Genomic DNA, 106357 nt, shown 5'->3' on the forward strand with positions numbered 1-106357 from the left:
GTTCTTCCAAGAGCACTGGTGTCTGAACTTTTCAGGAAGTATGGCAGTCTGTCTGACTTGTGACTAAGTGATCTGCCATGTGTACCTCTGGGCATCCTTCTGTGAAAAACGATCATGCCTGGGACGAAGGAGCTCTATGAGTGGATCAGCAAGGGCTCAGCCTTCCCTTTCTGCTATAGAGGGCCTGGGTAGGTCCCAGCCTGAGCAGGGCCGGTCATCAGCAGGGCCTGGCATCTGCCTATGTTTCCCACAGCCCCTTCAATGTCTGCAAGCTCACAGCCTGAGCTGCATTCCCAAAGGTCCACTCCGTTTGGCTGGCCAGATGTTTCTGCAGCTTAGCTCCCGACTTTCAGAACTCCTGAGACCCTAAGGACCCACAGGACAAGCTAAGCCTGGATCCCTTGCCCAAGATAGCAGCTCCAGCAAGCTCCCACACAGGCTGCACCCCAGGGGCTCCAACTCTCTCATGAGTATTCAAGTCTAGCCTGCCCCTTTCCTGCTGCATCCAAAGCCTCATGGAGCCAAGACTCCATCCGAGATACAAGGTATAGGCTTCAGCATATTTGGTCATCGTCATCCTCTCAGACCCTGTCATCACCCACAAAGGGTCTCCCACCCACTGCTGTCACCCTCCTCTTCTGGAAGCCACAGCTGTGTCTCTTGTGTCTTTACAGGTTTTGATAATTTCATATACACAAAGCCATGGATGTTGTCTTCTATGTTTGGCTGCTTTCTTGAAGTAGGGGCATCTTTAAGACTGTTCCACACACACAGGGGCTCTACCTTCTGAACAATATCTGACTGTGTGGAAAGGCCACTTATCTCTATGTCTAGTGAACATTTGGCAGTTTTCACCTCCGGGCTACTGTGACTTATGCTGCCATAGCTGTTCATGTACACATTTCTGTGTGGACATTCTGTCACAGTTCCATGCTTAACTGTCCTCAGACCTGCCATTTTACCATCACTTGTCATTTGATGAGAAATGCTTTCCAGTGCAGGAAATCTAATTCTCAGGTCAAAACATTTGTGCAAGGCCACACAGCCAAGATATGATAGAGCTGGATCCAGCCAGAGATTAGCACAGTCTGTTGCTTGTTCTGAAAGCCCTTTCCTGCCCAGGGGCCCAGGCTACCCAACACCCCCCACCCCACCCTGCACCTGGATACTAAGCAGAGGAATGCCGATCTGTTCCCAGATAACACCAGGCTATGACAGACCTTTGGTGACCCTGTAAGCAAATAAATGTTCCCCTCAGATAGGATGCCACATGGAGTCATGGAGAAGAAAGGGCCTTACTGTCTGTGGGGATGGACATCATGACTAAGTCTTTAGAATAGGAACAAAACTCTTGGTTCATCCTGCTCTGTGTCCAGCTCACACAGACCAGGGAAACAGGGAATCTGAGTTAGTGACACTATTGCTGTAATGAAACACCATGACCAAAAGCAACTTAGGGAGGAAAGGGTTTATTTTGCTCACAGTTTCATATCACAATTCATCATCAAGAGCAGTGAGGACAGGAATCAAGCAGGACAGGAACCTGAAGGCAGGAACTGACACAGAGGCCAAGGAGGGGGGCTGCTCATTGGCTTGCTTTCCATGGTTTGCTCAGTCTACTTTACATAGAATCCAGGACCACCAGCCCAGGGATGGCCCCGTCCACAATGGGCTCCCACATCAATCACTAATTAAGAAAATGCCCCACAGGCTTGCCTATAGCCCAATCTCATGGAGACATTTTCTCAATTGAAGTTCCTTCCTCTGATAACTCTAGCTTGTGTCAAGTTGACATAAAACTAGCCAGTACAACTGACCCATTGTCAACTTGATACACAAACACAAAGCATTTCAATTAGAACCTTTCCTTTCTCATTTATACCCAAGATAGATGTTAATATCACAACATAATACGTAAATAAAAGTCCCACACTCTTTACAAATTCAAACACATTAAATGTTAAGTCTCTTTAAAATATTCAATTTATTAAAAAATCCAAAATGTTTTAAAAGTTCAAAGTCTTTCATCTGTAGGCTACTGTAAAAATCAATGTATAGTCAAATGTCTTCAAGAGGAAAACACCACACTGGGCAGTGATGTCACACGCCTTCAATCCCAGCACCTGGGAGGCAGAGGCAGGAAGACCTCTTGTGAGTTCAAGGCCAACAGTGTAAATAACTCAATGCCCAATTATGTGGGGTTCACTCATGATCTGGGCTCTTCCAGGTGGCTTGGGTCACTTCTCTGGCTCAGTCCTCTGCAGCACACACAGCTGTCTTCTAGACTCCGGCTGGCTCCACTCCGCTGCTGCTGTTCCCTGGTCATCCTGTGGTACTGGCATCTCCAAAGTGCTGGGAGTCCCTTACTGCAACTGTGTTGCATTTTCACCAATAGCTTCTGTGCTCCCTTCAGGGATTCCAGCCCTGCCTGCCACATAGTGCCAAGCCTCTGCTGCTCTCCATGACTCCCTCATGCCTTCAAAACCAGAACCACCTAGGTGACTCTTACATTACCAAGTTTGGCTGCTGGTACAGGTACAGGCAGGAGGTACAACCTTAGCCTCCTCTGGATCATAGCTTCTGTGTGCTGCCCTTGAGGAAACACTTCTCAGAAGACTCCAATGATGTTTGTCCTTCAGCCCCAGCTGACCAGCATCCATTGTCCCAGCAAAGCCAAGGTTTCCCTCAGAGGTTCTGCTGTCTTGTTAGTCACAGCTGAGTTTTCAGTGCCAGCTGACACAGCACCACAGATTCTTCACACACAAGTCTCTGCTTCTTCTGAAACTTCACAAGCCAGGCCTCCACCTTCTGCACTGCTCTCAACTTTATCTTCCACGCTCTTGCAGAACATCCCACCGAGCCCTCAACACTCAATGGCTTTTCTAGCCCTTAGTTCCAAAGTCCTTCCACAATCCTCCCCAAAACAACATGGTCAGGTCTGTCACAGCAAGACTCCACTATCCTGATGCCAACTTGTTTTAGTTAGGGTTACTATTGCTGTGATGAAACACCATGACCAAAGCACCTTGGGGAGGAAAGGGTTCCATGTAACAGTTCATCATCAAAAGCAATGGGGACAGGAATTCACGAAGGGGACCGGAGCTGATGCAGAGGCCATGGAGGGGTGCTCCTTACTGATTTGCTCATCATGGCTTGCTCAGCCTGGTATCTTATAGAACCCAGGGATACCAGTCCATGGATGGCCCATTCACAGCTCCCCTCCCCAAATCGATGTGGGCCCTACCAAACCAATCTCTACTTAAGAACATTCCCTACAGGCTTGCCTACAGCCCTATCTTATTCCCTCCTCTGATGACTCTAACTTATGCCAAGTTGACACAAAACTAGTCAGTACAGAGGGCCATCTTAGGGCCATTCAGGGAATATGCTATCCCCAGTGCCTTGCTTGATTCTCCCTGTCCCAGACACCCTCTTTCCAGAGAGACAAGGAGGGTAGAATCTATGGCAACCTTAAGGTACCCCCCCACCTTTGAGTTCTGCACTCCCAGAGATATATGGAGCTTCAGAGTTGCTTGGCACCCTTAGGAAAGGCAGGCTATAGAATTGAGATCTTTAACTCTATTATAGCTCAATGGACACCCACCCAAGGCTGCTCACCTCCTTGATGATCCCATTAGCCTCTCTGAGCCCAAAGGTTGCTGTGCTATTACCTACTCACACAATAAATATTTCCTGTCCATCCACCTAGGGATAGGAATGTGCCCGGGGTCAAGGCACAACCTTATACATAATAAGGAGTACCACAGGAGCACTGTATAGAACCCACAGACACACCTGGCCTAGTAGACATGCAGTTGAGGGCAACAAGGGCTGTGACACTGAGTGACAAAAGCTTTGCTGGTAGGACCCAAGAGGACCCCAAGATACTCTGAATTGGAGGGACCTAACTGTAGGTGAAGTCAGGACCAGGATCCTGGAAGAGCCAGCTGGCCAGAGGAAGATGCCTGTGGTCTGATGTAGACAGATAAAACAGACTACTTGGTGCCTAGGTATGGATACTGTAAAAGAATAGCATTGGCTTAAATAGCTTTATTTCATGGTGGTGGGGGGGCAGCATTGATTCAGAACCCCAAGACCAAGTTCTCAGCACAAAGGATATTTGCCCCAGGGGGACAGAGGGCAGGGATAAGGGACAAAGACAGGAGATAGTGGAAGAGAGAGGGGAAGGAACAAGGGGAAGGAGGTGGGGATATTTTTCCCAGAGGGACAAAGGACTGCCTCTGGATAAAGAGGACAGATGTGCCCCATTGGAAAATGGCAATTTATAAAGGTACAAGAAGAAACTCTGTGTTGGATGAGGTGTTTATTTTAATCAGACATGTTAATTAGGTGAGCCAAAGAGGGCTTTTGATTGCTGGACTTGAGTGCTTTGATAACTGGACCTTGGTAATCAGCCTCAGGAGGAGGAAGTGACCAAATAAGGGAATAGACCTTGGTGGCTAGCTTTAGGAATGTTTTTAGGTAGAAGGAATGGAGGAAAAGGGCAAAGTCTGCCAGAGCCACATACTTGGATGGGCTAGTGTCCCTTCAGGTACTCACTAATTCATGGACGATGCAGTTCAAGTTCCAAGCTCAGACTTAACCCAAGCAGCATTTAAACCACTACAATTTTCAGGAGGGACATAGGTGTGTGAAGGGTCGGGGGAAGCCCCATGAAGCTAGAATGGAAAGTCTTGAGGGTCTATAGCTGGGTGGGGGTGGGTGCCAAGAGCACCTTCTGAGCTGGACAGATGCCCACAGGTCATGGTAAAGGCATCCCCACTGCCCTGTGGGCCAACCTGCCTTCAGCTGACCATGAACTGCTAGCTAGAGGGGCCAGTGATCCCCAGGATCATGATTCTGAGCTTCCTTTTGGCCAAATTCCCATGTTATGTGTCCCCCTTCCAGCTCCCAGTTTTTTGTCAAGCAGCAGCTCTGTACACACACACACACACACACACACACACTAGCAAAAAGCAGAACCAAATTTTCCAGAGGCCTAGAGGATTTTAAAATGCATTTGAACACTCTGTACGGCTTAATTAAACAATTTTAACGCCAACTTCCAAGTTGTCCTATGCCTGTCTCTCTCATTCCTTGTTCACCATGTGAACGTATTATGCATTCATTGTTTTGAACCTGATTTTCTCATCTCGTATCTGAGCAGTGTCTGCTTCTCATTTCCTCTCCTGAAGGCAAGTCTGTGTCACGTGGATGTGCTCACCCCTTACAGCAAATTGAATATTATCGTGGACTAATGGGTGCTCAGGTGTGGAAAGCCACCTTCAATGACCATTGCTACAGGATGCTGAGCAGACACAGTATCAGCTCAGGGACATGAGACCCTGTGAAGAAAGTACAATAGGTCTTCAGAAGGCATGACAGAGGGGACAGAGGGGGGAGGGAAGAGACATGGGGAGAAGTTCCCCAGGGTATAAATCATACTTTAGGTGTCCCTGCATCTGGTCCATAAATGGGCTCTGGGTCCTGCTGGCTGCTTTTTCCAGACAGAGTTTCTCTGTGTAACAGTCCTAGCTGTCCTGTAACTCACTCTGTAGACCAGGCTGGTCTCGAACTCACAGAGATCCGCCCACCTCTGCCTCCCAAGTGGGGGAATTAAAGGCATGCACCACCACCACCACCTGGCTCATAACTTTAACTGTTCAAATGCCCACAGCCAGGGCTGGGAAATATAGCTCAGTCACACATATACAAACACATACAATTCTGGGGTCCTTTCCCTTCTACAGGAATTTAAAAAACATAGTGTAACAGAGACGGGTGTGACAGCCCTCAATTCTAGAGTATATGAAGCTCCCTCCAGACTCCATGGGGCCCTGTAGAAAATCAGGTCTGGCCCGCTCCTTGAATCCTATAGCTGCTCTCCACAAGGATGCCTCCTGCACTGCTTGGGTCAGAACACCTCCAGTCTTCCCTGTTTCCAGACAGGAGGCCTTGATGCTGGAGAGTTTTCACATTCTCAGGTTATCCTCTAGAAAGACTATCTGAGGCACTTGCTCTGGCCAAGAGACTTGTCTCCTCCATCCATCCACCCACTTGTTCACAGCCTGCCTCCCACTGGAATGAAGCTCCCAGGAACAAGGGTAAGATTTATAGTGGTCACCTCAATTGTGCTTTCTGCTCCAGAGTGTGACACCTGACCTGCCTCCGGCTACCTTTCAAGCAAACCATCACCAAATCTTGCACTTCATCTTAACCTTTAACAAGGGGTTTAAGGAAAGTGGCAGGCTTACCAGCAACCTTGTCCAGGACCTTGCTTTGGCATGATCTGCCCCTACTTGTTTGCACTTCTATGGGCTGTGTTCAAGGCTCCAGGCTCTTCCTAGTCCCTCTCCTGGGTGGCTAGGTCCTTAATTGCTCTTTGAGGACCTTAATTATGAGCTGCAGCCACCCACTGGTAAGTAGGAGCATTAAAATAGAGTAAATGTTTTCCTTTTCTTGAAAAGTTCACATATACAAGTCGAGGTGCTGCTGGGCCCAGGGGACTGCCCTGCCTGGACCTACATACAGAGGACATAGCTCTTGCCTTCCATCACCTTCCTCCAGCTTGTGCCCTTCCCTGGCCCAGGTGTGAGACCCTCCCAAAGTCTGAGAACCACACATAGGAAACTCCACTTCTCAGCAGCCCACCCTGCAGGGGGCCCATCCAGGTCTGGGGTTGCTAAGTCGCTCTGGCCCTCCAAAGAGCCCAGCTGCCTCAGGCAGAGAGAGGGAGGCTGCTCTTTGTCTAGGACAGAAATGAGCATTCCCAGTAACAGGGCCTGAAGTGAAGGTGAAAGAGCCCCTTGTTGGTTGAAATTTGAGTGGATACACAACCAGAAGCTGGAATTTTATGACCTAGAGTAGTAATTGTGAGAAAGCAAAAATCCCTGCATACCTTCAGTGGAAAAGGGAGAGCGGCCCCTCTCCTCATGCCCCCTGGGGACAAGGGTGGTCAACCCCAGGAGTATGAAGGGAGATTCTGAGATATGCTCAGGGTACCTCTGTGCGCCCGCGGGTGCTGGGAGGCCCCATTCGGCTTGCACTCCTTCACCAGGTCTTTCCCCAGTCCCCACGAGAGAAGGGGAGGGGGATGGGCACCGGCAAGTTTGCGGAAACTGGGAGGGGTGTGGGGGAGCTGCGTACCGGAGCACCCGGACTGCCCCAGGACAATCAGTGTCGCGTCGCGCATCGCACCCCACGTCGCCCACGCGCGCCAGGACACTAGCGCCCCGGCACACCCAAGACACACGCGGTGGGGGAAGGGCACGCGCCTCTGACATGGTCACGGCGTGCCTCCCACGCCTGCTGAGCCCCGCCCCCTAGTCGACCCTAGCAGCGAAGGAAAGGGGCGGCGCGCGAGGAAAGGAGGGGGTCCCCGCCGGCTCCGCGCCCCCGCAGTGGGGGCGGGGAAGGACGTTGGCGCCGCTTCCCCCGCCCCTCGCCCGAGCATCTCTGCGAGCGCCCCCTGCTGCTGTGCTCTCCCGCGAGACGGTATGGGGCGCGAGGAGAGGTCAGGGAGGGGGGCGCGGACCGGGTTCGCCCAGTCCTGGACTTGGGGCAGGAGGAATACGGGCACCGGAGAAGAACGGAGCAGGGGGTGTCGTAGGATAGCGTGCATCTGGGTTGGAGTGGGCCGAGCTGTTGACCCCCGCCCACCCTCCGTCCCTATCCCGGTCCCTGCGGGTCGCCCGACCCGCCCCGGCCGCGCTGGCCCCGCCCATGGGCCGCCCCCGCCGCCCCGCCCCCTCGCCACTGCTCACTCCGAAGTTTCCTGCGCTGTGCGCGGACGGGCTCCAGGGCTCGCTCGCTCCCTCTACGGCTCGGCCGCGCCCCCGGCCCGTGCCCGCGGTCCGCGCCCGCCCCGCCGTGCATTTAGCGGTTTTCCGCATCGGGACACCGTTGCTGCTGCTGGGCGAGCCGGAGCCAGAGCCTCCGCGAGAGCTGGCACCGGGTGGGCCGGGGGCGCGGGCCGAGGCGGCGGTACTGGCCCAGCTCCGGGCTCCGGGCTGGGTCCCCAGTGACAGCGCCGCCCGGGCAATGCCCGCGGGGACGCCGCTGGCCACCGGAACGAGGTGAGACGCGGCGGGTACGCGCGCTTATTGCGCGCCTGGGACCCTTTGAACTTGAGCTCTGGGGGCGCAGAGCCCTTCGGGCTCCCGCAGCCCTTCGCCTGGGCCTTGGGGGTGGGGCTGCCAGCCTTTGCCGGCGGGAGGGGGCGGGAGGGGGCGGGGGGCGCATTTGTCTCTAATAAGGAGAGACAAAGACATCCCGGCGGCCGCGGCTGTTCCCGCAGCTCCACTCCGCCTGAGGCGGGGTGGGGGCGTCGTTCCTGGGCCAGGGTCACTGCCTGCCCTCTCTCCGCAGGTGCTACCTTCTGCCACCATGACCGAGGGCACGCTGGCCGCGGACGAGGTCCGGGTGCCTCTGGGCGCTTCTCCTCCGTCTCCTGCAGCGCCGGTGAGGGCTTCTCCAGCGAGCCCTGGGGCGCCGGGGCGCGAGGAGCAGCGAGGATCCGGGTCTGGCGTGTTGACTCCTGAGAGCCCAGCGACCGAGTGTGGTGCGGACCTGGGTGCCGACGAGGAACAGCCCATCCCATACCCGGCACTGGCGGCCACGGTCTTCTTCTGCCTTGGGCAAACCACGCGGCCGCGCAGCTGGTGCCTCCGACTGGTTTGTAACCCATATCCTTACAGGGTTGACGAGGCGCTGGGGACTGGGGTGTGGGACTCCCCCTGCGTACGCCCTGTGAACCCCGGCTTCTGGGATCCGGCGCGGGCGGGTAGGGGTGTGCGACAGTGTTCTCAGAGATGGTGGGGATTCGCCAGTGGAATCCGGGTTCAGAGGCATCTTGGGACGGGAGAGTATGGACAGAAGCAGCGAGGATGCCACGGCTCAGAAGGGGAAAAAAGGTAGTTATTAACTCTTGGCGTCCTACGGAGGTGAGGGATCCCCGCTTGTATAGCTTTTCAAACGAACACCTAAGCCTGTGTGAAGACCCTCGCTGGAGGCTGGAAGGGGAGAAAGTTTTCCACCTGCTCTGTGGGCGCTGTGTGCCCTGCAGGGCTGGTCCCTAGTTCTTTTCCGCGGAGAGGCAGTGACGTTAGTTGAAAACTCACGCTTCCAGGCTGAAGTCCGTTCAGGGGCTGATTTAAGTCATGTGCTAAGGGAGGGGGGCAGGGAGGCTGCTAGCTTTGAGCCTGACCCCCCTTTTTTCACAGTTACCCAGCTAGAGAGAACAGGATTGTGTCTCCCCCCTCCCTTGGCCCCAAGAGCACAGACTTTCAGAGAAGCTTCCAGAACAGGGTTGAGTAAGTGTTGGAGGTATTTCTGGGGTGCATAAAGAGGCTTCTGGTCCCCAGAAGGTGGCCTTTTGGGGAGGAGCTGAAATCATGCCTGGTATTGCTTACCCCTGCCCCCCACTCCCAGCCAGCAACTGATAGGAGCTGGTCCCCAGGGTAGGCTGGGCTGTAGGTGCCCCTGCTTCCTTCCTGGACTGGTTGGGTGGAGGGCCAAGGGGAGTTGACATGGGCCCATAAACACTCTTAGGCAGAGTCGGAGACAGAGGCAAAATGAGCAATGTGTGTATATGTTTCTCTACCTTGTGTGTTTAACTGTATAAATATTAAATACAAAAGAGAAATCTGTACCAAAAAAAGTAATAAAGCCCGTGTTTCTTTTCACTCCAATCCAAACACTGGGTGAGTCAGATTTTTCTCTGCTTATAAAAGAGGATGGTGGTCTCAGGGCTATGGCTGTGGCCTACTCCGAGCTGTCTTGGGTTCCAGTGCCTTCATCTTTGTCCTCTGCAGTTGACTGTGGTGACTGCCAGTGGTGGGCATCCCCTGGGTTAGCTGGCCCTCTTGTGCAGGAAAAAAAGAAAAGAGGTGACCTTGTGTGTCAGCTGTCACTTTGTCTCCTCTGCAGGACCTAGACTGGAGGTGACTGGGCCATTTGGCTTTGGTGGAGAGATGGTGTGGCTGGGAGTGGTGATAGGCCACTGGGCAGTGCTGCTGTGGACCCTAGGAAGGGGACAAAGGCCAGCCCTGTGTTGATGCCTGAGTTTGTCTACAAGGCTGTACAAACTAGGGGAAGACTGGAGTGGGCCTAGTGGCTGCACAGGAGTCTGGCTAACCCTGGTTCTCTGGGCTGCTGTGTCCCTGAGGACTTCTAACAAGGTTGTTTGTGTTGCTGTGTGCACAGAAGGTGGGGATGGGATGGCTCATGTAGGTAGAGTGAGTCCTCAAGGGCTGTGGAGCTAACATTGCCAGCTGGCCTGAGCCATCTGTGTGAACCTGAAGTGGGAGATGGCCCTTGTATTCTTAAGAGAGGCTCAGGTGTTACCAGCCCTGGAAGAGAGGGCAAGAAGATTGGAGAGCATTCAGCTGGGGAAGAGAAGGCCAGGCAATCCCTAGGGGTGAAACCAAGGGGCGAGAGATGGGTCTTACCCCTCCTGCCCTCAAATATATCCCTGTTGTGAAGCTGCTTGCTATTTCCAGAAACCCTGCCACACCCCCCATCTTCCTGTGTATACCTCAAGACGCAGTTCGATTCTCCTACTCCTGAAAACCAGGAATGGATTCTGAGTGTCTCCAGGCTAGGGAAAAGCCCTACAAAAAGCCCTACTGTGTTGTATGGCCCAGTCAGCACTCTGTGTCTGTCATTTGAGTGCGTTCATTAGGGCTCTGGCCACATGGCAATAGGTCTGACCCCCAGCAGATGCCAGGCTCTGAAGTAGGGGTGTGAACCTGGGCCTCAGGGAGATCCTAAAATAAGCTGCATGCCTGGACAGGCGGGGGATCAGCTTACTGGGGAAGCCCATGTGGACTGAGGCTTTCCAAGCTCCTTGAGGTTCTTTACATTCCTGGGAGTTGGGAGGGGGTGGCTTTGTATGAGGCAGGGGAACCATGGGTGATTGGTGTAGCCAGGGTCTTACTAGGGACTGTGTAGTGCCCTGTGGCTAGAGGGTATTTCCTGGGCCTCAGTTCTCACCTGCAGGTAGACATAGTGTCTTTCCCAGAGGGTAAACTCCAAAGGGGGGAAAGTCAGCTTTGCTCAGGTAAGAAGCAGCTGCTGCCTCCCTGCAGATGCCTGCCAGCCATAGCTGGGTTTCTATTGGCTGTCGGAATATAAGACAAGTACCTTCTCCCAGTCCCGGACCTCTCTGGAACTCTCATGTGGCTAGCCAAGATACTGATGTACACATGGTCCTGGGTCTGCCTGGATGGTATCTCTCATCCCTGTGGCAAAGGAGCCTCCAAGGACAGCCTTTGTCTTTATTGATTTAGTTTGCTCTTTAAAAATACAATCGGGCTGGAACTTTTGGGGAGAGCGCTGTTTCTCCTACACAGGCTTATTTATAGAGGAAGGTGGGTGGGACCCGTGTGTTGTAGCTGCTCCGCTGGGTTATGTTCTGCCCTGGCTCCCCCACCCCACCCCACCCCAGGCTCCTGACCCAGAACTGCCTGCAGTGCAGCTGCCTGTCCCAGCAAGGGAAGGTGGGGCCTTCCAGGGATAGGAAGCTTGGGAGTAGGCACCCTGCTGTCCTGTGTCATCAAGGGAAGTGAGCTGTGGGTATTTAGAATCTAGGGGAACCTGGGTGTTCAAAGTGAGAGTCTTTAGGACTCTGTAACCTCTCCTTCCCCACAACAGGCACCAAGCCCTCAAGTCATCAGCAACGAATGAAGGACATATCAAGGTCACATAGGTGAAGAGGGACAAGTTGGACCCAGCCCAGCCAGGAAGCTCGCATACTGGTTGTACCCCTGGCTAGATAAGCCTAAGTTCTTATGACATTTTTTTTTTATTGGATGTTTTGAGATGTCCAAGGGCACAGTGCTGCAAGGTGGCTCACCTTGGCATGCATGTCCCCAGTGGGAGCTTGCAGGGTGCTGGTCTTGGAAGGCCAGTCCTTTGTCCTGGGCCGGATCCTGTGCTTTGAGAATGGTCCATCTCTGCTGTTTCAGACCATCCAAGAGCTAACTCTTAGGAAAACCAAAGTGTCTTGATTTCTGGGGATCACTGAACCTCTAGGGACTCCTGGATCTGAATTCTGAGCCAGAATATTAAGTAGCATAGGCTTCTGTAGCCTTAGCTGCTACTCTTCCCAAGAAACATTGTGGTTTCTTGGGGATCCTTTAAGGGTTCTTGGATCCTAGGTGGGGGGCCCTTGCTACCTCCCTAGCCAATCTGTCCATAATCTGGTGCCTTGCTGGGTCCTTCTTGTATTATCTGTTCATGTCCACTTCTGTGGACTCTGGAGATTCTGCTTGGCTGGCAGAACAGCAGCTATCCTATTTAATATCCATCACTCTCATCCAGTTAGGATTATGGTACTGGCTTCCCTGTGTCTTAACAGGTACTCTTGTCTAGCTAGGAATGCTGGCCCAGCATTTCAGGAGTCAGCCTTCCCCAAGGTCCAAGAGCTGAGCATCCAGTGTGTGTAGGTCATTGCTGGGAGAAGACTCTTGGGACATATGCCTCACACCTTTGAATCTGGAGGATGTGTTGATTAATGGCTGTGTTGGGTGAAAGTATACCATGGCTCTGGAGCTCATCTGGGCCAGGGGAGGCAACATTGTTACTGAGAGCTGTGGATGGAAGAGAGATCTTGGAAAAGGAGTTCAGATGGATGTTTCTCAGACTTCTGTTAGTCATTCATACCCTCATCAAGGAGGTGACAGATCCACATACCCGTATGAGATCACCTTTCCCATCTCATCCGTCCATGAAATGAGCATGATGTTAGTGAGGCCAAGCGTGTCCTGCTGAAAGCCTGCAGGGTCACATAGGCTTTAGTGCCTATGAGGAAGGAATAGGAGTAGGATCCTCCCTTATTCTGGGACAGGTTTTGCTCTGGCAGGACCTGTGTCTCCCGGATCTGATTCTGTGGCTCAGGAATGGCTGTGTTTCCTTAGTGTGTATGAGTTTGTTGGAACTGTCAAGGCCACCATACAGTGTCCAGGTGGACTCACAGTCCTGTCCTTGTCATGGAGGCATCATCTTCCTAACAAACACATTTCTAGGGTTGGTGGCTCTGCTGCCAATGGATGGTGGCCCCTTTTACCAGGCCCTACCCTGCTTGTTCCTAATCCTAATCACCTCTGGCATTGACCAAACCCAGTGCTACTTTCTGATAGTCTCAGCATCTCAAGTGGACACAAGAGCAGGGCCACCAGTCACATGGCAACCATGGCAGGCTCTACCATCCTTGTCCACATGCATCTTCCGTGATGAATCCTTGAAACCCCACATGTTGTAAGGAATTGTGAAGGGAGGGCCTCATAATACCAGTGGCCTTGACTGCATCATTCAGCAAAGGTCTCTCCAACAGAACTCATCCAGAATCCAGCTATTCTTATGCCTGTGGCAGGTGGGGCCCTCTGGAGGGTGTGGAGTCTGGACTAGAGTCCTGCTAGTACCAGGATCAGGGAAGCAGTAGCTACTTGGTGACCATTGAGTCTGTGTGAGAGGAGGCCAGTAGCAGGACCAGACAACAAGTGCCATGGTTCTGTTCCTGAGGTAAGTGAGAACTACAGTTGATTTAAAGTGGAGAGGGATATGATGGAAAGGGTTCTGGATCCCCAGAGCCTGCTCTTAGGAGTGTGAGTTGTGAGATGAAATGGAGAATTGGGATATTGAAGGGGTGAATAGGCCAGCCTGGGGACTGAGGAATCTAGTGTGTTCCTCGGAAAGGAGGCAGTGTTGGAACCCAGCCTGGTGGGACATTGAGGTAGCCTGGGATGTAAGAGCACTGCAGGATGAAGAATGGGCCTCGTGCTTTGGTGGCCTGGCCTGTATAGCATGCTCAGTCACCCCAGCTCCATGCTGGTAGAGTAAGCCACTAATGCAGGCTGTGGGTGTGTGTCTCTGTGGCCTGCAGGAGCACACAGGGTGGTCCGGGAGCTCCCTTTGCTACTTCCTCATATGCAGTGGGCCTGGCTCCCAGCTCTGCTGGCAGCCGCCCCATTCAGGGTCAGGATGTGGAAGAATGTGGGGGATGGGGCAGCCTGTCAAACAGGGATGAATCCAGAGCAGTGGCCTGTGGCCAAGTCCAATCCTTGGTCTTGAGCAGTCAAGGTCAGGCGTGCAAATCCGTTACCTTTGTTTATGCAGATGTCGGCCCTGGTGCTGAGCTGAGCCTGCTGGGGAAGGGGCAGCAGCTCTGAGACCTGACTCAAAATGTGCTTTCACCACCCTGAGGGCTGTTAACCTTCTCCCTTTTCCTGTCCTGGCCTAACTTGGAGCACCCCTAAGAAATGTGGACACAGGTTAAATTTCCAAGCCTGAGATTAAAGGCCAGCCACAACCCTGGGCGGAAACAAGGTGTGATATGGGTCATAAGTGTGTTGTGGTGTAGGGCTGGATCCTTGATCAGACATAGGAGACAAAGGACCAGACAGGATGGAGTCCAGGGGACCAGGGACCAGGAGGAAAGGAACTTACTGATTCTCAGCCCTATCCCCGGTTCAAGAAAGTTGGCAGAAGGTCTGGGCACCTTACCCAGAGTGTTGTGCCTGCCTGGAATGACAGGCTTCCTACTCAGGCCACTCACCATTTTCTCAGGAAGGGCCTTAATGGAAAAGGCTTGAGCCACTGCTGCCACGTGGTTGCACCAGGACTGGTATCTCTGGCCTCTAATCCCTCTAGGCACTGTGGCTGGCAGGAGGAGGTGAGCCACAGGCTGGCAGGAAGATTGGGTTTCTGGAGGCAGGGGCACATACCAGGAACAACTAAGGAATATGCTGAATTAGGTGCTGGATTGGGGAACCCCCCCCCCATTCCTCTTAACTGCTTCCACCACTGGAATGTGTGAGCAGTGGGTAGAAAAGTCCTGGACAGTCAGGGGTCCACCCCTCCTGGCCCAGCACATGCTGGGCTTGGCTACAGGAGGATTTCAGGGGCCCTTTTCACACATAGACTACCCAAGCCTTTGCCAGAGTTGGGGACTGGACTTGGAAGCCTCCCTTATGCTCCGAAATTTGGAGGGGAGGCTGCCTTAGGATTAGAGCAGTTCCTCCAGCTGCTCAAATTGCGGAGGGGTCCATCAGGCTTGATGCAGGCACACCTATTCCTGTACCTGTACCCCCCTACCACCTTCTGATGAGAGACCCATGGGCAACACCCCAGCCCTGCCCAATCCAGCCACATTTCTTCACCCTTTCATGAGGGAAGTAACCATGGCACAAAAATGTTCCTTGTATATGAGTATTAGGTAAAGAGTCAGTGTTTTATTAACATGGCACCAGCATGAATCCTCAGCCTCTTAGCTGGCTTGGCCTGCATCACACAGTAGAGAGAGGACCTGCTTAGGGCAGAGAAACAGACCAGTCCTGGGAACTACATTCCCTGCTCAGCTCTGTGTAAATAGATGAGTGCCCGCCACGGTCTGACCCTGGCAGCACACAGGATGTTCCTGGCAGGCACAATAGTTGGCTTGGTTGCCTTGTCCTTTTCCCTCTGGATTGTGCTGTTGCTGTCCCCTCCCCAGGCTAGGCTCCAGGTTGGTGCAGCTAGGACAGTGACCTAACAGGAAGGGGCTGTGTAAAGGTCTAAGGGGGTGATTGCTCTGGCCACCCCATTTTGTTCTGGCCCTTTTCTTCTTTACCGGTCTCAACCTGGTGTAGCTCTGGGTATGGGGGGGCAGTTGTCTCTGGGCCTCTCACAGGCATGGAACTAAAGGAGGTTCCCCAATACTGTTGGGGTACAATAACCTCTATGATTGGGGGAGTTGGACTCTCCTGGGTTCTAGATCCCTGTACCTGCAGGAAGGTTAGCAACCCAGTTGACTCTGATGCCTGAGTATACAGAGTAATTGGGCAGGGTGCTGAATGGGTAGATGGAATGGCTGGATGTGGTACAGGGTGGGAGTCTGTTGGCCAGGTCTGTCATATACAGGGTAGTGCAGCAGGTGTTTAGTAGCAACTCTGACTGGTAGGCACAGGCTCCAGCCCCTGGGGCTGCTCCCAGGGCTGAGCAGCATCCAGACTCCCTGGGCCTTGTTGCCTTGGCCAATACTGGTGTGTGCAGCATCAGACTTGGTGATGGAAGGGATGGATCAGTGGCTTTTCTGGAAAATAGTGGGACCTTCAAAGTAAGCAGACTTGGGGTCTCTGAAGTTGGAGTGGTAGAGGGGATACCAAAATAGCATTGTTTCTGTAGATAGATCCACCTTTTGGACCTTGGTTTTGTTCCCTGTGTCCCTATAACATCCAGCTGAGTGGCAAAGGATGCTATATACATAATGCTTCAGTTACTGTGTTAGGCTGAACATTGATTGTCCCCTTCAGAATCTGTGGCCAGCAGAATGTGAAGCCACCCCCATTTGTCAGTGGGATATTTCCAGACATAACTAGTTGAGCTGAAGACAGGTTGGACTAAGTGCTCCAGACCCAGTGATGGGAGTCTCTGGGAAGAGGACAGGCTGTGTGACAACTGTGAGAAACTGGAGTCGTGTGGCCACAGCCATAGAATACAAGGACTGCCACTGACACCAGAAGGCATAGAAGGTCAGGCACAGCCTCCTCAGAGCCTTGGAGATAAGCAGTCCCTGGACTGGAGACTTTTGGCCCAGACTAAGCAGGAGTAAGTGGCTATTGTTTGAGGTGGCTGGCCTGTAGTGCTTTTTACAGAGCCACAGAACTCCAGCCCAGCTGGTGGCATGCTTGCCCACGTGGCTGTGAGTGTGCTCTTCTATGCATGCACGCTTGAATGAGCCTTTCCCAGATAGCATGCCCCACCCCTGGAGGGAGATGAGCAGTTCTGCTTGGCTAGGGCAGGAGACTGTGATGTGCTAACTGGAGGTGGCCACTTGGGATAAATCAAATGCCCAGGGTCAAGACAAGGGGTGGGCCACCTGGGGAGAGGAGAAAATCAGCCATGAAATCGGTCATTCTGACTGCCTGGTCTGCCAGGCAGGCTATGCATGGGGCTCTCTGTTGGTGAGAGGCCCCTCTCAGAGGCTACTGTGGGTGTCTGGTGTATTTACTTCAAGATCTCCAGGCAGCTCTGAGCCATTCTCATCCAGCCCAGGGGCTTTCTGAAAGGTGCCCTGCAGGTAAGCCCACATTGGGGATCTTGGGCAAGCTTTTACAGAGTGGACCACTCTGCCCACGAGGGAGCCTGCTGAGGTCCCCCCTGGGATTCCTCAACCATCTTTCCACCCTGGTGGTCTCAGTCCTTCACTGAGTTTTTCAGCTGCTTCTGAGCACAACAGTGGAAATAGGAGACAAACCCATTTGGCCCCTAAGACGTTGGATGTTAGCTGCCTTTAGCTGTTGTAGCTGTCCCTGGAGGATCAGGACCATTTCCCTCTTGGTGTCCATGGAGAGGAGTATTGACCACAGATGGCCAGAGAGGAGACTGCTCTAGTCTGAAGCTGTACCCTGGCCCCAGCTTCCAGCCAGCTCAGAGTACTGGGAAGTACATTTGGACCATTGTGTTCCTCTTGGGGCCTCCAGGAGACACTCAGGCCCTGTTCTGTTAAGGCAGACCCCTGGATAGCATTGATCAGGCTAGAGGGGCATGGGGTGAGCATGAACAGAGATGACTGAAGGAAGCAGCTGTGGCCTACAAGTGAGATCCTTTGGATACTTGTTCTTCTATGGAAGGATGGTCCTATGGTCACCTTGAAGCTGCCCTGGGCACTTTCTGGCTAGTGGCCACATGCTCTTGCCTTGAGGATAACTGACCCTCAAGACTTCTGTGTCCTTGGAGTTCACGCCCAACCTCTCTGTTCTGTGCTTCAAGCAGGAGAGGTAGCCTGCAAGTTAAGGGCCTACACCTTTGTTTAGAAAAGCCATGGCCCATCTGCAGCGTGGCAGGGCCCAGGTGTGTATCTGATGGTGGTGGAGGGCCTGAGACTGAAGCAGTAAATAGTAACTGTTCTAAAGCAGGACTCTAACTGCTGTCTTTCCTGGCTAAGGGTTCTAGCCCTGGGATGCCTGGTGAGCGTCCTGAGGAACATCCTAATCTGACACAGGGACAATAACCCTGCCCAGATGCCCAGCTTCTGCTCTCAGACAGGTACAGAGTGGCATGAGGGCCATAAGGACCACACAGCAGTGTCCTGTCATGTCCCTTTGTCTTTGGCAGCAGACACCAGTCCAGCCTCTGGCCGACGGCTGGTGAGTCAGCCTGCATTAGTGCCTCATTAGAATGGACAGACTCTTCCCCAGGCTGCCGAGGAAAGCCCAGTGTCTCCTGCCCTTGCCCTGGCTGTGCCTAAGGCTGACTGAGGCCTCCACTCTGTTAGCATGTGCTGCATCCCCATTCACATCCACCCTCAACAAGGCTCAGGGTGCCTGCAGGATGCTTCCCATAAGACATTTACCTTCAGTCCTTTCTGGGGCCGTGACAGCCTAGGCCTCTGCTATGTCACTGTGGTGACTAGATGGGACCTGCAAGTATCCTGACACTACCACCAACTGTGCCAGGTCTTCAGATCCTCTGATGCCATCATTGTCACATAGCATCTTCTTCATTAATGTGGATGTGGGAGGCCAAGATGGTTCCTTGCCCCACAAGGAACAGCTGTAGGTACTGAGGCCATTTGACCATTTTCCAGGCCAGTTTCATAGTAGGGGTGGATGCAGGCATGCCTAGCTTCTCTGGTGCTGTCTATGGGTGATACAGGCTAGTTCTGGGGCTGGGTCTTGTGGCTGGAGGAAACTCAGGGTTCCCTGTTAAATTTTAAATTAGTGTTTCCACCAAAAGATCTAGAATGTAACTAGAACATAAAGTAAAAGTATTTTTCTATTTGAAACCCAAGTTTAAGGTTTGGGGATTTATTGTGTTTTGTTTGTACCACTGTTTATTTGGCGGCCAGAGGACATCTTGTGGGAGTTGGTTCTCTCCTGTGTTATGTGGGTCTTGGAGATCAAACTCTGTCATCAGGCTTAGTGGCATATGGTTACCTGCAGGCTCATCTCAGGCTTTTTGTTTTGAGACAGAATCTCATGTAACCCAGGCTGGCCTTGACTTTACATGCAACCAGGAATAACCTTGAATTTTTGATCTCCTTGTCTCCATCTCCTGAGTACTGGAATCACCATGCCTAGTTTATGCGATAGGGGGCTCAGACTTGGGGCTGTGTGCATGGTAGGCACATCTTCTAGCTGAGCTCTACCTGCAGTCCCTGTGTCTTTGACTCTTAGGAATCGGGTGACCTCACCCCAAGCACTTTAGGTGCATAGTGGGGACATAGCAGGCATTCGTCCTCCAGGGCGTGGGCTCCTCATCATTAGCGTGATCTGGCATTCTTATGTGGGCTTATCTCTGGTTAGCCCTTCAGATCCTGGTTCAGGGAAGCCTCTGGTGCCAGACCTGGTGAGATGGAACCCACTTGGAACACCTTAGTCCCTATCCTGTGAGGTGAGCAGTGAGGATGTATTGGTTATCACATGCTACCTGAGTGTGTGATATGGCTACCCCCACCTGCAGAGCCTCAGTTTGCTTATGTGCAGAATGGCCCGTGTGGATAGTTCCTACAAAGCTCTGTTCCTCTCAGTCCTGGGACTGCTGGTGACTACAGCCCTGGTACAATGTGTCCTGGCTATAGGTGTGGGCTGGCTGCTGCTTCCCCACCTCATCCTCTAGGTAGGGCCAGGTGGTTGGCGACAAACATCCAAGTTGTTACTGGGTCGTCATTGTTCCTGTGTAAGAGACCCTGCCATACCCCTTTCTGTGAGATCCAGGCCTGAGCCTATAGAAAGGACCTTGTGTAACAGAGTTGGTTGGTTTGGGGTTTGTGCTGTCAGTGACTGGCTGGATGTGGGCTACTGTAGCTCAGGGCTAGGAAGGTTAGAGGCATGGGGGCTTATGGCCCCAGTTGAATTTCTAAGTATGAGTCACTCCAGTTCCCTAGTGTTCACCCATCTCATGGAAGTTGATGAGTTCCTCAACTTTCAGGGCCACAGCCCTGCCCCTAAACCGTGTGTCTACCAGGAGTGCCCTCCAGACAGCGAATCCCAGGCAGTTTTGTTCCACAGAGGTTCTAGGATGTGAAACCCTCCTCAGTGGCACAGGGGTGGGTAGTGCTGATGTGTTTGATAAGGAGGGGCCCCTGAAGACCTTCAGTGGAGCCAGCTGGTTGTGTGTTACAGCGAAGGTAGCTGTATGTGGTGAGGCCACTGCCCAAGAATGACTGCATACCACTGTGTTCCATTAAGAGGAATGTTGCCCAAGTTAGACAGTATCACAGAAATAAGTTTATCAGAAGGACCTGGGAGCAAGGGCTCACTAACTGGTAGCAGATCCCAGACCATGGTGTTTGTCTCTGAAGCTGGGCCTGCTGCCACATTCTTCCATAATATCCCAGAATCTTGCCTGCTTTTCAACATTGGGATCTGAATCACCAAGGGGCAAGGTCCAGCCAGCATGAAGCCACAAGGGGAGGCTGGCTGGTTGTGCCCTGGGAAGGGGTAGAGTGTCTTTATCAAAGAAGGCCTGGCTCAGGAGAGCTTCTTGTGGGGGAGTTCTTGGCACCCAGCGCTGGAACATCAGCCTTGGGAGTTGAGAGAAGCAGAGGGGTAAGCCTTCAGGTTACCCCATCCCTCCTCATGCCTAAGTCCTTGACATCCTCTCAGTGTCCCGCCTCCATCCCCAGGTGGCAGTGTGTACCACCCTTCTAAGGGTGCATACTGGCTATGGCTCTGACTGCTTTACCCTGACACCAGTCCAGTGTTCCCCCTGAACCTTCCCTGCTGACTGTCCTTCTCTCTCGGAGTGTCAGAATGAAAGCTGGTTTCTTCTCATTTGTTGGGAAAGAATGGACTAGACTGTGCCCTGTGCATGGGCGGGCTTGTGGCTTCTAATTGGGAAATTGGCTGTCTGGGCCTGGCCCACTGGGCTGTTATTACAGCTTGGGGTGTGAGTGGTTGTGTGGCACAGGCTGCAAACCACTCTTGATTTTTGCCTTTTAATTATGTATTGCCATATCTCCGTGACCGCCCCCTTGTCTTCATATTGCTGTAAAGGACATGTTCCTGATTTTGAGCTCCCATCAAGAGGTTCTCAGGAGCAGTGACAGGGATTTCTTGTTATTTGATGCTTTCTCAGGGCCTAAAAAAGGGGACATCAAGCATCTAGTGGCCTGGGTGGTACTGAGGACAAGAATGCACATTTTACCCCATGAGGTAGTCTGGGACACATTTTGGGTATAATGAGTTTCTTGGAGTTTTCTACATGCCCCTAAATGTTGCCAAGTTCCTGCTGGCCCGGTTTGTCCCAGAAATCAGTGGCCTTTAGTCAACTGCCCAGAGTAGAAGGCAGGAGCTCCTGCTTGCCTGCTTGCCTTCCTGCCTGCCTGTTCAAGGGTCTGCATCCTGTTCACCTCTCCAAGTCCCTGTGTGTTCTACCTAGGGGTCCAGAGGCACAGTGAAGACAGCAGCAGCGACTATGCAGGGTTTGGAACTGGTAGGTTAACCCCAACACTGCTTGCACTGTTGTGAGTCCACAGCTCTGCATTTGTCACCCTAGTCTTCCAGTTGAGTATCCATGGCTGCCATCACAACTGACCACCCTCATCCACACATCCCTATTCTGGAGGTGCTGTGTAGTAGGATCATATGTTTGCATGTGTTGGTGATGGTGCACATTGAACCATCTGGTTTTGAGGTCTAATTTCACTGTAGCAGGCCCAAGTGTCCAAAGGTTTTCTCTTATGGGTACTATTCCAAGGTGCAAGTGGAGCTTTTGGTGTTCATGGACTAACAGGTGTCCAGGTGATTCTATCTGTGGCTGTAAGTGCTGCAGTGAATGGGCAGGTTCAGGATTCAGTGTGTTTAGTAGTACTGAGGAGATACTATGAACAGAATTGCTGGGTCACACAGGAACATTGTTTGGTCCCGTGAGAAAATACCAGGGCTTTCCCCTACTTGCTAACCCTTTATCCCACATATAAGCCTAGATCCTAGGTGCCATGACAGGGCATCTCCTAGGCATAACAGCCTGTCTAGCGGGTATGAAATAGGGGTTTTGGCTGTGGTCCCTGAGCTTGACTGCCTCCTGCTATAAAGGCTAGGTCCTGGCTTCCAGTTGGGTTGGGGACAGGTGTTACTTTCAGGTGGTGTCTGGGCTACGGGTAGGAGTAGCTGGCGCGTGTGTTTGCTCTGCATCCGTCCTTCCCTTCATTCTCAGGAGGATTTCAACACCCACACTTGGAATAAAAAAAAATTATTAATGAGCTTGGTGCGGTTGCCATGGGAACCTGTTGCTAATGAATCTCTGGGGTTTCCTCTTACCTTTGCGAAGCTACAGCAAGGCTGAGCTATGCTCAGACCAGGCATGCTTCCTTCTCCTTAGGTTGCTGTGGCAACGCCTGTCACTAATCCCCAGCCAGCTCCTGGTTTACCGGCCTGGCCCCAGGAGCCAGCTGCCCGCTTATGCTTACATAAAACCTCTTACTGTGATCCTGGTTGCTCCTAGCCCCACCAGGCTCCCTGGAGCATCACCCTTCCTCTAGGGCCACACATGGGATCCCCAAGATAAGAAGAACAGATATGGTGTCTCGGGCTTTGTTAGAGAGAAGACTACATGGGTCAGTAGGTTAGAGTGCCTACATTGAAGTACCCCAGCAGGTAAGAGTGCAAGTTGAATATAAAATAGGATTCATGAGATGACACAAATACGTGCATAGATGCTACCCACCAAGTGCATAGATGCCCCCTGACTGCCAGCTTGATAGAACCCTTTTGGCCTAGGAGGGGCAATAGACCATCCTGAATACTACCAGGTGATACATGGAGTAGGTCAGGACTAGGGTCTCAGGGTCTGGAGAACTGCTGTTTGGGTTAAGCCTGCCCACAGCTAGTTCATGGAGCAGTGCTAAAGAGCCTTGAGTTCAAGGGCTTGGATATTCAGAAAATAGTTGAGTAGCATCCATAAGAGGACAAAAGGAAGGCTCTGTGCCACTCAGGGTAGTAGAACTTTTGGCACAAACCCCAAGCATGGGCCTGAGATGCAGAGCTTGTCATTCTTAATGATCTCTTCCTGAGCTGACTACTGACCAAAGCCAGCTCTTGTATCAGTGGCTGACCCCTCTTTCTTCCAGCCTGTGTTCTCAGGGCATCTTGTAGGGGCTTTCAAGCAAGGGATAGTCATATACAAGGAGGCTGATAGGGTGTTGGGTGGCTGCAGGAAGACCCCTCCTAACTTCAGTTTGCTGGTCTAAGACATGGTTGTAGAAGATAGAGATGGTGTAGGAAGGGCCAGAGTGTGTGACACGTCCACATAGTGCTAGGCTACATGCAGTCTCCAGGAGTGAGCATGTGACCCCTTTGTTCCAGGACGTCTGCGGCCCCTGCATGAGTTAATATCTTGTCTCTGTCACAGGTAGCGGAGAGAAAGCAATTAGGAGAAAGACTGATTTGGGTCCAAGGTTTCAAAAGTTTCAACCCATGGTCAGCTGACTCCATTACTTCTAGCGGAATATCCAGGGAGTGTATGGAAAAGATGTCCAGGGAACAAAAGGAGCATGTGCATCAGCAGGCTTTGTCCTTCCCTCTTCCTTTTAGGTCCCCAGACTATGGGATGGTGCTGCCCACATACCAAACATACCCTGACTTAGTCATCTCGGGAAACACACTCAGACACATTCAGGTGTGCTTTATCATCTCTTAGGCACTTCTCAGTGGAGTTGCTTCTGCTTGAATCCCATGTTGCAGAGCCTACATAGTTAATGCCTACCTTGTGGGGTTTGGATCTGTGAGCCCTGGAGATTTGGGTGAATGCATCACGGGGCTAGGCCAGACTTCAACTGGTGGCTAGGAGCCCAGTACCTACAACTCAGGGACACCAGCAGGATCTCTGTCTTTTAGGCACTGCAGCAACATGACCCCTGTAGCTGAGGTGTCCACTCCAGCAGCCTTTCAGCATATCGGTGGATTTGGAGCTGAGCTAAAGGCTATGGTAGCAGCTGATGTCCCTTCTTTCCCTCTTGGCTTGGAGTAGTGGCAGAGTCTCCATTGTTAGGCTATGTGACCCAAGACTGTGTTTGCTTGTGACACTGGTGGGTCATGGGCTTGGGTTCCTAGCTTTGTGTTAGGAAAAACAGCAGCCAGCCAGATGGGGAGTGGTCGAAGGTCAGGCCTATGAGACAGTATCAAACATGACACACAGTCCAGAAGATGGAGCCCCAATGGATGTTGAGGTTTGAGCAGGGCCCTACTTGGCCCCTAACCCAGGAAGCAACTTCACTCCTGACCTGGAGTCAACCTAGAGAGTGGCCAAGCTGGGTGACCTTCAAACCCTGTAACATCATAGCATTTGCCTGGTTAAGACTGTTTACCCTCCTGGCCTATATGTTACCCCTGGTGAAACTCCTGTCCTCAGCCTGGATCCTGGAGATACTGGCTGCCCCTCTGTCTGAGCTCTACCATAGAGCTCTCTCCCTCACAGAGGCTGGATCCCATGGGAACAGGATTGCAGGTGTTCAGGTCAGGAAGGCAAGACAGGATGTGGCAGAGGGATGCATAAGCTCCATCCGCTGCCATCTGCTCTGGAACTTGGGCTGCAAAAGCCATAGCCCAGTTAGAAGGGTGCTGTGTTTCTACTGTTGCCCCTCCCCCACCACCTGCTTAGGGTTCCTCTTGCCTGCTGTTCACCCTGGCTTTTCTCCTGGAGAAGCAGGGCTAGGACTGGAGGCTCCAGTCACAGGACAGGGCGGGAGCATCCCAAGCCAGTTCCCATGCTCTGGGGCTTCCTCCCCTGGAAACCAGGAGCTGGGCTAAGCCACTGTGTGGGGGGGTTGGGTTTGGCAGGAGGCCACAAAATAGGCTGCTGTGGGTGTGAGGGGCTAGGGACAGTCCTGCCCAGTCTGTCCCCCAGGGGGTGGGGGTGAGGGGGACACGACTTTGTGTGTCTACCTCTCAGGCCTGTCCTTGTCCCTTGGGGGAGCTGTGTCCATGCAGGTGTGTATGGGTGTGTTCCTGACCACTGTGCTGGAATCATACTGGGAAGTTTAGGACTTGAAGCAGGGATGTTTTCCTACTCCTCTGAAATACACCCTGCCCAATGATGGTGATGGGGATTGGCTTCGGGATGTTTTAATTCCTAATTTAGACTGTTTATGTGCTGGGCTGGAGTTTCTGCCTGCCCTTCAATGCCTCCCTCTTCACCACCCTCTGCTTCCAGCTGTCTGGGGGTTGCAGGGTCCCCTGGGGTGTGTATCAGGAGCTACCTTGAGGCAGAGCCTGGCCCCTAGCCCCCACCCCTGCCAGCTGCAAGGATTTCACCAGCCCTGCAGGGGTCCCCAGGTTAATGAGCTCTCCATCTTCCAGGTCCCACCACAGAGCCCTCTTTGTGAGGGGCAGGCCCCTCCCCACATGCTCTAGACCTCTTTGGGATGGGGACCTGAGGTCATACTGTAGCCAGACTACCCTGCCAGCCAACTGCCTGGGTGGAGCCACAGGGCAGGGAGCAGAATCCATTCAGCTGTCGCCTGGGGAGACAGAAATGGAAACAAGCAGCAGGAACCCCTCAATGACCACCATTCTTGGCTCCTTTGTGAACTCCAAGGACCACTTGAGATTGATGTTGACCGCTCTACTCCAATTAGGAAATATATTCTGTAAGGACTGGTCTGATGGGGCCCTGGGCTGTCTTCCTAGTTGCCATGTCATCCAAGTTGGGGGACTATCACCTCCACCCCTGTCCAGCAGCCCAGGCTTGTGGAAGGCTCCAGGGAGAGAGTAGGGGCCCTTGTAAGCGGGACCCAACAGATTGGTCCTCTAAGACAGCAGGGAAGTCTTGTCTACTTGCCTCCCTCTCTTGTGTACACATGTGTGACTATGGCCACAACTTTCTCAGAGAACATGCAGGAGAGTCAATCTTGCCATGACACTGCCTGGTAGTTCAGGAGCCAAGACTCGGATATCCTTGGCTCTGAGGATGTAAAGGCACAGACTGAAAGATGCTGTTTGGGGTCTGTGCAACCCATGTCCATCTTAACCTCCCCCTGGAATACTCACAGACCCATCCAGAGCAGAGGCTCCCCCATCCTGCCACCCCTCTCTAGGACTTTATCTAATCTAGTCCCTCCACTGTAGGCCAGGCTAGCATTTCATGGTGGTATCCTGGGGTCCCCCTACCCTATTAGGTGTTCTCCATGTCTGCTTTTCTTTGCACAACCACTATTCTTTCCTTTGGAGGACTCTTGGCCTCTATGAGGTGACACTGGGGTAACTGGAGAGAAGGTTCCCCAGGGCCCACGGACAGGGCCATTTAAATGTAGCAGGTACTCTTGCCTGCTCATTGCAGACTCCTGCCTGGAAACCAGTGGACACAGAAGCCTCTTCACAAACCTTAACACTCCAGAGACCAATGGAAGCTTCTGGAAGTAAAATCTGAATCTTGGAGGAGGCAGGGCATTGGGTGTGCTGGGGTTTCATTCTCTACAAGGCTAACTCCTCCCAGCCTGCAGAGATGCAGTGCCCAGGTAGCCTGTGACCTGCCACACTTAGTGCTCACTTACACTACTTTCCATCCTAAACCTCTGATCCCAGGTCCATAGCTGCTGGACATCTTGGTCTACACCATCTGTTTTAAGCCATTCTTAATCTGGAATAGGCAGAGCAAAGCATAAGGTATGCTTCCTGAATTCCTCTGCCTCATCCCTATTATTCACACTGGGTTTCATATCAGAAGATATGGCAAGGATGGTCCACATCTGTGGGAATTTCTCAGGCTGGCTAGGTTGTGTGGTTGAGGGGTCAATGCCTCGTGGTGGCTGGGGTGCAGAAGACTTAGTGGTTTCTAGTCAACCCCCTTTGTCCGGCTGGCTCAGATCCTGCATCTCCTCACATTTGCCAGTTTGCAGGTACCTTGTCTCTGGGTTCAGTTGCTGTGGGTGTGGCTGAGGCCATATTGGAGTGGACAGGGCTTCCCGAGAGGTTAGCGGGGCCATAGGCTAGCCCTGGGTTTTCCCTCATCCATCTTGCCTAGCAGAGCCTGGAGCCACATACAGGCCTAGGATAACTATCGCATCTTATGAGATACCCTTCTAGGCCACCCTCCCATCTCTCCTATCAGGCTGGCTCCTACACTGGGACTTGTCCCCCCTCTCCATTGGATGCTTACAGGATTGTACCTCAGTGTATGCTGAGTCTCACAACATCAACTCCTTGGCATGAGGGGGGATCCCCAAGATGTGGGAACAGCAGGTAACATCCCTCAAGCTGGTACTCCACACTGCGCTGGCTCCTCATGGGAGCCTGGAGGTTCCCTAATTAAGCAATTCATTATTAAAGCGACTGTCTTCCTTGGAACCTGCTTTCTACTGTTGTTGCAGGGATAGACGGGCAGCCATCCGACAAGGGCTGCACTGGTGGACAGCATGCAACCTGACACCCATTTAGAATTCTTAGTTTGTGTGCTTACTAGGAGCCCAAACCGGGGCTCCATGTCCCCTTGTGGTAATCTTGGGTCCCAAAGGATGTTTGTGAGACTCACCAACTTGGAAACTCATCAACTCCCAGTATTAAGCAGAGCCCACCTGGGTCATCAGCCTGGTTTGCCCTGGGATGATTAATTAGAACACAGGCCAGACCTCAAAGACAGATGTCCTAAGGACATTAAGGGAAGGACATCATGCTAAGTGGTTGGTGTCTGAAGGAGGGGGAGCAGCATGGAGCCCCCTAGGGATGTTGGGGGTATCGAGCTGGAATAGTTATTGAGAGCTTATGTTCTGAGGCTATAGATGGGTTAGTTTAGTGACTCATAGGGACCCTGGGCCAGTGGGAAGGGGAGGGCTCTTGGCTGGTATAGGGGGATTGTTCAAAAGCCCAGTAGGCAGCTAGAGTAAATGGAGGCACTCATGTCTGAGCCTGTGTTCTCGGAAAAGGTAGCATCTACTCCCCAGCTCTTGAGACAGTAGCTGTCATACTCAAGGGGTCTCAGGACCCTGTCAGATGATTGAGGGCCCATGAGCATCTGGAGTGAGGGTCTTGGTGGTTTATTCTAATGGGGTTTAAAAACTTGGAAATTTAGGGGTTAGAGAAATGGCTCAGTAACTAAGAGCATTTACTACTCATGCAGAGGACCCAAGTTTGGTTCCCAGCGCCCATATCTGAGTGCTCACAACCACTTATAACTCCAGCTCCATGGGATTGGACACCTTTGCCCTCTAAGGACAGCTGCACTTGTGCATATACCTACACAAGGCACAGACACACACTTGCACATTTAAAAACAAATCTTAAAACTGGAAAATTGAAAACTCCCAACTGACCAGTTTACTTTAAAACATTATTAAAAGTAACACTTCATGTGTTACTAATGCATTCTTTCACTAAAAAATTGCTGTTTTTCCTAAACAGATTCAGTGGGAACAGGTGCATTGCTTATTAATCTTTGGGGTCTCAACCATTTGGCCTGGTGGAGAACTGTGACTTGTGGAGGAATAAGGCATGGGAGGAAGGATTCATGCAGCCACGGCGCAGACTTCTCTGGTATTTCTGTAGAGTGAGCCCCGCCACCCCCAAATCACCCAGGATATGGGTCATGTCTCTGCTTGTGTGTGTTAGGTTTTTAGGCCTGTCTGTGTTACTTTGGTTTTCTGAGGCCATGGAGAGGGCTGGACACAGCTTTCTTCCCTCTTTGTTAGGTGCTGGACCCTGGGGTGCACATACAGACTGTGAGGAGCTGAAGAACCATGAGTAACACACTCCCACAGCCAAGTGTAAATTGAGCTCATCCTCCAATTTGTTGGTGTATGTGGGGGTGTCTCCCTGGCTCCCAGGGAGGGGGATAGCACCAGGATTCCCCAGCTGTGGGTAGCCAGAGCCACAGGGCCAGCCAGCCTTAATGGTTGGAAGCTGGTGTGGGGCCAGCTTGAAAGGAAGAAGGGATGAGCTTTACGTGCTCAATTAAGAAGACCCTGCTCTGCACAAGGCTGTCCTGACCCACCTCTCCTGGCAAGGGTATCTAGCACCTTCCAAAACATTGCACAGCACCTTCTAGAACATGTGGAGGCAGTGCAGCTTGCGACTGGGAAGGGGAGAGATGCCCCATTGTTAGTTTAAAAAAAAAAAAAAAAAAAACACTCCAATGATTCTCAGAGCTTCCTTTTCCTGCTGGTTTCCAAGAATCCTGCTCCGACATAATGGATCGAGTTATTAGGGGATCGATTGAGACACGGGGAGCTGGAGGGGAGCCAGACCCAGCAAATTGGTATGGCACTGGCCAGGAGACTCCCTAGGGTCGAGGTCTGCAGTCAGCCGGCTGGTGGACAGGCAGGCAGCCAGTGAGAAGCACCTAGCTCCTAGTGGCCACAGGGGAATCACAGTTCTGGGAGGGTAGCCAGTCCCTGCATTGGGGGCCTTCTGTGGGCGGGGGGGGGGTGCTAAGAGGAAAGAGAATGTGTGTACACTCATGTACATGCATACACTCCCAAATATGCCTCTTGTGGGTGGTGCCCTAAAGTGTGCCCCATTTAGACCCAGGCCTTTCTATGTTTGTGACTGTGATCCCACAGTAAGGCCCTACTGTGTGTAAGGACTCCTTTGTGTGCCCCCACCCCCATTATTGGAGTAAGCAGGGGCCTCTAAGGAGGCCCAGTAGGCTCTCCCTCCCCCCTTAGATGTTTGTGGCTTGTACTGTGAAGCCCCAATGTGGGGTGGTAACGGGGCCCACAGAGCTCCCCACTGATTCCCATCACAGGTCAAGGCTCCCTCCCTTCACTACTTTCTTTTTGAGCCTTGTCTCACACCCGCTTATCATTGTTTGTCCTCCATTATCTCCTGCACCTAGCTTGATGACCGCCAGCCTCTGTCAGTGCACTCTCAGGTCTGTGGACCTGCAGCGCATCCCTGACGGGCAGTAGGTACTCTGTGATGGATTTTGCTGTTCATGACAGGCAGAGCAACAGAGGACCTGGTTCTTTCCTGGGGAAGACTTCCTGAGATGGGCTTTTGAATCTGAGCAGAGGTTACCAAAGCAAAAAGAGAAGTGGGTGTTGCTGAGGTTAGTGGTGTGACCATCCCCTGTCGCCCAAGGCTGCAACATTTCCAGGCCAAGGTGGTGCCAGGAGGCAGACTGTGCTCAGCCTACTCGGCTTCCTCTCTAGTTATGTGGATGAGCCTTGTAAGCCATGCACTGTGCTTCCCACTTCTCTGCAAATTGGCTGGCATAATGGCTCAGCTGGGTTCTAGGCTTAAAGAATTTCATCCCATTAAACACAAATACCATGCGGTTTGAAATATTTGTGCTGGAGTCGCCCTGACTGTTCTTCAGGCAAGCCACGTGGAGCTCTAATTAGTGCCTGGTGGGTAGCCTCCACTGACTTGGGGTGCATGCACACGGCATAGCTGTGATATTTCTATGTGTCCCACCCTGCCCATGAGTTTGGCTGTTGATTAGGCAAGTTGAGCTGGGCCTAGAAGGATGTGGCAGGCCCTGAGCACAGGGCGTGTATGATTTAATTCTCCGGGGCAGTGGCCAAAGAGTGACTGATGTGGGGTTTGGGGTTTGGGCTTAGCCAGACCTAATTATCAGTGACCTAGAAGGTCACATGCCATTTTTCCACCAGAACATGGTACATCTACAGGGCCTGTTGTACAAATACTGGGACAGATGTTATCTCAAGACCCCAGAAGCTGCAAGTCCAAAGATGTCAGGTTCTCTGGATGGTGTCTGCATCCTGCCCTCACGCTGCTGTCCTCACCTGATTTGTGCTCTGATTTCTTCCCATGAGGACCTGTCACATGGAACAAAAGCCCAACTTTGAACCATATTTTACTTTATTCCAAGGTCCTGTGTCCATACATCTCTAGTTCTAGGTCTTGGAGATAGCCCATAATATTACACCTAAAAGGGACTGGACTGCCCAGGATAACTGAGTCTTAACAGGAGGTGGCCACCTGTCATGAGCTGAATTCTTGTTTGCTCTCACATTCAGCAATTGAAACATCCCAGTAGTGTGTTAGAACTGGGAGTGGAGGCCTCTGCAGGTTGTGTTATCTGGTCTATGATGACCAGATAAGGTTATGAGAGAAGGCTTATCAGCTACCTGTATGCATGATCCCTGCTATTTATGAACCCAGAAGTCAGCTGCGTGAGTCCGGAAACCTTCCCTGCCACATCTTTTTCACACTTTGCAGCCTCTAGACTAAGATGTTGTGTGAAAGCCCCAGACCCAAAGGCTCTACCCCTCCCATTCCACTTTGTGCCAGACTGGAACTGGGATATATAATACCTGGAGGAGGGGACTCCTTCACCCACCTCTGGGTCACAACTGAACAGAGTGTGGACTCTGAGCTACCTCTGAGCCATCCTGGCCCAGCCAACTTGGGTCCCAGAGTGGGAAGAACAGGGCTTATGGTTCTGACCTTTGGGCCATATCTGCTGTGATGTAGTCAGTGTATAAATGTCATGCTGGGGCTGACACCCAGGTAGCAGAGAGCCTGACCTTGGGGATGAAACAGTCACCTTGGCAAACCAAGGTCCAGAAGCTTCACTCTGCAGATTTTCAGGGGTCTGGGTCATCTTTTTAAAATGTCACCACTATTAATAACATGGCTTCTGGTGGAGAGATGACAGGGACAAGGCCATCCACGGCTTGAGCAGCCTTGGGGATGTAGGCCAGGTGCTGTGAAGACTGACTTAAGAAAGCTGCATGAAGCCTGGGGTCTGCGGTGAGGGTCAACATAGTATAGTTAAGGCTTGCTTAACGCGACACTTTGCCCAAAGGACCAGACAGGAGGTACCCAGAGATGACAGAAATGGGAGGTTTGTTCTAACTTCTAACTTTGATGTTGCCATGTGTCTGCTGGGAGAGGTGAATCTGTCTGGCAGCCTGGCAGTAACAGCTCAGGCAGGAGAATGAGTTACCTTTTCACAAACAGGTCTGAACCAAAGTGTGGTAGATAGGTTAAGGGGCTCCAAGTGAGCCCTGCATGGGCATGGAGGCAGCACTGAACAGCCTATGTTAGTGTCTTCAGCAATCAAGTAGACTTAGGACTCCTCATGAGGCCAGGAGCCAACCTCACTCATTACCAGTACCTAGGACTTTAAGGTTCTAGATGTTGTCCCCTAGGATGTAGGACTCCAACTGCGCCTTGGCATCCACACCCTGGGCTGGCCCATAGCCTTGGTACGGAGCTCCCCATAACCCAGCAGCCCAGAAGGTCCTGACTCATTGCACCCTGAGACCTGGAATCTTATACATAGGTGCCCATGAAGTGTGAGTAGCTAGATACAGGAGGCTCTTGAGCCTGGCAGGCTGGCAGAGCCTGTGGACAGAGAGCAGCTGCTCTCTGCCCTGCTGAAAAAGTGTAATTATTAAAATGTGGTTCACTGTCCCCAGGTGCTTTTAGGGTTGCAGGGAAGTGGATGATATGGGGTAGGTTGGACCTGAGGCCCAGGGATAGGCAAAGTAACATGTCTGAGGGTGTGGAATCCAAAAAACTGGTGAGGTTTGTGCCAGGCTGGGAGAGCAGGCTGGTTGTAGGCATTACTGTGAGGTCTCCCTTTTAAATAAATATCTGGTTGCCTGGCAACACTAGTGGGGATAGCCAGGCTCTACATGGATGGGGTGGGGTTGCAGAGACCCAGTGGGAACATAGCCTGCTGCAGGGTTCCTAGTTTTCCATGGATGCCAGCCATCATACCACAAGGTGCTGCCCTACCTATTCCCTTTCCCCATGTGCCTGGGATCCCACCTCCCATGTAGACACAAATTTGCATTTGCAACAGCCCACACACATACCTCAGGTCACAAGTGTAAGCTGAGTTTTCATATTGAAGGTGGAGATAGTAGTGTCACTAGCAGTATGTAGAAAAGAGAAAGGACTCAGCCTCATGAACTGGGGAGCTAAGGCCTGCCCAGAGGGGTCCCTACCCCTAGCCAGCAGAGAGGGAGTTAAGCACCTGCTCTTATGGACCACCCAGCCCCTCCATCCCTTGAGGGTCAGATAAAGTCTTTTGACCCTCAGAGAGGACAGAGTACAGTTTGTGTGCTGAGCATATGGTGGGGACATGAGAAGCGTGTCTTAAGGGACTTGCAGACAAGAGTGTGGTAACTGGTAGAGGTTCCTCTTGGAATAACTTCGTTTATCCTCTGTGGGTACTCTGTGGAGCTGGATAAGGCAGCAGAGACACTGGACTGAGGCAGAGTCCTGGACAGTGCTGTGACCTTTCCCTTGAGCCTCTTCTCAGCCTCCAGGCCCAGGTAGCATAGGGTCTCACAGAAGGGCCCTGCTCTACACTGGACCTTCCCAGGCTGGTCCATATCCTTACTGTCCAACCACAGAGAACAGAGACCACCTGGGTCCCACATCCAGACTGGCTCACCACAGATCTCCTGCAGAAGGGAGCAGACCCTGGAGATGGTGGGGGTGGGGAAGGGGAAGAGGGCCAGGCCATGTTCCCATGGAAGGAGTGTCCAATCCCCTAGGGTCACTAAATTGAGCAGCAGGCAGCTGTGCAGCGAGGCCCAGGCAGTTATTTCTGGCCCAGAGAATTCCAGCAAAGCGGTCCCTGAAAGCCCATCCCTGTGGGCCAACAGTCATCTTTCCCAGGAATCACCTAGCTCTGTTTCTTGTGTCTACTGTCCATCCCTCCCTTCCAGGACCATTAGAGTGGGGTGTGCAGACTACTTTTGGGGACCCTGCTGGGCAGAGTTGGTCAAACCAGGCTCTTTCAGAGGGGAATGGGGGGTTGCTGTCACTGTAACTGGTGTTCGTAGGGATCAACCAGGAGAACCTGAAACTATGGGAAACAGGCTGGGCCTGGTCCCCCTTCCAAGCAGCACCCCCTGGCGTTTGTCGGGGTTGTGCTCTGCAGCCAAGTGGCTGGCAGAGTCTGGGTGAGGCTTCTCGCCTACACAGCCTGCCTTCCTGCAGGCACAGGGACTAGAGGGGTGGGATCAGACACTTTTCCACTCAATTATCCCTTGAAAAGATCTCGAATCAAGCTCTTTATTAAGAGCTAAGCAGAGACATTAGCGCACTTTCTAATTAGCATGGCTTTAAAAACTGCACAATTAGAGCCATTGGCAAGTGCTCAGCCAGGCTCTACAATGTCAGTTCCAGAAGATAAGGGGACTTAGCCTGGGAGGCCTGGGGTCCTGCTCTCCTTTGAGGACCTCATAGTATGTGTCTACATGTTTAGTATAAAGTGCCCCTGTTGTGTGTGTTTGAGGCATGTATAGCACATTAGAACAGATAATAGTGTGTACACATGGGTTTAGGGGTACATGCCTGGTGTTCAGCCCTGGCTCTGGGTGCCCCACTGCCCCAGCCTGCCCCTGTGGTCAACAACCAGGCACACATTAGCTAGGGCCAGAACAATGAGCTGGACGAGGTGGGGGCTGCTGTGCATTGCCTAGACCATGGGGTGTGTCAGCTCACTCTGGTTATTACTAGTCAAAAGGACAGGGAAAGCAGAGTGCTTCACAGGGCACAGGGGAGGATGAGGATGAGATAGAACGTTCTGGAAGCAGGAGCTGAGTATTCATAATGTCCTGCTCCCCCCATTTAAGGGGCTATATAGTGGGGAGTGGCTCCCACACCCTAGCTTCAGGAGGAAGTATTCTTCCACAGACAGCCTGCCCCCCCTTCCCCTGGGTGACCCCGAGCAGAGCAGGCAGCTGGAGAACAAACAGCTCCATGTTTGGTCTGCTGCCCTCACTCCCCACCCCCACCCCCCAGCCCCAGCCCCAGCCCAGCTCAGCCCAACCTGCTGTGAGTCACGCAGGCCTAGGCCCAGGCTCCCAGGCCATGTTCCCTGGGCCAGGCTGTGGGGAGCGGGCTTAGAGGAAAATGGGTCTCCTAGAGTGGTGCTGAGAGCAGGAAATGGGTTCTCTAGGCATGGGAGTGGGGCTTAGAAAGGCTAGTGAGGGGGAAACAGGGCCAGGATCCTCACCACACCCCGAGACCCCGAGCCCCGGACAGAAGTGATACACTGGACCAACCATCCCACCTTGTCTCCCTCCGGCCTGTGTCTAGGTCAGACTGAGCCTCATGGAGCCAGTGTTCCTCCACTGAGTCCTAAGCAGCTGGTGACACGGTATCCAAGCCCATTTGTCCCAGCTGGGGTGGCCTCCTGGCCTTCTGTGCTGACGGAGAGAGGACTCAGATCCAGACCTGAGTGGCCTTAGATAACCGCTGCACACACCCCTCCATAAGAGGAGGCTTTGGTGAAGGTATAGCTCCCTGGTCCTGTGGTAGCTGGGATATGTGTATACAACATTAGACAGTCTACTTCTAAGCCAGGCATCGGTGGCACTTGGGAGGCAGAGACAGGTGTATCTCTGTGAGTTCCAGGACAGGCTCCAAGGCAATACAGAGAAAACCTGTCTCGAAAAACCAAAAATGAAAGAAAAAAGTCAACTTCTGGAAGCTCTGGGTGAAACCAATTGACCCAGATATAGGGTCTGATATGGGGATGGGGCACACTGTGTCCCTCAAGGAAGATATGGCCCATGCTAGTGCTCCTCATGGGATCACTCTGATGATCCATAACAGGGTCACCTTGTCCCTGACCCCTCCCCCTGCCACTCCCATCTTTCCAAGTCCCAAACTCAAACAGGATCCACAACACACATTCTCCTCTCATAAGACCCCCAGTATTAAGCAGGAATGTGTGGATGATCTGGATCAGGGCTAATGGAAGCCTTTGGAAATGGAGCTGGGCTGGGGAATCCCCTCTGCCTTTGCCCTAATTGGGTCTTCAGGTTCTTCCTCACCTTGTTATCAGCTGTCGGCATGGCAACAGCCTCAGGGAAGAAAGAGAAACCTCTTCAGTTAGTACATCCTGCAAAGTGAATGCTCCGCCCCTAAGACCTCCCAGGAGACCAAGACAAATGCCCACGGAGAGCTCCCTGGGCATCCACTTGTGAGAAATATTGGGGATTTCTGCCACTTTTTCCTGGGGAGGAAGAAAGGCATGCAGCCCCAGTGGTCTAATAGCTGGCTTTGTTTGCAGTCCTCTTACACAGAGAGGTCCTGGCTATCAATGTCAGGCTGGAGGACACGGCCATACCCAGGTATCTGCCCCCCCCCGCCCCGTGTTTCAGGCTTTCCCAGGGAAAGGAGTAGCAGGCCCCACCTACTCTGACTTGTGAGGGGGCTAGAGTATCTGGGTCAGCTTTGGGGTTCTACCTGGTGGCAACCTGCCTGCCCTTCAGAGCATCTTCCCAGTCTCCTGATTAGGATGGATGCCAGAGACACCTGTGTGAAGCTTTCCAGGTGTCTAGCATTGAAGGACTCTGTGCATCAGTAGAGGCTCTAGCAGTCACTTGCTCAGGCTCTATCCATAATAACTTTCCAGGGATACTGGAAGGGCTGCCCTACAGGCTGGAAAGGCCATTGTAAGGAGTAACAGATGCCTGGATCCCTGAAGCAGCCAGGGCAAGGTGGAATCCAGCGTTGTTTCCCTATGGCTAGGCCACACAGGGCTGTGGTTTGGGTTGTGTCCAGGGCACTAGGGAGCCACAGCAGGGTGTTGAACAGATGCTTCTGTCAGTGCTTTGTATTAGAAGCAGCTCGGATGGATTGAGGGGTGGTGTCACGCGAACAAGGACAGATCTGGAACCTCTCAGGGATGCCTGTGGCTCACAATGGACTCTGAGAGATGGCACTGTGGGTGCCCAGTTATTTAGGGCTGAGTGTGGGACCTAAGGTCTTGAGGAATGAAAAGGGCTAGGGGCTAGTCTCTGGGGTTGAGAGACAGCCCCAAAAGGACAAAGATGGAAGATGTTAGGGTCCCCAAAATTGGAGAGCTCACCAGGGTGAAGGCACATAGCACAGTGTGCATGTCCTGGAGTGTGACGAGCAGGTGGCTCCTGTCTCCCTTGAAGAGACACACCTAAGATCTTCAGACACCTTGCCCCAGATATACCCACTACCACTGAGTAATCACTAGCTAAACCTATTCTGTCAGCTGGCCAAGGGTCCTGTAGGATCACATCCATCCAATGTAAGCCAACCAACTACCTGGGCTGTACCTAGTCTTGGGCCCTGCTGACCCCAAAAAGAGTACTGGCAGGAAAACTAGCTTTCACAGAACATAGTCATGTCAAGGACCTTCCACATTTGTTCCCTCCCCTGATGCATGATCTCTGCCCAGAACCTATCCCAGACCCTTCCAGGCTCCCAGAGCTCTAAGAGCAGGTCTACCTGGAGCACTATCTGTGAAGGGCCATATGGAAGTCACTAAGCATGGAGCCTAGAGTCCCTCACATACTCCACCCAGGTGTGGGAAGAATCAGGTTAGCTGGGCTGGCAACCCAGGACAGGTGTGGCCCCACACCCTCTTCCTTGTCATCCGCTTGTCCTGATAGTTCATGACCTGGTACCTAGAGAGGTGGAGGTGTGGTCTCCTTGCCATCTGCCAACTGGAGGCTACAGTGGTGTGTCCTCCCTTTTCAGGAACCCAGCATTCCTTGCAGTACCTCTACAAGTAGAGGCAGTACCTAGGTTCTCAGTACAAAAAGTCAAAAGATGTGAGGATTGGGTGAAGGGAGCGAAAACCGAGTGGCCGTTTCCCCCATCCCTGTCTCCCACCTGCACGTAACTCATGTGCCCATGGTGAGTGATGGTCCAACTTGTCTTTCCTTTACGTTGTAGGGAATTCCCCTCCTTCAGGGACAGTTTTGTGTTGTGACATTTTCCACAGATGGGTCTGTGTGCCTTCTGTAGCTTGTTACTTCCTTCTCTGCCCCCCTCATGTCATTGTGTCCTAATTCATATAGCAGCCTTCATTTGAACAATAGTGCCACGGGCTACATACATGTTTAGGCTGAGCCGTGGGCACTTGCCTGGAATTTCTGCCATTTTAACTTCTTTTCAACACAGGGTAGCCCTGGTGCTTGGTTCAGAAGCCCTTGGGCCTCCCTGACCACTGTGGTTGTATAGACTTCAGGGTAACTAGTTCATCCCGATCTCATTGTCATAGAGAGAAAGGCCAGGAAGATAGAGGCTAAGGAAGGCCATGCTGGGGGAGTTGGACTGCCTTGGGTACGTACTTACTGTCCACTGAATGCCAGGCACTGCTGCTACCCCTCAGGAGGGTTATCTGATGCAGGCCCTGAAGCTGTTATTCTGCCAGCAGAGACAGACAGACCATGGAATTTGTGAGGACTTGTTGGCATACTTACCTCCTCACTGTGCTGGGCTGTCCCTTTTGAGGACAGTCCTTCACTATGAATAAACGTGTTCCTTTCTTCTTGAACAAATTGGAAAAATAAGGTTGAGTGCTCCTGAGAACACCATGGCAGGAGGGGCGGCGTTGAGCATGGTATGCAGGCTGCATGCTGTAGAGTGACTGAGAGGGACAGCCCAGTCCCCCCAGATAAGGAGTTCTCTACAAAACCAAGGGCCCCTGCATAGGGATCCCCAGATCCCCAAGACAGGAAGCATGGGGGCTTGAGTGTGGTGCTGGCTGCCCGATCTCTTTTCCTACAGTGGGTCCTCCAGGCTTCTGCCCCTCCTGCCCAGCCTCTCACATGCAAACCAAGCTGTTCTGGATCTGGCCTAATGGAGCTTAGCTGGCTGTGCAGATTGCTCTGGGGGCTGGCAGGCGGGGCTGAAGCAGCTCAGAGCTAATCCTCTGATCTCATGCACCGCCTAGCAGGGAGCCCTGGTTGGAATCCCGAGTCCTTGTCCTGCTTGGGGGGGGGGGCACTCTGGCAATGGAGGCCAGGCAGCAGCCACACTTGGAGACTCCTCACTCTGGCTGCAGCTAGCATGGCCACACTACCCCGTGTTATGAGAATGTGGGACTCTGGGGTCTTAGCTACCACACTGGTTTAGGTACTGCAAATCTCACTGCTGCCACTGCCCTGCTCACTGCGGTGGCACCCTTCCCTCTCCCTTGTGCAGAATGACACTGTGATGGGTGATATTCAGAAACCCAACCCAGGGGTTGAGCACATCAGGAGGACTTAAGGCCCTGCTGCTGATGTACCAGAAGGGTCCGACTGAATCAGAGTTGTGACCGATGGAGAAACTCAGACCCAAAGAGGGGCAGTTATAGCAGAATCAGCAGATTTCCTGTCCTCCAATTCTAGATATGAGTCACTAGGTGGGTGAAGAGAATCCCAGGGACTCTAAGCCATCAGACATGGGGGCTGTGCTAAGATGGGTATTAATAAAGTCTGGGGTCTGGGGGTACAGGATCACATTGGGCTATAACCATCCTGTGTCATGCAGTTCCGCTATGAGGGACTGTATTCCATCTGGAGTTCCAGCTGGGACTATTACCCATAGGGAGCCAACAGCTTGTTAAGCAAACAGCAAGAGGCATTTACCTGCCAGGCCACAGGGATTTTATAAAAGTGAAAGTAGCCACCCCAACTAATAGGTTAGGTGTGGTCTCATCATCTTGCACATACAGGCAAGGACCCCTTAGCTTTCTCACCTCTGCTAGGACAAAGGGATTGTGGCAAGTTACCACCTTTCTCAGCACAGTCGTGTGTTGTGTGTTGGGTGTTTTCTTCCTGCTTCCCTTTGAGTGAGGAAGGGCAGAGCCAAGATGCACTTCCACAAGGGCCACTCTGCTCCAGGGAGGGACACCCCGCCTCTAGGGTTTGCAACCTTTCCAGCCACTCCAGCTACCCCAGCCTGATGTTCACCCTGGATGGGCCCCAGGTGGTACAGCTGCTTCAGCACCATGGACAGCAACCATCAGCGCCTTCCATCCAGGGTCATCCTCACTCAGGTTCCCAGAAGGCTGCATTTGGGGGTTTTATTTGGGGGTGCATTGAAGACCACCCAGATGTGGACTGAGGACCCACCTGTGGACTATTTCATGAGTCCAATGTGAGTTTCCTACACAGATGGGGAGGGGGAACCTTTCTGTGGGGTAGCCTTGTGTTCCAGGTCCCCAAAGGAGGCTATGTCCATAGCAGACAGCCTGGAGACCCTAGAGCAGGTTTCTTTAATGTTCTGAAGTTCCCTTGGAAGGACCTTCCCTTTGCTGGCTGCTGACTGGGCTTCTGGCCCCATGGTGTGGTACAGAATAGGAAAGTATTTGAGACCCATCGGAGAGGTGGCCAGGCAGACAGTGGGGTACTTGGAGTTTGGAGTGGTGGCTAACAGAGTAGGTAGGTGCTGTTTTATGATCTTCAACCACAGGACCCTATCATCCATGGGGAGGCACGCCTGAGACCCCTTATTCAGCTTCTCTCTTGTCCTACTTCTCAGACCTTTGCTGCTTGCTAAGCCTCAGAGGTGGGTGGTCCTTGTTTTTTGAGTGAGCCCTCCCAAGGAGGAACCAGATTAGTCCACTTGGCTGGATTCAGGCCCTGAACTCTACCAGTACCACCTCCTGTTCACATATCCGTTTGGTTTCCTCTAACCCCCATGGAAATTGATTCTAATTTGTAGAAGTCAGTTCAAAGCCTGCAGGAATTTTAATTAAACCCAGAAAATCTATCTGTTGTAATTAAGCCTCTGGAAGTCACCCGGCTCCACGTGATATGTCCAGTTGGTGCTGCCTGTCCTTAGCTGCCCACAGAACATGACAAGGGGCAGTGTGACATGTGAGGTGTGTCCTTGCTGTTGTAGGAAGCTGAACTAGGCCCTGCTTGGGAGGTCCCAGGTCTGTCCCTGGTACAAACCAGCCCTGATCTCTGGACCTGACCCTCTTTCCCACCAGGCCCCCTGCAAGTTTTCCCTGCTCCACAGAGACCCAGACCTGCCTCTTGTCCAGAAGCAACAGTTGGAGGCCATACTCCAACCTTGGTGTCAGGCTGTGTGTGAAAGTAACAGCTGGTGGCCTGGGGTTACACAGTGGGTAGACTGGAACCTATAGTCCACCCACAGTGTAACCCCAGGCAAGCCGGCTTCAGGGAGTATAGTTCATCTCAGTCTTCCTTGGATAATCTGTGAGTGAATGAATGTGAGCCAAGCCTGGGAGAAACCAAATGATGGGCAAAGAAGTCAAGAAGCAGGGTTCAGTCCTGGACAGGCTTCTAGTCCTGGGTTCTGGAGTTGAGTGGGTGAGCTAGAAAGCCTGTCTCCATTGATACAGCCTCTTCTGTGAGTGGGGCAGGCAGAACTCAAGGAGCCACCAGGGAAGCGGGGCCTAGTCTTGCCAAGGAAGGGATAGTTGCCCCCTCCAATGGTGGCAGGCAGGCTTGGAAAGGCATGGTGCCTGGTAGACTCAGTCCAGACAGGCCTGTGAGTCATTTGTGTTAGTCTGGTCTGACCATATGTCCTACTGGTGACCTTTGCTATAGGAGGGTTCCTGTCCCTCACAGCCCCCTAGCTTGCTCTCTTCCACCCAGAGCAGTACCCCCTCACCTTGGAAATCCGTCTACCACTGGACCCCATGAGGTTGCCCACCTGAACCACAGTGAGGCCACCTGGAATACCCACCCCCTGTCCCCCTGTCCCCTTTGTCCAGGTGGCGGATAGCTTAGAGTGGTATTGTGAATGAGCTTGGTAAAGCTGGGAGTTGCTGGGTGAGGGGTGTACAGAAGCCACTTGGAGCCACAGGCTCTTAGCCAGATGTGGACAAGGACAGAGGGTGAGAACTCTACAGTCTTGTGGCCCGGGAGCACTGTGTTGCCCGCCTGAGGGAGGCAGGCCAGTGCTGCGCTAGCAGGAGGCTGATTTCTGTTTTCCGCAGCCCCATTATGGCAGAGGCGCTTGTTACTGCTGAACCCATTAAGTGTAATTATGACACTGCCGGCAGGAGCGTGTAATTACATTGGTGGCTTGGTGCCATGGAGCACACTGCCTTGTGGGCCGGGGGCCCAACTCTGTGAGTGTGAGAGGAGCATTCGGAGAATGGCCTAACCCCCCATCCCAGGTAGCCCACCAGCAGCCCTGTCCCTCATGATGATGTCTCCCGGCTTATTCTGTCCCTGTACTTCTGACAGGTTGTTGCTTTGGCTGGTACTGGTTCTGTGGAATGTGGCCACCCCAACGCCAGCCTGTGTCCACATTCTGAGCTGACAGTGCTACTGTTTGGGGCATGGACACATGCTGGTAGAGCTCTGTGCTACTGTCTTCATGGGCACTTCATTGATGATCACCAACCCGTGCAGGCTTAGAGGTGCGAGATCTGCTCAAGGTCACCTTCAGGAAATTCACTGTCTCCTACCACATGGTCGCGAGCTCCTGTCCCAGCTGTAGTCGGGCCTTTCTTGTATTGTGTGTTTGACCCTCACTAAAGCTACCAAGCTCCAGTGTGTTTGATGTCCTCACCTGGGCCTTGTATGTGACACTGCTGCTGGCTCACTGCAATGTTTCCAGGTCCATCTCAGGGTATGAGGCAGGGGCGAGTCATAGGAGCCAGCATGGTGCTATGGTGCCACCTGGTGGCCATGTTCTGGTGTTGTTGACACGAGACTGAACCCTGCCTCAGCCTGGGGAAAGGGCCCACTCTTGCTGGTTGCATACATGTGGGAGGGAGGCATCTGGAGGAGGCAGAGTGGGGTTGTCTGCTGCACATGGCCCTTAACGCACAGCCCGCAGGTGGTTTGAGCACATCAGCATGCTGGTCATCATGCTAAACTGCGTGACACTAGGCATGTTCCGGCCCTGTGAGGATGTTGAGTGCCGCTCAGAACGTTGCAGCATCTTGGAGGTAGGTGTCAAGGACTGTGAGGAAGACCAAGAGGGTACCAAGTGTATGTCCCCTCTTCTTCATTGTGATCCCCTTCCCTCCAGGCCTTTGATGACTTCATCTTTGCCTTCTTTGCTGTGGAGATGGTTATCAAAATGGTGGCTTTGGGACTGTTTGGGCAGAAGTGCTACCTGGGTGATACCTGGAACAGGCTGGACTTCTTCATTGTCATGGCGGGGTATGCAGCCTCAACTTGGTATGCTTGGGAATCCTAGGGCTGACCTCAGGGCTGAGACCTGAGAGGGGCTAGGGTTTGACAGGCGATCTTGTTGGGCAGGATGCCATGTCTATAGCCATGTCTATAGAACAGTGGGTGATGGACTAGGAGTCATGGTCCCTGTTCTCTCCCCCTTCTTGAGCACCTTTACTCCCTCAGCATGATGGAGTACTCTCTGGATGGACACAACGTGAGCCTCTCTGCCATCCGCACAGTGCGTGTGCTGCGGCCCCTCCGTGCCATCAATCGGGTCCCTAGTAAGTGTCACTTCTGCCTTGAATAGAGATCAGCCTGTATGTCCTGCTGGGCCTGCTGCTTACCTAGACACCAGCAGACTTGGCCCTTCTAGGATAGTCCTAGCTGGGATAGGATGGAGACTCCCAGTGCTTAGTTAGCGATGGGAGCTACTCTGAACCTTGGCCTCCACATAGCATCTGGGGTGAGACGTGGGGCTGAGAAGGACAGCTACATCACTGTCCAATGGGTGCTGAGGCAGATGGAAGCACATGTGAGAGACTGGGCTCCAGTGGATACTCTGCAGACAGAGTAGGTGAGCTCTGGGGCAGGGAGGGGTGCCCGGCATGCTCCCACTACACATGGAGGGAAAGCATGCAGGAAGCCATGGCTGTGCTTGAATGTGGCCTGTCCAGATGCCAGCCATCTGCCTGCATCTGGGGTTAGCTTTTGTGTTTTCTTAGTAGCTAAACTCAGATGTTCAGTTTGAGAGTGGGAGGTGCAACTCTCTTGGAGCTGTGCAAGGTACATATACACATGCATGAACAGGTGTGGCTCCAGGTCCATCTGGGCATATGCTCCCCCTTTTCAGCTGCCTCAAACACTCAGTCTTCCACCTCCCTGCCTGGCCATGATTTATGGGATCAGATATGGTTATAATGCTGTGTGACATTGAACATGTTACCAAACCTTTCTGAGCACCAGGTTCCCTTTGTATCGATGGAGTACAAGATATATGTCCAAAGGACAGCAGTGATTCCAAGGGCTTTGCCTAGCACCCTGTGTGCTCAGTGTACTCAGCAGATTCCACAGCTCCTCCACCTGGGCAACTTGTGTATGGGAGCAGAGATGAAACCCAGGTCCACTCCCATCCAAGATGCTCATGTTAAATATCCAAGTAACTCTGGAATTCTTTCCTAGACAGGACTGCCTGTTCCTCCAGAACCTTCAGAGCTATCTGACTACCTGCTTTGGCTCTACTCAGATCCCTAGATCACATGATTGTGATTGCACCTAGGATGGTGCAATCACATGACCTAATTGGTTGCTGCTCCATGAGACACTTTCTCTCCAGCTGAAATGTTAGCACCCATCAGCTTGGACCCCCTATGATCTGAGCCCCCCCCCATTCCATGAACCCCTCTCTGGATTCCTTAAAACTATGGTTCCATCTCTGACCCAGTTGTGTGGCCCTGTGCATATTTTGAGCACATTCTTTTGATGACTGAGGGGGCAGACCCAGGATGAGGCCACTGTTGACCCACTTCCTAGATATGTTCAAGTTCATACACCACCCAGGAAAATGGACTTCAACATTGCTCTGAGATATGGCACCTCCCATGCCTTCCCTATAACAGGGCCCTGCAGGTCAGCTCTTGCATTGGAAATAAGAAAGCTCCTTCCCAGCGCAGAGCCTCAGAGCCCAGTGTGCTAGGGTCCCCACAGAAGCTGCACTGGCCATCTCACTGGTTCATCATGGGGATGCTATGTGAGATGGAGCAGGGACAGGTTTGCCCCGGCGGCTGTCTGGGGCTACAACTTGACTCCCCTCTAGGGGTCCATCAGGCCTCTCCTGACCCTGCCCTCCGCATACACATAGCCTTGGTGTGGATTCGTGAGCAGCAGGCGGCTGGGGGAGGAACCCCAGGACCCTCCACCAGGGCTTAGCTGTGTTGAGACCAGCCCTGCCTCCCTCAGGCATGCGGATCCTGGTCACTCTGCTGCTGGACACGCTGCCCATGCTTGGGAATGTTCTTCTGCTCTGCTTCTTCGTCTTCTTCATCTTCGGCATTGTTGGGGTTCAGCTCTGGGCTGGCCTGCTGAGGAACCGCTGCTTCCTGGACAGTACCTTCGTCAGGTGTGCGGGCCCCACCCGTGTTGTAAGGCTGTGCCCACCTAGCCAGCCATGACCCCAAAATGTTGTCTCTTGACTTGGCCCTTCAGGCTTTTCCCTTCTGCAGGCCTGATTTCCGCCCCCCCCACCCCACCCCCCGTTTCTCCAAGACTGTTCTGCCCCACCCTGGTATGAGGCCCCACCCCCAAGGTATTCGGTCCTTGAATACCCATAGAGTGAACCCAGGTCTTAATTTGTGGTGAGATCCTAGGGTGCCCAGCTCTACTCAGGATAGGCCATAGTAGGTACAAGTACAGTCCCAGAGACACGTCATGGTGGAGATGAAGACACAGGCATGGTAGTTCAGGGGCAGGTTATAGGGGAGCCTGGGTGGAGGCCACTTCCTCTCAAACAGTTTTTCTCTGTGAGTGGATGTGAGGGTTTGATACCAGGTATCCTTAGCCCCAGAGGCCTGCCTGAGGGAGGACACTGTGCTCATCTGTGTGCCAGTTCCTGGCACAGTACCCCAGTGGCTGCTGCCCTCTGTCCTTGCATCTGCCTGACTCAAGTACTTCCTGAGCTAGCACCCTTGTACCAACACAGCATTTGCTTCATGGGAATGAGGGTGTGTCCATCCCTGTCATCCTGGGCCCACTCTACAGCATCAGAAGACAGGTGACCCAGGTGACCCAGGTGACCCAGGGCCACTGACCTGCTAGGGCTTCCCTGGAAAGTGACACTGGGAGGCTCCCTGCTCTTCACTAGACCCTGCTTAGGAACTGTCTGCCCCTCTAGCACAAGTCAGATACCTGAGCTCTGAGCTTGTAGGATGGGTACCCACAGGCCAAGGATGTTCTGGTCTCTGGGTCTCAGAGCTTCTGAGATGTTCGTGGAGAGGAATATGGGGGCTGAGAGGGAGGAAGATAGTGGGTCCATGAGGAGACTCTAGAGGACCTAGAGTTATAGAGACATATTGCCTGGCCCATGTTGCCAGGCCTCACTAGGAAAATTCACTGTTGGACAAGATACTGTAAACACCATGGGAAGGAACTGAGGGTGGATCCAGGGGCCTTGAGATGCTTCAAGCATAACCTGTCAGTCACTGCAGCAGAGATAATGCAGTGAGCTGGGTACCACATTATGTACCCAGTACCTCTTCCCTAATCATTTCAAGTCTAGGGTCCAGTTGAGGGTTAGAGAGGAATAGTTATCTTGATGCACATATGGGATTCAGGCTCAGCAGCCCTGAGTAAGACTGGGTGAGTGAATGAGGAAGTGGTGTTCATCCCAGGAAACCCTAGCCAAGCCTTAACCTTCTGCAACCCAGGAACAACAACCTGACCTTCCTGCGTCCATACTACCAAACAGAGGAAGGTGAGGAGAACCCTTTCATCTGCTCCTCACGCCGCGACAATGGCATGCAGAAGTGCTCACACATCCCCAGCCGTCGTGAGCTTCGTGTGCAGTGCACACTTGGCTGGGAAGCCTATGGGCAGCCGCAGGCTGAGGACGGGGGTGCTGGCCGCAATGCCTGTATCAACTGGAACCAGTACTACAACGTGTGCCGCTCAGGGGAATTCAACCCTCACAATGGTGCCATCAACTTTGACAACATCGGCTATGCTTGGATCGCCATCTTTCAGGTATATACTAGGATAGCCTGGGGATACTTGGGGGTGTGGGACAGTGACCCCTGAGAAAGGCACCCATGCCAGGGTGTGGCATGCACTGCCTCCCTTGGGAGCTGGAGAATGTGGGCCCGTGTCCAGCTGCTTGCCTCCTCAGGTCATCACACTGGAGGGCTGGGTGGACATCATGTACTACGTCATGGACGCCCACTCGTTCTACAACTTCATCTACTTCATCCTGCTCATCATCGTGAGTGTGGGCGTGATTGGTTGGTGGGCATCCTGCATTTGATGGGGGAAGAAGCCATATCCTGTCCCTTCGATGGGTGGACGAGCAGGGGCTTTTCTGCCCAGCCTGTAGTGGAAGGAAGTAGACAGGACAGAAGAAGGCCCATACTGCCCCTAGGTCCAAGGTGATGCCCAGAAGCTACAGAATAGTCTGTCCTAGCCCTCCACATTGTGTCTGGCACTCTAGCACAACCTTCCCACAACAAACATGATCTCCTAGCACAGTGTAGTGAACATAATCTTCTGGCAGTTTCAGTCAGCGTCCATGACCGTACAGTTTTCCCCATTAACATTCACACCACACATAGCACCCCCTAAAGCATCCATGTCTCAGATTTAGTCTCCTCTTGTCCCTCAGTGTCCGGTGGTCCTCAGTTTAGATCATTGTTAGGTCATCAGACATTTGCAGATCCCTGGAGCTGCCTACAGGAGGGACCCAGCAGGGAATAGACGCCATTCAGTTGTATTCTCAGACAGCCCATGTGGCAGGACATATGGGAGAGCCAGGGAGAATGGGCCATAGGGGCTGGCTGGGAAGGCCTCACCGAAGGACAATGTGGACATACTGGAGAGTATGTTGAGGACAAACCTGAGGAGCAGGAAGTCCTGCATGCAGGACCCCAAGGGAGGTCCCTGTCCCATTATCACACAGTCACAAAATACCTACTGTATGCTACCTAGTGAATGCCTGGAGCATCCCTGCTTAGAGTATTGTGGCTAGGCCCCGGTCCCCAGATCAGCTCCTATTTGGGCTTGATATGAAGGTGCTGGTAGTCACATACCCCCTGCCATAGGTGGGCTCCTTCTTCATGATCAACCTGTGCTTGGTGGTGATAGCCACGCAGTTCTCAGAGACAAAACAGAGGGAGAACCAGCTGATGCGTGAACAGCGGGCCCGCTATCTGTCCAACGACAGCACTCTGGCCAGCTTCTCAGAGCCCGGCAGCTGTTACGAAGAGCTCCTCAAGTATGTGGGCCACATCTTCCGCAAGGTTAAGCGCCGTAGCCTGCGCCTTTATGCCCGCTGGCAGAGCCGCTGGCGTAAGAAGGTGGACCCCAGCAGCACCCTGCATGGCCAAGGCCCTGGGCGGCGGCCACGGCGGCCAGGCAGGCGCACAGCTTCCGTGCACCACCTGGTCTACCATCACCACCACCACCATCATCACCATTACCACTTCAGCCACACTGGCCCACGCAAGCCCAGCCCAGAGCCAGGTGCTGGTGACACCAGGTTGGTTCGGGCCTGTGTGCCCCCCTCGCCACCATCCCCAGGCCATGGGCCTCCAGACTCTGAGTCTGTGCACAGTATCTATCATGCTGACTGCCATGTGGAGGGGCCACAGGAAAGAGCCCGGGTGGCACACTCCATAGCAACTGCTGCCAGTCTCAAGCTGGCCTCAGGTCTGGGCACCATGAACTACCCCACCATCCTGCCTTCAGGAGCAATCAACAGCAAAGGTGGCACCGGCCCACGACCCAAGGGGCTGCGGGGTGCTGGGACCCCAGGGGCTGCAGCTCACAGTCCTCTGAGCCTGGGCAGCCCTAGCCCCTATGAGAAGATCCAGCATGTGGTTGGGGAACAAGGTGAGGACCCGGGCCCACCATGTAAAGGAAAGTGGGGAGGAAGTATCCAGGCAAGGCAAGTCCTTGGTCCCAAGTGTTCTGGGCCCACATCCCATTGCTCCGGCCTGGCCCCAAGAGGAACCAAGTGTAAGGCCATTTTTGTGTGCTCGCCAGAGCTCTGAAATACTTAGGGTCCACAGATGCCCCTTGCTTTATGAAAAACCTAAAATGGGGGTTATGTAGGAGGGGAAATGAAGATCAGAATATTGGGGTGGCTAGTCTCTGGGTGCTGCTGCAATAGCCTAACCACACCTATGTTTTGGCATCACAGGACTGGGCCGAGCCTCTAGCCACCTTTCTGGCCTGAGTGTGCCTTGCCCCCTGCCCAGCCCCCAGGCGGGCACACTGACCTGTGAACTGAAGAGCTGCCCATATTGTGCCAGCGCCCTGGAGGATCCTGAGTTTGAGTTTAGTGGTTCGGAGAGTGGAGACTCAGATGCCCATGGAGTCTATGAGTTTACACAGGATGTACGACATGGGGATTTCCGGGACCCTGTGCAGCGGCCCAATGAAGTGGGCACACCAGGTCATGGCAGTGAGAGGCGGCGGCCACCTCGGCGGACAGCCTCAGAGCCAGGAGGGCTAGGCCGCCTCTGGGCATCTTTCAGTGGCAAGCTGCGTCGAATCGTGGACAGCAAGTACTTCAACAGGGGCATTATGGCAGCCATCCTCGTCAACACGCTGAGCATGGGCGTTGAGTATCATGAACAGGTGGGCCCCCTCCCCTGGGGCAAAGCAGGGCTGGGCTTGCAAGATGATAAGCACCAGTGTTATAAGCAGAGAGCCCTATGACTTCCTAGAGTTTCCAGCCTTTTCCTAGGGTCTCTGAGGGTTGGCACTAGAGCTAGGGGGCTACGTGAACCTGGGGCTTTCATTCTGTCAGCAATTATGGCTCCTTAGACTGGGGTTCTCCTGAATGATAAGCACACCATTTTGGCTCTAGTTCAGTGGCTCCTGGCTATGGGAGTGATAGGTGGGCTGAGATCACCAGGGACTACCCCCAAGGGTTAGGGGGCCCAGAAGCACAGCAAGGCTCCCCACCCCACCCAGCTGCCTCATCCCAGGGAGCAAAGTCTCGCCAAGACTCCCTGGAGAGGGGCTCCCAAACTTCCTCGGCTTCCCGGCCATGTCTTTGGGGACCTGAGAAACTAGAAGGGATCAGCAGTGTGGGCTGGTCCTTTGAGAAAGATGAAGGAGTATCTGGAACTCCTCACAAGCACGGATACTACAAGCCCTCTTGCTTCCTCCACCCCAGGGACAACCACACTAGGGAAAACAAGGTAAAGCCTAGTGAGACAGGCACTCCTGGGGGCCAGGAAGCTCAGGAAGCTCAACCCACTTGTAGGGAATGGTGTGATTTCCTAGGGCTTTTGCCTCTGGGCTTTTTTTAGTTCCTTTTTCTAAACTTGGAGTAAGCAGAGGAAATCTACCAACTGTGACCACAGGCAGATCTGGGCAGGTGATGCTAGGGTGAGGACAGGTCAATTCTCCACCTCGAAGAACCCATGAATGCATACATATGTGCAAATGCTGCATGTTATCAGTCTCACTTACGCACATATGTGTGCACAAGTGTGCATGGATGCATACTGCACATGCATGACTTCACTGTGTGCATGAAAATCATTTGTATGCATGTACATTGCACATGCTCAAGGATCACCTGTGTACATAGAGGCTACTGTACATGCATCTGCATTGTACACACAAGACTCACCTATGAACACAGAAATCAGTTCACCTATGGTGGGGGCAGGTGCATATGAACAAGTTTCTGCATATCAAGTGTCCAGTGTGATACAACTCTGCTCAAATTGTGCTAGAGTATACATACCCAAACCTATCTAACATTTAGGAGTACATGCATATACACACATGTAGGTCACAATGGTACAGGTATAGGCAAACACACGTGCACATACTCTTGCACAGGCAGAAGTGTCAGCATTCTCATTGTAAGAGACCTGCTGGGCCTTCTGCAAAAGAAGAGGTAGGTGAGACTGTCTTGTGCCCCCATGGCCCATCCTGAGCCCTGGTACAATGTCTCAGACCTATCCTGTGTTTGCAGGGCCTACAGAGAAAGGTGTGTTTTGGGAGACTTGGCAGTACTTTTTTCCATCCGTCGTTAGTGGAAGATCAGGATGGGGACTACCAGACTAAAAGAGCCAAATTGGCTTTCTATGTAGAGGAAACATACTCAGATCCTAGTGTCCTTTCCTAGGTAGTAGGCAGCTCTTTCTAAGAGGCTGAGTAGCTGTTGGTCCCTTGCATTCTTAATGCAGTAGATTTGCTTTGGCTTCTGGGTTCTGTGCCCCCAAAAGGGCAGGAGCCATGGTGGGTCCTGACTACCTCTCCTGACCCACAGCCTGATGAGCTGACCAATGCACTGGAGATAAGCAACATCGTATTCACCAGCATGTTCGCCCTGGAGATGCTACTGAAGTTGCTGGCCTGTGGCCCACTGGGCTACATCCGAAACCCCTACAACATCTTTGACGGCATTGTTGTTGTCATCAGGTAGGACCTGTCCCCACCCAGGGCAGAGGCCCAGGGAGCCTCACTCAGGCACTGCAGAAACAAAGCCTGCCATAGCTGGAAGGCTGAAGACAGAATACATAGTGGGCAGGGTGATGGATATGAGGACCCTGATCACTCACATAGTAGACCTGATGGTCTAGTCCCCACCTTGGAGCCTTGTCCACGCTATACATGGTCAGCCACGTCTGTAGTGAGGCCGGCTTCCGAGCAGTCTTAACACTGGTCCTGGGGTAGGAAGTGGCATTTGCAAGAGCAAAATAAGCACAGAATGATGGAACACTTGAGAGTGGGCCCACATCCCTTCAGAGGAGGGTCTTTTACCTGGAAGGAATGAGTTGAGCATACATATGAGGCTGGCACAAAAGGCCAGGGTAGAAGACCCTGTCACCAACTTCCCTGACAGCTGAGAGCCAGAGCTTCCCTGAGGCTGAGGACACACAGCAGCTGGGACTACTATAGTTCCCAGGATACCATGTGTAGCTGGATCTGCCCCCGCTATAGGGTTGAACAGAGGCTATGGTGGCTCTCGGACCAGCCCTCCTGACCCTCATACTATCATCCCAACCCATAGCGTCTGGGAGATCGTGGGGCAGGCAGATGGTGGCTTGTCTGTGCTTCGCACATTCCGGCTGCTTCGGGTGCTGAAGCTGGTGCGCTTCCTACCTGCCCTGCGGCGGCAGCTGGTGGTGCTCATGAGGACCATGGACAATGTGGCCACCTTCTGCATGTTACTCATGCTCTTCATCTTCATTTTCAGGTGGGTGGGGCCCAAGCTCCTCCCTCAGGCAGCACTGATATTAGAGCACTAGGAATGGTGGGGGTGGGGTGGGGGTGTCTCAGCTCTGTGGGATACACAGACTGAAGAGATAAGTTGGACTCAGGGAATGGTGCCAGGCTTCTAATGAAGTTTGCGTGGCACCTTCTGTGTGTGTGCCAGTCTTGCCGCTTGGGGAGGGAGGAGGAGAGTGAGCATTCCACAGGCTACTGAGACTGGACAGTCCTTGCCACTGTCCAAAGGCACTATGATAGCCTGTAGAAAACTGGTCGTGGCCCAGGGTTGGCCCTTATTGCAAAAGTAGGGTATGCTGAGGCTGGTAGCTAACTGAGGCAGAGGGGGTACTGGGCCCCTCCCGCTCAGTGCCCATCCCCCTCAGCATTCTGGGAATGCACCTATTTGGCTGTAAGTTCAGCCTGAAGACAGACTCTGGAGACACAGTCCCTGACAGGAAGAACTTTGACTCCCTGCTGTGGGCCATCGTCACTGTGTTCCAGGTACAACCCCAGGTGTCCCCAGGGAGATTCAAGGGTCTCCTTGTGGGAATGAGCTGCTTTCAGTCCTGCAAACATGCCCCTCCAGATCCTGACACAGGAAGACTGGAACGTGGTCCTCTACAATGGCATGGCTTCCACCTCCTCCTGGGCTGCCCTGTACTTTGTAGCCCTGATGACCTTCGGGAACTACGTGCTCTTCAACCTGCTGGTAGCCATCCTGGTGGAAGGCTTCCAGGCAGAGGTAAGGAAGGGGTTAATAGGATAGAGTCTGGGAATGGAGGCAGTCTTGCCTCAGCAGACCCTCCCCATGTTCACACTGCAACCTCTGGGCTTGTGCTCCCAAACATGTGACTGGGGCTAGGTACAGAGGATCCTGCTGCGGGAACATCACACTTACCTTGTGTTGCATGGGTTCAGGGTGATGCCACCAGGTCTGACACTGACGAGGATAAGACATCTACTCACTTAGAGGAAGAGTTTGATAAGCTCAGAGATCTTCAGGCTACAGGTATGTGCTTAGATGTTGTAGACCAGTGGTTCTCAACCTGTGGGTCACAACCCTTTGGTGGTCACAGATATCAGGCAGTCAGATATTTACATTAGAGTCCATAAGAGTAGCAAGAGTACAGTTAGGAAATAGCAACAAAAGTAATTTTATGTTGGGGGGGGTCACCACAACATGAGGAACGGTATTAAAGGATTGCGTCATTAGGAAGGTTGAGAACCACTGTAGACTGAGGCAGAGTTCTGGAGGGTAGATTCCTACTGATGGAACCCCCGGAGGCTCAGACAGCCCCTTCATCCACCCCTAGAGATGAAGATGTACTCACTGGCTGTGACCCCCAATGGGCACCTAGAGGGCCGTGGCAGCCTGCCACCTCCCGTCATCACGCACACAGCGGCTACGCCTATGCCTACACCCAAGAGCTCCCCACACCTGGATGTGGCTCATGTTATCCTGGACTCGCAGCACAGCAGCAGTGGCTCTGTGGACCCCCAGCTGGGGGACCAGAAGTCTCTGGTAGGGACCAACCCCAGCCTGTGAGATAAGGGAGGGTCCCCATAACTCCTCAGCCCTGTCCAAGACTGAGGGTCAGGGCAATCTGTTCCTGGAACCATGAGAGAGGAATGAATGTGTGTTATGACCCCTCTTGGCCACAGCTGTGCAAAAAGTAGAGGAGAAGATAAAAGCTGGCCAAGCACAGGACACGCCAGAGAAGCAAGGGGGTGGCAAAAGCATTTAAAATCAGCCTGGGAAACTGACAAGCAGGCCAGGCTGAGGGTCCATGGTTTGTGGAGGACCTGGCAGCTCACACCCAGAGTGCCTGGTGATGGTTTCCCATGGCTTCTGAGACCCTGAGAAGGTCAGGTGAGGGTGTACAGAGGCAGCAGTTACACTATGTGGAGGAGCGCAGGGGCAGATCTGAGGGAAGAGGGTAAAGACAGACGAGAAAGTTATGTCTGATGGAGAAATCAGGAGTCCTGGGGCTGAGCCACACTTAGCACAGCTTGTCACAGTCACGTGCCAAGGGGCCCTGAGAGACAGACAGGGACAGGCTAGAGGAGAGTAAGACTCAGCTCCTGTGAGACCCCGGAGGTAGGGATGAGTCTGGAGACTTCTTGAGTGGTGTGGAAAGCTAGAGACCTGGGCCACTGCAAATTTGCCAGCCCTGGCTGATGATCCTGCGCTTTGCTCTAACCATCTCCAACCAAGTCAGGTATTACCTGAAAAGGGAACATTGGTGGTGTCCTGGCAGAGAACACTTGCCTAGCCATGAATGGCCAGAGGCATACAGCAAGTGTTTCATAGATGCCCATGATGGCAGTTGACAGTAACATCTTGGGAAAGCCCCTCCCATCCCACAAACTAGGGTGTGTGGTGATCCTCGGGCCTATACGAGTCTGCTCATTCCCTGTCACCCTCAGGCCAGTCTCCGCAGCTCCCCGTGTGCTCCATGGGGCCCCAACAGCGCTGGGAGCAGCCGGCGCTCCAGCTGGAACAGCCTGGGCCGTGCACCCAGCCTCAAACGCCGCAGTCAGTGTGGGGAGCGTGAGTCACTGCTCTCTGGTGAGGGAAAGGGCAGCACAGATGATGAGGCTGAGGATAGCAGGCCAGGCACAGGAAGCCACCCAGGAGCATCGCCTGGGCCCCGTGCCACTCCACTGCGGAGGGCCGAGTCATTGGACCACCACAGCACTCTGGACCTGTGTCCCCCACGGCCTGCTGCCCTCCTACCCACCAAGTTCCATGACTGCAATGGGCAGATGGTGGCCCTGCCCAGCGAGTTCTTCCTGCGCATCGACAGCCACAAGGAAGATGCAGCCGAGTTTGATGATGATATAGAGGATGTGAGTGGGTGGAGTAAGGTGGGGCGTGGCCTATGCTCAGAGCCACTTCCATCCCCCTCTGGTCCTGACTAAAGGCAGAGTGCTAGCTAGACCCATAGTTATCCCAACTCCTGTCTCAGCAGAAGGAAAGGGAGCAGGTGAGTCAGGGCAGGTGTCTAGTTTGCCTGCCCCAGGTTAGGAACTGCCTGCTACTGGCCGTCAGGGCCCTCACGGTCAGGAACCTGCCTCTGTGGTTGAAGAAGAGAGGTGGCCACTGCAAAAAGCAGCTTATTGGCTGAGCCTGTCTTCAGGGGCCTTTTGACTCTTCCATTCCTGTGGCTCCCAGCATGGCTACTCTCCAATTGCCTGGGTGGGGAGTAGTAAGAAAGGCAGTCCTGAGGTGGGAGGGTCAGGATGGTCCTGTGCTAGGAATCAGCAAGAAAAGGCTACTATGACTCAGAACCTGTCTCTATCCCCAGAGCTGCTGCTTCCGCCTGCACAAAGTACTGGAACCCTATGCACCCCAGTGGTGCCGCAGCCGGGAGTCCTGGGCCCTGTACCTCTTCCCACCGCAGAACAGGTGAGCTGGGTTAAACCCAACAGCCACAGAGGCTTCATCTTGCTGGGAAGGTAGAGCGAGCCCAGACTGACCCACCCGTGGCCAAGCATTTCATCTCAAGCAACACAAACAGACACTGAGTCTGTTTGGGGGTCTTCTCACCTCTGCTGCCTCCTCAGGCTACGAGTCTCCTGCCAGAAAGTCATCGCACACAAGATGTTTGACCATGTGGTCCTCGTCTTCATCTTCCTCAACTGCATCACCATTGCCCTGGAGAGGCCAGACATTGACCCAGGCAGCACCGTGAGTCCCCGAACGTAGCTGGCCCTCTGGGTGGGACAGGGTCAGGTGGACTTGGACCTCCCACTGGTCTCTCCCTGCAGGAGAGGGCCTTCCTCAGCGTCTCCAACTACATCTTCACAGCCATCTTCGTGGTAGAGATGATGGTGAAGGTACAGATGCTCTCTTTCCCCTCGGGTCTCTGTCCCACACTACCCTGTCCTGGGACCCTATGCCAAGCCTATATGTGACTGTCCCTCCCGCAGGTGGTAGCCCTGGGCCTGCTGTGGGGTGAGCATGCCTACCTGCAGAGCAGCTGGAATGTGCTGGATGGGCTTCTTGTCCTGGTGTCCCTGGTTGACATCATCGTGGCCATGGCCTCAGCTGGCGGTGCCAAGATCCTGGGCGTCCTGCGTGTGTTGCGCCTGCTTCGGACCCTGCGGCCTCTGAGGTGGGGGTGTAGGGGTGGGGGCCACCTATATATATCCAGAAAGGACCCCAAAAGCCCAGCCCCACCTCTGCCCAACTGTATGGCTCTCAGCCACACATTCACATTACCTTAGGGCCTTTGCATGTACCATTGCTTCTACCACTGGTTGCCCTCTTAGATGCACCCAACGGCATGTCCCCTCTGCCTGGGTGCAGGGTCATCAGCCGAGCTCCGGGCCTCAAGCTGGTTGTAGAGACTCTGATATCATCGCTCAGGCCCATTGGGAACATCGTCCTCATCTGCTGCGCCTTCTTCATTATCTTTGGCATCCTCGGGGTGCAGGTGTGTGGCACTGGCTTGTCCAGAGTCTGCTCCACCCTGGGCCTCTGCTCCCCACTGGTGGGATGGGTCCTGTCCTCCATGGTGGGTGGTCAGCATGTGTAGTTTGGAATCCAAGAGGCCTGAGGTAGGCAGATCTGTGGGCCTGTGATTGGGCCAGGCCCCCTGGAGTGACAGCTCCTTTCGGTCAGCTTTTCAAGGGCAAATTCTACTACTGCGAGGGCACAGATACCAGGAATATCACCACCAAGGCTGAGTGCCATGCCGCCCACTACCGCTGGGTGAGGCGCAAGTACAACTTTGACAACCTGGGCCAGGTAGGTATGGGTGGCATGCAGTATGGCTATGGAGGTAACTAGGGGTGTGGGGGACACGGCTACAGTCCTACCTTGCCAGTGACCCTTACCCTGCTGCACAGGCACTGATGTCCCTGTTTGTGCTGTCATCCAAGGATGGCTGGGTGAACATCATGTATGATGGGCTTGATGCCGTGGGCATTGACCAGCAGGTGAGCAAGTCTGAGGCAGCTCTCATGGGTGACCTTGAGCAAATCCTGCATGTCTTCGGAATTGGGGCAGGTCATCTCAGAAACCTTCCCCAAAACTTCAGTCTGCCATGGTGCAGTCGCTTCCCACCTACAGGCCAGTCCTAGGGAGGGCTTCTGGGCAGGAAGGTGGATGGTCAGGGGCCCACCTTCTTGTGTGCTGCAGCCCGTGCAGAACCATAACCCCTGGATGTTGCTGTACTTCATCTCCTTCCTGCTCATCGTCAGCTTCTTCGTGCTTAACATGTTTGTGGGTGTGGTGGTGGAGAACTTCCACAAATGTCGGCAGCACCAGGAGGCTGAGGAGGCACGGCGGCGTGAGGAGAAACGGCTGCGGCGCCTGGAAAGGAGGCGCAGGAGTAAGGCGGCCCCCAAGGTGGAGGGTCGGTACCTGAACGCATGCTGTGTGGCACCCAGCTCTGGGCCTGCAGCCCCCAGCCCAGATGGCTCTGCACGTGGCCACCTTGCATAGGGGCCAGGCCTTGGAAGAGGGGCCAACTGGAGTGAGCAGCTGGGGTGCCTGCCATGAAAAGATGCAGGATACCCCATGAGGGCTCAGGAGGTAGATGGGACCCTCCCAGACCCCTCATGAATTGGAGAGTCAGGACAGTGGGCCCTAGCTTGGGAGCAAGGAGGGCTTCCCACACAGTGTCCCCATCACAGCCGCTCAGACATGTCCTTGTTTTTCCAGGCACTTTCCCCAACCCAGGTACCTGCCCTGCTATGCATGCTCAGCCTGCTGCTACTGCTGCTGTTGCTGCTGCTGCTGCAGTGGGAAAGATGGGTGTCATAGGCCTCCAGGGGCCACCTCAGGGTGGGACACAAGTGTCAGGGTGCTGCCAGAGGGTGGGAGGAAAGTCAGTGGCTTGCCCACCAGTATCTATGTTGCTGGCCCTGCCCTTGCTTGTGGCCCTCCTTGTGGCTATCATGTACACATGTCTGTGCCCAGGGAACAAGGTCCATCCTCGTTCCCCAGGGCTTCATGGCTGCTCCCTGGTGTCTCAGCTGGCTGTCGGCCCCCCTGACTGCTCGCACTGAGCTGAGTTCGCTAATGACTGCATGTTGTGCTGAGGAGCATGTGGGTCCAGGGTGGGATGGTTGCCCATCAGACCCTGCTCTTTCAGACACCATGGCCTTCAGCCCCTGTGTGTGTGGTTCTAGGCCAAGGTGGGTTCTGGAGTGCAGGGTGGCTAATGCCCTCATCTGTGGGACCCTTTGGCTACACTGGGTTCCCTGAGAGGGCTGCTGCAGGCACAGCATTTAGTGTAGATAAACCTGTGGGGATGCATGTGGGGAGGGGTACCTGTCCTGACTTCAGCCTCGGGCTCCCTGGGGTGCTCATCCCAGGCCACAGGTGGTCACTAGTGGCCCCTTGGAGGCTGGGAATGGCTTCTTTGCCATCTCTGTCCAAGTGGAGCCTGCAGAGCCGAGACAGGGAGATGACTCTACCCCAGTGCCAGCATGTGGTTGATGAAGAGGGTAGTCCCTCTGCTCCCCAGACTAAAAGCCACTGGTGAATAGGGTCTGGGCAGGCACTCACATAGGGAGGCTGGATGGTTCACCCCTCCTGGACACTGTTGGGGGCCCCAGTCCTGCTCCTTGGGTACCATGGCCTCACAGGTACCGCTTGATCAGAACAGGCCTTTCTAAAAAGAATCTTCCCTCCTCCAGCCTGGTCCAGGGGCCACCCAGCCAGGCTGAAGTCCTGCCTGCCGCATCCACACACTTAAAGGATGGGGCCTTTGTATGCCAAAGTGGGGAGGGATTGCAGAGGTTGCTCACTGGCTCCCCTCTTCCACAGAGGCCCAGCGCCGGCCCTACTACGCAGACTATTCACATACACGCCGCTCCATCCATTCGCTGTGCACCAGCCACTACCTGGACCTCTTCATCACCTTCATCATCTGCCTCAATGTCATCACCATGTCCATGGAGCACTACAACCAGCCCAAGGTGGCCAGAGGCAGGGGTTGAATTAGGAAGAGGGCCCCCCAACAAGGGTGGGAGGGACATGGAGCGTGTGTTCCAACACAAGATTAGGAGCTGAAACCCATCAGGGAACTGCCTGCAGGGGTGAACACTATTGTGTGGGTACCAGAGCAAGAGGGGCTAGCCAGAGACCTCCAGTCTCAGGGCCCTTGTCCTTTTCATCGTCCTCCATGTTATTTGCTGAAGGGCCTCCCTCAGGGAGTGCAGGTTTCCCGCAGCAGAGCCTTTTAGTGGAAGTGCACTTGGGCTGTGAAAAATGCCATCTACTCATCAGGGCTGAGGGCAGGGAATATCCTGGTCCCTCCCTTTCCTAAAGTCATTGGGTGATGACCCCAGGCGTGCCACAGGTGTCATGGAGTTGGCACTGAGGGAGCAAGGTGATTGGGCAGCCACAGGGCACCTCAGCCAGCTCTCCTCTGTTCCCTAGTCCCTGGATGAGGCCCTCAAGTACTGCAACTACGTCTTTACCGTTGTCTTCGTCTTTGAGGCTGCACTGAAGCTGGTAGCGTTTGGGTTCCGGAGGTTCTTCAAGGACAGGTGTGTGGTCTTGGATGCAGGGCAGGTTGGGGCCGCCGGTAGCCTGGGACAGGCTGCAGGTGGTAGGGAGAAGGCTCTTTTCTCTTCTGGGTGAGCTTTGGCTGAGCTGCAGCTACTCCAAGCCATGGCCACACTAAGCTTCACCCATGGCTGGCCAGGTGGAACCAGCTGGACTTGGCCATAGTCCTCCTGTCCATCATGGGCATTGCGCTGGAGGAAATTGAAATGAATGCTGCCCTGCCCATCAACCCCACCATCATCCGCATCATGCGCGTGCTTCGCATCGCTCGTGGTAGGTGGCCTCTGTGTGCCCTGTCCAGGGTCTACGTAGGCTGTCTAGGATGGGCTACAGACAGGTTCCATCTTCAGCTGATGCCTGGGACCCCTGGTCTTTAGATAGAAATTGAAGGGGACTGGTGTCCAGGGTCCCCTGGGCTGTTGGGTCAGCTTGGCCCTGTTGACATTCGGCTCCTGCCCTAGTGCTGAAGCTACTGAAGATGGCCACAGGCATGCGTGCTCTGCTGGATACTGTGGTTCAAGCTCTGCCTCAGGTAGGTTGGAGTCCAGCACCCCTGAAGGCCACCACCGCAAGCCTTCAGGAAACAAGCTTCAGAGTGGGCATGGCCCATGCCCTTGCTTGCTTGCTCTGTCCTGAGGCCAGGGTCATGCCTGAATGTTTGGCTCAGCTGATCTGGAAGAGGTTGGAGATGGCATCCCAACTTGGCCTCAGGCTTTGGGCAAGAGCATTAGTAACGGCTGGTGCACATGGGAGGTAAGGGGCCACAGCAAGGCCAGCAGGCTCCACGGTGAGCTTGCCAATGGACAGAGAACTCCAGCAGTGGCTTTAGAGCCAGTGCAGACCAGAATCCTGAATTTCTGCACCTTCAGCTCTGCCCCAATCCTTCCCATCCCTGAACTGCAGAACATATCTACACTGTTCAGCCAGATCTGTACCAAGCAAGAACACACTGGAAGACTTGCACACATACTCCACAGCCCAACCTGCTGCCTGGCCACCCCTGCACCTATGCCCACCCTCCAGCTGACAGACCACCAATTAAGCCCCCCACTCAATTCAGCCCACTGCCACTTCTGTCTGCTGTGTGCCCTGATGCCCATATGCCTACTCTCCAGCCCTCTGTACTGCCCGTCCCAATCTTGCCTGACACGTGCTGGCCTCCGCAGCATTTTGAGTCCCATCTGAGTGACTTCCATCATTTTTACTGTCCGTGGGGTCAGTGATGGAGGCCTAGGTGATACCTTGAAAAGGGGCCGGAGTAGATGCTGAGGCATGGTGTGTACAGGTGTTGGGACTCCTCATGGGTGGTTGTAGGAGATCCCTCCTGGTGCCCCTGTCCACTTAGCACCAGCCCAGTGTGGGAACTCCCGAGGTGGCCTCTCCATGTGATAGGCATGATCCCTGAGTGGGACCCCTCTATGTCTTGAGGGCAAGGCAGAGAGAAGAGCAGCTGCCAGGAGCAATTGGGAGAACAAAGTAGGCATTGGGAACCATGGAGGAGCAGAGGCTATTTTACAGAGGGATGCTGAACCAGGACAGAGAGCCTCTGAGGATGGGTGATGCCCTGGGCCCAGGAACGCCACAGGGCCTAAGTGGGACTATAGCTTGGGCCCCTCCCCTGTGCTGGGAGCGGAGGGCAGTACGGGCAGAGCAGGCCGGCATGGGGCTGACGTTGTTCTGCTTCTCTTTTGTGTAGGTAGGGAACCTTGGTCTTCTTTTCATGCTCCTGTTTTTTATCTATGCTGCCCTGGGAGTGGAGCTGTTTGGGAGGCTAGGTGAGTGTGGCCACTCTGTGCCTCTCCCACAAGGTGATACTGGTCCCCAGGGAAGGTGGCTCTTGTCTCTGCCCCACCCCACCTTCCCACAGGTTTATGGAGTGTGAAGGGTACTGGCCTAGACCAAGTAGGCCACAAGCATTCTAGTGTGTCCTCAGACTGCCTGACTCTGCTCACCTTCACCTTGCCAGCCCAGTATTTAAAGCAGGTACCTGTGCAGACAGACATGCCCGCTAGGAAGCATGCCCCCAGATCTGTGGTGCACGTGTCTACACTCCAGCCAGGGCCACGTTCCAGGGTGAATGTGTGCACTGGAAGACTTGCACACACTAGCACATACCCATGCCTCACCCTGAACACTGTCCCCAGCAAAGGTTGCTAGCAATATGGCTTCTGTATTATTGCCTAAGACACGTCTGAGACTGTATTCTGTCTAGGCTAGGGCATGTTAGGAACTGCTCCACCCTTCCACTAGCTATGAGGATCTTCTGGGGCTTTATTGTGCCCCAGTTGGACGGAGACCATGCAGGTTGTCACAGGAAATGTCTGCCCACCCAGAGAGCTGAGTCCAGGTTCTCACTCGGTCATCTCACACATCCACAGAAAATGTCTACAAAAAAAAAAAATCATTTCTTCCCTGCCTCCAAGACTCCCAGGATAGATCTGGTGGCCAGGCTTGGCAGCCAAACCACCTTGTGCCCCAGGGAACCCTATTGCTTGGTATATACCTGCCATGAGCAGAGAGACCAGGCTTAAGGCTTGGGACCACTTAGGAGCTCAGATGCTGCTATCTAGTGTAGAACAGAGGCCTGGGCCCCAGGTTCCAAACACACACACCCCAGCCAGCCCCATGTGGGATGTAGTCTGCTGACCATGACCCAGTCTCACAGAGGCAGGATTGCTCAGTGGGCAGGACTCTTCCTTTCAGAATGCAGTGAGGACAATCCCTGTGAGGGCCTGAGCAGGCACGCTACCTTCACCAACTTTGGCATGGCCTTCCTCACACTGTTCCGAGTGTCCACCGGGGACAACTGGAATGGGATCATGAAGGTAAATGTGGGGCCACTCTTCCCTCCCCACTTCCTGGCTCTGACAGGGAGGGAAGACAGAGCCATGACCCTGCCGCCCAACCTAGGACACTCTACGTGAATGTGCCCGTGAGGACAAACACTGCCTCAGCTACCTGCCCGCACTGTCTCCCGTCTACTTCGTCACCTTCGTGCTGGTTGCCCAGTTTGTGCTGGTCAATGTGGTGGTGGCTGTGCTCATGAAACACCTGGAGGAGAGCAACAAGGAGGCCCGTGAGGACGCCGAGATGGATGCCGAGATTGAGCTGGAGATGGCTCAGGGGTCCACAGCCCAGCCCCCATCTGCAGCACAGGTAAGGCTTCCCCTGGGCTCTGGGTGGTCCCAGGGCTTCTGGGATGCTGCTGAGCTGATAAGCCAAGCCGTTTTCCTCACCACAGGAAAGCCCAGGTTCCCAGCCAGACACTCCAAACCTCTTGGTCGTGCGCAAAGTGTCTGTGTCCAGGATGCTCTCGCTGCCCAATGACAGCTACATGTTCCGGCCCGTGGCTCCCGCTGTCGTCCCACACCCTCAACCACTGCAGGAAGTGGAGATGGAGACCTACGCTGGTAGCGTCTCTTCGGGTATGGACTCTGGCAGGGGCAGTGGGGAAGCAGGACTGGGCAGGGAGGTTGGGCGGGTGGGGGACTGGACCGCATGGCAGGGAGGGCTGGAGGAAAGATGGGGGCCAAGCCCTCAGGCCATACATTCAGATGCATCCCTGACCCAGGCCCGGTCACCTCTGCTCACTCGCCGCCCCTGGAGCCCCGTGCCTCCTTCCAGGTCCCATCAGCTGCATCCTCCCCAGCCAGGGTCAGCGACCCGCTTCATGCCCTTTCACCCCGGGGTACACCCCGCTCTCTGAGCCTTTCACGGATACTCTGCAGACAGGTAAGGGAAACCTTTACCCCATGGGCCTTTGGGGCTCCCAGGGTTCCTTCTCCCATTCGGAGGGTTATCTAGGCTGAGGCCCAAGAGGGCACATGCTCCATGTATCCTTGAACTTGGAGTCTTCCATCTCTGCTTTAAAGGGTCTTGCGTCCTCAACCAGGTCCATCGACAGGCCAGCTGTGGTAGCAGAGCCCCTCATGGGGCTCAAGTCCCTTTCTTAGGCAGAAGCCTCAGACAACCACAGTGGCTAATGGGCCTGTACCTCCCAGCCTGGTTCATAGCCTCTGCCTGTCTCTTTCCCTCAGTTCCTACTGCTTGGCACAAGAGCCTTTTACAACATAGAATCTCCCGGGAACCTCCTGTTCTTGGGGTACAAGTTGAGCTGTGGGACTGTGGGGCTGAAGAGTGAAGAGGTGACCTGAGCCCTTTAAAGTTCTCCAGGCTCTGTGAGGCTGTCTTAGGAGTTTAGACGCCCCCAGGCCTCTTCTCCATGTTCTCCCAGTGTGGCAGATTCATCCTCTGACATCTCATAGGTCATTGGGTGAGGCCAAAGTCAGGGATGTTCACATCAACAGTTCCCAGTCCCACCTAACCCTGAGTCACCAGCCTGGAGGGTGAGAGCCACCCTGGGCTATTGCCAGTCTTGACCTTCCCAGGGCCCTGAGGGAAAAAAGGTGGTGCCTGACTGCTGGGTGCTAGATAGGCCTTTAACTTGGCCCTCCGTGTCATTTCAGGAGGCCATGCACACCGAATCCCTGGAAGGTCAGGTTGATGACCCTGTAGAAGACAACATCCCAGACCACACAGAGCCTGTTGAAAAGACCTCCACCAGACAGTTGTCTCTGGGCTCCCTACGGTCCCCTACTTGCTCCCCACGACCTGCCAGTGTCCGTACTCGCAAGCACACTTTTGGGCAGCGCTGCATCTCTAGCCGCCCTCCCACCCTGGGAGGAGATGAGGCTGAAGCGGCGGACCCAGCTGACGAGGAGGTCAGTCACATCACCAGCTCAGCCCACCCCTGGCCGGCTACAGAGCCCCACAGCCCAGAGGCCTCCCCAACAGCCTCCCCTGCTGCCAAAGGTATGGTGGGTAGTGGGCGGGACCCACGCAGGTTCTGCAGTGTAGATGCTCAGAGCTTCCTGGACAAACCGGGTCGGGCAGATTCACAACGGTGGCACTCTGTGGAACTGGATAGTGGAGACAGCTACCTAGAGTCCGGGGAGGGGAGGGGTCGGGCCTCAGAGCTGGAGCCAGCTCTTGGAGCACGAAGGAAGAAGAAGATGAGCCCTCCCTGCATCTCCATTGAACCTCCCACTGAGGATGAGGGCTCCTCCCGGCCCCCTGCAGCCGAAGGTGGCAATACTACCCTGAGGCGCCGAACCCCATCGTGTGAGGCTGCCCTACACAGGGACTGCCCAGAGTCCACAGAGGGCCCAGGCACTGGAGGGGACCCTGTAGCGAAGGGTGAGCGCTGGGGCCAGGCCTCCTGCCGAGCAGAGCACCTGACTGTCCCCAACTTTGCCTTCGAGCCTCTGGACATGGGGGGACCTGGTGGAGACTCTTTCTTGGACAGTGACCAAAGTGTGACCCCAGAACCCAGAGTTTCCTCTTCGGGGGCTATAATGCCTCTTGCACACCATGGAACTGAACCTTCTGTGCCCTCTGGTAACCCCCCAGAGAAGGGACAAGGACTGTACCTCACTGTGCCCCAGACCCCCTTGAAGAAACCAGGGTCTCCCCCAGCCACCCCTGCCCTAGATGACAGTGGAGATGAGCCTGTGTAGATTGGGTTGCGTGTTCACAGAGCTTTGGCATTCAGGTTGGTGGCTCCCTGCAGGGTGGTAGCCCCAGTCAGGGCCATGAGTGGACCCTGGCTCAGGCCCCACTGAGGCAGAGGGACCCGGAGACGTCATCCCGGGAGAGGCAGCAGGCACTCAGTCTCTGCACCATGACACAGGAGCAGCCTCGGGCCCCACGAGCCTCCCTCGTGGTGATTCAGGTTTGGGTTTCCCTGAGTTTTAACCACCGCCATCTGAAGTCGTACCAGGACCAGGTTATCAGTCTCAAGAGGAGAGACTATGTCCTGAGAAGGACCAGAAACTCCTCATGGGCAGGAGGGCACTGCAGATTCCCATAGGGAGCACACGCTTGAGCCCCTTGTGCCCTGGTGGGCAGACATGTCCTGTAGCCACCACAACTGATGCCCCCTTCATTCACAGCCTTTGTCTGTTCATCACTCAGCGTTCTTTCTCTCACACAGCCCCTCTCCCTGTTCCATCCTCTTAGATGGTCTAGAAACTTCTCAGTGACCCAGGGAAGGGCCACATCACCAAGGGGTACTGGCTGGTGCAATAAGACATCACAGTCCCAACTGAACGGGGCTTCCCCTTCCATCACAGGCCTTTGGCCTTGACATTCATTCACCATCTGTTTGCTTTATGTCATCCATTTTACAAATTCAGGTTAAACATCGCAATAATCTGATGCAGAAAACTTGGCTTCCTAAGTCAAAGATAAGGGGAGGGAAGGGGCAAAGCAAAGCTGAATAAACACTAACTTATTTAAGGAATATACTTGGGTTGTGACACCTGAGTCAGAGGTCTGAAGTTGGGCGGGAGGGAGAGCCTAGCCAGGATCCCCTCAGCCAGCACTTGGCCATCAGGACTCCAGAGACCAGCAACAGCAGGAGGCTGGGCAAGAAGAGGCCAGCCAGGAGGGGGATCCAGGAAACCCCTGGTATTCCTGAGCCCCCTGATTCTGGAATATGGTGATGGATCCAGTTTACGTAGGCTGTAACTCGAGTATAGACACCAGGCCGGTTGGGGCGGCCACAGCCCTCACCCCAGCTGACCACGCCAGCCTGCTGCCAGGTCCCAGACACCCGGCAGACTAATGGCCCTCCAGAGTCATCCTGCAGGACAAGTCAGAATGAGGATGGGATACCAAGGACTTGGGGACCCCTATCATGCTTCAGGCTGTGCCATCCTGATTGTCATCCCTCCGTGTTCCCAGCCAGCTCACCTGGCAGGCATCCCCCGGGCCCTGGGCACATAGCATGTCTGGCTGGATGATGGTGCCATTGGGACTACTGTAAGCCTGGCTGCAGGTCTCTACATCCACCACAGAGACCTCTGCCTCCTGCAGGTTATATGGGGGCTTCAGAGGCTCTGAGAGAAATGAAAGTTCAGGAGGAAGTTGAATAACCAGCTCTGCACTGCAGGAGTGGGCAAGAGGCAGGCACATCCCCCATGCAGTTACCAGCCTCTCACCACACTGACCTTGTCACCCCATTCTATGGGTCAGATGTGGATCTTGGCAGAGACCAGTATATAATCAGCTTTGAGGAGGAACAGGTGTGGCCACTAGGAGCAAGCGATAGCACCAGTGGCTCCTGCTTCCACCCAGGTGGTCTTTGCCTTCCCTTATCCCCATTGGAGAGGGTTTCAGAAAGGGCTCCTTACCTCCCTCCTGTGTATGGCCCCAGCCTGTCACCCAGCATCGCATCCCGGGGTAGAAGTCAGCTGAGGCCTCTGGGAGGCACACAGGCTGGACCCAACTGGAGAGGGCCACAGGGGTGCCCAGCTGCACCAGGGCTATGTCTCCATTGGACCCTGGTGGTCCTGGGGGGCTAGAGTACAGGATGATCTGCTTCACAGAGGAGAAATGGGGAGACAGGGTGATCGTCAGCTCTCCCAAGTGCACCTGGTAATCAGATGAGTTCACAGACCTGGGGGGAGGGTGTAAGGGAGAGATGGAAGTGTCCCTCTCGAACAGTGACTAACCTCCCTCCACCCACCTCTGCCAGTGTCCAATGCCCCCTTGGCCTTGTCCTCAGCTCTAGGCATAGAAACAGCTACTGTGTCCATGGGGCCAAAGTCTGGCAGTGCCTCACACTTCAGGGCCCAAGGACAGCCAGCCTCTGGCTGGAAGGTGTCCAGCACATGGGGGTGGGGGGCAACAACTGTCCTAAAACGGGTAAAGGCAGTTCTGGAAGTACGAAAGATAAGTAGAAGAGCTTCAGGCTGACTAGGTCTAGGATACTTCCTGAATAGAAGCTGGTTAAGTGGCCAGAATTACTCCATCAAATGCTGCTTGCCCTGGACTGGCGGATGTGGGATAGGGGACCCTATCCCACTGAGGCTGCACACTGCTGCTTCAGGTGGGCGGACCTTAATGTGTTTTTCTTTATTGAAGAAAGATTAATACACTCAAGGGTGTGAATCACAGGCTAAGCAAGGACCTGCTTGCTGTCACTGTCCCATAAGCCCAGGCAGTCAGGCTTTGTCGGGTCACTCACCCAGAGAAGCAGTGGGCTGCTGTGAGCACCCATTCTGGGCTGAGCAGGGACCCTCCACACACATGCACCTTCTGCAGACGGAGGCTAGCCTGCCATGGCCATATGCCAGCTGAGGCAGCTTGGCCTCCCACGATTCGACTTCCTGCATGCGAAACCTGGGGCTGGCCACACCCTGATCCAGAGGAGGCACTGTTGGCTAGGGAATCCCAGAGACTGGCATTCTGCCTTTCCTCTAGGAGCCCTCCATGATTCCCACTCCTTAGCATCTTAAATGTCTCTGCTCCCTGTCTGCTGGTCCCTTCCCTCAGAAATATTGTGGGGTGCAGGGGTTCTCAACCTTCACAATGCTGTGACCATAAAATCATTTTCATTGCTACTTCATAGCTGTAATTTTGCTACTGCTATAAATCCCAATGTAAATAACTGATGTGCAGATGGACTTAGGCGACCCCTGTGAAAAGGTTGTTTGACCCCCTCAAAGGGGTCATGACTCACAGGCTGGAAATTGATGCCCTAGAAGCAATAAGTTTATGGATCTTGGTGTCTGAGCATGGCCCCATAGGACGCGGCAGTCCTCCTTAGAAAGCCGGCTGGGTGGAGCTGGGGCAGGCAGCTTACTGCCTGGAGTTAAGGGGGTGAGAAAGGGCTGAGAGTGCTGGGAGCTATGAAGGCCCAGGAGGCTGGGGGTGGGGGAGGAGGTACCTCCGTGGAGAGAGTGGGGTTTCCTTTTAGAGTGAAGTTTGGAACTAGATAGATGTAATATCACAAAACACTGGAAATGTGTTAAATGCCACCAAATGCTACACTGTATCATGGCTAAATTTGATGGACTTCACCCTAATTTTTTTTTTAATGAAAAGTAGAGTAGCTGGGCAGTGCTGGTGCATGCCTTTAGTCCCAGCACTGGGGAGGCAGAGGCAGTTGGGTCTACAAAGCTACAAAGAGAAACCCTGTCTTGAAACACCCCCCAAAAAAAAAGTTGAGGCCGTCCCTTCCCATAGGGGAGGGCTTCACTCTTAATCTGTAGGACAGAATGAAATTGGAAATTGGGTCCACGCTGCTAGAAGGAATGGAAGCAGACTGCATCCTTTACCCCAGAACACCAGGTAAGTCCTAAAGAAGGCTAACAAGATGCCCCGGGGAAAGTCTCTCCCAAGATCAACGTCAGCAGAAGAAAGGGTGAAGGGCCAGCAGCTTGCACAGGAGATTCAAAGTAGCTCTCAAAGATACAAAATAGCCAAAATAGAGGTGCAGCTTCCCAGGTGAAGCCAGCCTGTGTTTTATCAGCCAGGGTACCAGAGGTGCCTGTGGCAAGTACATGGCCTCCCTAGGCCAGCCCACCCATCCCCCACCATAGGCTGTCCTCCTGTGGCCTGTCTGCCAGAACTAGCCTCTAATCCCGAAACATCTGTTGGGAACATACCTGACTGTAGAGTCTCATGAGAGATACCTGAAGGACAGAGACAAAAGGGTTAGGTGTGTTGTTCATGAGAATGACTCTGGTTCCCTGGGCCTAAGCATTGTCCCCCACAATGTCCAAGATGACCCTAAGGTGGATGTTCCCACCCTGAGCAGCTAACGCTGGTATCTAGCCAGATAGGTGGGGCCCTGCCAGGTAGATGTGGCCTGACCAGCTGCCATCCCAGTCCTGAGTACAGTGAGACCAGCCATGGGCCATAAACAACAGCTGGGAAGCACCAAGTACTGCCCCAGCCTTAGTCCCTCCCAAACTCTATCTAGGTCCTCCTAGGAGGGTCTTACCAGGGTCTGGGCCTGTAGGTGGCCCCACACCCACACCCCAAGCCTCTGTCCCCAGCAATGATGGCCAAGCTACCCAGACGAGGGGCCCAGACAGAGCAGAGGCCCACCAGGAAGAACTTGGCTTTTGCCCACCTAAGTTCGGACTCCAAGGTCCCCAGAGCCCTCTACAGAACCAGAACCGAAACTCAGAGCTCCAGCCAGGGGCTGGTGGAAAACAAGGTGAATCCAGGGGGTGTTCAGAGAGGAAGCAAGCCCACCTTCCCCACCCCCACCCCAGAGCAGAGTATAAATACAATGCCACACTGACCCCAAGCCAGCTCACTCACCAGAAACAGCCAGAAGTAGGAAGCCCAGAGGCCCCAGAGCCATGGTGTCTACCCACAGCAGAGCCAGGACCTGCCAGTGTGGGGAGGTGTAGGAATGGTTTCACACCTGCTGTAGGGAGGGAGAAGGAAACATTCTCCCCACCTGACCCTGTTGCATACCACAGGGAGGGGCCGTCAACTTCATTTGTCTCACAGGAAGGCTACACCCAGCCTTGGCAGCAAGGGACAAGTTCAAGAACTCAGAAAATAATAGGAACAGAGGGCTCAGCTACCCCCAGCACAGCCCGAGCTTCTCTTGCCCCACTGTGGAGAGGAGGCATGCAGGCTTGCTTCCTGCTGAGCAAGCATCTCCACTCTCCAGCATCTCCACTCTCCAGCATCTCCACTCTCCAGATGCTCAGCCCCAAAGCTCTTCAGAGAGGCCCAGATCTCTATGATGACACAACCTCCTCCTTGTCCCTGTTCTCATGTCCAACCCTGAGTCCCCTAACACCTCAGATAAATAGACCCTGTGCAGGGCTTCTGGTCTGTCTGGGGCCTGATGGGCAGCTGGCCAGGGGTGAAGCCAGAGTCAGGAACATCTCCCAGCTCCAAATCACAGGCCAGGGTTGGAGGGTCTCACTGATACTTTTTAGGTAAGTAGTCCCCTATTAAATGTGGGAAAACTGGCAGTAAAGAGTGGCCCATTCCTTCTTCAGGATGTGACATTACAAGGCAAAATGTGTCCACCTATCCCACAGCTCAACATGCATGTTAAATATTTGACCTAGTATCAAACAAGTACACTTTCAGTCCACCCTGTGTGGTTGGCCTCCCTCAGGTAGCTGCATACCTAAGGGGACTGTTGCGAATATTGGACCTGCCTCCCTTTCATCCCAGCATATGGCAGGGCAGTGGAGGGAAAGGGGTCATGTGTTCTGACAAGCCATCGCAGCCAACCCAAGAATCTGGTGTGACTCACTCAGGTGTTCACAGGGCCAGATCCTCATCACTATCCAGGTCCCACCGGAGAGAACTTCAGGGCCCTTCCCTGTCCCTCCTCCTTTTGCTTTTTGTCTCCCACATGGCTCCCTGCAGAGCCCTCAGTACTCTCTCTCATTCCGGGTCTGCTATCCAGACTAAAACTCCATCCATGCCCGAAGACACGAGTAGTTTCCACCTCACAGAAAAGCAAGGGACACAGAGAGAGAGAGAGAGAGAGAGAGAGAGAGAGAGAGAGAGAGAGAGAGAGAGAGCTGCCAGAGTCTCCTGTAACTCAGACCTCAAGTAGAGCCAGACCTGAGGGCTAAAGTAGCCTGCTCACCTGGGTACTGGCCTCTGACTGAGACAAAGGGTTTGGGTCCTGCCCTGAAAGCCCTCAGGCATGGTCCTTGTAGCTTATGGCAAGAGATGAAACCAGTGATCACTTTTATCTGTCAGCTGACACTTTTATCTGTCAGCTGACTCTGAGCTGTGCCGAACTGCTCTGCCAGGGTCAGGTAAGAAAGCCCAGCAAGAGGCCAGGCTGCTCTCTCCATCCCCCCCCCCCCCCCGCTTTCCTCCTCGCCCCTTGTCTGTCCCTAGATGCTTCTTACTGGGATCCTGGCCATCTCCCACCCTGTATGGCCTCAGCTAAAGGATAACTAAATACACCCATTAGGGTGTCATCACCTACCAGCATCCACAGTGACCCTGAGAGAGTGAGATGGCTGGCATGAAGGGACAAGGGACCAAGTTCCAGATTTACCTTTTATTTTTGTGATGGGTATGTATTATTTTTTACATTAAACATTAAAACTAAGGAGCCAGAGACGGGTCAGTGGTTAAGAGTGTGACATTTCCCCCACCCCCCATCCCACCACCAAGAGATGACACTAAGCACTGAATAAGACAACTGACTTCATTTCCCTATCAAGGATGAGGGCTCTACCCAGTAAAGGGAATGGTCAGTCCTCAGCAAATCACAAAAATGTGCATATCACCCCTCCCATCAGATATTACCTCTAATATGGAAAACTGAATCAAGGCAAGGGAACAAAGGGACAGCATTGCTGGCATATGATTATGAAACATAAGTGACATTCCAACAAACAGAATGGGCCCCCTGGACCCATCTGAATGTTCCAGACACAGGCATTTGTGAGAGCAGAAACAGCCATGAACACACAAGTCCTGGGAGCCTCAAATGAAACAGCCTCAAAGCAAAGTTCACCTTAGCAGCCAGATGTGCTACTGTACAAAATTATTTTTGAGCTTTGTTCTTTTGGGATGGGTTCTCACATATCCCAGGCTGGCCTCACACTCAGTTTGTAGACAAGAATGACCTTGTACTCTTGGTCTGCCTCCACTTTCCCAGTGCTGGGATTGTAGGGGTATGTAACCACATCTGGCTTATATGGTGGTGGGGTTCAAAGGGTTGTGGGCAGGCGAGATGGTTCAGTGGGCAAAGGTGCTAGCCATCAAAGCCTGATAACCTGAGTTTGATGCCCAGAGTCCATATAGAGGTGGAAGGGAGAAATTAATCCACAAATGTGTCCTCTGGCCTCCACACATGCATGTGGCATGCACACGTATGAGCAAGCTCGTGGGGTTTTTTGTTTGTTTGTTTGTTTGTTTTGTGGTTTTTCAAGACAGGGTTTCTCTGTGTAACAGCCTTGGCTGTCCTGAAACTCACTCTGTAGACCAGGCTGACCTCAAAGTTACAGAGGTCCCCTGTTCTGGGATTAAAGGCGTGCACCACCACCACCCTACAAACAAGCATATGTTTGGCATATGTTTAAAATAACTTTCTTTTTTTTGTTGTTAGTTTTTTTTTTTTTTTTTTTTTTTTGAGACAGGGTTTCTCTGTATTGCTTTGGAGTCTGTCCTGGAACTAGCTCTGTAGACCAGGCTCACAAAGATCTGCTTGCCTCTGCCTCTCGAGTGCTGGGACTAAGGGCATGTGCCACCAATGCCCAGCTTATTTAAAATAACTTTTTAAGAGAGGTTTGTGGAAAGAGGTTAGTCTTGGGGACAGGGATTGGCAAGCTGACCCAACCCCACTACAGTATGCCAATCCTGTGACTAGGACCCCACAGTAAGAGCATCACAGCCTTGTCACACATGGTATTCCATTTGCCCCCAGTGACACCCTCAATGAGATCAGCAACCCCATAGCTGCTTTCATGGACTTTAATGAGCCACAGAGGGGAGTGAGGACCCAGGGCAGTCACCTGGGGTGGGAAGCAGAGGGATAGGGGTGGCCAGGGGCTCAGAGAGATGGGGAGGCAAAAGGACAAGGCTTCATCCGGGCCGGAAGTAGCTCAGTTCTCAGGAACATACTGGTGGATCCATTCCAAGTAGTACGTCACCCGGGTGTAGATGCCAGGATGGTTGGCCTCTGCGCAGCCCTCACCCCAGCTGACCACACCTGCTTGCAGCCAGGCACCATTGACTTTGCAGACCAGCGGCCCGCCTGAATCACCCTGGGGAAGATACAAATTAGTACTCCATATGGAGACTGGATGGGGTGGGGTTCAAAGGATGCTGCAGAGGCACAGGACCCACCTGGCAGGAGTCTCTCCCAGTATTCCCAGCACACAGCATATCATCACGGACAATGAGAACATTGTCCCCTGTGGAGAGGCCAGTGTGGTACTTCCGATCACAGAGGCTATTTTCCACAATGGGCACCTTCACTTGCTTCAGCGGATACGGTGGCGGAAGAGACTCTGGGGTGAGAGAAGTGCAGCCTTTGGGGGAAGCTCTTCCCTGGCCAGCCCTAGGAACCCCTGCCCACCCTCCATTGTCTGGCAGCCATCCCTGTCACATACCATCCTTATCAATGTTGCCCCAGCCTGTCACCCAGCATGGTGTCCCTGAAGGGAAGGTCTCCATGGCAGGAGGCAGGGATACAGGCTGGACATGGCTGGAGACATTCACAGGGTCCTCAAGCTCCAGCAGGGCAATGTCTGCCCCGTCCTCGGCTGAATAGTAGTTGGGGTGCACAATGATCCGGTTCACAGGCAGCAGTTGGTCCTGATAGTATAGATGCTGCTCGCGAAGCTGCACCCGGAAGTGCTCTGGGCTTTGGATGTGCCTGGAAGAATACAGCCCTGTTTGGAAGGCTCCAGCCTTGACCTCAGGAACACAGGGGACCATGGGAGAAATCTTGACTCCTGTCCCTCATCATACCAGGCCCAGGGATACTCACGGTCCCACACAGTGTGCCGCAGTGAGCACCCACTGTGGGTGGATGAGGGAGCCTCCGCAGCAATGCATCCAGTAGCTGAACTTAAGTCTCAGGCTAACCTGCCAGGGCCACTCACTCTCAGAAGCTTCTCGTCCTCCCACAATGCCCACTCGCTGCTCAGCTGGGCCTGGAAAAGGGCAAGGGGGCAACCTCAGCATCCTGGCTTGCTCCTCCCTGTACTGGAGCAGCGATCCCTGAGATCTTCCAAATTCCCCCATAGCCGGGATGGCTCATGATAGGACTCACGAGGGGCGGCATGCAACAGGTTAGCCAGGAGGGGCAGCGCCCACAGCAGCAGCTTCAGCATCTGGAGGAAGTGAAGAATTCAGTGTGAGTTCAGCTGGAAGAAGGACTGGACTGAGATTGGCAGAGTATCATCAAGTCCAGAATGCAGCCAGGGCCATGAAATAGAGGGTAAGTTCAACCAGGGAGTCTGGGGTCTGGTGTTCCAGGTCACAAAGGTCACAAGCTTCAGGGTAACAGACAGATGCCCAGGTCTCTGGGAAGGACTTTACCTTGACAGTCTCTGCTCCTCTCTTCTCTGCATGCTGTCCTCTGCCTTTTATTTTTCTAGATCAGAGTGCATAAGAGGAGGGGCACACCACCCTCCAATCCAGACACGAAGAGGATGATTTCAATCAAAGGCCCCCATGTAACATATGCCCCCTCCGCCCAGATACCCTTCTGATGTCCACAAGTCATAAGACTGAGTGCACAATCAGAAGACCAGCAACATACCCTGTGTGGAGTTTTGGTGTATCAGGCTATGGAGGACAGAGTTCTGGTATCCAACTGGTCTCTGCTCAGGGTCCACCAGGTCTACTGTTTGTATTGGGGGTCCCAGGGGATCCCACTATGGGCAGAATACTGCACACTGAGGGTCCCTCTCAGCTGAGTGCCTTACACCACCGATGGCACCCTTTCCAACTGTTGAGATGAGGATCCTGTCCTCTGCCCAGGGATTCAGGGGAGGTCTCACAATAGCTCCTAGCTCAGTGTCACCCTATAATGACATGTTGGCACACTCTAACATATTCCCTAAAAGGGATATAGGACAGGAGATAGTGCCTGCAAGCCACCCCAAAAGGAACAAGGGTAACAGTGTCATTCATCTTAAGGCCTCTGAGTCCTTTGGGTCAGGCTCAGCTTTCCTGGACAGTTTTAGGGAGAGGGTCACACAAGAACCCTTGTCAGAATAGTAGTCAGTTTTGGCAGGGAACAGGACCAAGTGACCCAGCCCAAGGCGTCCCGCTGCCCCACCTCTCCAGATAAAGGTTCTGAGAGAATGTGTTGCTACCCTGGAATCTGAAAAGAAAGTCCCACCTCAGAAAGATGATAAGAGATGGCACAATCTAGATCTGCATCACGGACATCCTAGAGATGAGAAGATCTTTAAGTGTGAACTTTCCAAATGTAACTGAAAATAATTGGTGGTTTATTGTAACCACAGAAACGACAATGTAGTATCCTTACAGCTACTGCTAGCAAATGATACTGACTTCTAAGTTTATTTTCCAATTGCTGGTAAAGTATGATTGAAAGCTGATTTTGTGCATTGTAGCCTTGCTAAATTTTTTGTTTTGTTTTTCATGACAGGGTTTCTCTGTGATATAGCTCTGTCTGTCCTGAAACTCACTTTGTAGGCCAGGCTGGCCTCAAACTCACAGAGATCTGCCTGCCTCTGCCTCCCAAGGACTTGGGTTAAAGGTGTGTACCACCACTGTCTGTCCGCCTTGCTAAATTTGGGCATCACTATGTTTGCAGAACTCTGAGGTTTTCCTATGCTACAACCATCTGGAGTTACCTGCAAAGCCTAGATTTCTCCTAATGCTGCAGTTCATGGTATCTCCAGAAGAGGGTATGCCAGACCAGGAAGGAGGCTGTGGAGCATCCACTAGGCCTATTGCCTAGGTGCAATGCTAACTGGGACTCCCCTAAATCACCTGTTGTGTAGTGACTTTGAGTCCAGGCTATGCAAGGGCCCTCACAGGGTTGTAAGAGAGCGCCCCCTAGTGTGAGCAAGAGTAAACTGGGTGAACCAGGATGGGCAGACCCTCTACACGACCTTGGCACTCTAAACCTCAGTTTCCCCCATGAAGACATAAAGCAGAACTACCCAGAGCCTGAGATGGAGGCAGAACCAGGATTGCTAGAACCCTAAACTTACTCAGTGTGTGACCTTTGCCCTCTTCTTTCTTGGAGGAGGGGCAGAGGGATAATGTAGACCAGCAGTTCAAGATGGGAAAGTAACCCTGGCTGACCCTTAGAGGAGGATTGTAACCAAGAGCTTGCAGTTTTCACTATAGGTGTACAAACATAAATAGGAGGTGTGAGTGTGTGAACATGGATGTTGTACACACGGTATGTGTTGCAGAGCACTGTCCTGGCAGCATGACAGCCATCATCTTCATCAGAACAGCTTTAACTGCTTACAAGAGTCTCTCAAGATCAGGCCTGACTGTTGACTCATTTCAGGAAGAAAAGGGTGGGGGGTCATTGGACACTCTGGCCATTTATTTGTATGCTGTTGTACTCCAAATGCACATAGCCTCATGGGCTGGGGAGGTCCTCTGTGTATAGACTATGACAGGTTAACTGGGGGAGGGGGAATCTTTGCCCATGTCGAGGTGAGAATGTTAGATGGTACAACTACTTTGGGGCCACCCGCCCTCGTGTAAGTAATCCCTTATCTTTGTTCTATAAGAAAGTCCAAGAAACTCATTGGTTCCCCAAGTCTGACTCTGGAATTATGCTTCGGTTTGTCATTAGTGTTCATATAAGGAAGGGTTGGTGTTTGTTCAAATTTCCCCAGAAAGAGTCCACTTAACAGTATGTGTGCCCATGTGCATTGCATCAGCACATACGTGTGTCTGTGCATTGTGTGTGCACACACATGTGTATTCCCTAGTTTTGTCCCCCAAGAAGGGACAAAAGTGCAGACACTCCATGAGCTACATAGAGCACCCATCCCCAGATATGGGTTTCTAAATACCATTTGCCAGTGAAAGGAGCTGGACTTCATGGAGAAGTTTCTGGATCAAAGGAAGTTATTTTGCATAATTAGATCATGTAAAAGAGATAGAACAGCAGCCTGAAGACAGAAGCCAGCTTGCAGGAGGCCCTGGAGTCCCAGTCGGAACCCTGCATAGCACAGGGGACAGAAACTGGGGAAAGAAACACGTGGAGATTCATTGACTAAAATAGAAGACCATGAGTCAATGTAGTATTGATAAGTAATTGATCGAAATTCTGTTAAGACATCAGCTAGAGTTTTTCCCTCCACCCTAAGTGCACAGTAATTAGAAAGTTGAACAGAGGACTTCTCCTGGGGAAGCCGAAGACCCTGAATCAAACAACAAAAACAAACAAGAGGAACTGAAATGGGGTATTTGATAAAACACAACTAGAACTCAGAATCACATCTGTGATGTTAGCATCAGATGTCCGACTTCAGTCTAATTGTGAGAAATATCGGAAATCCCTGCTTGAGTAGCATTCAACAAAATGCAATCCTAAGAAGCTTTGGAGTCAGAAAGTCCCAGGAAAGGGACTGACTAGTCCAGGGGTCAATGTCACACTGGCAGGATTAGGGGAGGGACCAAGGATACCCTGGGATATTCTAGGCTGGCTCCTTTTGCTTCCCCGTTCCCACTGAGGTGGTAGGGGAGTATCACACAATGCCTGAGAATTCCTCAGTAACAGTATCCTTAGCTGTGTCCTGACTCAGGTGGCTGTGGGGTAACACCATTAAAAAAAAGCACCAACATGACCACCACCACCCCCACAAACAAAAATGCTGCTAGTGAAAATCTGAAGGACTATCACAGTCACATAGTCCAAACTCTTAAGTGGTCCAGAGATGAAACCCTTTGGACCAGACCCATGGCTGTTCATAAAATTTGTGGCTATCAAATTGTATGTGTGCATGTTTATATGTGTGTAAATACAGATGCACCTGTCTGCACATATATGTCATTTCTCAGGAGCTGAAAGTGGGGCTTGGCACACAGTGCGCGGGACAATGAGAGCTCCCTACTGGACAGAACTGGTGCAGTTGCTTTTGCAGGGAAGAAGGACAGACAGCTGGATCAGAGTCACACTGTGCAGGCCTGGCTCTGTTGAAATTTGCTCTGTAGACCAGGCTGACCTTGAACTCACAGAGATCTACCCACCTCCGCCTCTGGAGAGCTGGGATTAAAAGTGTGTGTCACCACCACCACCACCACCACCCCCAGCTGAAAGGTGTTTCTCTTACTTGGTCTTTAACAAAATTTATTTTCATTGAGGTAAAATTCACATAGTCACATAGCGTAGAACCTGTCATTTTAAAATGAACATGCCAGTGGCGTATGCTGTGTTCATAGTATACTGAGACAATGACCTCTGTCTTCTTATATGACAATGTCACCACCCAGAGAAGAACCTAGACCTTTAAAGTCGCTCATTCTATCTGCCTCTCAGCCTCTGTTGCTTCCTAAATCTATGGATTCCTGATTCTAAACATCCCACATGAGTGGCATCAAACAACAAACTCATGCATGACCCTGTGTGTCCAGCTTCTTTGGCTTCACGCAGCACAGTCAAATCAATGATGTTCTCCAATGAACTAGTGAGTGCTTCCTTCCTTCTGTGGCCAACAGTCTTTTAATGTGTGGGTGCCCCTCACTTTGCTCATTGATTCCTCCTGTGGTGACCAGTTAGGAGTTTCTGCCTTTGTCTATTAGGAATGATTCTGCTGTGAGCATTACGTTGCTGTACTTAAAGGGTTGTTCTCCACTTGACCAGCAGGCCAGCTTCATTGCAATGTGAGGTACAGGTCTATGATGGCTAATCATCAGTGTTAACATGACAGCACTTTGAATCTCCTAAAGACATGTCCGTGGGCAAGTCTTTGAGGGTGCAGCCAGAGTGGTTTAAATGAAGAGGAAAGAAAGACCCACCCTGAATGTGAACACCATCATCCTAGGGCTAGGGGCCTGGACCGGATAAAAGAGGGGAAAGGTGAGAGACAGCTGAGCACTGGTCTTTACCATCTCACTCTGCTTCCTGATTGCATATGCGGAGTGACTCCTGCCACCACACTTTTCCTGCCACCATCAGGGACTATCTATGCCCCTTCTCAAATCATGAGACAAAATCAATCTCCCCTTAAGTTGCTTCTGTTTGTTATTTTATCACAGCAATGAGAGAGCAGTTAGTATAGGGTCTGCTTTTAGCCTTGCATGTTCGGGGACCTAGTCTCCTAGTGTTTTCTATCACAGATGCGTAAAGGAGAGATGCAGGGTGTGTGGTGATTAACTTACTCTTCACAGACTGATCTTCCCTCCAGCTATGCCTCTTCACATTCCTAGCACCAGAACACAGGGCTTGAAGCGACTCACCTCCCCATATCTTTTCAACATGTGCTAAATTCCTTTTTAACTATTTTATGTCATTATAATAGTTTTTTTAGTTTTTTGGGACAGAATTCTGTGTAACAGATTTGGCTGTCCTAGAACTATGTAGATCAGACTGGCCTCAAACTCACAGAGACCTGCCTGTTTCTGCCTCTGGAGTGCTGGGAATTAAGGCGTGCACCACCCCACCTGACTCATTTTAACTTTTAATTACATTTTAAAAATCTCTGTGTGCACACACTCCTCAGCATGTGTGGAGGTCACAGGACAATTTGCAAGAGTTAGTTCTTTCCTTCCACCATGTGGATCCAAGGCCTTCAACTCAGGTTGTCAGGCTTGGTGGCAAGTGCCTTTTACATACTGAACCATCTTAACATCCAAATTCCTTTTTAAAATAGTCATCCTCGTTCAGGTGAAGCAGAATCCTGGGTGGTTTGTATCTGTGTTTCCTAAGTGATAAATATTGCCAAATGTCTTCCCATTGAAAGACCTTAGGTAAATAACCCCCAGATGGACCAACAAGGGCCAAGGACACTTTGTGGTTTTTCTTGGAACATAAACAACCCTTACCCCAGTTTAACCTTACCCCAGTTTGACCTTATGCTAATGAAAGAATGTCAATATAGCCAATCATGTTATGCCTAATGTATCTACGCTAATTTGTGGGTTTGCCCTATAAAAGAGCCTTGATACTTTGTTGGGAGCGCAGTCTTTACTGGAGCTCCATTGCGCATTCACTCAATAAAAGCCTCTTGCTAATTGCATCTCCTGGACTGGTCATTCAGTCGAGGGGCTTGCCCACCTGCATCTTTAGACCCAGAACTTTAGGTCTAACACCATGTCATGGCTGTTGTTTGTGAATCCTGTGTGTGTGTGTGTGTGTGTGTGTGTGTGTGTGTGTGTGTGTGTGTGTGTGTACATAACTGAAGGTGCCCATGAAGACTAGAAGAGGGCATCAGATTCCCTGGAGTTGGAGTTATAGGCAGTTTTGTGTTGTCCAATATGGGTGTGCTGGGAACTGAACTCAGGTCCTCTATAGGAGCTGTCAGCCTCTTAGCTACCAAGCCACTTCTCTAGCCCCCTCACTCCTTTTTCTTTATTTTAGTTATGCGTTCTCTTTTTAATTTTGAAAACAAAACAATGTGTACAAGCGTTACAGCTCTGAAGGGAAAGGAATCCTGACTTGTCAGCAAGTCAGGCTATACCTATATTCTGGTGGAGAATGGTTTCCCCACAGGATGTGACAATCCTGCCCCTCTCCAAGAGATAGCTGCTACTACCACTAAGCTCTGTTCCACTCCCCTAAGGGAGTTTCCCAGCAGAGGTATCCATTGCGCTGGGCTTCATTCCCACTAGGGACTTTCCCAGCAGAGAGGCCAGTTTCTTTTCAGCTCTGGCCCAAGTGTTATTTCTCTGCTTTACTCTGCTAAGGGGGAAACCCCTGCAGAAATGTAGCAATCTGCTCTGGCTCTAGGGAAAAGTGGTTACTTCTACTCCCCCTCCCCTAAGGGAGTTTTCAGCATAGGTGTCCATTGCTTCTCTGTTCCATCCTGCAAAGAGAGCTTCCTGGCAGAGATTCTGCTCTGTTCCAGCAAAAGGTCTCATCCAAAACTCTTTCAAGAGATTTATTTGGGAGGGAGGAATCTAGTAAAGTGGCTGCCTCCACCAGGGTGGATAAACTCAGATTTGCTAGATTTTGTGCTTAGGGACTAGTTGGTTTTCCTGCTCAGGGATTGGTTGGTTTTGCACTCAGTTGGTCAGGGACAGGGCTCTTGTCTTGGGGCCAAAGTGTGTTTCCTTTACTGGCCCTTTTTAACTTGTTGATTCTAGTTTCTTTCACTGGCTCTGGTTTCAGGACCAAAGTGAGTTTCTTTCACTGGCTCTGGTTTCAGGGTCAGGGTGTGTTTCCTTGACTGACCCTTTTATCCTATACAGCCCCCACCCCTTTTATTATTATTGTAGTTATGGGTCCTCTTTTATTTTTAAAAACTACTCTGTGTGTGTGTGTGCGCGCGCGCGCGTGCGTGCACGTGTGCACACTTGTAGGTCCTCTTGGAGACCAGAGACATCAGATCCTCTTGAACTAGAATTACAGGCAGTTGGGAATGACCCATGTGGATGCTGGGATCTGAGCTCAGCCCCCTAGAAGCTGTATGTGCTTTTAACCATCCCACCATCTCTCCAGACTCTTTACATGCTCTCGACCACTGAGCCACACAAATATTTGACAAATCCCAATCTGTTGTGCCTACCAGATTTCCTCAACCTCCAAGGAAGTAATTCCCAACTGCAAAAGCAAAAGGTTTTTATTGCTAAGAACCAAACCTGCTGGGACCTCACTCTATCAGAAGAGTAAGGTGCCCACTTAAAATTGCAAAGCATATTTTAAAGGCAAAGGGAGGTTTTAGACTGCTAGTCTCAGCCATAAGGTTTCCAAGGTTACAGAGATTTCATAGAGTACAAAGTTTTTACGAGACGGGATTGTTTAGTGCACCTGTAAGGTTAGGGGGTTTCTTTCTCTAGGACTGGCAGGCTCAGTGGCCTTGTCCTTAAGATAATGGGGAGCAGGGAGAATGTACTCTCCAGTCAGGGAGTTATCTATATCTATTGGCAGAAGCATTTGTTCTTTCTGGTTTTCCCTTCTTGCACCTAACCTCTGTCCTTTTCCTCTCCAGAACCCGCAAGGAAACATCTAGCAAACCTCAAGAGAGGGGCATGCTGCAACATCCTAACCAGTGATTTACAAAGTTACCATGGTGGTCAAAATGAACAGGAAGCCAGTCATGGCACACACCTGTAATTCTAGCACTCAGGAGGCAGAGACAGCAGGAGCAAAGACAGTCTCAGATACAGTCATTTCAAAACTAGCTTGGGTCAAAAAAGACCCTGTCCAAAAAAAAAAAAAAAAAAAAAAAAAAAAAAAAAAGGAAGAAGAGAAGAAGAAGATTCTTATAAACTGTCACAACTAAGAATAACCCAAGGAGACATGGCAATTAAATGTCACCAGAGATAATGATGGTTCTTCTTCTCTTCCTTCCCCTCCTCTTCCTTCCCCTCCCCCTTCCCCTCCTCCTCCTCCTTCTAAGTTACAGCAGAGCTCTAAGGATAGAGCTGTGAGCAGGCCCTGGCTGTGAACCTCAAGATTCTGGAATCCTTGGAACAGGATCCAATCTCCTCATACACAGAGGTCAGGGGGAACAGTGTCCAGGACCAGGACTCCACTGGAATTCTCTACCCAGCCTAGACCAGAGTCAGCCATGCTGAGGGTAGATGATGTTCTTTGACCCTGCCCTCCACCAACCAGATGACTCTCTGATGACTCCAAGGACCGTCCTTCACCGAATTAGGTCAGAAATTCAGGTCCAACTGGAGAAAGAAACCAGGCTGTCAAAGCTTGGTCCAACAGGCCTGGCTCATGGAGACATTCGACAGCATAACTGTCCCCAGGGAACAGGGTTAGCTGAGCCCATCCCAGTCACCTGCAGCCCTGCCCGCAGTAAGACTGCCACTGCCATTTCCCTGAGGGGGTGTGCAAGTTCCCATTGTGGAAAACCACCTTTGTGTCTTGAAGTGCCACAAAGGTCTCAACACAGGGGACACTATTCATATTGTCTGTGACAACATCCTGTGTGCTAGGAATGGAAACCTCGACTCCTGCCAAGTGATCCCAAGTCCAGACACTTCATCAATCTTGCCAGCTCCACTCAGCCTTGACAAGAGTGCTGACCCCTGTTCTCTCTGGGGCAACTCCAGAGGATCTTTGGCCTGTGAGGTAAATTTAGATACCTGACTGCAGGCAGATGTGGTCAGATGATGTAATGGCTGTGCACAACCCAGCAGACCTGGCATCTACACTCAGATCATACATTGCTTGGACTGGATCCACCACTATGTCCTCTGAGGACTCCTGAATTACTTCCAGGGTCGGGGAGAACCAGACCAGTGGGCTGTTCCCAACACACTACTTCCTGCCCAGGTAGCATCGCTGCTTTCCTGTCCCTCTGTTCCCCATCGACTCTGTTCTATCAGAGCCCCTAACCACTCTTGTCCCTGCTACCCAGGTACCTACAGGGTGCAGTCAGCCACCCTTTATGGCTCATTAAAGTGCATGAAGCAGCCATGGGTTTTGCTGTGTTCACATTCAGGGTTCCAAGTTCACTGCTGTTACTGTGCACATAGGTGTCCTGTGGATGGAACGTGCTGGCAATGGGCATGGCTGGGATCTTGAGGAACCAGAACTTCATTTGTCTAGACAACAGAAAACTGCTCTTTTGGGAAAATGTATCTTCGGCTCTGTTTAATAGTTAGAAAAGTGACAAATCCTTGCTGTTGCTGATACTGGCTGTCCCTCATCGTGTGTGTGTGTGTGTGTGTGTGTGTGTGTGTGTGTGTGTGTGTACGCGCGTGTGTGTGCTCGTGCGCACACACACACATATGGAAACTAGAAGTTGACCTCAAGTGTCATTTTCTTCCTTCCTTCCTCTCTTTCTTCCTTCCTCTCTCTCTTTCGTTCTTCCTTTTCTTTCCTCTTCTTCCTGAGACAGGGTTTCTCTGTGTAGCCTTGGCTGCCCTGGAACTCCCTCTGTAGACCAGGCTGGCCTCAAATTCATAGAAATTTGACTGTCTCTGCCTCCCAAGTACTGGGATTTAAGGCAACTGCCACCACTGCCTGGTTTGTGTCATTTTTTAAAAACAAGGTCTCTTGCCTGGGACTTGCTCAATTAGCCTACGCTGGCTCATTTGTATGCCCAAAGTCCTCTGTCTCCTCTTCCCAGCTACAGGATCACAAGTGTGCCACCATGCCAGGTTGTTTATGTGGATTCTTGAGAGCTAAATTCAAGTCCACACACTTATAAGGCACATACTTTGCCAACTGAGCTGTCTCCCCAGCCCTGGCTGTGGTCTTATGGAGACTTCCAATTACACTGAGTAAATGTCACATAGAACACACCATGTCCACGTGCTTCTCTCATCTGATGTCACACATGAATTGTTGTCCTCTATCTCTCAATGGTTCTTCTAGATTTGTTTTTAAGATCCAGTCTCACTATGTAGCCCAAGCTCTCAACTAACTCATGATCATTCTGCTTCATCTTCCCAAGTGCAGGGATCGCAGGTGTGCACCTCAGCCATTGGTGCTGGGGTCTCAGGTGTGCACCTCAGCCATTGGTGCTGGGATCTCAGGTGTGCACCTCAGCCATTGGTGCCGCTGGGATCTCAGGTGTGCACCTCAGCCATTGGTGCTGGGATCGCAGGTGTGCACCACAGCCATTGGTGCTGGGATCTCAGGTGTGCACCACAGCCATTGGTGCCGCTGGGATCGCAGGTGTGCACCTCAGCCATTGGTGCCGCTGGGATCGCAGGTGTGCACCTCAGCCATTGGTGCTGGGATCACAGGTGTGCACCTCAGCCATTGGTGCTGGGATCTCAGGTGTGCACCATAGCCAGCGGTGCTGGGATCTCAGGTGTGCACCACAGCCATTGGTGCTGGGATCACAGGTGTGCACCTCAGCCAGCGGTGCTGGGATCGCAGGTGTGCACCACAGCCAGCGGTGCTGGGATCTCAGGTGTGCACCACAGCCAGCGGTGCTGGGATCTCAGGTGTGCACCTCAGCCATTGGTGCTGGGATCTCAGGTGTGCACCATAGCCAGCGGTGCTGGGATCTCAGGTGTGCACCTCAGCCATTGGTGCTGGGATCTCAGGTGTGCACCTCAGCCAGCAGTGCTGGGATCTCAGGTGTGCACCTCAGCCAGCGGTGCTGGGATCTCGGGTGTGCACCTCAGCCATTGGTGCTGCTGGGATCTCAGGTGTGCACCACAGCCAGCGGTGCTGGGATCTCAGGTGTGCACCACAGCCATTGGTGCTGGGATCGCAGGTGTGCACCTCAGCCATTGGTGCTGGGATCTCAGGTGTGCACCACAGCCAGCGGTGCTTGGATCTCAGGTGTGCACCTCAGCCATTGGTGCTGGGATCTCAGGTGTGCACCACAGCCATTGGTGCTGGGATCACAGGTGTGCACCTCAGCCAGCGGTGCTGGGATCTCAGGTGTGCACCACAGCCAGCGGTGCTGGGATCTCAGGTGTGCACCACAGCCATTGGTGCTGGGATCACAGGTGTACACCTGGGCCATTGGTTCTGGGATCGCAGGTGTGCACCACACCCAGCCGTGCTGGGATCTCACGCTTTTCCCTGCCTTATGCAGCAGGATTGGGGGAAGCCATCACGGACCTCACCTCCTCTTTCCTCCCAACTTATGGCAGATACAAGGCCCAGGGCTGGCCTAGGTAGTCTTGTCCCCACAGCAGACAGACTCCATAACTTTGTGGCTAGATCCTGAAGAACTTTCAGCTCAATTCTACTCCTTTCACTTGTTCTGTTTACCTCTATCCTCCAATTCTGTGCAACAGAATCGGTTCTCTGTAGAACATTTAAATGTTTAAAAGCCTTTGAGTCAAGACATATATTATGTAGAACTTAGGAAGCAATTAAAAACAACAAAATAAAAAAACATTTGCACATTCATCAAAATAGATATGCAAATAGAAAATATGGACATGTGGTGAAATGTACACTGCTAGCCCTGACAAAAATGCTAATTAGAAGCAGGGAGAACAGAGCTGTGAGAGGGCACAGTTGGGAGAGCGCTTGCCTAACAAGCTGGAGGCACTGGATTGGATTCCCCAGTCCAGAATAAACTGAATGTGACAATGTTGACTTTCAGCTTGACAGAAGGGCCTCTGGGCATTCCAGTAGGGAATCACCTTGTTACACTGGTTTAGGTGGGGGGACCTGGGGACTGTAGTGGCGCTGTTCACTGGCTGGGCTTCTGAACTGTGCGAATGAAGAGAGCTAATCAGCATGTGTTTGTTGCTCTGAGCCTGGACTGTGACTATCACATGATTACTTTGTCTCATGCCCCTGCCTCCACGCCTTCCCCACAGTGATGGAGTGTACCTGGCAATCAGAACAAACACTTTCTACCCTTAAGTTGCTTTTGTTAAGGTGTTTTTGTTTGTTTATTTTTGTTTTTTAATCAAAGACAATAAAAATGAAAGTAAGCCCCCTGACGTGGTGGTGCCAATCTGTAATCCTAACTCCCAGAAGATGAAAGCAGGAGGGTCAGGGATTCAAGGCCAACCTGAGTTTCATGAGGCTCTGTCCCCAAAGAAAGAGAGGAAACAGAGCTAGCCATGGTGACTTAATGTTTGTAAGCCTAGCACTCTGGAGCCTGAGGCAGGAGGATCACCGCAAGTTTGAAGCCATCCTGGTCTACAGAAAGAAACCCTGTCACAAATAAAACATGGGGAGAAGCTCTGAAGAGCCCCCAGAATTCCTGAAGCCATGGAGGCGGTGGGAACCAAGAACTGAGGAGAAGCCCAGCCCTGGCCACAGCCACCCAGATGTGTTCACAGGCCCAGATCTGGGAGCCTTGTATCCTGTAAAGATTCTGTGTGAGTTCACAATTACAGTTGGTGCTGCTCCAAGAGAAAACATGTGTTCACACAAAACACAAACTGTTAAAAGCAGCATTATCCCTAAGAGCCCCGATTGGAAGCAGCCCAAAGTGTCCATTAACCTGAACCCAGATGAGCAGATCCTTCAGTGGGTTGTGGCAGCCATCAGGCAAGAGCCAGGACACTTGTGTCACAGTCCTGTGCTCAGAAGCAATAAGCAAGGCAGACCCAGGCCTGGAGGCACAGGCCTGTCATCTCAGCCTCGGGGAGGCTAAGGCAGGAGGATTGCCAACTTAACAAGCTGTCTCAAAATGTTGAAAAGGACTGGGAATGTAGCCTAGTGGTAGTGTTTGCCCAATACATGTGAGGCCCTGGGATAGACAGTGAATTGAATCCTGCTGGGCAGACCTAGGGCCTTCACAGGCTGAGAAAGATGGTCACTCCCCAGGAAGCCTCCTTCCAATTAGGAGCCGCAGAGTGTATGTCAGGCTGAGAGCAACAGGTTGGTATGATCCACTTCCTCTGGGATCCTGGGGACTTCACAGGTACACATGCATTACTAAACTCCTAGACCGTGAGGTTCCACAGGAGATAGGAGGGGATCTGGGAGTCTGAGTGGGCATGCTGCATGCCACACCCTGTTGTCACATAGAAAGGTGCCAGGTCCCCAAACCCTGCTTCCCACCACTGCCCTCCACGTCCCATCCCAGACCCAGTGCAGTCGGAGTACATACTGGGCCATCCACCTCTATTCTGCCAGCAAATAAAAGCCAAGAAAAGAGAGGACACCCTCCCACAAGAGCTTTGGCATGGACAGTCAAGGCCAGCCTGATCCACATAAATCTCCCTTCTCCAAGAGAAATAAAGTTAAAAACAAAACGACCCTGAAAGGACTGGGAAAGACTGCTCCCTACCTGCCGAGCACAAACAGACCCTGCCAGGGGGTGTTGAGCTTTTGCCTTATGACCAGGCCCCTTGCACACCTAACAGGCAGGCACTGGAACCATGGTGTCCTTACTCCTGCACCACCACCTGGAGGCTCTCTAAAGAATAGCAAAGAGCATTTACTATGGTTTACCCTTTGCAGCCCACTGTCCAGCTCTTTGCTTTCAGCAAATGCCCCACACCTTTCCTTTTACTGTCTTCCCCCTTAAACCCATCTCCAGGCCACATATGAAGGAGACAGATGTGCAGGGGTGGCAGGGTTGACCTCTCTCTGTCCCAGTCGTGGAGGTCCTGAAGTGTGGGACAGGGAAGCTCCCATGATCCTGGGGTAGCCTCTGCTACACAACTGAGAGCTGGGGCAGGGGTGGACACAGGCAGGTTGTTTGGCGATATTAGAGGCCTGCAGCTGGCCATAGAACTGACTGATTACCAGTCACCTTGTGGGGGTGGTGTTGAGACAGGGTTTCTCTGAAGCTTTGGAGCCTGCCTTGGAACTCACACTGTAGACCAGGCTGGCCTCAAACTCACAGAGATCTGCTTGCCTCTGCCTCCGGAGTGCTGGGATTAAAGGTGTGCGCCATCACCGCCCAGCTATAGTCACCTTTGAGCACAGCCCGCCTCCACTACCTTTCTCAATAAGATACCAAAAGGCATTTGTGGTAGGGGCGGGACGACCCCCCCCCCCCCCGCAATCTTCCTTCCTTCCTTCCCATCCCTTGGGTGAACCCTGACTGGAGCTCTTCTCACACCCCTACAGTTTTCATTAACCTCTCCTTGTCTGCACTTAGTCCCAACCAGGCCACACCCCTGTCCTCCTGTCCCCTATGTACCACAGAACTGATGCCCAGGCCACTGCCCCATGCCTACAGGCATCCTCCTTGGGAAACTCAGTATCTTCTCTAGATGAGTGCAGATGAGACAAGCCCATCCTGGGCTGCTGACCTCTCATTAGGGCGGCTGGACATCTCCTGGCTGGGGCTCTGACAGGTGTGCTTGTTTTCCAGCTCCTTCTTCCTCAGCTGACCTTATCCATGTGGTCTGAGTAGCTGGGTCTCCAGAGTCCCAGCATAGGATGAACAAGAGGGTAAAGGATGAGGACTTTCTCTGAGTCACCTGATCCCAAGCACGATATGCCACTGGTGATGGCTAAAGTCTTTTGTCATGCTGAAGGTCTGCCCTGGCCCCAGATTATTTGTGCACAGTGTAGCTACATGTAAGCTTCACGTACACTTGAGATGCCAAAATAGTGAAGGCCAACAGTGACTATCTAGATACCCGTCCAGGACAAGGACACAGAGAACCAACAGGTTTAGCATCATGGGCAGATCTTTCTGCCAACATATGGTAGACAACACAGTAGGCATCCTTTCCAAAGAAAAGGAGATGTAAACTCACACAAAATTCTGAACTTGGATGTGCACAAGACCTTTATTAAGACCAGCCAAAACTTCAGCAGCTGCATGCATAATAAATCCCCACTCTTCCCCCCCACCCCTTCGAGCTAGAGCACCCACCCCCAGCCACCCTCCCTGCTTTCTTCCTTGGGTCAGGGATGTCCATACTCCCAGAAGGTCAGAGGACTGGGCAGGTTCAGGATACCACAAAAAGGCTAAAGCAGTGGGTGCTGGGAGAGGTTAGCCGACTCATCTGCTGACCAGTACGAGGCCAACACTGGGCTCAGGAGAACCTCTTCATCTGCTGAATGATCCAGGGCAGGAAGGACTGCACTCTTGCATAAACCCCAGGGATGTTCCTCAGGGCACAGCCATAGCCCCAGCTCACCACTCCTACCAAGTTCCAGGAGCCTGCCACCCTGCAGACCAGGGGGCCGCCTGAGTCACCCTAGAAGAGGAACAAACATCAGTAGGAATTATCCTTGAAGTGGGAATGGGAACAGGAAAGAGGTCAATGGGACCCACATAGCAGGCTCCACGGCCTTCACTTCCAGCACACAGCATGTCATCTTGGATGAATTTGTGGCCCTGGTATCTGTTCCTGGTGGCATTGTGGTACATCTGCTCACAGATGGCATTGTCCACTATCTTCACCCGAACCTGCTGCAGGCGGTAGGGAGGGGGCAGCGATGCTGGGGAGAAAGGAAGCAGGGTTGGTGGTGCATAGCCCTACCTGTCCACTACCACTCATTCTGGGAGCTGAGAACAACTCCATCCCTACCCAAAGCCACCCCTGGAACAGTGTGTGTGGGAAGGACTCTGTCTGTTTATATGGGATGGAGAGATGGATTAGCAGATAGAATTATTTGATTCCAGTTCTGAAGACCTGAGTTCAACCCCAGGGACTCAAAGATGGAGAAAACATTCCTACAAGTTGTCTCCTGACCTCCACATGAGTGCCATGACACACATGCCCCCCAATAATACATAAATAATGTAAGAAAAAAATCTTTCTGCCTGTAGTTCAAGAACTAAAGCGTTAAGCCAGATGTTCCAGTATTTCCAAGCAGAGAATGGGGGAGAGGAGGGAGCATGGCCTTTCCCTTGCGTCTTGTTTTCTGGGCCCAGCCATGCCATTGTTCTCAGGTACAGAGCTCTAATGAATGTACGAAGTATCTGGGGGAAACAGCTGAGGTCCTCTCTTCCCTCCTGGATCCAGCTTCTTAGGACATCAATGTCACCCACCAGGGATCCTCAGATAACAAGTTTGTTCCCCCAGCCCAAACCTTTCCTTGATACATACCATACATGTGGACCATGCCCCAGCCAGTCACCCAACATGGGTATCTTGAGGTAATCTCAAGAGACCCAGAGGTCAGCTTGACAGGCTTGATGTTAGCAGAGCAGCCCAGGGGTTTCTCAAGCCTGAGCAGGGCCACGTCTGAACCCAGGACACCATGCACATAATCCTGGTGGATGATGACCTGGTTCACACTCAGAAGCTCCTTGCCCCCATAGAGGTACACATCCCCAGCGTGGATCCGGAAGGATGATGGGTCAGCATCTCTCCTGAAGTCAGAAAGAAGTTGTGATGACATATTAGTACTGTGGAGAGGTTGTCCTGGACAGAATCAACTGAACCCCCATGTTGGCCCAGCTTTTCTGATTTACTCCTCATCCTATCTCGCACTAGATGACCAAGGAACTCACTTGTTGCCAGGCACTGGTGGTTCATACCTTTAATTCCAGCACTTAGGAGGCAGAGGCAGGCGGATTTTTGTCAGTTTGAGGCCAGCTTGGTCTACAAAGCTACACAGAGAAACCCTGTCTCAAACAAAAATCAAAACAAACAAACAAAAGGAACTCACTTGTGAATGCAGTGGGCAGCAGTCAGCACCCACTGTGGGTGAATGATGGAGCCCCCACAGATGTGCACCCACGAGGCCATGTAGTAGCTGTAGATCCTCAGGCTGACCTGCCATGGCCACTTCCCCTGCCGGGCACTGTGGCCCCCCACAATGCCCACCAGCACGTCCTCAGACACAGGTGCTGCAAGCAACAAGTAGAAGGTCAGGAGGCCAGTGCTCAGCCTGCCACCCACACTGGAGCAGAGCGGGTCACACTCATGTCCCCAGAGTCCTGGCCAGTGTAGAAGGAAAGAATGGCATGGGGTGAGGACTCACCTGGGGTTCCAGCTGTGGAGCACCCAGCGAAGAGCAGGGTCAGACACAGCAGGCTCAGCATCTGTGGAGAAACAGGGAGAGAGCATGTGAGGGGGAGTATGTGAGAGACACAGAGAGAGGGCTGGACTGGCTTCTATCAGGATGGAGAGGGCTGGAGCCCCTGCATGGATCTAGGAGAAGACAGGAGCATAGAAGGTCATGGGGGAAGCCAGGCTTGCCCGGGAGGGAGAAGCCTGGAACTCAGAGTCCATTGAGGGTATCTGGGAAGGAAGAGGATGATGCCTTTACCATGCCAGGTCTCTGTAGCTCCCTCCTACCAGAGTCTCTCAGCCCCTTTATCCGTGAGCCCCAGGAAGTGGGCAGGAGGACTAGCTGGACCTCTACTTCAAGGAGGGGCTGGAAGGAAGTGGCATTTAACCTCAAGAGGGACTGTTGGGAACTATGTCCTTCCCTGGGTCCGGGCACCCAGAATAACAGCCATAGGAGTGTCGCTGTCTGCTCAAAGTAGCATCATGGGAAAGTTTGGAGGAGGAGGGCTACAGCCTAGCCTGGTGCTGGTGCCGCTTCACCCCATAGTACAGCTTGCACCATAAGGGTTCGGGCAAGATAAACCTCTCCAACTGTATAGGTTACACTCAAGCCCAGGTTCCCCAGCTCCCCCACACCACATAGCCATGCTATTGACATCACAGGAAAGCTCTGCCCAGGACTCCACTGGGGCCTACAGTGTCTAGAACACAGGCCCCAGATACACTTCTCAAAAACTGCCCTGAATGTCTAGGCTAAGAACCTTGTCACCGAGAACACCCATCGGCAGAGCTTATGGCATTGAACTCAGTACCCATTCTTTTTAACAGCTGTGGGGGTATGAAGCCCAAGGATCCCAAAGCTTGCCAACAACTCCCATGCTCCACATCCCTGCTCACAGTAACTCCGTCTTGTGTTTCTCCTCCACAAATCTTAGTATCAGATGTGTCCTGGAGTCACTATGGACCCTGGTGGAACTCTCCCTCCATTTGTGGACAGTAATTGTGTATGTGTGGGGTGGGGGAGGTAGGTATGTGGTTGGGGGTGGGGTCTCGTGTGGTCCAAGATGGCCTTGAGTTCAGTACATGGCCTGGGATAACCTCAAACTTCTAATTTCTGTTGCCTCTCTACCTTCCAAGTACTGGGATTACATGTGTGCACCACCAGGCCTGGTTTTATGCATTGCTGGGGCCTCCAGCATTTTAGGCAAGTAATCTATCTACTCCCAGCCTCTGGCAGGTCTTTTCTTTTGAGGGGGCAGGTGAGACAGGATTTCTCTGTGTATTCCTGGCTATCCTGGAACTCACTTTGTAGACCAGGCTGGCCTCGAACTCACAGAGATCTTCTTGCCTCCGCCTCCCCAGTTCTGGGATTTATAAAGGCATGAACCACCACCACCCAGCCCCTCTGGCCATTCTTTTACCAACAGTGTAGTGTTAGTTTTGGAACATTGGAAAGTTCAAGACCCCATGTGGGAACCAAAGGGGTCTATGTCCTTACTGGGGGTCAGATTCCTAGGTTTTCCATGCATCTTCCCCTCCACTTGCACTACACAAAAGAATGAGGCTCCTTTGTGTGGGCACACCTGCTCCATGGGAACCAGGCCAACCTCCTCTTTTTCAGCCACGATACCATCTTTTGGAAAGGATTCTACCAGTCATTGGAAACATGTTCCTGCTCTTTCCCCAAGGTAACCCAGAAAGCAATGACTGTCCCTGCACAGGACTTGATGTCTCCAAGCTCTAAGACCAGAGTGGGCTGTAGGGTTTCAGGCAGTGCTGGTGGAGTAGCACACCCAGTTGCTCAGGGTTGGCTATGCCTGGGGAGTATGGAGGAAGCAAGGGAGACCTATAACTGGCCCAGGTGCTCATAGAGTGTTTGAGCTAAGTGTACAGAGCTCCTGTACATGGAAACAGTGTGAGTCCAGGGGCCCCAGGATGGGTCACGGTACTTTGGGAGAATAATGTAAGCCTAGCATCAGGGCATAGGGTTCTTGGCTATGGACCCCTTGCATTGTAGTAAAGAAGCAAGGGGCACTGTGACGTGGGAATCTCAGCCTGAAAGGAAGCCTAGCTGTGGAGTAGCTTCAAACCTGCATGGACTATCAAGACTGGGAACAGCGGGCTAGGTGTGGTGGCACACCCCTTTAAACCCAGCAGAAAGCAGGAGCATATGGCTCTCTGAGTTTAAGGCCAGTCTGTCTAAATAGTGAGCTCCAGGCTTGTAAAGGCTATATAGTGAGATCCTGTCTCAAATAACAAAACAAAATAAGACTGGGAATGGCAAAAGAGGGAGAAATAGGTCCTCTTAGACAAAGGATGCCCATCTGGGCAGTTGCATGAGAGTACAGACAGGAGGTGAATTCGGGGTTGGGTCCTTTACATCTTCTAAGAAACCTAGCAAAACCTAGGGAGTGACCCAAGGGTTCACTCAAGGGAAATCATTTCCTGCTTCCTGTGGCCATTGCAAGCCCAGGGTGTCTTATCTGGGTGAAATCACCTGAGGACCCCATTGGTGGTCCTGATGTTGCTGTTAGGCAACAAGACCTGGAGACAGGATACATGTCCATCTGATAGAAACAAGACCACCATGAATGAGCACATCCGTGATAGGATCTGAGAGAACTATGGACCACAGGAGTTGGGTCAGTTAGCCGTTAGCTCAGGAGCCACAACCTAGCCAGTGAGAGGTCCTGTCCAAGTTCTGGGTTCAGGGATGCCGTTAGGTGAAGGATGTGGTTGCTCAGGGCTGGTGTTGCAAGAAGAGAGTTGGAAGGGACTAGCACTGGGGCACCATTGTCTTGGAGTAAAATGACCAGAGTCATCAGGGCACTTAAACTACAGCTGATTAGAGGCACAGACAAGGTTTTTCCAAATGTCCCCAAATCTATCCCAGCCTGTGCTCGAAGGGAACATGAATTTTTGATGAACCAGCTCCTGAGTTAGGCACAGTACTTTTACAAGATCTGAAGAGTCCCCCTCTTGAGTTCTGGGTGATCTAGGAAGAAATTTCCACTGTCCATATGATCAGATTTGCTTAGTCACATGTGATGTTGGCTGGTTCCCAGCATTCTCAGGTTGAAGTTGAAGGGGTAGGATCAATTTTGGTCCCTGATGATGGAGCTATGGTATACAAGCAGCATGTTGGGATACCCCTGACTAGCATTGAAGGATGCCTTGATGGGTGTGCAGGCTAAGCAGGATGTCCCTGAGATTGAGATGATCTAGGATTAGCTAGGAAAGAGGCAAGGTGCTTGGGCCACTCTATCTGCCCCCACAAAGCCAGTCTCGCTGTATTGACTTGCTCAGGGCCACACTTGTCCTGTTCTCTCCTCATGGGATCAGGCTCAGAGGCCAGCAGGGGGAAAGGTCCAGGGTTGACATTCTCAGTACTTGGTTCCCAGCATTATCTTCCCCAATCCTAATCCTGAGTGCAGGGACAATCTCACCTGCCTTGGGAGAAAAGAGCTGTTCCCAGTGAGTGTGAAACAGTGAGTGTCCCTAGGAAATGTCCCAGGAGCTATTATTGCTCATTATTTGCTGAAGATGAGTTTACCAAGAACATTCCAGAAAATGCTCTGACACTAATAGAATCCTAAAAGGTTTATTTACCCAAGATTTTATTAGGGACCAGCCAGTTGTGTATTCATAATAGCACCTGTCAAGGGCATTGGGATGGTGGCTCAGCCCTGAGGATGACCAGGCTTGGCTGAAACATCTCTGTACAAACTGCAGCAGCATTCAATTAGGTTTTTCTCCATTTAATTTTCTTGTCTTTTACATTTCATTGTCTCATCTCTTACAGAGCATTTTGCTATTTAAAAAGCAGTGACGTCAGACTGGGGACGTAACTCAATGGCAGAGCACTTGTCCACTCGGCACAACACTCTGGTTTCAACCCCCAGTGCTGTAACAGAAAATTAAGACAAACACCCAAGCAACGGGGTCCACTAATGAAAATGCATCCACTTCCTTGTAGACAAGGACAGGGCCTAAGCCATTTGTGAGAAGGATGGATGGGTGTGGAACTACCAGCTATCAGAGCCACCTTCTAAGGCCCTGCCTCTAGGCACCAATCCCCTCACTCCCAGATGCCCCTGCAAAGGACACCACTCTTGGACCTTCCTGGGGTATAAGGAAAATAACTCAGTTGGGTATGTAGAAGAAGGCCTGGCACCTACCAAGGCTGGAGAGAGGCCTCCACATACCTGCTACCCCATTTTCTAAGGATGACTGCCAGGGTCTTGCAAGGGGAAGCTACTCTATTGTCTCCAGTAAGAGTTGTAGAGACAAAGTGACTTCCTAGGGGTAAGAGGGAGGTTACAGAAGGAATGTCACCAAGGTAAGAGGATGGTTACAGTGGGAATGGACCTTCTCTGGAAGTCAGTGCCATCCACCTCTCCCTAGACCTCTAGAGCCTATCAAGTATGATCAACTTTCTAAGCCTCCAGGCAAATGCTACTCAGTGAAACTTAGTGAGAAGTATACTCTGTACCAGGTGCCATGGTGGCTACTGAGGCGCAAGTCTGAGGCCAGCCTGGCCTATACAGTGAGTTTCAGGCCAGCCAAGTCTATAGACATAGCAAGACCCTGTCTCAGAGCCAAACATGGAGACATACTCCTTTAATCCCAGCACTAGGGAGGCAGAGGCAAGCAAATCTCTGAATTCGAGGCAGCCTGGTCTACAAAGTGAGTTTCAGGACAGCCAGGGTTACACAAAGAAACCCTGTCTTGAAAAACAAAACAAAACCAACCAAACAAACAACAGTGGGAGCAAGGTGAGATGGCTCTCAGCAAGTGCAAGAGCTAGTTGCTAAGCCTGTCAACCTGAGCTCCATCCCTGAGACTCATAGGGTAGAAGGGGGAGCTGACTCCAAGTTGTCCTCTGACCTCCACATATTCACCCTTCTCCCCTCTACAGACACACACACACACACACACACACACACACACACACACACACACACACGTCACTTGTGACCACAAGCCTTGGGGCAGAAACTGAGGGAATATTTCTGTTCCCTGATAGGTAGACTAGGGACACATATGTTCTTCTGAAGGGTAGAAGGATGCCTTTAGTATAGTTTCTGGCACCTAGAAGTGCTGACAAGTATTGGCTCCTTGTTCCAGACCTCAGTGTCCTTGTGAGCCACACAGAAATACTTCACAGCAGGCATGGAGCATCCAGTGTGCACTCCTTGGGATTGAAGAGTCCACTGACCACACTTCCCTAGCTCTGGCTTCCAGAGTGTCACAGGCAAAAAAGAAAAGGTCATTAGGGAGCCACAGGCTGTGGGAACCAGACTGCATCGGTCAGAGAAGCAGTGCCTGTTGCCCCAGCACCCCGGCCACCCTATCCTCCCAGGGGCCTGGGGACCCTCTGCTTACCCCCAGGAAGGGGGAATTATAAGAGAAATACCTGGGTCAACACAGCTCCAGCATTCTGGGAGCCACTGGATAGCCACAGTCCAGATACTACAGGCTTCCCTACCCTTTCCTTCCACCCTTCCTGCCCTGAGGAGATGTGGAAGCACAGGACAGGTCTTGCTTTTGATGGGCTGTGTTGGAGAAATAGGGGCCTGTGTGTGTGTGTGTGTGTGTCTGTAGAGAGAGCATGTGGTACCTTTGAGGACAGTGGCACTGTCCAGATGCCTGTGGGAGCCATGGGAATCAGGTGACTACCAGTTTCCTTGGAGTGACCTCCTCCCTCTCATTGCTCTGCCCAGTTACAGGCAAGAAAGGGAAAGAAACCTTACTTAAAAGCACCTGCTTCCTTCCAGAAGAGCAGAAGCCAGACTTGCCCAGCCTTGGGGCCCCTGCTCAGCAAGCTGGGACCCTCACAGGACCTAAGATCTCCCCTGCAACCCTGATTCCCCCTCCAGACTCAGCAGAGTTCTAATCAGAGCCTCTTCTGTCCCTTCTTGACCCCTGACCCCTTAGATAAAGCTCATCTGAGTTTAGCACCCATCAGTCCCCTCCCACCTCCTAGAAGCCACAAAGGCCAGTGCAACTCACTGGCCTGTGCACCTGATGACCTCTGCAGACTACTGGCTCCTAGGTAGAGCCTCTGGATGAATGGAGACTGCTGTCTGAGTCTGGAGTAGATGCTTCGGGTCCAATCCACCCTAATTTTCCAGCTGCTCCCAATAAAAAGTTAGTCAGACACTCTCCACCATGCACCCAGGGACAGAATCGCTGTGAGAGAAGCCAGGTAGCTGTTGGCCCTCACCCTCACCCTCACCCTGGGCATAGACAGCTATCATTGTGTGTAATTCAAGGCAGCAGCCCAAACCATGAAGATAACCTTAGCCACACTGGGTAACTGAGTCTATAGGGTTCCAGGGTTTTGAAAAAATGAGGTACAGGAAGGACATCAATGTTGCAGGAGTTTCCTGACCCCATGGTGACATTGATGAGGGTCAGAGTATCATTGTCCCCAGGCTGGGTACCTGAGATTGTCACCCTTCTCATCATTGCACAATGTCACCATATCCAGGTTCCAGGTTGCTATAGGGTTACTAGGTGCTGGAGAGACAAGAATCAATCTGTTCAGGGCGCCTGGGGAACATGCAGACCTGCCTGAGCCCTACCTCTGCCAAATTCAAGATTTGTTTCCTTGCCTAGAAAGCTATTAAAACAGCGTCCATATGTGTTTCCACTAAAAAAAAAAAAAAAAAAGGATTGGTAGTCACACAAAAACTTGAACATGGTGAGTGTGCAACACATCTTCTTTATTTAGGAAGCTGGGAAACAGAGCCATCCAGGTTCAGTAGCTACTGACCAGAGAACTTGGCACCAACACTCCAGAGCCTGAAACCTGCCCGTGCATTCTGGAATTGTAATCAAAGCAGGTCCATCCTTGCCTGACCAGCACCAGGCCAACAGCTGGACTCAGGAGAGCCTCTTCATCTGCCGAGTGATCCAGGGCAGAAAGGACTGTACGCGTGCATAGACCCCAGGGATGTTCCTCAGGGCACAGCCATAGCCCCAGCTCACCACTCCCACCAAGTTCCAGGAGCCTGCCACCCTGCAGACCAGGGGGCCGCCTGAGTCACCCTGGGAGAAAAAGCAGCATTTGTGGTTATTGGCCTTGGCATGAGAATGGGAAACAGAGGGGGAGGAGGGTGGGACTCACATAGCAGGAGTCTCGGCCTTCACTGCCTGCACATAACATGTCCTGTAGGATCAGTCTCTGACCACGATAGTAGTGCCTGGAGGCGTTATGGTACAGCTCTTCACATAGGTCATTGTCCACTACCTGCACCTGCACCTGCTGCAGGCGGTAGGGGGGAGGCAGTGGCCCTGGGGAGGAGAGAGATGTGGCTGGTTGGCGCATAGATCCCCTACCCATCCTACGATCCTACTGCTCCACTTAGGGGTAGAGAGTTCTGTCTCCAGCATAGCTCTATCCCTGTCCAAGTCCAGCTCCCTCTCTGAGCCTCAGTATCTCCCTTCTGAAAAGGAATGTGTGGATGCCAGCCTGAAGGGTCCATGTTCACTTATAACTTCTAGGACTTCTACACATGGATTCTGCCTGCTTGCCTATCAAAGGCCAAAGAAATGGGTTTGATTTTTGGCATTTTCTCCAAGATATTTTATTATTAGAAAATAAGAAGCAACCATTCCACCTTAGAGTCTTGGATTCTGAGTCCAACTGTGTCATTGGCCTCAGGTACAGAGGTTCTGATGGATATCTAGAGTAGCTTGGAGATGCATTTAGATTAGTTCATGTTTGTCGGCCATTCTATCTTTCCTCTTTGAATCCTGCTCCCAGCACCTTGGTACCACCCATCAGGGATCCTCCGATGACAAGTTTGTTCCCACAGCTCAAATCCTTCCCCAGTACTTACTGTACATGCTCACTGCACCCCAGCCAGTCACCCAGCACACATCCTTTGGGGTAACCTCAAGAGACCCAGAGGATAGCTTGACTGGCTGGACATTAGCAAAGGATCTCACAGGTTCTGCCAGCCGGAGCAGAGCCACATCAGAACCCAGGCCAGCATGGACAAAGTCCTGGTGGATGATGACCTGGCTCACTTTCAGCAGCTCCTTGCCCCCATAGAGGTACACATCCCCAGCGTGGATCCGGAAAGATGACGGGTCAGCATCTCTCCTGAGGTCAGAAAGAAGTTGTGATGACATAGTCTAGTACTGTGGGGAAGTTCTCCACAATCCTGGACAGAATCAACTGAAATCCAGGTCTCCAGACCCAGGTTTTGGCCTGGCCTTTCTGATTTACCCCTCATCCTACCCAGCACTGGATGACAAAGGAACTCACTTGTGAATGCAGTGGGCAGCAGTCAGCACCCACTGTGGGTGAATGATGGAGCCCCCACAGATGTGCACCCACGAGGCCATGTAGTAGCTGTAGATCCTCAGGCTGACCTGCCATGGCCACTTCCCCTGCCGGGCACTGTGGCCCCCCACAATGCCCACCAGCACGTCCTCAGACACAGGTGCTGCAAGCAACAAGTAGAAGGTCAGGAGGCCAGTGCTCAGCCTGCCACCCACACTGGAGCAGAGCGGGTCACGCTCGTGTCCCCAGAGTCCTGAGGACAGGACCTCTTGGATCCTCTGTGGAATGGAAGGAAAGCCAGGGACAAGGACTCACCTGGGGTTCCAGCCGTGGAGCACCCAACAAAGAAAAGGGTCAGACACAGCAGACTCAGCATCTGTAGAGAGACACACGGGCGGAGAGTTGGAGGGGCCCGGGAGTAGCCTGGGTCAGCATGGAGAGGACTGGAGCATGATTCTGGGCAAGGAAAGGAGCATGGAGAGGTATGGAGGGGACTGGGCTTGCCTGGTTTGGGGTGGAGAAGATTGAAATCCAAAGCCGGTGGAGGCAGCTGGGAAAGGGGGGGTGGTGCCCTTACCTTGCCGGGTCTCCACAGCATCCTCCTGCTTGAGCCTCTCAGCCCCTTTATCCTCAAGCCCCAGGAAGTGGGCAGGTGGCTTGGCCAGGCCTCTGCTTGGAGGAAGAGCTGGGAGGAAATGGCATTTGACCTCAGGGAGGATGGGAGGGGGCTGGTGACCCATGCTCAGGGACGTGAAGTCCTTTGCCACCAAGGTTACATGGGCATCACCACCTGCTTACAGTAGCATCACCAGGAATGTTGGAAAGATAAGGGCTGTGTCTCAGGCTGGTGGCTCAGAAGTGCCTGCCAGGTATCCCTAACACAGCCTGGGTTTTATGGGAGATAGTCCCCGATCCATCTAGTTAACTCTGACACTCCAGTGCAACAACTCCCCCATGCAGGGAGCACACATCACTAGGAGCTTTAAGCTGGAGCTCCTCTGTTGGACCTACAGTGTCCAACACAGTGCACCCCGCAGACACTGCACCAGGGCATTCTGCAAGTGTGTGTGTGTCCTTGCTGTTTCAGTGGGCAGTGGAGGATTAAGAGCCCAGTGCTGTCAGAGACACCCATGACCCAGGACTGTGGCAACTGTGACTAACTTTACTGTCAAATCTAAGAACAGATGCTCCCTGGTACCTACAGTGGGCCCAGCCAACCTCTTCTGTTTGTGGACAATGCTTGCCTGAAGTCTTACTCTGGCCACTGGAGTGTTTGGGTGGGTAAAGAGCTCTGCAGGAGTCCCAAGGGACCTCTACACTAAGGACATGTCATATGCCTGCCCCACCACTAGCTCTAAAATGGAGTTTGCTCTTCTTGAATCAAAGGGACAACTAGCTAGCCTGGCTCTGGAAGATCTGTGCTCCTGGCAGGAGCCCACAGGTCACCTGGATCACATCCCCAGCCCAGCACTTCACAGCCAGGGGAGTGGACCCCAAGGACACATCTGCCAGTATCTGAAGGCATTTCTGGTTTGGAGCCTGTGAAGATGTCACTGGCACACACTAGGTAAAAGCCAGGGGTGCTACCAAACTCTGGGGCTTTCCCACACCACATATCCACAGTGTCCCATTAAAATGATCCGGTCCTGCCACAGACACAGCCCATCCCACCCATCTTGTGGCTGAAACAAAGATGCCAAAGAAGCTTCTAGACTTCAGCTGAGAATTTGTCAGTAACTGGCTCCCTGCAGTGTCCCTACTCTCCACAAAGGAGAATCAGGACACCCACTGTCCCCTCCATGGGTGTTTTCAGAGGTAGCTCAGAGCCAGGGTAGGGACTCACCTTGGTTCCAGAAATACAAGTCCCTCTGTGAAAGAACTAGCCACAGGTGTTGTGAAGTTCCTAAAAGAGGGAGGTATGCCCAGAACTGTAGAGGACACAGCTTCTTGGGAACTCATTGGCAGAAGTATTTCTCAGGTGGAAACAAGACAGGTAATTCCTGAGCAAGAGGAAGGGTTTATATGCTAAGCTGCACAAAGGTGACCCACAACTACCTCAAACCTGAGCCCTGAACCCTGGCTTCCTCAAACATTATTAACATGTCCAGCGTCAGTAAAAAGGCAGTATGGGCAACAAAGCCTGATGGGAAATGCTTGGATGACTATCATAACAGCAGTCAGGCCACCATTGTCACATCCAGTGATAGGATCAGAAAGAACCAGGAGCCACACAGCAATGGGGAGCAGCTGTTAACAAGGGGCCACAGACTGGCCAATAAAAGGGCCGTGACCAGGTTCTGGTGTCAGGGATGCCGTTAGAAGGATGTGGCTACCCAGAGCTCTGTTGCAAGAAGGGATGTTGGGCAGCAGATAGGACAAGGCATCAGCACTAGGGCACCAGGGTCTCAGAGCAAAGGGTCTACTCAGGAGCAATGGAAAGGCAAAACCACCTTTCCCCATGTGCCCATTGCATCCCAGCCCTAGGGACAAGGAGAATGTATTAGTGATAAACTTAGTACTGGGTGAAATGCTTCTGAAAGATGTGAAATGTCAAACTGAGGGATTAGCACTTAGATAGATCCCTGACAGGATGACAGATAGGGAGGGACCAGCACTGGGAATAAGATAGCAAGGGGCTGCAGAGATGGCTTGGCTGTTAAGAACACTGGCTGCTCTTGCAGAAGACCTGAGTGTAGTTCCCAGCATCCATGTGCACAGCTCAGAATCATCTCCAACTCCAGTTCCCAGGGTTTCCAACCCTTTTGGTCCCTGCACATGTATAAATCTATACACAAACCATACACACACACACACATAACCAAAAAATAATAAAAATAAAACTTAAAAAAAGCAAACTTCTAAGACAGCAAAAGTCCAGCTCAACCCCCATCCCCGACCTGAGACAAAAACCTGGCCACTTAAAACAAAGGCCTGACAGGGCCTATTTTTCCCACCAGGAGGACTCCTGTCCTGACAAGTTGAAGGTCTGTCTGTCTGTCTGGTCAAGACATTGTTAATGAGAAACTGGAAAGAAGATGTGTCTGCAAAGACTGACTGAATATAACTATGATGTGGGGAAGTGGGAATGTGAAGGGTCCAGGAAGCTAATTGTCTTATCTGGGGTTGGCTCTAGCCCCCAGAACAGCCTCTTTACCCACTTCTGTGTCAGAGTTAGCATCCTGTGACTAATAGATAACAATCTTTGGAATCTATTAGCTCACAGACCACAAATGTACTTACTTCCTATCTCCATGTGTTTGCTCTTCTGGACACACCCTGTTGATCAAGAGTGAAGTTTGCCCTCTCTAGGCACTTCAGTTGGAGTGATGGTCTCTTGCTTTATAACCTGGAGCTTATTTCTTTTCCTGTTTTTTAAGCAGGATTTTGTTTTGTTTTGTTTTGTTTTTTTGAAAATTTATTTATTTATTATGTCTGCAGGTCAGAAAAGGGCATGAGGTCTCATTTCAGATGGTTCTGACATGTGGGTGCTGGGAATTGAACTGGGTCTTCTGGAAGAGCAGCCAGTGCTCTTAACCACTGAGCCATCTCTCCAGACCCTGAAACTTATTTCTAATAGGAACAATGCCTGACTCTTGAATTTTAAAAGATATTTATTTATTTATTGATTGATTGATTGATTGATTGATTGATTTTTAAAGTGTTACATATATGAATGTTTTTGCCTGCATGTATGTGTTAGGTCTCAAACCTGGGAGGAATGACTAGGTACCTATTTAACACATCAAAGTGGACCTGGCCGTCCTACCCAGGCATACCCCTTCCTCTACCCTGAACTTCTTCAGCCCAGGGGCTGGGCTGCCCTTCCCCCAGCTGCGCTTCCCTATACAATCCAGCTGTTTTGGTTACCTGGTCTCTTTGGTCTTTTCTTTGCCCTCCTAGCTGCAGCACCTGGTCCCCTCTCCCCCTTTCCTCACTGGCTCAGGGTCATGTCTACTCTGGACTCTCCCAGATATTCCTGCCTCTGGTTATGCTCCCCCAAGTATCTACAATAAACTTTCTCCTCCACCATACCTAGGAGCAGTCATGTCCTTTCCTTTCCTTTTTCTTTCTTCTTTCCACTCATCATTATCTGGGAAACACTTGCATGTCAGATGCCCTTGGAAGCTAAAAGAGCGCATGAGATCCTCTAGAACTGGAGTTATAGACAGCTGTGAGTTGCCGTATGGGTGCTAAGAATCAAATCCTGGTCCTCTGAAAGAGCAGCTAGTGCTCTTAATTGCTGAGTCAACTCTCCAGCGCCATTTACTATTTATTTATTTATTTATTTTGGGTTTTTATTGTTGTTATTGTTTTTGTTTGTTTGTTTTTTGAGACAGGGTTTCTCTGTGGCTTTGGAGGCTGTCCTGGAACTAGCTCTTGTAGGCCAGGCTGGTCTCAAACTCACAAATATCCGCCTGCCTCTGCCTCCCAAGTGCTGGAATCAAAGGCGTGTGCCACCAATGCCCAGCCCACTTCGTTTTTTTTTTTTTTTTAATTAATTTTAAGCTGATAATCACAATTAGAATGCCTTTTAAAAATGTTTGAGTGTGTGTGAACGTGTTTAGGATCATTTTGGATTGTTTCTCTATTTTTTAAACCTAATGTCCAAAGATAAAAAAATAAATAAATTTAAAAAAGAAAAAAAAAAACCAGACAGACTTTGAAGCTCTCCCATGGAAGGCCTCACCTTCCTGGGGAGCAGAAGGGGATGGGGCGGGGGTGGGGGTGACAGAGGAGGAGAAGAGGGTGAGGGGACTGGAACATATAAAACAAGCTTGTTTCAAATTTAAATAAAACTATCATCATAAATAAAGAGAGAAAAAAGCAAATTTTTCTAGACTTTATCTCTGAGAGGATTGTTATAGGGAGCCCACCAGAGATGACCACTCAGACAGTTTATAGACAACTGAAAGTCTTTATTCCAGCCTGTTGGGTCTGCACACTAACCCTAACCCTGAAAGTAAATAGCAAGAATAGAAGCTGCTCCCATAACTGACATGATCACAGTTGAAAGTAGGTCAGTTAAAACAAAAAGTATAAGCCGGGCATTGGTGGGCACACCTTTAGTCCCAGCACTCGGGAGGCACCTGATCTCTGTGAGTTCAAGGCCAGCCTGATCTACAGAGTGAGTTCCAGGACAGGCTCCAAAGCTATACAGAGAAACCTTGTCTCAAAAAACCATAAATCAATCAAAAAATGTAAAAGCCAGGCACTGTGGCTCACATCTTTTATCCCAGCGCTCAGGAGGCAGAGGCAGGTGGATCTCTGAGTTTGAGGCCAGCCTGGTCTACAGAGTGAGTTCCAGGACATCTAGGGCTTCACAGAGAAATCCTGTCACAGAAGACAGTGGGCACAGTTGGTCAGAACATGCCCTGCTTCCCTCTGTTAGAAAGAAATTCAGGACACAGAGACCATTGTGCCAACTGGTATGAGCACATGGAATAAGAAGTACCCTTGGCTTTTAGTCTAGTCCACAAGGCGACTGGGTCTTTTTCCCTTTGGCTGGGGTCCTACCTCACAGTCTTCCATGATTGGCTAGTTTTAGAAGAATCAACACAAAGGAAATGAAGGAAAAGGGGAGAGATTGGCCCCTTTAGGTCTTCAATGTAAACAAAGGTTTTACCAATACGGGGAATCAAAACATTTGCAGAAAGGCTTTATAAGATGTGTGTGGGATGATAATGAGATTTTAGTTCCTTATCATAAACAAGTTTTATGGTATTTGATAAAAAAGATGAGCATTTAATGTTTCTTACACATTTGACCATGTGTCAAACTCACTAGTATAAACTAAGGCTGCTAAGGCTAAGAAAATACAAGAAAACCATATGATCATACCTGCATGAGAAAGGCAACTCAAGGAGACTGTGGATTACAGAGCACCAACAAGGAAAGTCTTCCGGTCCACCAAGCTGGCCTCACTTTTAAGGGAACAACTGATTTAAAAAAAAAATGATAGCATCTTTTCATGCTGCATTGGATTTTCCTCCAGTTACTAGATCCTGAAACCAACTGCCTCTTGCTTAAAATGGATAATAATAGGAAGCAAGGACCCTCCCACCACTTTTAAAAAGGTTTTATAACATGTACAATATAATGCTGACCCCTTTGTGTCTTACAGACTTAGAAAAAAAAGGCATTTAAAAATTGCCATTCTTAGGATCTGGATGATGCAGTGTTTAAAAATACCGGCAGCCTTTCCAGAGGATGCAGGTTCATTTCCCAGAACCCACATGAGGCTCACAACCAACTGTAACTCCAGTTCCAGAGGATCTGACACCTTCTTCTGGCCTCCTTGGCAGCCAAGCTTGAATGTAAGTACATGGGGATACATGCAGGTTACATGTATAAAATAAAATAAATAATAAATGTAATTGCCTTTATGGTTTACTCTACCAAACCAAAGAATTCTATTTTTTTGCTTTAGAAGTAGCTTCTATATAGTTCTTCTGTGTCTTGATGCTAATTGTCTAATTGTTGGCTCTGTGGATAGATACCTCTTATGCTATGTAAGCCTTCTAAAGATTGACAGTTCAGGATATTTGTAAACTGTACTCGATTATTTAATTTTCAAACTAGTCTTGCTCTCATTGGTTGTGTTTTCTTAAAGCCTTGCAACTAAACAGTCACCAGTCACCTTCTACAGAAGTGAAGCTTCTGACAAAGGGACCCGAATGACATTTCTGAGATGCTGGGGCATAGCCCATCCGACAAGCAGAGTGGCATTTCGGGGACAACTGACCTAAGAGCCATTCCTTTTATACCTCTGTTGCTTAAATTGGTCCTGAAGAGTTTATTGGCATTGGCTTCCTGACATTTGTCACTTTCCTCCCCACCACCAATGTGTGACTCAGACCAAACCAGAACAGAGAATCTTTATTAGCAATCACGGGACAATGACAATGGCTAATCGGCAGTGTCTTTAAAGACATTATTGTTCAGACACAAGGCGGAAGTTGTTAGAACTGAAATTAAGTTACACTGGACCTGGTAGTGCTCTCCTGTAATCTCAGCACTTGGGAAGCTGAAACAGGAGGTTGGAAGCTTGAGGCCAGCCTAGGCTTCATGATGAGACCCTGTCTCAAGCCAATGGGCCAGCCCTTCC

General features: G+C 52.2%; 4 protein-coding genes across 4 annotated transcripts; 2 read left to right on the forward strand and 2 right to left on the reverse strand.

Annotated features, from left to right (window-relative positions):
- Positions 1-7926: 7926 nt before the first annotated feature.
- On the forward strand, positions 7927-8926 carry LOC127219517 (voltage-dependent T-type calcium channel subunit alpha-1H-like). Its single transcript, XM_051181116.1, has 2 exons — positions 7927-8075; positions 8368-8926. The coding sequence occupies exon 2, from the start codon at positions 8386-8388 to the stop codon at positions 8914-8916; it is 531 nt and encodes a 176-aa protein (XP_051037073.1). The 5' UTR covers positions 7927-8075; positions 8368-8385; the 3' UTR covers positions 8917-8926.
- A 10538-nt stretch (positions 8927-19464) lies between these two features.
- Positions 19465-65529, forward strand: Cacna1h (calcium voltage-gated channel subunit alpha1 H). Its single transcript, XM_051179733.1, has 35 exons — positions 19465-19558; positions 21361-21414; positions 42413-42531; positions 42615-42748; positions 42947-43044; positions 44720-44879; positions 46183-46498; positions 46641-46733; positions 47566-48355; positions 48666-49105; positions 50760-50911; positions 51504-51689; positions 52087-52204; positions 52290-52445; positions 52622-52712; positions 53017-53225; positions 54131-54553; positions 55012-55112; positions 55271-55394; positions 55475-55543; positions 55637-55821; positions 56016-56142; positions 56331-56456; positions 56558-56647; positions 56850-57042; positions 58485-58636; positions 59100-59209; positions 59368-59501; positions 59690-59760; positions 60925-61003; positions 61932-62053; positions 62139-62384; positions 62470-62653; positions 62800-62960; positions 63695-65529. The coding sequence occupies exons 1-35, from the start codon at positions 19465-19467 to the stop codon at positions 64742-64744; spliced, it is 6957 nt and encodes a 2318-aa protein (XP_051035690.1). The 3' UTR covers positions 64745-65529.
- Positions 65370-67523, reverse strand: Tpsg1 (tryptase gamma 1). The gene is made up of 4 exons (XM_051179735.1): positions 67258-67523; positions 66422-66687; positions 65982-66127; positions 65370-65871 (listed from the first exon to the last, which is right to left on the reverse strand). Exons 1-4 carry the CDS (start codon positions 67521-67523, stop codon positions 65554-65556), a joined length of 996 nt encoding a protein of 331 aa, XP_051035692.1. The 3' UTR covers positions 65370-65553.
- A 4957-nt stretch (positions 67524-72480) lies between these two features.
- Positions 72481-99992, reverse strand: LOC127218750 (transmembrane protease serine 9). The gene is made up of 11 exons (XM_051179736.1): positions 99830-99992; positions 99568-99708; positions 90613-90793; positions 90048-90313; positions 89270-89436; positions 89031-89192; positions 73818-73861; positions 73516-73704; positions 73136-73401; positions 72870-73033; positions 72481-72787 (listed from the first exon to the last, which is right to left on the reverse strand). Exons 1-11 carry the CDS (start codon positions 99990-99992, stop codon positions 72626-72628), a joined length of 1905 nt encoding a protein of 634 aa, XP_051035693.1. The 3' UTR covers positions 72481-72625.
- Positions 99993-106357: the final 6365 nt, after the last annotated feature.

This window comes from Phodopus roborovskii, unplaced genomic scaffold, assembly GCF_943737965.1.
Source record: "Phodopus roborovskii unplaced genomic scaffold, PHOROB, whole genome shotgun sequence".
Taxonomy (NCBI): Eukaryota; Metazoa; Chordata; class Mammalia; order Rodentia; family Cricetidae; genus Phodopus; species Phodopus roborovskii.

Bases quoted from the DNA above. Each gene is read 5' to 3' on its own strand.
- LOC127219517 (XM_051181116.1), top strand. From the start codon at position 8,386: ATGACCGAGGGCACGCTGGCCGCGGACGAGGTCCGGGTGCCTCTGGGC.
- Cacna1h (XM_051179733.1), top strand. From the start codon at position 19,465: ATGGCCCGTGTGGATAGTTCCTACAAAGCTCTGTTCCTCTCAGTCCTG. The intron at 50,912-51,503 runs GTAGGACCTGTC...CCCAACCCATAG, and splicing joins GGCATTGTTGTTGTCATCAG to CGTCTGGGAGATCGTGGGGC. The intron at 59,502-59,689 runs GTAGGTGGCCTC...CTCCTGCCCTAG, and splicing joins CGTGCTTCGCATCGCTCGTG to TGCTGAAGCTACTGAAGATG.
- Tpsg1 (XM_051179735.1), bottom strand. From the start codon at position 67,523: ATGCTAAGGAGTGGGAATCATGGAGGGCTCCTAGAGGAAAGGCAGAAT. The intron at 66,128-66,421 runs GTAAGGAGCCCT...CATTTCTCTCAG, and splicing joins GGGCCATACACAGGAGGGAG to AGCCTCTGAAGCCCCCATAT. The intron at 65,872-65,981 runs GTGAGCTGGCTG...CTTGTCCTGCAG, and splicing joins GCCCGGGGGATGCCTGCCAG to GATGACTCTGGAGGGCCATT.
- LOC127218750 (XM_051179736.1), bottom strand. From the start codon at position 99,992: ATGGGTCACCAGCCCCCTCCCATCCTCCCTGAGGTCAAATGCCATTTC. The intron at 90,314-90,612 runs GTGAGTTCCTTT...TTCTGACTTCAG, and splicing joins GCTGCCCACTGCATTCACAA to GAGAGATGCTGACCCATCAT. The intron at 73,705-73,817 runs GTTGCATGCCGC...CAGGATGCTGAG, and splicing joins CTGCCCCTCCTGGCTAACCT to GTTGCCCCCTTGCCCTTTTC.